General features: G+C 51.3%; 4 protein-coding genes, 1 long non-coding RNA gene, 5 other non-coding genes and 1 pseudogene across 27 annotated transcripts in view; 1 reads left to right on the top strand and 10 right to left on the bottom strand.

The window, feature by feature from the left end:
* Positions 1 to 13,474, bottom strand: part of MYO1G (myosin IG) — a 15,010-nt gene extending 1,536 nt beyond the window's left edge. Inside the window, exons 1-19 of one of the 3 annotated variants that reach the window (XM_057732222.1) lie at positions 13,301 to 13,474; positions 11,629 to 11,837; positions 11,360 to 11,453; positions 10,376 to 10,541; positions 10,053 to 10,106; positions 9,278 to 9,373; positions 8,949 to 9,068; positions 8,105 to 8,329; positions 7,856 to 8,001; positions 7,280 to 7,394; positions 6,941 to 7,111; positions 6,671 to 6,741; positions 5,542 to 5,616; positions 5,207 to 5,339; positions 4,316 to 4,482; positions 3,829 to 4,036; positions 1,662 to 1,885; positions 947 to 1,091; positions 136 to 240 (exon numbers count right to left, since the gene is read on the bottom strand). In XM_057732222.1, coding sequence (XP_057588205.1) covers positions 136 to 240; positions 947 to 1,091; positions 1,662 to 1,885; positions 3,829 to 4,036; positions 4,316 to 4,482; positions 5,207 to 5,339; positions 5,542 to 5,616; positions 6,671 to 6,741; positions 6,941 to 7,111; positions 7,280 to 7,394; positions 7,856 to 8,001; positions 8,105 to 8,329; positions 8,949 to 9,068; positions 9,278 to 9,373; positions 10,053 to 10,106; positions 10,376 to 10,541; positions 11,360 to 11,453; positions 11,629 to 11,837; positions 13,301 to 13,392 — 2,616 coding nt within the window. In that variant the 5' untranslated portion in view covers positions 13,393 to 13,474. Of the gene's footprint in view, positions 1 to 135; positions 241 to 946; positions 1,092 to 1,661; positions 1,886 to 3,828; positions 4,037 to 4,315; positions 4,483 to 5,206; positions 5,340 to 5,541; positions 5,802 to 6,670; positions 6,742 to 6,940; positions 7,112 to 7,279; positions 7,395 to 7,855; positions 8,002 to 8,104; positions 8,330 to 8,948; positions 9,069 to 9,277; positions 9,374 to 10,052; positions 10,107 to 10,375; positions 10,542 to 11,359; positions 11,454 to 11,628; positions 11,838 to 13,300 lie in introns of those variants that run through there. The other 2 variants (XM_057732223.1, XM_057732224.1) reach the window with 2 other exon arrangements.
* Positions 13,475 to 16,464: 2,990 nt separating this feature from the next.
* LOC130851577 (uncharacterized) lies at positions 16,465 to 19,693 on the bottom strand. Its single transcript, XR_009053227.1, has 4 exons — positions 19,540 to 19,693; positions 19,155 to 19,203; positions 17,303 to 17,523; positions 16,465 to 16,585 (listed from the first exon to the last, which is right to left on the bottom strand). It is a non-coding gene; the product is annotated as an uncharacterized LOC130851577 (long non-coding RNA).
* Positions 18,522 to 18,654, bottom strand: LOC130852867 (small nucleolar RNA SNORA9). Its single transcript, XR_009053570.1, has one exon. It is a non-coding gene; the product is annotated as a small nucleolar RNA SNORA9 (small nucleolar RNA).
* Positions 19,694 to 31,092: 11,399 nt separating the features above from the next.
* On the top strand, positions 31,093 to 87,770 carry CCM2 (CCM2 scaffold protein). Of its 12 annotated transcripts, none has more exons than XM_057732372.1 (12): positions 31,093 to 31,294; positions 33,789 to 33,847; positions 49,739 to 49,894; positions 55,982 to 56,155; positions 76,104 to 76,187; positions 76,775 to 76,958; positions 81,272 to 81,408; positions 82,288 to 82,423; positions 84,878 to 84,935; positions 85,314 to 85,452; positions 86,202 to 86,340; positions 87,252 to 87,770. In XM_057732372.1, exons 3-12 carry the CDS (start codon positions 49,796 to 49,798, stop codon positions 87,530 to 87,532), a joined length of 1,431 nt encoding a protein of 476 aa, XP_057588355.1. In that variant the 5' UTR covers positions 31,093 to 31,294; positions 33,789 to 33,847; positions 49,739 to 49,795; the 3' UTR covers positions 87,533 to 87,770. The 12 variants fall into 12 exon arrangements, with proteins under 12 accessions (XP_057588355.1, XP_057588352.1, XP_057588354.1 ...); XM_057732369.1 differs by having other exon boundaries at positions 33,784 to 33,847; XM_057732371.1 differs by having other exon boundaries at positions 33,711 to 33,847.
* On the bottom strand, positions 42,609 to 42,680 carry TRNAG-CCC (transfer RNA glycine (anticodon CCC)). The gene has a single exon. It is a non-coding gene; the product is annotated as a tRNA-Gly (tRNA).
* Positions 87,771 to 89,302: 1,532 nt separating the features above from the next.
* Positions 89,303 to 100,134, bottom strand: NACAD (NAC alpha domain containing). Its single transcript, XM_057733277.1, has 10 exons — positions 100,068 to 100,134; positions 96,359 to 97,920; positions 93,415 to 95,974; positions 90,913 to 92,454; positions 90,644 to 90,756; positions 90,488 to 90,562; positions 89,931 to 90,077; positions 89,704 to 89,853; positions 89,471 to 89,593; positions 89,303 to 89,381 (listed from the first exon to the last, which is right to left on the bottom strand). The coding sequence occupies exons 1-10, from the start codon at positions 100,132 to 100,134 to the stop codon at positions 89,367 to 89,369; spliced, it is 6,354 nt and encodes a 2,117-aa protein (XP_057589260.1). The 3' UTR covers positions 89,303 to 89,366.
* Positions 100,135 to 107,088: 6,954 nt separating this feature from the next.
* Positions 107,089 to 117,038, bottom strand: TBRG4 (transforming growth factor beta regulator 4). 5 transcript variants are annotated; one of them, XM_057733243.1, is made up of 11 exons: positions 116,942 to 117,038; positions 114,632 to 115,096; positions 112,024 to 112,347; positions 111,233 to 111,404; positions 110,797 to 110,954; positions 110,054 to 110,164; positions 109,140 to 109,284; positions 108,517 to 108,762; positions 108,241 to 108,352; positions 108,014 to 108,128; positions 107,089 to 107,377 (listed from the first exon to the last, which is right to left on the bottom strand). In XM_057733243.1, exons 2-11 carry the CDS (start codon positions 115,043 to 115,045, stop codon positions 107,276 to 107,278), a joined length of 1,899 nt encoding a protein of 632 aa, XP_057589226.1. In that variant the 5' UTR covers positions 115,046 to 115,096; positions 116,942 to 117,038; the 3' UTR covers positions 107,089 to 107,275. The 5 variants fall into 5 exon arrangements, with proteins under 5 accessions (XP_057589226.1, XP_057589227.1, XP_057589228.1 ...); XM_057733244.1 differs by having other exon boundaries at positions 116,978 to 117,020; XM_057733245.1 differs by having other exon boundaries at positions 116,916 to 116,991.
* On the bottom strand, positions 111,049 to 111,183 carry LOC130852859 (small nucleolar RNA SNORA5). The gene has a single exon (XR_009053563.1). It is a non-coding gene; the product is annotated as a small nucleolar RNA SNORA5 (small nucleolar RNA).
* Positions 111,572 to 111,708, bottom strand: LOC130852860 (small nucleolar RNA SNORA5). The gene has a single exon (XR_009053564.1). It is a non-coding gene; the product is annotated as a small nucleolar RNA SNORA5 (small nucleolar RNA).
* Positions 117,028 to 129,876, bottom strand: LOC130851893 (whey acidic protein-like; annotated as a pseudogene).
* TRNAG-CCC (transfer RNA glycine (anticodon CCC)) lies at positions 122,829 to 122,901 on the bottom strand. Its single transcript has one exon. It is a non-coding gene; the product is annotated as a tRNA-Gly (tRNA).
* Positions 129,877 to 138,245: the final 8,369 nt, after the last annotated feature.

The following is a 138,245-nucleotide window of genomic DNA, read 5'->3' as shown; positions in this document are numbered from 1 at the left end:
CCCTCCCTCGGGCCATTCTCTCACTGATTGGGTTGGAGCTGACCATTTTCGAAGATTCGGGAGCAGCTGTGAAACCTCTAAGCTGGGCCTGGGCCAGGGCTGCCACAGGCCTGCAGCCCTGCACCCACTGCTCACCTTTCGGACATGGCTGGAGAAGAGCACGGCCCCGAAGCCGTCTTTTTCCCGAAGCGTCTTCAGTCGCTGAGCAAACAGGCCTGAGGCTATGGGGTTGTCTGTGGCCTGAGGACAGATGGGGGCTGCTTGGGATGGGGCCTTGAGACCATGCTTGATTGACAGCAGCTCTTGGGGACGCAGCACAGCTTTCCTTGACCTCAGAAAACCTCGTCAGATAATGTACCAGCCTCCTGGTGGGTTCACCTGCCACGCTGGGTTCCCTGAGGGCCCACCACACAGACCCTTGCAGCTCTAAGGTTCTAGGCACACATGTCTATGCCCTCCACACCCACCCACCAGCTGTGCTCCTCATGCCAGGCCTGGACAGATGCCGAGATGAAAGGGGCCAGGCGGGACCTGGCTCCTCCATGCCAAGCCACCCACCTGGGCAAACCTCCCGCCCCTGAGGCTTCATCCCCTGCAGAACTGGCCCATCACAGCACCCGTGTGGCCAAGGGGGGCCATGGCATGGAGTGCCAGCCAGGGGGCTGTGCCTAAGAAGGGAGGTCTGTGCCTGAGAATGGGGGGGGGGGGTTGATCTGAAAACACAGGAAGGTGAGTGGGTGTAGGGCAGAGTGGGAGGTGCTCAGTAAAACCCAGGCCAGCTGGTTCTGGGTGAAAACCCTTAAACTTCATAGGCAAGGGGTAGGAACAGAGGGGTACAGGCCACAGAACAGCCAGGCCCAGGGAGAGGACAGCTGAGGTGGACGCGAGGAAGGTCTCAGCCTTGAGCCCTTCCCTGGCACCCAGTCCCTGCAGCCCTGACACTTACAGAGGACAAGTAGTCCCGGGCCCAGGCCCGCCGGCAGCCCCAGTCCTGCCGTAGCTCCTGCAGGACCGCCATGGCCGCCACCTTGGCCTTGATCTGAGCCATGTCTGAAGGGGGGATGTTCTTCACCAGCTGCCAGGCCCGCCACCTGGAGAGGGCCAGGTAGTCAGATGGACCCCTATGCAGGCTCACCCTTCCCCACGCCTGGTTCTTCCCCTTTTCCCCTGAGAACACACCTTACTGCCTTTTCATGTCCCTTCCCCCACAGGAGAAGGCCAAGCCCCCCAGCCTGGCACTGGCCACCCTCTGTGTTCCAGCCTCCCTGGTCTCAGTGGAAGGTGGCCTCGCCTGCTCTGAGCATGCTGGCTGCCCTTCACACCTTCTCCTAAAGAACTCCTACTCAGCCTTCAATGCCCTGCTCAGTTGCACTGTTTTCCCCACTTCTAGCTCCAACCCACCACCCTTCCTGCAAGCCTCTAGCAAGGAGACAGAGGCCTGCATCCCCTCCAGATGTCCAGAATGGTGCTGGGGACGTTAGGAATCTGCCACCAGCTGTGGGCAGCCAGCTGATGTGCACCGCCCCCTGTTTTCCTGCTTATCCAGTGGTACCATGTGTCTCCTGGCTGGCACTGTGGGGATCAGATGACCCAGTCCAGGTGTTCAACATGCTCTAGCTGAGTGGAACAGAGCCAGGGGGGCAGTGGCAGAGGGCAAGTACCTGCAGAAGAGTGCCTGGCAGATGTCTTGGAAAGGCTGCAGCACCGCGGGAGGTGGCGGCCAGACGAGGTCACGGCCATAGAGCGGCGGCTGCCGTGCAGCCTGGAATCGCCGCTGCAGCTCTGCCAGGTGAGCGCGCACCTTGTGCCTCCGGAACCAGCGCATGATGGTGTAGACGGCCCTCAGTCGCCGGCAGTACCGCCTGGCCAGCGTGCCCCGCCATGCCTAGGGGGCCAGGGGGAGGCAGTGCTCAGTCAGGCTCTGCCAGGCCCCACTTTCCTCACCTTAAGAGACCCCAAAATGGAGGGGCACCTCGAGAATGTAACCATCAAAACCCAGACTGGTGACCCTACATGGCAAGTGGCCCAGCAAACCCACAGATCAAAACAGACTTGGGATTTCCCTAGGGGTCCCCTGGGTGAGACTCCCTGCTCCCAGTGCAGGGGGCCCAGTTTCCATCCGTGGTCGGGGAACTAGATCCCACATGCCCCAAGTAAGAGTTTGCATGCCACAACTCAGACCCAGTGCAGCCTAAATAAATAAATTAAAATGTTTAAAAATCTTCAAAACCAAACAGAACAAAAACAACAGACTTAAGCAATGTCGCACTCGGCTGCAATGTATGGATGGTGACAGACAGAGGACACAGTTGGGGATATGTGGTTAGTGACCGACTGGACAGGACAGCAGTATGTCAGTGTGAACTTTCTAGATCCTGTTTCTGTGATAGTATTGTGTCATGTTCTTAAAAACAATCCCTGTGTGTTAGAGCAGATAACGGAGGTAACAAGGAAATGCAGTGTGTCATCATTAATTGGACTCTGGGTTTTTAAAAGATGTAATGAGTCATAGTGTGACCCTTTCGAAAATTTAAATATGGCCTATATATTAGATATTCAGATATGTAGATTATATTTTATCAGTGTTAGGTTTCTTTCTTTTTTCTTTTTTGGCCACACCTCATGGCATGTGGGATCCTAGTTCTCTGATCAGGAATGGAACCTGTGCCCCCGGCAGTGGAAGCGTGTTGTCTAATCCATTGGACCGCCAGGGAATTCCCAGTGTTAGCTTTCTTGAATATATGGTTATAAAGGAGGATGAGCTTGTTCTTAGGATATGCCTGCTGAAGGATTCAGGGGTGTTATTACTGTATATAGTTCAGGGAAAAATACAAATATATGCATATGTGAGTATCTGTATGTGGGTGTGGAGAGAGAGAGATAGAGAAACAGAGACGGTGAGGAGGGAGCGGAGCACATAACTGTAGCAATGCAGGTGAATAGTAATCCTATGAATCTTTCCACTTTTCGGTGTTTCAAATGTTAAATATAAAAAGTTATGGGGAGAGGTAGGAGACTCCTTACCCTTTGGAAAGACATACTGAAATGATTATAAATGAAATAATTTGTTTCAAAGTAACTGGGATAGAGGCACAGTGTCTACACAAAACCACACTGGTCACATGCCTGTGACGTGGTTGACGCAGGGTAGTAGGCATGTGGGAATTTAGTACATCATTCTGCATGCTTTTCTCTGAGTCTGAAATCTTTCAGGATAAATGGAAGAAAAGAAGGAAAAAAGAAAGGAAGGAGGGGTTTCCCTGGTGGCATAGTAAAGAATCTGCCTGCCAATGCAGGGGATGTGGCTTCGATCCCTGGTGTGGGAAGATTCCCACATGCCCTGGAGCAACTAAGCTTGTGCACCACAACTACTGAGCCCTCGTGCCTAGAGCCCGTGCTCTGCCACAAGAGAAGCCACTGCACTGAGAAGCCCCCCACTCGCCACAATGAGAGAAAGCCTGCACCCAGCAACCAAGACCCAATGCAGCCAAAATAAATAAATTAATTAATTAAAAGAAAGAAAGGAAGGAAGCCAGATTCCTGAATATCTTGTTTTGAGCACTTGGGCCTGAGGCTGGTGGCCACAGGATGGAGGTGACCTGAACAATATCCAAACATTTTGCTTGTCAGTTTCAATCTCGGTTTGCCACCTGTGAGCAGGGACTCCCCTGGTACATGGAATTGTGTCTGTGGTCCCCTCAGTACACGCCCATCCCCCCAACTCCGGGTGGCCCACATCCATCTCTCCCCTCCCCCGCAAGTAATGCACCCAGCTCTCTCTTCCCACCCCCCCACACTCTGCCTGGTAGGCGTCCGGCCCCGCCGCACCTTCTGCAGCAGCAGCACGATGATGGGGATGAGACACGCGCGGCTCTGCTCCAGCGTGACCAGCGTCCGGGGTGAACGGATGAAGAGCTTGCTGTGGCCAAAGGCCACGTCCCCCTGCAGCCCGTGCTGTTCCAGAAGGGCGCTCACGGCCGCCCTATCGGAGCCCAGCAGGTGGTTTGGCCACGTGTACTCACAGGTCATCTTGTACCTGTCACAGCAGGACCGGGCAGTGGGCGCCAGGCCCTGGGGAAGGGTGCAGACCCGCCCCGCCTTGATTCGCCCCGCCCCCACGCCACGCCCATCCCAGCGCTTGCCCCTGCCACGCCCACACCCTCCCTGCCCGCCCCGCCCCACCCCGTGTGTCACACGAGGGGCCTCGGTGACGGTCGGTGTCCCGAGGTCAGCAGCGCGCAGGCTCCCGCCCTGAGGCACCCCTGCCTGCTGCTGGAGCTCCTCAGGGACACGCCCCCGGGGGAGGGGGCCGTACCTGAGGAGGAATCGAGAATAGGGCTGGCGGGAAGCGAAGCCGGCCCTGCGGACCCTCACGTTCTCCAGCAGCCCCAGGTATGCGACCTGGTGGCGACAGTGGCCCTCGTCCAGCTTCGCAGCCACCTTTTCCTCATTGGGCTTGATGCAGCGGACATAGAAGGGCTCCTGTAGGGACAAAGGGCACTCGGAGAGGCCAGTGTCACAGCCCTATGGTCACTGGGCAGGGGTAGCAAGTGAGCTATCTCCATCCTCCCACACTGCCATCCACGTGGAGAAGAGGGTCTCTCAGGGCGAAGGGGAGGCCAGGAGGAGACTGGGATGAGGGGTGGTGGGCAGAATGGGACCTGGAGCCCAGTGCTGGGTGCACGCAGGATGCTGGCACAGAGCCAGCTTCTGATGGGGCAGCAGAGCCCCTGAGCCCTTCCTCTTGCTTCCTAGAGGCCCTGCTGAGTCTCTGGATATTCTGCTGTCTTTCCACCGCCACCTCTGACTTTGGGCCCCAAGCTCTGCAAGATGCTAGTGCCACTTTCCTGTCCCTGTGACACTGGCTTCCAGGAGCTAATCCTGGCTCCAGGCAGGAACAGGGCTGGCCCAACCCAAGCTCTGAGCAAGGTCTCCCCCAGCCCATCGCCAGGAGGCAATGGAGCCAGGGGAAGGCTGCAAGGATCCCGTGTTTACTTAAGCCTCGGCCTGGCCCAGGGCATCTTAACCTGTGCAGTGGCAGGTCCCTCCCTGCTGGAGGGGGTGTGGCTCACAGCAGAGAGGAAACGAACCTCCCCATGATGTGCGGGGGGGGGGGGGGGGGGGGGCGGGGGGGGCAACTTGACACCCAGGCACAGACAGAAGGATCTGGAAGGATTCAGACTCAGGGCTGGGGTGAGGGCCGTACCTTGGAGGCCAAGTTTTCTACCAGGGCCACCATGGAGTTCTTGAAGAGCGTGCCAGCCGTCAGAGGGCGCTTGGTCACCTCTGTGATGTCCTGCTGCCCATCTGGCCACATGGCCCGCAGGGTGGGGTCCGTACTAAGGACACAGGCTTCATAGTCAGCCCTCCTCCAGGAGGACAGCCCCCACCCCAGCTCAGCCATTTGTAAGCTTCATGGCCTCAGTGTTGACCCTCAGGTTGTCTGTGCGGGTCAGACTGGAGTGTCTGAAGGCCCTTCCACCAGAGCCCCTGGGCCCTCGCCCTCTGGCGCCCACACACATGCCCAGAGAGCTCACTCACCTGTTGTACAGCAGCCTCTTGAAGTCCTGGAAGAGGGAGTCTCTGTTCTTGTCAATGAAGCCCTCCACTGAGTACCTGGGGAGGGGGGGTGCAGGGCCACTGAGGAGACAAGGGGCCTCTGACACCCCCTAGCACGCCCCTCCCCCTCCTTCCACCTGGTCAGCCTCTCTTCTTTCCTCCTCACGTGCTCCTCTTCCTTCCCCTCTTCTTCCTGCTTTCCCTCTCATCACATAAGACCTCCTCCCTGAGAATTTTCTCTCCTGAAAGGTGAGTCAAGTGGTTATGCCCCCAGCTCTGGAGCCAAATGTTGCATCATTGAATCCTGGCTCTTGCACATACATGCTGTGTGACCTGGGACAAGTTACTTAAACTCTCTGTGCCTCAATAGAGACCACATGCTCAGAACAGTGCCTAATGAGTTTCCATAAATATCAGTGATTGCAATCACAGCGAGGAACTTCTGAGTCATTGGTCTATTTTGCTCCCATCGCACTGAGAACCTTGGATTCATCATCTCATTGTTTGACTGCTAGAAATCTCAGTGCCAAAATCTTGGCTTCACTTGCAGCTCCTAGAAAGGCTCGGGGCCATGGGATCTGACTTCTGGCAGCTTTGTCTTTTCAACTCTATTTCTTCTCCTTGTGAAGGACACGTTGGACACTTGTGCCTCTCTCTGTGAGTCACCTCAGATCCACTTTGGGGTGAGGTGAGTGACAGGGAAATTAATACTAAAGTGGCCTTTCCTGGAAGACACCTGGGGCCTTGGTCCTCAGCACGTGAGTACTGAGCACTGGCAGCGTCCACCTGGCCTGGGAGCTTGTTAGAGACACAGCCTCCGGCCCCTCTGCTCCTCCTCGCTTTTCTCAAAGTGTGCCAAGAACTGGCCCTGGGCCAGGACCAGAGGTGCCACTCTGGCTGTACCTCAGAATCTCCAGCCCTTCTCCCAGAAATGGGCTCTTTTTTTTAAAGCTTCTGAGCAGATTTTATGATGCAGCCAGGGCTGAGAATCGCTATCTTAAAAGCCCCATTTCATGCTTTTTACTTGTAAATCTGGTGAAGGGTATATTTTCAGTGTCTTTAAATGGGGAGGGGGTGGGGGGGGACCAGACACTCAGTGGGGGGCCCTTACGTGACATCCCCTGCATAGTGCTTGATCCGGAAGTCTCGGCCAAACTCCATGGTCTTGTCTGTGGGGCAGAGCTATGGATGGGGACAGGCCAAGTCAAGGCACAGAAGGTGTGGGGGGGTCTGGGGGAGAGTGGGGAGACAGTCCTGTAGAGGAGGCCGAATCACCACCAAACACCCCCCAAGCCAGAGACAGACAGCGTGGGGCACCTGCCAGTGCTGGGACCAGTTGGGGGTGCACAGGGTGGGGGCGACTGCAGGGAAAGAGGGGCACCTGGCGGCTGGTGTAGTGTGGGTGGTGGCGGTGGTGTGTGTCCAGCGTCTGCAGGAAGATCCGGTCGGTGATGGGGCCCGCGGTGCTGCAGGCCTCATCCAGCACGGCCAGAATGCCCCGGTGGGGCCGCTCCACCAGGTCCACGATGGTGGCGTTGTTGAAGTACTCCACCTGTGGCAGGGCAAGCAGGGCAGCTCCTGAGCCCCGTCGGCCGGCCTCTTGCCCACGTTCCCGCCCGGCGCCCACTCCTCCCAGCCCTCCTCTGCACACACCCGCCTGCCCAGCGCCACGCGTCTCCCTCCAGAGCCCGTGGTGTGCAGGAAGGGCCCGGGCACTCACGTTCTGCCAGGCGATGCCCTCCCGCTCGTATTCCTCCTGCTCCTGCTTCAGGATGAGCTGGATGAAGAGCTGCTGCAGCTTCTCGTTGCAGTAATTGATGCAGAACTGCTCGAAGCTGGGGGCAGAGGGGCCTTCAGAGTCACTCTTCAACCACTCACCTCGGGGCTTTTGCTCCGCGGGGAGTGAGGGCAATAAATGGCAGGCTTCCCTCCACATAGAGCCCCTGAAGTTCGCCTGAAGGATCTGGTGCCAGGCACCCCAAGTGGCCTCACTGTGGGGGTGCCTCTCCTGCTCTATGCCGCTCTTTCACCCAGCTGCCCCCAAGTCCAGCATGCACGCCCTGGCGTGGATTTGGGAGCCACGGTGAGGGGAAGTAAGACGAGATTGTGCCTTCCCGGGCACCAGTGGACGGTGGCACAGCTGAGGCTGTCTTGAAGGCAAGAGTCTGGGACCAGGAACCAACCTGCACAGACGCCGGACATGCTGCTCCCCAGCCCAGCGAGCTCCCGAGGACAAAGGCGGCCCTAGAGATTGGGGGGAGGTCAGGGTGTGGGATGTGGTGGCAGGGCTACCCACCTGTTGACAGGGAACACCTCGAAGCCATAGATGTCCAGCACACCGATGACTGTGTCCTTGCCATCGCGCCGGGGGTCCCGGTCCCGGGGTTCCATGACATGGTTGATCCGGTCCACCACCCACTCAAACAGCCGCTGGTACACTGCCTGTGGAGAGGCCAGCAGCCATCTGCTTCTGACTGCCTCTGGCCTTGTCTCCTCCCGGAAGGCCTCCAGGGTTCTCCACCATCACCACCCACCCCCAGAGTACCTTGGCACAGGCGTCCCGGGCGTAGCTGGCCTCGGCCGCAGTGTGGCCCTTCTCGATGAGTTCCCTGCCTCCCGAGGCCACAGTGCGAGCCAGCAGGCAGCGCAGCACCAGATCCCGGGGTGTGGCCGTCAGCTCAGCCACGTGGTCCACCAGCACCTCTTCAGTCACCGCCAGGTGCCCCTGCTCCAGACCGCCCTCCTCCAGCTCCACAAACTCGATGTTTCCCTGGTGATGGGGGAACCATGAAGTCAGGCTGTGTGTCTCAGAGGAGCCTGCATGCCTTTGCCCGGGGCGGGGGTGTGTGGCGGGGAGGAGGCCGGGACACAAGTACAGTAGAGCCTGGCTTCTACCACATTCACAGCCAGAGATGCAGGAGTGGTTCCTGGAGCACCCCAGAGCCTCCCCCAAGCCTTCCCACCCGGAACGGCATGTGAATGGTCTCACTGCATCCTCCTGTAGCCTGTGCTACCCACTCCTCATGCTTCCTCAGAGAGAACGGAGGCTCAGAGGCGCTGAGTGACCTGCCCAAAGCCACACAGCATTAAGTGACAGAAGCAAGAGGCAGGTCTACATGTGCTCAGCTTTACTGAGCCCAGACTGCCCTTGCCTGCTAAGTACGGGTTAAGCTACCAGACACGGACCAGGCATATCCTGGGCACGCAGGGCCCACGGCTCAGGGCCTGGCCTTGTGGGAACCCACAGCCGATGCAACTCGGTTTCAGCAGAGGGAGGAGGGGTCCAGTAACACAGCTGGGTTGTCAGAGGCCAGTCTCCTCCTTCAGAGGATGTGCCCAGCCAGGGCGCCACATGGGGAGGTGGCCGCAGAGCCCACAGCCAGGCTCACCAGGTGCAGAATGGCAGCCAGGATGCGGTGCACAGAGGCCACCTCCTCAGGACTGAAGCCGATCACCCTCATGGCCTCCGTCACCTCCTGGTGGTGGCCCTTCTCGTCGCTGTCCAAGACCTGGGGGAGAAAGGGCTCAACACCCCAGTGCCACACTGCACCTCAATTCTGTCCCAGTGCGCATGCGCACCCGTCGTACCGTCCCCGCGCTGAGCCCTGATTCCTTCAACTGAAAGCCTGTTGAGTCAGGGCCCCACCGAGCCATTCACACCACCCTGGGCCCTGCTGACTAGGTGTGATGAGAGCCTGGGCTCCCTGCCCCAACTCACACTGAGCCCCGCCCCCTGGCGGGTGAAATTATACAGCGCAGGGTTTCTCTGCAGGTGTAGTTCTTGCAGCTCCTTGTCTTCACAGCCCCGCAGTACCTGGAGGACCCAGACACCCCTCCATTAGGTCCCTGGGCTCTAAAGCCCTCACCCACATATGCGGGACACATCCTTCAACCACTGCTGACTCAATAAATTCATGGTGGGGGTCAGCTCAGTGATGGTGTGGACACTGCCTGAGCCTAGGGAGAACCCACTTCTAGGTCATACACTGTGTAGACACCACACCTGTCCAGGGAAAAACCACTTCAGTGGTGAGACATGGTGTAGATACAACCCGAGTCCACAGAGACCCACTTCAGAGGTCAGACACGATGTAGACACTGCTAATGTCCAGGCAGACCCACTTCGCTGAGTCAGAAAGAATGTAGATACCACCCAAGTCCAAGGAGATCCCACCTCCGTCGGTCAGACACAGTGTAAACACCACCTGAGTCCAGGGAGACACCACCTCAGCGGGTCTTACCCAGTGTAGACACTATCAGTGTCCAGAATCCAGCTCAGTGTCAGAGACGGTGTAGATACTGCCCTGCCCAGGTCCAGGAGGACTCCATGTCAGGGCCAGAGGAGACATACACACAGCCATGTCCAGGGAGTTCGCACCCCAGTGGGGGTGGAGGCAGGACAATGGCATCGGGGTGAGGGCAGGGGGAGCGGGATGGGAAATGGACTGTGGGTAGGGCAGTCAGAAGGGCTTCCCCTGCCTGCTTTGGCTCACCTGGTAGAAGGAGTGGAAGTTCCTTTCGCCCACATGCTGCTTGAGGACCCGAGACTGAGGAGAGAGGAGCAGCTGGACCCATGCCTGAGTGCTGACCCCGCCCCCAGGGGACCTGTCCCAGAGCCCCCAGGGCAATGCAGGTAGGGGTGGTGGCAGGCCTGGCTACAGAGAGAGCTCCGCCTGGGACATCAGAGAAGGTATGTTCCTTACCCCAGGGTGCCAGGCCCGGGAGGGTCAGCATGGTGGGGTAGCACTGCCTGGTCCTCCCCTGAGGGAGGTCTGTGTGCAGCCCACCTGCCCAGGGTCTCAGGAACAGGGCCCACCTTCTCCAGCAGGTAGCTGTGGATGTGTCCCCCGACAGGGTCTCCTTTGAAATCAAAGTTGATGTCCATGTACTTGCCGAAGCGGCTGGAGTTGTGGTTGCGGTTGGTGCGAGCATTGCCAAAGGCCTCCAGCACACAGGTGGACTTGAGCAGCACATCCTTGACCCTGCGTGGGGCAGAGAGGCCGAGGGGCCGAGGGGCTAGGGCTATAACGCAAAGACCTCGCGCCGGGGACCGTGCCCTGGTCCAGCACCCTCGCCTGAGGCTTCCCCATCTTAGGAGGAGAGGGAGCCTGAGGGCTCCGCCTCACCTCACACTGCCCCTTGCAGGCCCTTGACTCTGAGATGCTGGGAGAGGCACCTGCCAGGGGCTTATGCCAGGTGTCCTGTAAAGCCTTGAGCCTTGAAAGACCTTGGCTTAGTTTTCCCAGACCAAAGCTGCAGCCCCGTGAGGAGCTGGGTCTGGATGCTTGACCAGGACCTCCAGCTGCAGGGGTAGGTGCTGCCAGCCATTTCTGTTCCCACCCCACCCCTGCCCCAAACCCCACCATACTCAGGGCTCCCACAAAGGAAGCTGCTCCTATAAATCCTCACTGGTGAGCAGCTGGCAGGCAGGTGGACCCTGGTTTCCGGGTTCCCGGCTCAAACCCTGAGACCGGCCTGGCATCCTGGGCCTTCCTGATGGGCTGGCCAACTTCTCCACTTCCATTGGGTCCCAGTGAGGGCCCAGCACCCATCTGTCAGCCCTCTGTACATCACCCCCTTTCTGTCCCTAGAGGAAGGGCACCCCTATGCTGGGCCTTGCCTATCGTGGGTCTAGAGGTCCTGGCCGCGGGTCACGTGGAGCCTTGCTGACAGCCGCTGAACTTGGCCTGAGCTGGGCTCCATTGTGTCTCTTGCCCCACCATCAGGCACGAGGCCCAGGCCACCCCTTCCCCGCCCTCCACCCTCCACGCCCGCACCCACCCTCCACTCCCGCCCTCACCTCTCCACCTCGGCCCTCTGGCTAGGGTTGGTGACGGCAGCGATGTATTGCATGATGTGCTTGCTGGCTTCTGTCTTCCCTGCCCCACTCTCTCCTGCCAGGCAGATGGACAGGAGCACAGAATTTGGGGCTGCTCCCCCTTAACCAGCTCCCTGTGCCCATCCCCGCTCCCAGGTGCTCCGGTCACCTCCCCCTCACTGACAAATGAAGACACCGGGGCCCAGGGAGGCTGTGAGCCAGCGCCTGGGCCCCGGCTGAGGGGCAAGTACCTGAGATAACAATGCAGGTGTCCCTGGCCCTGCGCTTCATTGCCCTGTAGGCGGCATTGGCCACGGCGTACAGGTGGGGTGGCCGCTCATAGAGCTCGCGGCCCTGGTACCTGGCGATGGCCTCAGGCCCGTACAGGGGCAGCTCCTGGTAGGGGTTCACGGACACCAGCACCTCACCGATGTATGTGTAGATGCGGCCCTTCTCGAACCTGGCACAGGCAGGACCAGTCCTCAGTGCTCAGGGCCACAGGGACACACACCTAGGTCCCAGGGCGCTGGGCCCAGACAGGAAGCCTCGGGGCCCTGGCCCACCCCCAGGGCTGGGAGCGGAGAAGGCGGTGGAGGGGAGAGGGGGTGCATGTTGACTTGGGTGTTCCTGGTGCCCTCTTGCTGGGAGCCCCACTCACACACTGGGTAGTGTTGGGATCCTAGCTGCTCTCCACAGGAATCCTGATGTCACAGCAATCGTGACCACCCATTTTATTAAGGGACTGACTTGCCCAAGCCCACACTGGGCAAGACAGAGCTGGCAGCGTGGGAAATTGGGTTGAGGACTGGGAGGAGATGGGGGTGGGAGGCAGAGGGAGGGGCCCCCAGTAGTTTCCGTCCCAAGACGGGGCGGGGACCCAGAAGCAGAAGCAGACCCGCCCAGCCCCACCCAGACAGCAGGGACTGGGATGGGTGCCACCACCCTCCCCGCCAGCACTTCCTCACACTTCCTGACCCTTCCCCATAGGAACCTAGTCACCCGCCTGTGTCCATCTCTCTCTTGACCCTTCTGCCCCGGGAGGAGCACTGGCCCGCCTGCTCCCCGCAGGGCCTGGGACCTGCCCTGCCCCTTCGGGCCTGTCCTGGGTTCCTCTTCCTCGGCTGCCTCGGACACAGGAGTTCCCCAGCTCCCTGCACACCCGGGACGTGCTGGAGACAGACTCTCCCATCTGTAAGCTGTGCAGCCCCAGGTTCAGGGTCCCATTGTTAATATGAAGATGGTAACACCTGTCTCAGAAGCTAGTTTATGAGAATGAAGTGAAATCATGCTTAGTTCTGCGCCCCATACAAAAGAGAAGCTCATTTCCTGTCTAACGCCCCATCCCACAGCCCTGGCCGTGGCTCAGGGCCGCGGTGTCTTACTTCAGCCACCTGGGCTCAGTGGGCCCTGTCCCCAGGCCCTGCATAGCAGGCCACCTTCTGCTCCCCTTGGCTGTCTGGGGAGGAAGCCAGCTCCTGGTGCCACCCCACGTCACCACCAGCTTCTCCCTGCCCTCTGCCCCCTGGCAAGTAGGGCCCCGTGTCATTTCTATAAACCACGCTCTGAAGCACCCCACATGCCCCCCTGAGGGCATCGTCTCAACTTGTCCACCTGCACCCCAGGAAGGGGCCTGACCACCTCCCTCGGAGCCCCCGGGGCTCAGCACAGCCCCACAGGGAGCTGGAGCGTCCACCCGGTCTGGTGCCTGGCACCTGCCTGTCCCTGCCGGGAGGAGGGGTAGGGAGGCACCTGGGCTGTGTGGGAGGCACGGGGCTGGGGAGCCTGCTCTAGCACTGGCTGGCTGCCCTGGCCCTGAGGAAACAGTCCTTCCTGCCCTGATGTCCCCCTGAGGTCACCCAGTGGGCTGATGGAGACCAGTGGGGGTGGCGACAGGGAGAAGGGGAGACTATGCCCCGGGTCTACCTGAGTTTCAGGTTCTCCATGAAGTCTTCCATGGTCACTTGGTCCAAAAGCACAAAGTCGGGCTTGCCGCACTCAGGGCCTTCGTCCTCCATCCTGCCAGTGGGGGAAGCACTCGGGCCAGGTTGCCTCGACCTTCCTGTGCAGAGCAGCAGAGGGGAGGGGTGCTGTCGCACAGGCCCAGCCCTCCCTCCCCGCCTGGCGCCCCAGTGGTGTGGTGAAGTAGGAAGTGGGTTCTTCGGGCCCCAGGAAGGGGTTGCCCTCCCCGCTTGCCGTCCCCTCCCCAGGGGCTCTGACCCCTGCTTCCTGGTTCCCCTCAGGGCGTGCCTAACAGTGGAGGTGGTTGCGGTCAAGGAAACTCCGACCCTCTGTGATCTCACCCTCGCCCTAAGTCGCGGAGTCTCTGCAGCTCCCACCCTGCTGCATCTGAGTCACTTGCGGGACTACGAGGAAAGATTTCTTGACGTGGTCGTGGCTACAAAACCCTATGTGCCGGTCAACTCTCAGACCTCAACACTAGGTGGATTTGAGGGTAGGTACCTTGTAACTTGATAAAAAGTGAAAAAATGCTGACACCCAGGCCTTTGGGGCAGGAGCCCAGGCAATAATTCTTCAAAGTGCACACAGCCACCCTGGGATGTGGACAACGTCAGCTTCCTGGCACAGCCCGCTACTGCCACGGGGCCGGTGGTCTGGGTTCATCATGCTGAGATCCAGTCTTGCTGCTGATCCAGGCTTCTGGATGCTTCCTGGAAGGGTCCTATGTGTCCTTGGGGGCCCAGCTGCCCGTCCCTCTAGCAGTAAGGACCAGGAACTGCTCCAGGAGCCCTCCTGTCCCACCTCAGTCCTGACCTCGCAGAGGTGTGGACTCACTTTGCTCTGCAGACCAGGCAGCACCTTTAGAAGTGACCAGACTGGCCAGCTCAGATTTTGACCACATGGTGTCCGGGCTGGGGGCTGGGGGACAGTTCTCTCTCATCCCTCCCCTTGCACAGGGAGGACAGAGTATTTCCCAAATTTGAATCATCAGTGTGCTACCTTTGGGATTCTGTACTCAAAAAGTTAGTTTATTAAACAATTATCTTTCAATCAACTTTTTAAAAAAATCTGAATGAATAATTTATTTTGTGACATTTAGGCTCTGGACTATAATAAAATGTCTGGTTCATTTTAGCTTGAGACTAGAATAAAATTCCTAAACAAGAATGATCAAAAGTCTTTTAATTTTATTGGAGTCTAGTTGCTTTACAATGTTGTGTTAGTTTCTACTGTACAGCAAAGTGAATCAGCTATACCTATACATACATCCCCTCTTTTTTGGATTTCCTTCCCATGTAGGTCACTACAGAGCATTAAGCGGAGTTCCTTCCCTGTGCTATACAGTAGGTCCTTATCAATCAACTTACTTTTTAAACTCTGAAATATTGATATGCAAGAGTTTTTTCCCTCAAATACTTTAAAATAAATACATATCTAATAAAACTGTAAGGTGCTTATTTGCAAATGCCTGATAAAATCAAGCCTCGCGCCACTGGGCACCATTGTTCTGAGGGGACCCTCCCATCATGACCAGGCTTTGGCTCCATCCAGCGCCAGGCCTGGGGCTTCTCTTGAGCAATTTCTGGTGAAGTTTCACCCTCCCAATCTCTGAAGACCCCCTCTCACTCCCTGCTTCTTGGGCTTTTGAAGGGTTTTCCAAACCAAAGCTCAGGAGTATCTGGGGAGTTCTCACGGAGCCTCAAGGTTTCATTTCCCCAGTCTCTGGGCCTCCCCTTCCTCTGGGCCTGGGGTTTCCATTAAATTAACAAGTGAATAAAATGATGTGGCTGTTCCAGTAAAACTTGAGACATCGAAACTCGATAAAATTTTCACGTCACAAAATATTTTCTTGGGCTTTTTTCCATGTGAAGATGTCAAGACTGTTCTTAGATTGGGCGGGGTTTCAGTCCCAGCTTTAAATCCTGCAGCTGTGTGACCCTGAACTTAACTGCAATCAGGACTGTGATCTCTCCACTAACCGCTTGCCCAGAGGTTTTGCCACCCAGTGCCTCATTTATCTCATGAGGCCGATGACAGCACACCAAAAACTCTTTCCCCTCCTGGATCTGGCTGGACCTCTGGGTCTGCGGGTCTCAAGCAGGACAGATGGTGGCCCTACATGCAGCTTCCTCGGGGAAGTGTCTGACAAGTTGGGGGTAAGTGATGGGTGGAACACTCAGGTGGATGAGTGAGGGCGGAAGGACAGCAGGGAGGGGCCCTGGGGGCTGAGGGCAGTCGTTTCATTCTCATTATCTTATCTATCTAGGTCGATTTCAAGATGACTCCTCCTGTCCAGTCCCTTCGATGGCCCCCCACCCTGGCTCCCCTTGTTGAGGCCACTGACTTCTGTAGCAGGTCTCCAGTCCCGTTATTTCTCAGCTCCCCCACACAACTGTCCCCATTTTAGGACTTGCTTTCTCTTCCGCCTCATCTCAGAGAATACATACTGCTGGATTAGATGCAGGAAGCGCCACGCCTAGGCACCCTGGAGCAGCATGTACCCACAAAGGCCACACAGCTCACCCTCTGAGCATGCTTATGAGGAGCTACCTCTCTTCCTCATCTGCACAGGAGGCTTTCCCCTAGTATCTGGTTCTGAGGTGTGAGGCTTTCTGCCCCTGCCCCCTCAGGGTGTAGCTGCAGTGACTCACGTTGCAGGGACCTTTGAGTACTTTTCCATTCACGACATTACTAACAAACTGAGTGTAAGTGTGGCTCACCGAATCTTTTCTGGCTTAGTCAGCCTTGGCCTAGCCTTCTGACGTTCCTTGAAAAGGTCACCAAAACTGAGCTAAACGGACTTCGATTATGAACAGTTATGAAGTGAAACAGATCACGAGGGTGCACCACTCATCCTAAAAGTATCAGTCCACACCGTGGGGACTCAATGCTTTGGTGTGTAACAAAGTCTGACCCACACTGGTGAAGAGGCAAAGAACCCCACCAACCCAGTGGAACCAACTCCGGCATTGGTGCCCTATCACCCACTCTGCAGTCTCAAAAGCAGCAAGAATGGAAGACACCGCAGGGGCTCCCTCAAACTTGGCTGAAACTCCTTTAAGAAGGGCAGGGCCCTCTTCCTCTTTGTGCCTAACATACAGAAGAGAGAAACAGGCTGGACTGAATCACAAAGTTGAAACTGTTTTATTAAATATCCCTTGTTTCTCATTCAGGTGATGTCAGAGGGGCCCAAGTCCTGAGGTACAGCGAAGATCCTCGTTCTGGAAGCAGACAACACGGCACCCAAACCTGGGGTCAGAGAAGATCAGTCAGACACGCACACCTGGCCCTGAGCCACCCACACCTCAGCTGGGCCAAGAACCAGAAATTCCTGACTTCTGGAAGGGGAGCAAGTGAGGATCTGAACCTCCTTGGAGAATTGTGGCACAAAGGCCTGGGTGCAAATTCGGATGCACCTGCACCAGGTGGGCCAGCCATCAATGGGGGCCGGCCACCACCTCAGTTCCTACTTCATCTGTAAAAACAAGGAAGTTGGAAACGACTTGGAGGCCTGCTGTGAAAATAAAGTGACGTAAGGATATAGCCAGGGATTGTTATAAATGTCAACTGCTACCCAGTGGCTGAAAACAGAATTGAACCTGGGTTCCCACTCCTGACCACTGTGCACTAAGAGGCCTCTGTGACAGAGACCCCACTCTTTCTAGGCTGACACACCACTGACCTAGGAGACTCTTGGGCCTTTTCCCCCAAGAGTCTCCTAGGTCAGTGGTTGACGCTACCCAAAGCACTAGCCAAAGAGCCTGGGGCTCCATGAGTCTAGATACTATACAACCACGTGCCCACAAAACAGTCTCAGGAGCTTAAAGACAATTAATCTGAGACTCAATCACCTGACTTACAATAGGGAAGGTAAGAACAAGTGGATGGTTTTCTCAGCAGGGGGACTTCAGGAAAATTAACATACACAATGGAAGTGATTTGCTAGGCCAGACCCTGCATACTTACTGCTGCAGATTCCCCAGAAGAACCTATCATCCACGGGAGAGATCATCTCTCAGGTCTCTTCTAGCTCTCACATCCTGGGATTTCTGCTGCTGAAGCTGGGGCAGGTACACAGGGCAGAGTCTGCTGGGGGTTGGGGGCAGGGCCTGTCAGGAACTGGGAAGGGTCTGACATACCCCCCCAACAATGGCACATGACAAGGTAGCGCATCAGTTACACGGATGCTGGCAGGAGACACAAAACAAAGACAGTTTGATTATTCACCACAGCAGTAGCCAGAGCACCAGCCCATGCAGTGGGCTGCATCACAGAAAAGGCACCCTGAATACAGGAAAGCCAAATCTTTTATAGTTGACAGCGGGCATGTCTGCTCTCTGCTCTGGAGGTACTACCTCGTGCATACCAAGGCTGTCAACTATCTGAATATCTTTGAAAAGAAAGTGAAAAGGCAGCCAGCACTTCACTCCTAGGACTGCAGAACCATGAGACTCACTGACAAGTGTCTCCCAACGGCATCCCCAGAGAACAGTGTGTTCAGCATTTTGCATTCGGTCTGAAGAGACAGGTTCCAATCTTCTAGAAGCCTTGACCTTCAAGGGAGAAGGTGTGGTGTGACCCTGCTGTCCAGGAGCACAGGAGCTGTGCTGCCCTGCTATGACCATCCTAGCACATCCCTAACTGTACCCAACAGCCCTCGCACCAAGGCAAGGCCCAGCAGCATTTCCCTCCAACCTAAACTTCCTAATTGTTTCTGGATTCCATTCCTCCCTCCCAGTCTGGCATCCCAGAAAATAGCAGACTGTAGGGTTGGAGAAGCCTGGCATCCAATCCTGACCTGCCAGATTCTGGCCGGCCAACCCTGGACACACAGTTCTGACCCTGGCTCCCTCATCTGCATTGGACCTAAGACTACCTTATGGTAGTCCTCAAATATGAAAGGTGGGTTAAGAATTAAGCTTGGCACAAAACAAGAGTTCAACCAACATTAGTGCCCCTCTCTCCCATGAGGTCTTCCTTTAAGATTGATTCACGTTGACCCCACCCTCTGTCTGCACAGTCCAATATAGCAGCCACTTGCCAAATGTGGCTACTGAGCATCTAAAATGTAGGTAGTGTGAATGCAAAACTGAGTTTTAAATTTAAGCACATGTTAAGTGGTCACCACATCAGACAGCACAAATCTGTACACTGCCCAGCACACCAGATGGGAAAGGGAACAGGCAATTGTCTGAAATTTCTATAACCTTGCTCTGGATGGAGCAGGGCAAGGCCTCAAACCGTTTCAAAATTTTTCTTGCAAGCGCTGTAGGAATGCACAGGGTCACTGCAGACCCAAGCACGCTGGAGGCTTGCAGCCCACATTCCTTCAAGCCCCTAAAGCTCTGGGCAGACAGCCGTACTCCTAACTGAGCACCAGCCAGCACCAGAAAGTTGGGAGAAGAGATCACGGGGTTGAGTTAGGCCTACTCTGGTTTTCTCCAGAAACCCATGGACGCAGATAACTGACATGCGGTAGGAAGGAATGGAGTCCAGGCAGCAATCCTTTCTGGCTCAGAGAGTAAGGAAAGGAGCCTTGGGGGAGGTGGTCTTATCAAGTACTTGAAAGGACCAGAATTAACTTTAACTTCAATCCTTACGAGCCTGTAAATATCCTTATCATCACATCATTACACAAAATCGCCTTTCCTTCCATATTCTTCTTGGTATGTATTTTACAGTTCAGAAAACACTTCGGAACTGTAGACCAAGACACAGAAGTTGACTTGATGAGGATTTTCCCGTGAAATAATGGTGGACAAGAACTGCATGCCCAGTTCTGGGAGGAGGGAGCTGGGGCCCAGGCAGTGTCACTTACCAGTGCATCTAACAGGAGATCTGCTGCGGGGCAGTCGAGGGCCGTCCACCTGGAGAGGGCACGCGGTCAGCTCAAGCCAGTTCTCGTACCGCCTCCCTAATTCTCGCCCCTTGGGAGGCCATACCCACAACCCCATTCCTTCCGCCGCTGCATGCCAGGGAGTGCAACACGTGTACTCCGAACGGGACCCAGAAGCTCGGTTAGGGCCACCCTCCCGTTTCCCCTCCAACCGCAAGATGGAACGGCCCAGGCTGAGCACGCCCAACGAGCACCGGACCGACGGGGTCAAGCGCGGGACAACTTGCGGACGGCGCCCCCGCTCCCACCGGGCCCGGCGCCCCGCACCTTGCACCCCAGCAGGGCCCCTAGGCCCTACGACCCTCACCTGCCCTCCGCAGACGGCAGTCACCGCCTGGGACCCTCGATGGAGCTGGATGGCCACGACGCCCGGGAGCAGCCTCACCACCACCGAGACCCATAGCAGCAACCGCTCACGCTCCCGTCTGCGTCATCACGCAGCCCGCCGGCTGACGCATGTGACATCACGTGACCCGCGGCCCTGCACTGCCCGGGACATGACGTCACGAGGGGCGCCAGGGCGAACCTGGGTGTGCGTTAGCTGAGGCCCTTGGTTGTCCCCTGCGGAGGCGGGAGCGGAGGTTCAGTAAACAGGTGGAGGCGGGGCGCGCCACGTTCCTGCTACTCCCGGGCTGGACGCCGGCACCCGGGGAGGCGGGAAACGGGCTTCGTAAAGGAACTGAATGACGCGAGCCGGCGAGGAGCTGGGCGCGGGCAGGCCGGTGCCGGCGGAAGGCTGCACTAATGAGAAGCAGGACGCTGGGTCTCTGTTCAGAATAGGGGAAAACACCCCTTTTGCTTTTAGAATTGATTTCTCTGCCCTTTTCTAATGAATGTAAACCCCTAATGGCTAAATAAGCCCCTGGCTAGTCTCACAACTTAGGAATGTTTCCCAAGGCCTGGGAACCCTTTTTCTGAAATGTTATTGTCAAGGGAGAGAAACCCTGATCTCCCAGTGTCCTGGGAGATTAAGGTCCCACTTGTCACCTGACTCCAAATTGCACAACCTACCTAGAATAACGGTTATGTGCCCTTAGTTATATAGAAGAGTGAGATTTCGTTGTGTTTGCATCCTCTTTAACTGTGATGCGCATCACATTTAGCTTTAATACTTATCCGATAATACAGCTGTTTTCTTTCTCTTTTGTTTTTGTGGAGAGCTTTTCTGGGTTGGGAGGAAATTTTGATTTTAATTATATTTCTCCCACACAGGCTGAGGAAAGCACATTGGAAGGTACTGAGACTAGAAAGTGTGTGGCTTGTTGGAGATACAGCTAAGTATTAACAGGATTGTAGAGTCTTTTCCGTGAGGAAACATGGATAAGAACTACACATTCAAATGTCTTGAATATCAGGCTAGGAAAACAAGAGCTTGGTTCTGTAAAGAAAAGCAGAGCAATACTTGAAACTCATATTTTATGTATAGCACCTAGTAAATACATTCAAGCAGTCTATAGTACACAAATCCCACTATTTTGTTAAATGTCATGAGATAGGGCAGGAACAGATTGCTAACATGGAAACTAACATTCACCCAAAGAGCTTAAGTGGCTTGCTCAAGATCTCCTAGAGGACTAGGCCTTGAGACCAGTTGTTTTAACTCTCTCCATTCTGTCACTCTGCCATGAGGTAATCAAGAGAACCAGGAAGGTAAGTGGTTATGGTGGGTCAGAGTGTGAGGGTGTGGGTGTCTATGTGGGACCAGAAAATATGGGCTTGCCAAGGACTGAAAGAGGAGAGTTTTTTCTGAAAGGGTAGTCCCAAAAATTCACTAGAAAGGGGAAGATGTTCCATGGAAACTTTTATCCAAGTAATAAAAAAGGATGCCAAAACATTAAAAACCACATAATCAAAAGCTCAATTGCCTTATTCTAGGAGGCTGCATGAGACTGGCACAAAGAGAGACAGACCTGTCAGTAATTTCTTAAGTACTTATCAGAATATTGGAAAGAGGGATTTCCCTGGGGGTCCAGTGGTTAAGACAGTGCTTCCAATGTAGGCAGCGTGGGTTTGATCCCTGGTCTGGGAACTAAGGTCCCACATCCCGTGTGGCGGTGGGGTGGGGTGGAGGGAATTGAAAAGAACTTTTTCTAAAACCACTTCTCCAAAGAGTAACTCCATTATTCTTTCAAGCCAATTGGACTGTATGTCTGGAAAGAAAATTAGTAATTTGGCTCTGAAAGAAAACTTAGTAATAGGCAAGGAGGGTTCAAAGTAGGGCTTACAAGATTTCTTTCACTGGGGGCAGACAGGTGGCTCTGCTTCTGAGGGGTCATTATGATTTAGCATTGGTTTGGCCCTTTATCATTTACAGACCTGGAAGCTAGGAATTATAAATTCATTGAGAATTCACTTGAATCAACTCTAAAGAAATTCTTTTCTTCACTACATTAAGTCAGTATTGGATTTGTCACATGCACAACATGGTATAAAGTATTGCATGGCATATGTCCAAGAACAACGCAGAGCCGTCTAGGTAGTTACATGCTAGCGATTTAGTTCTTGATGGGTGAGAGGGACAAAAAGGAAAAAAACTGCAGTTAGCCTTGGGGACAGTGAAAAGATTCACTTAAAAAAATTAAAGAACTGGAATCTAGCAAAGATGTGAGTCCAGGAAAAATGAATAGGCCAGTTGAGGGTAAATTTTCAGTTGTTCAGGGGTTTCTTGAAAACTCTAGCTGGGAAGCATCTGTACGAAGTTGTGTCCACGTAATGTCAGTGCCTTTCCATCTTAGTCTGGCCAGGTGTTCATTGTTTCTCTCATTAGAATTCTCAGATACAAAGAGGAATCCCACACAGTCCCTATATTTACAGGAATTTACAATCTAGTAGAGGAATGTCTTAACACGGTGAACATCAGAGACATATGAATAAAGTGCTTTGGGAGCTGGGGAGGGAAAAATTGCATCCAAAGATTTAGTGAAAGAGGTGATACTTGAGCTAGGTGATAAAACCTAATAGCTAAGTCCACCAGGGACAAACCAGGAATCCAACAGTTTGTTTTATTAATCTGCTGCAACAAGGGGGAATCCCAGTGGATTCTGGGCTGCCTCTCATTACAAGAGTAGAAAAGGGGTTTTGTAAGGTTTGGCATTGCACTGAATAATTCTGAGGAGAGGAAAGGGGAAGTGAGGATCAGTCTAGATTGCTGCTTTCATGAAATGCAGACAGTTTAGTAATTGGGTCTCAGTCATTTTTGTTCATGTGGTGGGGCCACAGAACAGGCTAGGAAAGTTATTGGTCAGAAAGCAGTAACCACGAAAAAGAAGGAGGCTGTTAGGACACTTTACAGCTGAAGTGTGACGTTGGGAGAAATATTGTGCTCCGTTAACATTACAGGGACTTCCCTGGTGGCGCAGTGGTTAAGAATCTGTGTGCCGGTGCAGGGGACATGGGTTTGATCCCTGGTCAGGGAAGATCCCATGTGCCGTGGAGCAACTAAGCCTGCGTGCCACAACTGCTGAGCCTGCATGCTGTAACTACTGAAGCCCATGTGCACCTAGAGCTCATGCTCTGCAACAAGAAAAGCCACCACACTGAGAAGCACGAGCACCACAACAAAGAGTAGCCCACACTCACTGCAACTAGAGAAAAGCCCATGTTCAGCTAGCCTTTTGTCTGTTGTGAGAGACTGACTATACAAACAGGCAATGGTCAGACCATTTATAAAAATAGAATTCTGACCCATAAACCGCAGCAACCAGCGCAGGGAACCAACCCCTTCCCTACAGTAGCCAGCCCAGGAAGCTGGCTGTTGTAAGTCAGGCTAGAGGGGGTCAGACTGCTATTTCTAGTGACAATCCAGGAAGGCAAATGATAACCCCCTCTAATAATCCAAACAAGCCAAATGGCCAAAACTTGGTCAATAACTTATAGCTTCCCTAATTTTTGTACCCACTTTGAAATAGGACCAACCAGTGAAAGCCCTGTACACTAGCCCAACCAATCACACGGGATACCTCCCTTCTAGTTAGCCCACCTCCAGTCTCCCCAGGCCCACAGCCCCCACTTTGTTTTACTAGGAAGCTCCCACTCCTCTGCCTGTCTTTGGGTCTCTGCCAGCCTTTGGGTCTCTGCCAAATGCAAGCAATGATGGTTGACTCCCTCGTTATATCCAGCTCTGAACAAATAGCTTTTACCTGTTCCCATTTAGTTGGTCTTTCTTTATTTCCAAAATTATCACCGTCTGATTATTAGTAGGCCAAATTTTACTCGAAGGCTGGACGTGTGTGTGTGGAGATGAGGCAAAGGCATTCTAATAGGTAGGAGCAGCCTAAGGAGAGTCAGCCTAGAGTCAGGCTGTGAAGAAACAGAGAATACATATATTGATCTCTGCCTCCAGTTCCTGGTAGAGAGCTCCCACATCCCTTGAAATTTTCTGGGTGAAAGAAATGTCTTTATTCTAATGAGGGAACTCTGGGTGGGCTCCTGAATGGTTCCTGGATGTGAACTGGTTACCAGAAAGACCATGATTAGGAGCTCAGAATTTTCAACCCCTCACCTCCCGTTATGCAGAGACAAAATGGAGTTAATAGTTGATCATGCCTATATGGTGAAGTCTCCGTAAAATTCCAGTAGTATGGGGTTTGGAGATCTTCCAGGTTGGTGAACGCATGGAGGGGCTGGGAGAGTGGTGTGTTCAGAAGAGAGCAAGGAATCTCTGCATCCCCTTACATTGCGCTAAGCATCTCTTTTATCTGGATGTTTATCTGTATCATATCCTTTTATAATAAACTGATAAATAGTAAGGAAACTGTTTTCCTGAGTTCTGTGAGCCATTTTAGTATATTAATTACACCCAAGGAGAGGGTCCTGGGAACCTCCAATTTATAGCTGATTGGTCAGAAGTACAGGTAACGCCTGGAGTTTCAATTGTCATCTGAAGTGGGGGGCAGGACAGTCTTGTGGGACTGAGCCCTTAACTGGTGAGATCTGATGCTCTCTCCATTGATGCTCTCTCCAGGTACAGCATTATATATAATTTTATATACAACATATAATTATATATTAGAATTATATACCTCCAGGTAGATATATCAGATAAATCAGAACTTTTGATTTAAAGTGTAGGACATACAGCTGGTATCAAAGAATTGCTTGGTGTGGGAAAAATGCCCACACATCTGGTGTCAGAAGTATGAGTGTGGTAGCAGTGTGAGAGTAAAGGAGAAATACAGGAATAGAGTGAGTTTTTCCTAAAACTAGGTTAAGGGAAGTTTAAGTAGGGTTATTTACAGCATTACATAGTGATATGTATGCAAAGGTACATTAGTGGAAAATCTTAAATATCAGGCCTATGTTCTGTGAATGATGGGAGAATAACCACCAAATGCACTGCATTATTTGTGTCTGTGAATGTGGCAAGCTAAATTACTGCTTTAGGGATATTGAAAGACCATTTCCCATACTTCTGTTTTATGTGCCAAAGGACTGGACCTAGTGCCTTTATGGAGTGCTAGTGCTAGAGACCACTTCTTTCTTTGGTATCTTTATCAAGTAGGGTCCAATCAGGAGATAGAAACACAGTGCAGGAAAGGTTTTTTTTTTTTTTTAAGCTCTTTATTGGAATATAATTGCTTTACATTCTTGTACCAGCTTTTGAGGTACACCAAAGTGAATCAGCTGTATTTATACATATATCCCCATATCCCCGCCCCTCCCACAGCTCCCTCCTGCACTCTCTGTCCTGGCACTCTAAGGCATCACCCATCATCGAGTTGATCTCCCTGTGTTATACAGCAACTTCCCACTACTATCTATTTTACAGTTGGTAGTGTATATATGTCTATGCTACTCTCTCACTTCGTTCCAGGTTCCCCTTCACCCCCCAAACCCCATGTCCTCCAGTTCATTCTTAGCATCTGCATCCTTATTCTTGCTGTCACTGGGTTCATCAGTACCTTTTTTTTTTTTTTTTTATGTTCCGTATATATGCGTTAGCATACAGTATTTGTTTTTCTCTTTCTGGCTTACTTCACTCTGTATGACGGACTCTAGGTCGATCCACCTCATTACATATAGCTCCATTTCATTCCTTTTTCTGGCTGAGTAATATTCCATTGTATATATGTGCCACATCTTTATCCATTCATCTGTTGGTGGGCATTTGGGTTGCTTCCATGTCCTGGCTATTGTAAATAGTGCTGCAATGAACATTATGGTACATGTTTCTTTTTGGGTTATGGTTTTCTCTGGGTATATGCCCAATAGTGGGATTACTGGGTCATATGGTAGTTCTATTTTTTTTTAAATTTTTTTTTGAGGTACACCAAGTTCAATCATCTGTATTTATACACATATCCCTGTATTCCCTCCCTCCCTAAACTCCCCCCACCATCCCAGTCCTCTAAGGCATCATCCATCCTCGAGTTGAACTCCCTTTGTTATACAACAACTTCCCACTGGCTATCTATTTTACAGTTGGTGGTATGTATATGTCTATGCTACTCTCTCACTTTGTCTCAGCTTCCCCTTCACCCCCCACCCCTCCAAACCTTGAGTTCTCCAGTCCATTCTCTGCATCTGCGTCCTTGTTCTTGTCTTGTCGCTGAGTTCATCAGTACCATTTTTAGATTCTGTATATATGAGTTAGCATATGATATTTGTTCCTCTCTTTTCGGCTTACTTCACTCTGTATTGACAGACTCTATGTCTATCCACCTCATTACATATAGCTCCATCTCATTCCTTTTTATAGCTGAGTAATATTCCATTGTATATATATGCCACATCTTCTTTATCCATTCATTTGTTGATGGGCATTTAGGTTGCCTCCATGTCCTGGCTATTGTAAATAGTGCTGCAATAAACATTATGGTACATGTTTCTTTTTGGGATTATGGTTTTCTCTGGGTATATCCCCAGAAGTGGGATTACTAGATCATATGGTGGTTCTATTTTTAGTTTTTTAAGGAACCTCCAAACTGTTTTCCATACTGGCTGTACCAACTTACATTCCCACCAACAGTGCAGGAGAGTTCCCTTTTCTCTGCACCCTCTCCAGCATTTACTGTTTCTAGATGTTTTGATGATGGCCATTCTGACCGGTGTGAAGTGATACCTCATTGTGGCTTTGACTTGCATTTCTCTAATGATTACTGATGTTGAGCATCTTTTCATGTGTTTGTTGGCCTTCTGTATGTCTTCTTTGGAGAACTGTCTATTTAGGTCTTCTGCCCATTTGTGGATTGGGTTATTTGCTTTTTTGGTATTAAGCTGCATGAGCTGCTTGTATATTTTGGAGATTAATCCTTTGTCCGTTGCTTCATTGGCAAGTATTTTCTCCCATTCTGAGGGTTGTCTTCTTGTCTTGTTTAGGGTTTCTTTCGCTGTGCAAGACCTTTTAAGTTTCATTAGGTCCCATCTGTTTATTCTTGATTTTATTTCCATGATTCTAGGAGGTGGGTCAAAAAGGATCTTGTTTTGATGTATGTCATAGAGTGTTCTGCCTATGTTTTCCTCTGGGAGTTTTATAGTGTCTGGCCTTACATTTAGGTCTTTAATCCATTTTGAGTTTGTTTTTGTGTATGGTGTTAGCAAGTGTTCTAATTTCATTCTTTTACCTGTTGCTGTCCAATTTTCCCAGCACCACTTATTGAAGAGGCTGTCTTTTTCCCATTGTATATTCTTGCCTCCTTTGTCAAAGATAAGGTGCCCATATGTGCTTGGGTTTACCTCTGAGTTCTCTATTCTGTTCCATTGATCTTCCTTTCTGTTTTTGTGCCAGTACCATACTGTCTTGATCACTATGGCCTTGTAGTGTAGTTTGAAGTCAGGAAGCCTAATTCCACCAACTCCATATTTCCTTCTCAAGATTGCTTTGGCTATTAGGGGTCTTTTGCGTTTCCATACAAATCGTAAGATTTCTTGTTCTAGTTCTGTGAAAAATGCCATTGGTAATTTGATAGGGATTGCGTTAAATCTGTAAATTGCTTTGGGTAGTACAGTCATTTTCACGTTGATTCTTCCAATCCAAGAACATGATATATCTCTCCATCTGTTTGTATCATCTTTGATTTCTTTCATCAGTGTGATAGTTTTCTGCATACAGGTCTTTTGCCTCCTTAGGCAGGTTTATTCCTAGGTATTTTATTCTTTTTGTTGCAGTGGTAAATGGGAGAGTTTCCTTAATTTCTCTTTCTGCTCTTCCGTTGTTAGTGTATAGGAATGCAAGAGATTTCTGCGCATTAATTTTGTATCCCTGAGGCGGGGAGGGTGGGGGGGACTCGGGGGGGGGGGAGTCAAGGAAGGGAAGGAATACGGGGATATGTGTATAAAAACAGATGATTGAACTTGGTGTACCCCCAAAAAATAATTAAAAAAAAAAAGAAAAAGAAAAAAAAATTTTGTATCCTGCTAGTTTACTATATTGATCAATTAGTGCTAGCAGTTTTCTGGTAGTGTCTTTAGGGTTTTCTATGTATAATATCATGTCATCTGCAAAGAGTGACAATTTTACTTCTTTTCCAATTTGGATTCCTTTTATTTCATTTTCTTCTCAGATTGCTGTGGTTAAAACTTCCAAAACTATGTTGAATAATAATGGTGAGAGTGGGCACCCTTGTCTTGTTCCTGTTCTTAGAGGGCATGCTTTCAGTTTTTCCCCATTTAGAACGATGTTGGCTTTTGGTTTCTCATATATGGCTTTTATTATGTTTAGGTAATTTCCTTCTATGCCCGTTTTCTGGAGAGCTTTTATCATAAATGGATGTTGAATTTTGTCAAAAGCTTTTTCTGCATCTGTTGAGATGATCATATGGTTTTTATCCTTCAATTTGCTGATGTGATATATCACATTGATTGATTTGCATATATTGAAGAATCCTTGCATCTCAGGGATAAACCCCACTTGATCATGGTGTATGATCTTTTTAATGTGCTGTTGGATTCTGTTAGCTAGTATTTTGTTGAGGATTTTTGCATCTATATTCATCAGTGATATTGGCCTGTAATGTTCTTTTTTTGTGACATCTTTGCCTGGTTTTGGTATCAGGGTGATGGTGGCCTCGTAGAATGAGTTTGGGAGTGTTCCTCTTTCTGCTCTATTTTGGAAGAGTTTGAGAAGGATTTGTGTTAGCTCTTCTCTAAATATTTGATAGAATTCGCCTGTGAATCCATCTGGCCCTGGGCTTTTGTTTGTTGGGAGATTTTTAATCACAGTCTCAATTTCCATACTTTTGATTGGTCTGTTCATATTTTTTATTTCTTCCTGGTTCAGTCTTGGAAGATTGTACTTTTCTAAGAATTTATCCATTTCTTCCAGGTTATTCTATTGGCATATAGTTGCTTGTAGTAGTCTCTCATGATCTTTTGTATTTCTGCGGTGTCAGTTGTTACTTCTCCTTTTTCATTTCTAATTCTGTTGATTTGCATCTTCTCCCTTTTTTCCTGATGAGTCTGGCTAATGGTTTATCAATTTTGTTTATCTTCTCAAAGAATCAGCTTTTAGTCTCATTGATCTTTGCTATTGTTTCCTTCCTTTCTTTTTCATTTATTTTTGATCTGATCTTTATCATTTCTTTCCTTCTGCTCACTTTGGGGTTTTTTTGTTCTTCTTTCTCTAATTGTTTTAGGTGTAAGGTTAGGTTTATTTGATATTTTTCTTGTTTCTTGAGGTAGGACTGTATTGCTATAAACTTCCCTCTTAGAACTGCTTTTGCTATGTCCCATAGGTTTTGGGTTGTTGTGTTTTCATTGTCATTTGTTTCTAGATATTTTTTCATTTCCTCTTTGATTTCTTTAGTGATTTCTTGGTTATTTAATAGCGTATTGTTTATTTATTTATTTTTTCTGCGTGGCATGTGGGATCTTCCCAACCAGGGATCGAACCTGTGCCCCCAGCAGTGGAAGCGTGGAGTCTTAACCTCAGCCACCACGGAAGTCCAGGAAAGGTTTTATGTAAAGAATTATTTAAAGGGACATCATTGGTGGTCCAGTGGTTAAGATTCTGTGCTTCTGCTGCAGGGGACATGGGTTTGATCCCTGGTCAGGGAACTAAGATCCTGTGTCCCCCATGCCACACAGTGTGACCCTCCCCTCCCCAAAATTATTAAGTATAACAGAAAATGAGGGTAATAAGGGAATGGCTATTAAAAGTGAAGAGAACTCTGAAGAATAGTTCTTCAGAATAGTAGATAATAGGAGCAGCTAGTATTTTGAGGGCTGAGTGTCCAGGTAAGACCCTCCTCCCCCTCCTCCCAGGGCTGAGGCCCATACTTTGTTGGAGAGAAAATAGCTACAGCTCACCGAATGGCAGAGAAGCGCTGGCAGAACTTGCTGAAGTCCACCCTCTACAGCAGTGGTCCCCAAACTTTTTTGCACCAGGGACCAGTTTCATGGAAGACAATATTTCCACCCACGGGGGAGGAAGGTAGGGAGAAGATGGTTCAGGCAGTAATGTGAGCGATGGGGAGCAGCAGCGTTCGCCCACCACTCATCTCCTGCTGTGTGGCCCACTTCCTAACAGGCTGAGGACCAGTACTGGTCCATGGCTAGGGGATTGGGGACCCCTGCTTTAGAGTGCACAGAAAACTGTTTATGGATGAGTCTTGCTGACCACTCAGATATAAAACTTCCAAACAGGGGTGCTGGATGCTGCTGGCAGCCCCATACTGCAGAGCCAGGTGCTTTGGAGAACCCAGAGCTGGAGAAGCTACCTTGAGGAAGGGAGTTGGGCACTTCAGAGGCTTCTTTCTGCAGGTGCCTTCCAAGAAAGCTCACTGGAACCAGGCTGCAAAGCCCCTTCCTCCTGCACTGCCTCCCAGCAGTTTCTCCTGGCAAAGTTTCACACTGGGCCACCTGGCAGTGTGAAGGCTCAATCCTGTGATGAGAAATGAGAGTGAATGTGGAGCTGAGAGACAATATATTGACCATTGGCACAGGAGCCAATACTCTAAAAAAATCAGTTGAGGCAAATATTGGCTTGTTTGATGTTAGTTTACATTATAGCTGTGCTGCAAGGCTGGTGCCAAAATAGTGGGCCTGCTGCTGCTGACTCCAATCTGCAGTGTGCTTTTGGGCAGACCAACCCATTGAGACCTCATCTGTAAAAGGTGGCCGTTATTTCTAGGTGACTGTTAATTTCCACGTTTTATTCTGATAAGGTCCGGACTTGCTTGCTCTTGCATTTAAACTTTCCTGACGGGTTTGTCTGAGGACGTCTGACATTGAAACAGAGGAAGTCTTAGAAAAAAGCTTCACTGTGGCCGCAGGAATGGAGGGCAAAGGAATAAAGAAAAGGGAGTGGTCCCGCACCCCTTCCCCAAGGCCTCTGCTCCTCCAGCAGCCACCGCCGGAGCTTCGCGCCTTCGCCTACCCGCAGGCCACGCCCTTCTATTCCCGCCGGACGCTCCAGTCCACAGCCCCGCCCCCATTCCGCGCGGCCACGCCTCCTTTCTTCAGCCTCGCCTTCCCCTTCTACAAGCCCCCTCCCATAGCTCCACACCCAGCTGTCTTCCCGTCCTCACCTTCCCCACAGGTCCCACCCCTCCCGCCGGCCCCGCCCTCCGTTTCCAGTCGGTCTGAGCGCCTTCTCCCTGAGCGCGAGGTAGGCTGGGAAGTTGGCTGCCGTAAAGATGGCGGCAGAATTGAAAAGCTGGAGCCGCTCCGGTGGCCCTGATGGGCGGGGAGAGGGGCGGTTGAAGGCGGGCAGGCGCGCTCCGGCCCTCCCTGAAAGGCGTGGGGCGGGAGAGGGGTGCGACAGGCGCGCTCCCGTGGCCCCGAAGGGGCGGGGTGGGCAGGCGCATTCTCGGACACCCAGAAGGGTTGGGGGCGGGGCGTGTGGGACGAAGGGGCGTGCGCGAGCGGGGCGGGGCGTGCTCGTGGGGGTGGGGCCGCGCCCTCGGCCCGGAAGTGCGGGGTGCGGGGTGCGGGGTGCAGGGCGCGGACGGCCCCTGGCGGCCGCGGGCTGTGACTGCGGCCAGAGGAGCGGCGCAAGAGCGGCGGCGGCCGCGGGGCCCGGGCGAGCATGTAGCGGCAGAGGGCGGCGCGGGGCTCCCGGGGCGGTCCGGGCCGCGGGGGCCGCTCGCGGCGACATGGAGGAAGAGGGCAAGAAGGGCAAGAAGGTGAGCCTGCGGAGCGCGTCCTTCCGAAGGCTGGGCGGGGGGCAGGCTGGACCCCAGACTGAGACAGGCGGAAGGCGGAGGGTTGGGGGCGGGAGGGAGGGCTCAGGGGACGCGGGAGGGTCCTTTGGGGCCGCCCGTCGGTCTGCCGGTGCGGGGCGTGGGAAAGTCTGGCTTGGGGAGGTCGGTGGAGGGGAGTTCTGATTTGGGAGGTTCGGTGTGGGGAGGCGAGGCTTGGGGAGGTCCGGGACGGGAGTCTGATGTGTGGACTCCAGCGTGGAGAGGTCCGGGGCGGGAGTCCGTCGTGGGGAGGCCTGGCAAGGGGAGGTCCAAGGTGGGAGTCCGGCGTGGGGAGGCCCCAGGTTGGAAGTCCAGCTTTGGGAGGCCCGGAGGCTCACACTGTTGGAAGCGAGCGCGGTGGGCAGGCCGGGGCCCCCGGGTGGACGGCGCACGGTCAGGCCCGGGACAGGGTCGCGGGAGTCGTCCTCCGTGCGATGGAGTAGGAGGCAAGCCCCTGGACAATGGGGTTAGGTGGTCCTTTGCCGGCCGGGCGCGCGGGGGAGGAAGGAGCCACGCCTTTCCGCCCCTTCCGGTCAGTGACTCCCCCCGCCCTCAAACCCAGGCTCTCCACATGGCCTTCCCCGCGGGTCAGTGACCAGGGGCTCTAGAGGAGCTGGCCCCGGTTATGGGCCAGAAAGTTTTCCAGGGTTAGTATCTTTGAGAAAAAGGGGTGTAAGATTAATGTAGAAACATTTGCTGCTTGGTTGACTTCAATTTTGGGGTATCGAGTAAAAGCAAAAACTGCTTCATGGTACAGCTTGTTCGTTCATGGTCTGGCCGGCGCGGGCTGAGTTTTGCTCTACCTAATACCAACTGAGTGATTTCAGTGACGTTACATTTTGGCAGTTGGATTTAGGACATAGTTCAAGAAGCTCCTTAGTCTATGTAATTTTTAAAATGTGGCTTTAATTACAGGCTAGAGTATTTGATAAAGAAACTCAACATTTTAAGGAGACAAATAACCACGTGGGATAAGCTATCATTAAAATGAAAAATAGATTTCAATGAAATGTATCTTTTTCAAATACAGGCTGTATAATCTAAGTGTCTTACCTGTTATTTTCGTTTAATTAATGTGTGTGCGTTTATGCACAAGTTTAAAACAGACTTTGATAAATCCTCTGATCGTCTGCTCTTCAGAGCCAGCTGTGTCCTTCAGTTGACAATTACTCATCGCAAGGTGCCCCATTTTAAAAAGGTATTTGAAATGAAGTGTAGCCAGGTGGTCTTCAGGGGATTGTGTGGTGGTGCTTCTCTCACTTTCGTTGCTCATTGTTTTGTTAGGTTATTAATGCACATGTCTAATTTAAGTGCAGTATCAGTTGCAGTTACCTACACAGATGATTTAAGTCTGGAAAACAGCCCAAGAAAGTGATTCAGTCTGCAAACTTTAGGCCACAGAGGGGTGCTGCCCACCGAAAAGGGGGAAAGCTGAGTTTAGTGTTTCTACCAAAGCTGGTAGAAGGCTCCGCAAGAAATGCAGTCAGTCTCATCCTTCCCTGTCACAGATAGGCAGGTGAGCCAGGGCCCTTATAATAGGAGAAGGCCTGTCACCAGTGCTCTCGGCTGCCAGCATTCTGTAGGTTAGCTGGCTCAGTCCCAGCAGAGGATCAGTCCTAGCTATACAGTATCTTCCACAATCAGTCCAAACAGTGCTTGCTAAGGAGAGTTATTCCTTTCAGGTGGGTACTAGCCTGTCTGTGATGGGGAAGGATGAGAATGACTGAATTTTATCTAAAACTTTGTACCAGTTCTGGAAGAAATATTTGAACATTCAGCATATTGAGAGAAACGAAGTGGTGAGACATTTCCGAGCTTTTGGAGTAGAACCAGTAAAACTGAAGAATTTTATAGTGGGGAGGCAATGGAAAGATTCAGGCATAGAGATGAATACATTTCATTGTCTCTCTATTAGATGAGATAATCAGTGATTACATAGTTGCCTAAGCGGGGAGTTTTGTGTTTTGTCTGTATCCTGCCACTGCCCTAGCTCATTTTCCCACAGGCAGGTTAGACTGAGAGCTCTGGGGCACAGATTCCTATCCAGGCCACAACTTAGCACACTTTACCTCTTGCTCTTAGCCAGTCACAAGCCAGCAGAACCTTCCTGCTCTGCTCCCCCATTCAACGTGAGGTCACCTCCAACTCAATAAATCTGATGTTTAAGTTGTTCTCATTATGTAAATTAACTAGAGCTGTGGATTTTAAAACTTAAATACAAATTCAAGCTAAAGCAGCGAGTAATGACTTAATAGTTTTATGAAAGTACCATTTGGACATTTAAATTCTCTTTCCAAGTTAGCTTCCTTAACAATTGCAGATTTAAACCTTTAAAAATGTGGGTTGGTTGCCTTTTCAGGTCTTCAGATGCTTGTCTTGGTGTTCTGTCAAGCAGTTATTCAGGCTTGTTCTAACGTGGCCTGTTTCCTCAGGACAGGACTCGTCGGGCTGCCAGAGAACCAGTAGACCAGAGTGGATTTCATATAAAGTGCACAGGTACAGCCCTGTCCTTTCTCTGGCTACCCTGGCACATATGATGAGGGTGATTTGAGCCAGTAATGTCCTGTGGAAGGCACTGAGTGATGGGGGGTGGGAGGAGCTGGTGGAAATGTGGGGAGGTCTGGGGGATGAGTGTGTGGACAGAGAAGTCCACTGGCTGCCAGAGGCATGGGACCCAGGGAGTAGGAATGACCCCGGAGGTCACTCTCCTGCCTCAGTGTCCCCAGAGTGACTGGTACCTTTCAGGCCTCAAGTCTTGCTTGGGGTTTGGAGAATATGGCTGCCTCCTTGCAGAACACACCCAAGTTCCATGCATTTTGATATTCTTCTGTCAGGATGTAATTTCTTTTTGTAGGAAACTTAGATGTACAATTTAGTTGGATTGTGTGGGTATTTTTAAAAGCACTTGGCTCAGACGAAGATCACAGCCCTTGGGAAGACACAGTTGTGGGAAGTCACCATTGGCCCTCAACCCTATTCAGATGCTGGTTTCTGCTCCTTCTGCTGCTGTTGGGTCATAGGTCACACCACAAGTGGCCATGATTTCAACCTGAAGAAAGTTAAATGTTTTTATATTGGTCTATTTTATTTGTATTCTTTAAATGAGAAAAAAAGTTGTAAAGTATCCTAGAAATGTAGGACTAGGTATAAATGATGATGTTATTATTAATTTTATTGGGTGTAATATTTGTATTATGTTTTGTCATGTTTTGATCTGATAGTCATGTACTCTGAGATATTTATAGGTGAAATAATATGACTTCTGAGATTTGCTTTACTCAAACTAGAAAAAAAAAAGAGGGGAGATGACCGAATGCTTTGGCAATGGGTATTCAAAAATTATTTGTCATTCTGTCTACTTTTGTGACTTTTTTTTTGGCCACACCACTCGGCATTTGCGATCTTAGTTCCCCAACCAGGGATGGAACCTGTGCCCCCTGCTTTGAAAGTGTGGAATCTTACCCACTGGACCGCCAGGGAAGTCCCAACTTTTGTGAATTTTTGAAGTTTCCATATAAAAAATGGGGAGAAAAAATTCCTCTAGGTTATGGGTCCCTAGTAATCAGCTCATGTACTTGCCAAATCGTCCCTCAGCTAGGGTCTCTGAGAAACTGGGAGCTTGAGCTAGAGCAGCCCTCAGGCAGCCATACCTTCTCCAGGGGTATGTGTGTGTATGTGTAAGTATTTGTATAGCTGAAATGAAAATTTAAAGAAACGATTCTTACTACAAGCAGTGGATTCTGATTTTTTTTTTATTCTGTTTTTTTTTTATTTTTTTATTTTAAACTGCTGGTCATGACCTACTAAACTGCTTTTATAACTAAATTGATTCTGTAGGTGTCACAGCCATAATATGGTTAACACAGTGAATTTGGGCCTCTGTATCCTGTTTTCTTTCCTCTTGGGTAGTTGTCACAGTGATTCGTGGGTGGCAGTCTGGCACCTTGGGGTGAGGAGGCCAGAAGACCACCGCAGGAGGTATCTGGTAGAGACCGGATGTCAGGTCATCAGTAGATGAGTCCAGAATAACTGGCAAACATGAGGCTCATTTCTCTTCTGGTTTGGAGAATTACCATTTATGTAGTATCGTGTATTTATTAATTTTCTGCATTAGGAACTGTAGATTCCCTGGGCTTCTTCATTCAGATTGGTAATCCACTGACCATGATAATTTAGATTCAGAAAGCACATCAGAACCTTATCGTACTTTTCTATTTCTGCTCTGAGTGTTGTTTGAGAGGAAGATAGTATAGGGGAAAACGTTTCTGTGACCCGTAGTACTGCAGTGGGGGTCTGCTCTGAAATGAGAAGGGCATCAGCATTCTGCCCTGTGAGACATGGGACAAGTGCCTTCTGTACCCAGTAGGTTTGGTCACTGCAGTTACTGTTGGTCTTTTGTTTCTTCATTTCTGTCAGCAATAATAAGCCAACTGCCCCATCCTCATCACCACTCTGTGGTGTGATTCAGTTAAGTACTGTAGATTTAGCTAATCGGTGTGAAATCAACCTATTCACTTCTTAAATTTAATCAATTAATTAATTATTTAATTTATTTGGCTGCGTCGGGTCTTAGTTGTAGCACCCAGGATCTTTGTTGTGGCATGCAGAATCTTTCCTTGTGGCATGAGGGCTCTAGAGTGCTCGGGCTCAGTAGTTGCGATGCACAGACTTAGTTGCCCCGAGGCACATGGGATCATAGTTCCCCAACCAGGGATCAAACCTGCCTCCCCTGCATTGGAAGGTGGATTCTTAACCACTGGACCACAAGGAAGTCCCTTTTGTATTTATTTATTTGAGTGCCTATTTCATGCTTAGTACATTGAGAAGGGCTGAGGACATTGCATTTTATTTGGAGAGTAAGCTGCTCACACCATGTTAGAGAATGAGAAAGGAGAGACACAGGTGGGTATTGGCTAATTCCACGCAGGGGGCCATGTGATATGCAGAAGCAGGAGAGATGCTGGGAGGGCTTGGGGCCCTGGGTGTGGGGGGGGTAGAGTTTGGTTTTGGTCCCATGTGCAGCTGAAACCTTTGGAGGTTTTCATTCATTCCTTTAAGAACCGTTCATTGGCACTGACTGTACACCAGGTGCAGATGCTGGGGAGACAAATGAGCTCTGTGGCTGCAGAGCTCAGAGGACAGATGAGGGGGGATCATAGGAAGTGTAATTTGATAAGAGTGAATAAGGAGACCTTTTTATTGTGAAGACAGCAAGTACTAGCGTAGAGGCCAGAAGACCACCGCAGGAGGTATCTGGTAGAGACCAGACGTCAGGCCATCAGTAGACGAGTCCAGAATAACTGACAAACATGAGGCTCATTCCTCTTCTAGTTTGGAGAATTACCATTTATGTATGAGGGTGAAACAAAAATTATCCACACTCCGGTTATATTAAAACTTATATTGGCTGCATTGTCTTATCAGCGCTTCCCATTCAAGGCTACTGTCTCTCCAGTCGCTGCTGTGCATGTGTGAACTTGTTACATCGGTTCATTTGTAACTGCGGTGCTGTGCGAGCAAAAATGGGTGCCTCACTTGGGATTTGCACAAAAGAAGAGCAGTGTGCAGTGATTCATTTTTTGTGGTCTGAGGGTGTACCTGGTGCCATTATTTATCAAAGACTTTGTGCGCAGTATGGAGACAGTGTTTTGTCGTGAAGAAGTGTGTATGAATGGATAGAGAAGTTCAAGGAAGGTTGAACAAGTGTTAGCCATCAAGAAGGAGCCAGACTCTCTTCTTTTTTTAAAAATAAATTATTTATTTATTTATTTATTGGCTGTGCTGAGTCTTCGTTGCTGCGAGTGGGCTTCCTCTAGAGCGGGGGCTACTCTTCGTTGTGGTGTGTGGGCTTCTCATTGCGGTGGCTTCTCTTGTAGCAGAGCATAGGCTCTAGGTGCTTGGGCTTTACTAGTTGCGACACACGGGCTCAATAGTTGTGGCTCACGGGCTCTAGAGTGCTGGCTCAGTAGTTGTGGTGCACGGGCTTAGTTGCTCCAAGGCATGTGGAATCTTCCTGGTCCAGGGATCGAACCTGAGTCTCCCGCAGTGGCCGGCGGATTCTTTTTTTTCTTTTTTCTTTTTTTAAGCTCTTTATTGGAATATAATTGCTTTACACTGTTGTGCCAGTTTTTGCTGTATAACAAAGTGAATCACCTGTATTTATACATATATCCCCTCCCTCCTGTGATTCCTTCCCACCTTCCCTATCCCAGCCCTCTAAGTCATTCACCCATCATGGAGTTGATTGCCCTGTGTTATGCAGCAGCTTCCCAGTAGCTGTCTGTTTTACATTTCGTAGTGTATGTATGTCAGTGCTGTTCTCTCACTTTGTCCCGGCTTCGCCTTCACCCCACCCCCACGTCCTCAAGTCTGTTCTCTACATCTGCATATTTGTTCTTGCCCTGTCACTGGGTTCATCAGTACCATTTTTTTTAGATTCCGTATATATGAGTTAGCATACGGTATTTGTTCTTCTCTTTTTGGCTTACTTCGCTCCGTATGACAGACTGTAGGTCCATCTACCTCCCTACAGATAACTCAATTTCATTCCTTTTTATTACTGAGTAATATTCCATTGCATATATGTGCCACATCTTCTTTATCCATTCATCTGTTGGTGGGCATTTGGGTTGCTTCCATGTCCTGGCTGTTGTAAATAGTGCTGCAGTGAGCATTGTGGTCCGTGTTTCTTTTTGGGTTATGGTTTTCTCTGGGTATATGCCCAGTAGTGGGATTGCTGGGTCATACAGTAGTTCCATTTTTAGTTTTTTAAGAAACCTCCATACTGTTTTTCATAGTGGCTGTACCAATTTACATTCCCACCAACAGTGCAGGAGAGTTCCCTTTTCTCTGCACCCTCTCCAGCATTTATTGTTTCTAGATGTTTTGATGATGGCCATTCTGACCGGTGTGAGGTGATACCTCATGTGGCTTTGACTTGCATTTCTCTAATGATTAGTGATGTTGAGCATCTTTTCATGTATTTGTTAGGCATCTGCATGTCTTCTTTGGAGAATTGTCTATTTAGGTCTTCCAGCAGGTGGATTCTTAACCACTGCGCCACCAGGGAAGTCCCAGATTCACTTTTTTTTTTAAAGCTTTTTAAAATAATTAATTAATTAATTTTATTGGCTGTATTGGGTCTTTTTTGCTGTGCGCAGGCTTTCTTTTAGTTACGGTGGGTGGGGGCTACTCTTCGTTGTGGTGTGCGGACTCCTCATTGCCGTGGCTTCTCTTGTTGCGGAGCACGGGCTCTAGGCTTGTGGGCCTCAGTAGTTGCAGCACATGGGCTCAATAGTTGTGGCTCACGGGCTTAGTTGCTCCACAGCATGTGGGATCTTCCTGGAGCAGGGATTGAACCTGTGTCCCCTGCATTGGCAGGCGGATTCTTACCCACTGTGCCACCTAGGAAGCCCCCAGATTCACTTTTGATGAAGTGAAGACAGTGGCACATTTGTGGCTCGCAGCTTAGCCTAAAACATTTTTCAACAAGGGAATACAAAAGCTTGCTGACAGATGGACAATGTGTATTGAAAAACAAGGAGATTATGTCGAAAAATGATGTATTTGCCTTTTCTGAAAGTTATTTAAAATAAATTCTACAGCCAGAGTGTGGATAATTTTTGACTTACCCTCATAGTATCATGTATTTATTAATGAAGCCCCCGTGCCCCAGCATCAGATATCATCGATGCATGGGCAGCCTGTTTCAGGTATGCTTTTTCCTCATCGACTCCCTGCTCCCCAGGTGTTATGGGCTGAACTGTGCCCCACCCCCCAATTCATATCGTGAAGCCCTGACCTCCAGTACTTCAGAATTGGTCTGCATTTGGAGATTGGGCCTTTGAAGGGGTGATTAAGTATAAAGGAGGTCACTGGGGTGGGCCCTAATCTCATATGACTAATGTCTTTATAAGAAGAGGAAATTTGGACAAAGAGACACCAGGAATGTGCATTCAGTAGAAACGGTGTAAGGATCAGGGAGAAAGTAGCTGTTTCCAAGCTGAGGAAGAGGCTTCGGGAGAAACCAGCCCTGCTGACACCTTGGTCTTGGATACCCAGCCTCCGGGAGGAGAGAATAAATATCCGTTGTTGAAGCCACCAGGTCTGTGGAGCATTGTTCAGGCAGACTAAGACCGTGGGTTATTTTAGAGCAGACCCTGGACATCAAGCTGATGTGACAAGAGTCTACAGCAGTCAGTCATCTGCTGGGACCGTTTCGGTGGGAAACGGCACTAATATAGATTAGTGCTGGTCTCAGTCTAGCCTGGAGGGTCTGAGGACATGGACTCCACTGTCGCCTTCGACATGGACAAGCTACTCAAAGTGGCAGGACCACCTGCACGTGCCCTGTGTGGGCCGCAAACTCACTGCGATCATGTGGCCTTGGGTCTGTAGCAGGGGATTGGGCTGAGCCATGTTTGCCCAGCCTCCGTGCCATTGTCCTGACCCACAATCTTTATGGGCACTTTTACTGCTCTGTTCTCTTTTTCCTATCCCTCAGTCCAAGGCCAGCGGCTGTTCTTCAAATGTGGCGCTCAGGTTTAATGGTTATGCAGTTGCGAGGGAGTTTAGATTTGGATTTGTCCATTTAGTAGGAGTAACAAGGACATTTTTTCTTAGCTCTGTGCCAGTGCCAAAAATGTTACAGTTTTTCCTCCTAAGTGTGCCTGAACAGTAGCACTTTTCTGCTGGATTGTGTTAAGAATTAGGGCATTTGATCACAGGCCTTAGATGCGTGCAGTGCCATGAAAGTAAATCCTCTTTAATGACTTCAGTAGTAAGTTGGAATTTGGGCTTTTGTTTGAGGCTTAGGATGGCGAACTGCAGTGTGTATCTTGTAACCCAGGAGGTGGAAAGAATAGTTGAATTCTGAAAGTGAGAAAAATAGTCAGTCTGACCCTGTTGTGTTACCTGGTGTGGGAGTCACCCACTTGGGGTGGGAGATGCTATTTCACCTGTGTTGTTACTTGTGACTCTGAGAAGAGAGAAATTTTTACACAGTGGGGATACAGTTTTCTCAATTTAATGCCTTGGACAGACCTACCATGTCAGATATGTTATCTTACTTGTCAATGTCAGGAAATGTTCCATGTCTGACTGTGTCTTAAGTGTTTTATCACCGCTGATAGACATGTCACTAACTAGCTCTTACATTTTATGTTCTGAAATATGCACAGTAGCTGAAGCAGACCTGCCCGCAGTACATCTGATGTCAGACTTATTTCAGGCTCTGTTCTAAGGCTCCTTTTCCCTAATAATTGTGCATCTTCAGCCCTACTTCTTGGGAGAAGAGTATACAGCCACAGTCTGCTTCCCTCTGTCCCCCAAGCATTTTGTTATGAAAAGTTTTGAATACACCAAAGTTGGAAGAATTTTATGGCAGATACCCATATACCTACTGCCTAGATTCTGCCGTTAATGTTTGCTATATTTGTTTTATCCCATATCTACCCATGTCTTCATGCTTCCACCCATCCATCAACCCATTTTATTTTTCTGATGCATTTCAGAGTAAATTGCAGACATCAGTTCACTTTGATCTAAACACTTCAGCCTGCATATCATTAACTAGAGTTCAATATTTGTTTACAATTTTGCTGTAAAATTTATGTATGGTGAAATGTACAAATCTTAAATGTACATTAGCTAAATTGTGACAAAAGCATACACCTTTGTAACCCAAACCCCTGTCAAGAAATAGACCATGGGATTTCCCTGATGGCACAGTGGTTAAGAATCTGCCTGCCAATGCAGGGGACACGGTTCGAGCCCTGCTCAAGCAAGATCCCACATACCTCAGAGCAGCTAAGCCCATGCACCACAACTACTGAGCCCATGTGCCGCAACTGCTGAAGCCCGAGTGCCTAGAAACCATGCTCTGCAACAAGAGAAGCCTGCTTATGGCAACGAAGAATAGCGCCCGCTTGCCACAACTAGAGAAAGCCTGCGTGCAGCAACCAAGACCCAACACAGCCAGTAAATAAATAAAGAAATAAAGAAATAGGTAAATAAATTTATTTAAAAAAAAAAGAAATAGACCATAACCATCGATCAGAAAGTTCCCTTATGCCTCTTAGGAAGTCGCTTTCCCAGGCAACCATTGTTCTGTATTTCCACTGTAGGTTATTGCTGTTTGGATTAGTTTCTAATATAGATTAGTGCTGTCTGAATTAGTTTTATCTGCTCTAGAACTCGATGCAAATGGATTCATACAATATACATATATTCTTGTGTGCAAGGATCTCTTTACTCAGCATAATGTTTTTGAGTTTCATCCATAATGTTGTGTGTATCAGTTGTTGCTGAGTAGTATTCTGTTGTATGCATACACCACAATTTCTTGATCCGTCACCTGTTGTCAGACATTTGGGTTCTTTTTAGTTTTGGATTATAATGAAAAGCTGCTATGAACATCTGTGAATAACTCATTGTGTGGACATATCTTGTCATTTCTCTTGGACAAATACCTAATAATGGAATTGTCTAGTTGTATAGGAACTATATATTTAACTTTATAAAACACTGCCAAACTGTTTCCTCCTGAATTTTTGTCTGCTAATTCTGTCAGCTATTGAGAGAGGGGAGTGTTAAATCTCTGGTTATTGTAGATTTGCCAGTTTCTCCCCGTGGTTTTGTTTGTTTTGGCTTTGTGTATTTTTGAAGCTCTGTACTTAAGTTTATATACATTTAGGATTACAATTTCTTGAAATGGCTCTTTTTCATTATGAAATGACCATCTTTATTTCTGGTAATCCTTTTTTTGAAATCTACTTTGTCTGATATTAACATAGCTACACCAGCTGCATGTTTGCATGGTGTCTTTCAACATGTCTGTAAATCTGTATTTAAACTGCATCTTTTATAAACAGCATAGTTGTTATATCTTTTTATCTGGCCTGACAATTTCTGCCTTTTTCTGCTATTTATATGTGTATATGTATATATATGTGTGTATATATATATATTTTTTTTTTCTCTTAACTGAGGGTGCCTAACTTTTCTTTTTATTTATTTATTTGGCTGTGCCAGGTCTTGGTTGCAGCACATGGCATCTTCGTTGTGACATGCAAGCTTCTTTGGTTGCGGCATGTGGACTTTAGTTGCGGCATGTGGGCTTCTTAGTTGCGGCACTCGGACTTCTTAGTTGAGGAATGTGGGAACTTTGGTTGTGGCATGTGGGCTCCTTAGCTGCAGCATGTGGACGCCTTAGTTGCGGCATGTGAACTCTTCGTTGCGGCATGGTTACAGGATCTAGTTCCCTGACCAGGGATTGAACCCGGGCCCCTGCATTGGGAGTGCAGAGTCTTACCCACTGGACTACCAGGGAAGTCCCTCTGTCTTTTGGATTGAGTATTTTTAGTATTCCATTCTATTGCTAACTGCTCTTTAGTTGTATCTCCTCTAAGGATTACAATCCACGTCCACAACTCGTCACAGACTTCCATAAGTTAATGTCATACCATTTCTTGTCAAATGTAAGAAACTTTCAGCAGTATCATTCCGTTTATACTTCTTCATGTCATTTGTATAACTTTGATATAAATTTTATTTCTATACACATTAGAAATTCAACATTATATTATTTTTGCAATTGATTTGTCACCTTTTTATATTGAAATAGTTTTAAATTTACATGAGAGTTGCAGAAATAGTACACAGAGCACTCGTAAACATTCCACCCAGATCCTTCAATTGTTAACATTTCTGAACCAGTTAAGAATAAATTGCAGACATGATGCCCCATGACCCTTTATCCTTCAGTGTGTATTTCCCAGGTACAAGGATGCTCCAGCCTCATCTCACTAAAAGCATGCCAGTCAGGAAATTAACATCAATCCAGTATTACCGTCTAATTCACGGACCCCATCCAAACTTGCTGATTGATGTCAATTTGCCCCAACTGTGATCACTTGCCAGGTTTCTTTATTTTAAACTTGCTATTCTACTCACAAAATAATTCTTCACTATCATTATTTACTTTGAAGCACAAATTGTCCCAAATTCGATGAGTAGGAGCTACTTTAAACTGGTTCTGGTGTCTTTTTTTTTTTTCATTGTGATGAAAACCCATAACATTCAATATACTATCTTAACAATTTTTAATGGATAGTGCAGTCATGTTAAGTATATTCACATTATTGTGTGTCTGGTGTCTCGTGACAAGTCCCCATTATTCTTTGAGTTCTTGGTTACATTTGCTGCAAGATGTTCCATGTTATTCTCATACTTTCCCATTCAGCCCTGAGCTTGACATTTGTCCAAGGAGCATTCGTTGCTTTCATTGGAAATATTTAGAAACCAAGATTTAGTCAGTAGATATGCTTATTGCTGCTGGGGTGTTATTACTTCTAGATCCTAGTGTTCATAACCCTGATCTGTGAGAGGGTTTTTCTGATAAAATCTACTGTTCTGTTTTGGGAATAAGAACCTCTTTGGGGTCATTTTTTCTTGACAGTATTTTTTGGAGATCTTTCATTATGGGTACGTGATTTCTTTATTCTTCTTTAGAGCTGAATGTCCTTTTCTTCTATGGATTAATATAATTCATTTATTTATTTTTATAAATTTATTTTTTTATTGGTTGCATTGGGTCTTTGTTGCTGCGTGCGGGCTTTCTCTAATTGCAGAGAGCAAGGCTACTCTTTGTTGCAGTGCGCAGGCTTCTCATTGCAGTGGCTTCTCTTGTTGTGGAGCGCGGGCTTCAGTAGTTGTGGCACATGGGCTCAATAGTTGTGGCTCTCGGGCTCTAGAGCACAGGCTCAGTTGTTGCAGCGCACGGGCTTAGTAGCTCCGCGGCATGTGGGATCTTCTCGGACCAGGGCTTGAACCTGTGTCCCCTGCATTGGCAGGTGGATTCTTAGCTATTGTGCCACCAGGGAAGGCCCAAATATAATTCATTTAAACAGTAGCCTGTTTATGGACTTTTAGATTGTCATTTTGCTCTAACAAAATTATATTAGCTTTTTACTAACCTTTCACCTGTGTGTAAATGCACTTGTCAGGAGAGCGTATGTACACTTGTGATTTTATGGATATGGACAAATTGTTCCCCATAGTGATTGTACCAGTTTTTATTCTTAACGGCAGGTTATGATGAGAGTGCTTATTTTTGAATACCCTTGCCCACATAGCACATTTCCAAGCTTTTGAATATTGGCCAAGCTGATAGATGAAAATGGCATTTGCTAATAATTTTGGATTTTATTTTCCAAAGTGCACTTAAAAGTTTTTCTTACTAAAAATACATTCATATCTTAGAAAAATAACAAAATATAGTCCAAGAAGAATAATGGAAAAAAATCCTATCCACTAGAAACAACTGTTACTAGAAATGCTTTTCAGATTGCTTTCCTGTGTGTGTATACTTTTCTGTGTTTGCATACATAGTCTTATTTCTTTGCTGTCGTTGATTTCAAACACTTGCTTAGTGCCCACTAGGTACAGTGATTTCTGGGGAGCTACTTGCTGCTTTCCTGAATCTCCCTTACCATCTGGTGGGGGGTGGGGCGTGTTGTCTCAGTGCTGTGAGATTGAGAGACCTGAGTGCTGTTAGAAGGGGCAGAGGGGACTTCCCTGGTGGCGCAGTGGTTAAGAATCCACCTGCCAATGCAGGGGACATGGCTTCAAGCCCTGGTCTGGGAAGATCTCACATGCCGAGGAGCAACTAAGCCTGTGTGCCACAACTATTGAAGCCCACGCGCCTAGAGCCCGTGCTCCACAACAAGAGAAGCCACTGCAATGAGAAGCCTGCACAATGCAACAAAGAGTAGCCCTTGCTTGCCACAACTAGAGAAAGCCCGCACACAGAAACGAAGACCCAGTGCAGCCTAAATAAATAAATAAAATAAAAACTGCAGGACAAAGTAATTTAAAAATGCTTAAAAAAAGAAAAAGAATGGAGTTATTTAGCCTGAAAGTGTAACTGATTATAGATATCCCTTCCAAAGAGTGGATTGTCTCTCTCTCTCTCTTTTTTAAAAATTTATTTATTTTTATTGGCTGCTTTTGGTCTTTGTTGCTGCACACAGGCTTTCTCTCACTGCAACGAGCAGGGCTACTCTTCATTGTGGTGCGTAGGCTCCTCATTGTGGTGGCTTCTCGTTGCAGAGCACGGACTCTAGGTGCGTAGGCTTCAGTAGTTGTGGCACATAGGCTCAATAGTTGTGGTGCACGGCCTTACTTGCTCCGCCGCATGTGGTATCTTCCTGGAGCAGAGATCGTGTCCCCTGCATTGGCAGGAGGATTCTTAACCACTGCGCCACCTAGGAAGTCCCAAAGAGTCTATTGTCTCTTAAGAGATATCTGTGGACCCTGTTTCTGGGGTGACCCTCCTGTGTGTATATGAACTTTGGTTCCCTCCCAGAGCTGTATTTTTGTCATAACTACCAGAGGCAGAAAAACCTATTGTGGCACTTTCTGTTGGTAGTATTTTATCACCTGGAATACTGTGGGAAGAAGACATTCCACAACCATGAATTTCCTGGAGTACCAAATATCCGCTAGGGAAAATCTTATTTCCAGAGGCTCCCCAGTGCCACATCCCTTTGGGGGAAGGGGTACGATTTGACTTTTTTGAAAAATGTTCTGGAAAACTCTTCCTGCCTTATCTCCTTTCAGCAGTGGAGTGTGGTGTTCTGCCCTCCCTGTCTTCTTTCTTCTTCCATTTTTGGATCCCAGATGCAGGCTAAGTTAATCGCACGTGATTGGTTCCTGCCAGCCCTCTCTGGTGCTTTCTGTTGGTTTTATTTATTCATTCAGACTACTCATTGCTGCACGCAGGCTTTCTCTAGTTGAGGTGAGAGGGGACTACCCTTCATTGTGGTGCATGGGCTTCTCTTGCTGCAGAGCACAGGCTCTAGGTGTGCAGGCTTCAATAGTTGCAGTGTGTGGGCTCAGTAGTTGTGGTGTGGGGATTCTAGGGCACGTGGACTTCAGTAGTTGGGGCACATGGGCTTAGTTGCTCCGTGGCATGTGGGATCTTCCTGGAACAGGGATCAAATCCATGTCCCCTGCATTGGCAGGTGGATTCTTAACCACTGAGCCACCAGGGAAGCCCCAGAGATTTAAATAAAAGCAAAAATAATTAAGCCGTAAAGATACTAGGCAAAAATATGGGTGAATTTTTCAGTGATCTGGAAGATGAGGAAACTTTTTTTTTTTTGGTCACATTGCATGGCTTGTGGAATCTTAGTTTCCCTACCAGGGATCAAACCCGGCGGGACCTCAGTAGGGAAAGCACAGAGTTTTAACCCTGGACCTCCAGGGAAGTCCCGAGGAAACTTTCTTTCTTAACTATTCAAAATTCAGAGCAATGAGGGAAAAGACCAGAAGATCTGAGGACAAAAACAAAGTAAAAAGACAACAAATTGAGAAAAAAATATTTGCAACTTATAAAACAAAAAATAAATATCCTATATATAAGGTGCTTCTAAAAATGGGGAAAACAAGCTAAGGACCTCAGAGGAAGAAACAAGTTAAAAGATGGGAACAGACAACTCACTGAAAAAGAAATTCAAATGGCTTTAAAATGTTTGAAAAGGCAACTCACACGCTTGTATAATAAGGGAAATACAAATTAAGAGCACACTGAGCTATGGTTTCTCACCTTTCAGGCCAGCAGAAATCCCTACTTGGTCAGGCACGAGGAGCCAGCCAGCACAGCCCCTGACAGGGCATAAGGGGTGAACTCTGGTGCCCTGACTGACCCAGCATCCCCCTCCCAGAAACCTTCCCCAAGGAAACATTGGCAAAAACACGAAGCTGTTTGTGCACCAGGCTGTTCATTTTGGCCGCATTCCATCCTAGGGCGCAGGCTCACTAAACCGTGCTGCGGCCACACAGCGGGATGGGAGACAGCGTGGGGCCCTGCGCCCGGGCTCCAGGACGCACTTGTGTGTGGACCTGTACTCGCTGTGATCACTCGTAGGTGATCATCTGGTGGGGAGCAGGTGACCTCTCAGCACGGGCCTTGTAAGTTTGGACCGTGTAACGATTTACAATATTACAAATTGAATCCAAACGTTAAAAAAAAAATCACTTAAAAAAACCAAAAGCAAAGTTTTAATAAAAATGGCAAAATCCAACAAAAAACAAAGCCCCACAGAGAAAAGTTATTTCAGGTAATTGTAGCAATTCAACGGCAGGCCGGCAGTGGGACATGAATTAAGGACAAGAAAAACAAGAAAGAAACTTTAAACAAGTTGTTTTCAGTCATCATTTTATTAGTAATAATACTGGTATTATTGCAACCATTACATATGTTTTAGGATAAAGTGGAACTATAGTTATATTAACATTACACACCGGCTTTCGCCATAGGAGGAATGTGTGGGTGCAGATAATACCAAAGAAGGTAATCAGTAATCCTATAATCCTAAATTTGAATTGGAAGTATCACTCTGAACTCATGAGGTTTTTCTCTTAAACACAGAAGGCTTATTTCCTCACTCTCTGGTGTGAAGTCCTAGGAGGCAGTGAGTGCCCTCGGTGAGTGGTGATGGGCCTGAAAGAGCACTTTCCTCTGGAAGCAGCAGTGGCCAGTTCCAGGTCTGAGGAGCCCTCGGTGGCTGCCAGGGTCCACTTTGAAGAGGCTGCCGCTGGCCAGGGGTGGGACAGTTGGAGCGTCCATAAGATGATGACTAATGGATTGTTTACCTTGGGCGATTCCAAGGAACCGGCATTGCTTTGAAAGCTAGGCTGAAGAGAAAGGCTGATGCATTTAACCTGACTTTTCTGAATGATCTGTACCTCAGGGTGACCAGATAGTTGAGGAGGTAAAAGGTCTCTTTATGTAAATATTTTATTTAACGACTCAAGATAAGTCCTGGGGGCTGCTCTGCATCCTGAGGTCTCTGAATCTCACTCCTGGTTCCCTTTCCCTCAGGGTCACCTGGTTCTGCTCTGCAGGCGCAGCTTTTAGAGAGGATAAATCGGAGTCCAGACGGTACCCGCGGTGCCCTGTGTCTCTAAAGAGATAAAGGGATAGTCCAGTCAATACCAGATGTTTATTCAAACAAATCTAGTGCGGTACTGATTTCCTGGTTTACTGTACTTTCTACATCTGTGGCATATATAGTAGTAATTGAGGCATGAAATTATTGTTCTGAACCAGTCTTTTCAGAACCAAGAAATACTAAACTTTGTTACAGTTTAAATTGAACTATATGAACTAGCCATTATTATGGGCAGAAAACTGTTGAAAATTAGCACTTTGATTTGATCCAATCAAATCTAATATTAGTAGAATTTTGTTATGTTTTGAGCTGTGAGTATGGTCACTAACGGTCACTCTAATTCACTAGAACAGTTAACTAAGTAGCCTCTCCTATTTGCACCCTTTCTGGAACATCTAGAGAATGTAAGGGTCTTCATCATCAACAAACCCAACTTCTCTTTTTCAGGATCAGATTTGACCCTGAAGAAGTTAAAGTGAGCTTACTCAGGGACACACTCTTCAGTTTCACAGTTGTGTCCTGGAGGCAGGTAGAGGCTTTCGTAGGCTGATAGTCATGGAGAAGGTGTGCTCTGCCCAGGCCCCCTGGACTGCTCTGCCCTGAAGCAGGCAACAGCCAGGTCTGCGGGTCCCGCCACGTAGGTGACGCTGCGTGGTCAGGAGGGGGAGCCCCAGCAGTGCTCTCAGCTTGCTTGCCGACTCTTTCTAACTTGGTCATTTGGGTTTGCAGAATGTTTGGGTTTCCAAAATAATGTCTTTCAGCTGACTACACGGTACTGGCTAGAAATGTGGGGAGGCCACCCCTGGGCTCTGCGTGCTAGAGGTAATAAGGAAGATGTGCTGGTTTAGTAAGAAGATGCACTGGTTTAATGAGTCTGTGCACTGGTTTAGTAAGAAGATGGGCTGGTTTAGTAAGAAGATGTGCTGATTTAGTAAGAAGATGGGCTGGTTTAGTAAGAAGATCTGCTGGTTTAGTAAGAAGATGGGCTTGTTTAATTAGAAGATGGGCTGGTTCATTAAGAAGATGTGCTGGTTTAGTAAGGAAGATGTGCTTGTTTAGTAAGAAGATAGGCTGGTTTAGTTAGAAAATGTGCTGGTTCAGTAAGGAGATATGCAAGTTTAGGTAGAAGATGGGCTGGATTTAGTAACAAGATGTGCAGGTTCAGTGAAAAGATATGCTGGTTTAATTAGAAGATGAGCTGGTTCAGTAAGGAGTTGTGGAGGTTTAGGTAGAAGATGCGCTTGTTTAGTATGAAGATGTGTGGGCTTACTTTACGTCTTTTCGTGCACGCAGCCTGTTTGGATTTTGCCAGCAGTTTTAGGGTGTTGCCTGCCTCTTTAACTTTTTTAAAAAACTGTAAACAGCTTCAGTGGGGTTTGCAGAAGGAAGCTGTGGTTTCTGGTCTTCCTGTTCATTTACATGTTTTTTTCAGAGGGAGGGCTAACATCTGACCATATTTTTCAACAAGATCAGAAGTGAGCAGAGGAGAATGCACAGTAACTGTCGGCAGAGGGGGAGGAACCAGAATTCCTCCACAGAAATTCCTCCTCAGACAGACTTTCCAGCGGGGTGTACCATGGAAAACGAGGTAGGTGCAAACCCAGCCTGGAAAGAGCCATCTAGAACGATCGTTTGGGTCCTGTGACCTTTGCTTTGGGAAGGCGGGGTGGAGGATTCCTGCTGGCTTCCGGGTCTGAGAACCAGCGGCTTTGGTGGCCAGTGAGCAAGATGAGGAGCTCTTTGTAGGTTGTTGGGTTTGTCCATCTTCACTTAAGGAGTAAGAGGCTGTAGGTGTCAGGTCTGCTGTGGAAGAGCAATGTTCATGTGGGTTTGTAGTCAGTTAGGACCCAAGATCCGAGTTGGAAGATGATTTAGGGAAGAGGTCAAGAAAGAGGGCACTCACAGTCGCAGACTCACGCCTGGAATTTCCTCCGTGATGCCCAAGGGAGGACGAGGGGTGCTATGTGCCTGGCAGGAGGGGCCTTGGCCGCCGCGTGGGGGGTCAGGCGCTGTATGTGTCACTGGAGCAAACTGCCGTAGTGGAGGAGGTCAGGTTCACGCCTAGTCCTGAGATGGGGAACTTGAGGTCTGTAGGAGATCCTTGGGCGTGGGCTGTGTCCGTGCTCCTTTTTTGGGCCTCCTCAGTACCTAAGAAAGATTCTTTTTCTGTTGGTAGGTGCTTAAGTACTTTTTAAAAAAATAGCGAATCTGTAGACTTGCTGATGTCTATACCACAGGGAGTGCTGGAAGTTAGTTGGAGTTAAGATAGGTGATGTGGCATGCATGCAGGTTTAAACAGTGGCGCTTGCAGGAGAGGATTTGTCGGGGTGCCGCGCGCACTTGGGTAGATGTCATCTGTGGGGAGTAGCTGCTGGCTTGCCCAGCTGGACAGAACTGTGACTCTGCCTGGCCCACACTCCGGCCTTGGTGTCTCTCCCCGGTGTTGTCCCGTAGCCCTGCAGAGCCTGATCCCTGCCGAGCAGTCCCCCTCTCTCTCCCTCAGCAGGAGGGGCCCTGGAGCAGGGATGGGGGTCCCTCAAGGTACAGCCCCAGTGCCAGGCACATGCTAAGTGCCCATTAGACATTTGCTGAATGCTGAACTGAGGGACCCCAGGGCCTTGCACTTGAAGCGTTTGTTCAGGGGCAGGTTTGTATTATTAGCTAAAGGAGTAAATAAGGGTACGTGAACACTGTATTGAGGCATTCGAGGTGCCCAGCTTGGGTTTCCTTCTTTCATTGCGACACACTGTCTCCAGAACGTGCTGAGCTGGGCACTGTGGACGTGGAGTGGGTTGTTATGTGTCACCTTATTATTCACTTTGGTCCCCAAGTAGAGGCCACTGTCCCACAAGTGGCTGTGCTGGTTCCTTCAGCACATGCATTTCTTATTGTAAATTAATAAACAGACGCTCTGATAGAGAAGTTAGCCTCTGAGAATTTGTTTAGGAGATGCAGTTACTTGGAGCCTGGTCACCCCAAGTGAGATTCTAAGTCAGTCTTTAATCTAACAATACCCAAGGCCAGCCTGGCCCCTGGGCTTTCCTCTAGGAAAGCGCTAAGCGGGCCAGAGTTTGTGTGTGTGTGTCTGTCTGTGTGTGTAACAAAGAGCTACATTTGAGGTTTCCAACTTCGAAAGTTGTTTCAAGCGTAAGATAGAAAATACTGCAAGAATATCGTAAGGGTCTAGGGATCGCTTCTGAGCCAGTTCAGAAGTTCCGCACAGTCTAAAGAGCAGCGTGTCTTCCACATGAGCAGTCTGCAGTTGCCAGACAGGGCCTCTGAAGCTCCGCATCACCTCCCTGGCTCTGCACCCTGGACCCTCTGTTGGTTCCTTCAACACTCAGGGCCCCGTTTCTTCACGAGAGACTGGGGCACAGATGCACCCCGGGTGGCACTGAGTGCCAGGGCTCCATTCACGAGGAGAACCCGCATTTGGTGCTGTGCTCCTTCCAGGGGCTCAGAGATTACAAAATCACTTCAGTGATAATGAACGTGAGCGCTCAATAAAAATACCTGTTGAGTGAAGGATGAGCAATCACACGGGCTAAAACCACTTTTTGAAACTATTGATTTGGAGGCTATTCCAGTGAATTAAGAATCCACGATCGTTTAATGGAACCCTGATTCTGTGTGACAGAGTGCGCTGATACAGCAACGACTAATGCTCTTAATTGTTCTCCAGTTTTTTTTTTTAACTAGAACTTTCTTTTCTTTTTTCTTTTCTTTCTTTCTTTCTTTTTTTTTTAATATTTATTTTATTTGGCTGCGTTGGGTCTTAGTTGTGGCATGTGGGATCTTTCTTTGCGGCCCGTGGGCTCTTTACTGCAGTGCACGGGCTTCTCCCTAGTTGTGGGCTCAGTAGTTGCGGCGTGCAGGCTTACTTGCCCTGTGGCATGTGGGATCTTAGTTCACCGACCAGGGATCGAACCCACATCCCCTGCATTGGAAGGCAGATTCTTAACCACTGGACCACCAGGGAAGTCCCAACCAGAACTTTCTTTTACATTTTCACGTTTAAAAGCAACATCAGTTTCAAAACAAAAACCTCTTGTTCATTGTGTTTCTGGAAAAGCTGAGGGGCCCCCACCGTGCCTGCTGTCCCCAGCTCCCAGCTGTGTGTGTGCTTTCCAGCTCCTGCAGCGGGAGCAGGGCGTGCATCTCCTGTGTCACATGCCTGCCGTCCTCAGGTGGAGCAGCCGCCTCCGTTCTGCACTGAACAGGGCAGGGCGGCAGAGGAAAGCTGCAGGTTTGCTAGGGAGCATTTCTTTACATAATGGTTTTAACATTCCGCTTTCTAGGAAGGCTCATCCACCGGGTAAGCTTATTTGGGACATTAAAAAAAGCACATAGTGCCTGGTGTATGCAGGGCTAAAGACTGAGTTTGGGAAGCTGTGTCTGATTCCAAATCAGTCATGCCAAGTTCATGGTCGGCTATGTGGTCTTGTGTGCAGCCTGGGTTATGGGGTGGCTAGCTAGCCTCCACCGGCCTGTGAGCAGTGGAGGGCGGGCACCATTTTTCGTCACGGGGCCTCACAGGGCCGTGCCTTGTTGCCAGGGTAGCTCCTTTAAAAGCAGGGCATTTTGGCACTAAAGCACACCTTTGAGGCACCTGGCTGGCAGTCCTCATCATGGATTTAGTCCCTGTTCATCTGCTTTGGGCTCATTTCTTCCCCCTGCTTAACTGTGACCTCCTTGAGGGCGGGAATTCTGTCTCATCCACCCACAGGGCCTTCCCGATGCCTGGATTGCGCAGGCACCAAACACATTCATTAACCAGCTTTTTTGCTCCCCCGTGGGGTGCTGGGTCCCAAGAGGTAAAGGCAGAGGAAGACCAGTGGGGCTCAACAGAGGGAAAGCCGATTGTTGAGCAGTAGGAGGTGTCCGCAGTAGGCCGTCCTGGTTTCCTTGGCCTGCAGGGGCCAGACAGATGCAGCTTATCGGCCGACAGAGGGTCTCACCTTAAGGTGGGGTTGCAGGACTTGGGCTCTGGGTCCTTGTCACACAGACTAATTCTGTGTGCAGACTGTGACTTTATGACCCATCCCTCAACATTAAAATAACAGCGTGGGTTGCATGTGGTTTGTGGACCTGGCAGTTTAGCACGGGATTCTTGGTAAGAGGCTGACCTAGGCAAACCTCTCGTCCCAGAATTGGTTTCCTGTTGCTCTCAGATGTAGAGGAGTAACGAGGTGGAACAGAAAACAGATCGAGCTGAGCTGTTTTCATGCGCCCGTGGGATTCAGAATCAACCACGGGCTGTGCCCCCCGCTGGTTACGATTTGGGAGAGTGAACTTTGTGAGGTTGCTAGGTAGAAGTGGTGTAGGGACAGATGTGTACTCTGGCCAATTTCAGACGTAGATCATCTGCGTAACACTGTGTTGCAGGTCTTGGTATTTCCACAGCCCTAGGGCAGTGCCTTGCCCATCATAGGAACTGGGAGGCTCTCAGTGCAGATAAACAGTCAAGCAGAACAGGATCGAAGAGTCATCTGTGTGCCATCTGATCGCCTGGGATGCCAGCCAGAGAGGCAGTCACAGTTCAGTTTGGTCTGGTCTGGCCTAGCCTGCCAGGCTGGTGAAATATGTTACATGACTCAATTCCCAGCGTTGCTTCCGATGTAAAGGTTACCACTGGGGCTTGTCTGGTAAATTGTGGGTGACCATTTCCCACCATTTCCACAGGAGCCCTATGTGGCTACCACCTGGTCAAGACCCCGCCCCTCAGAATTTCACCTGAAGTGGTCCACCCTCTCTTTCACTCACCTAATTCGTGTTGGGGCTGACAACTCCTGTGGGATTGAGGAGAAAGAAGCCTGAGAGGACCCTGGGGGCAGTCTGTGGGGAACTGGGATCAGCCATCGCGGACTCCTCCGAGGGGTGCCCTCTGTCTACTCTGCAGTGCGTCTGAGACTGTGGAGATGACATGGTCCTTATGATGATGGCATTGATTGATGATCTTGTCTCCCTTAACCTTTCGTGCTTTTATCTTGTCTTGGCTTAAGTGTAAGTAGTTGTAGGCAAGAACTATACTCATCCTTTAAAAAAAGATTGTTACGGAAAATTTCAAATATAAAGAGCAGAGAGAAGGAAATGAAGTCACGCATGCATGTCGTCCAGCTTTGATCATCAGCAGCCCAGAGGGCCTCACATTAGCATTTTTTTACCTGCTCTCCCCTCAGCCCAGCACGGAGCAGCAAGGGGCTGTGTTGGGGTGGGGAGTGGGAACTAGGGCTGCCCAGAGCAAGCAGGGGTATTCCGGTATTAGTCGTAGTAGATCAGTAGAGTAAAAGGCAGCTATCCAAGGGCCAAGTGCTCAGGGGTAAGGAGTGCAAGACAAGGAGCAGAGGAGGAAAGCCAGACTCGGAGGAGGAGGCTAGAAGGAGCACAAAGAATGCTGGGGTTCGCTTTACGGAGGGTGCGTTTTAGGTGGGGTGGCCTTTGTTTGCAGCTGAGCATCTTGTGGGTGTGGGGCAGGCCCTGCAGGATCTCCTGGGAGACCTCAAGGAAGGTCTCACCTGCCTTTGTGGGGGAGTCAGTGCCCCCTCCATCCTCCATCTGTGAGATTGACAGCCTGACGAGGCGTCTCACAGAATCATAGGTTCTGTGGCATTGTTTCGGGTGGGATATGGCACGTGGCTGAATTTCCCACATGCAGAGGAGAAACGGGAATGAGAACTTTTAATACATGTTTGGTGACCTATACATTTGTTTCTGTAAGTGTTGGTCAGAGCTAGGCCAGTCATGGGCCCTGCCCAGGCAGGCGAGCTGCAGAATCACAGACAAGACAATGGAAGGTGACTTCTCGATCTGGTGTGGGTCACCAGCTTTGGGTTTTGCTCCTGTGTTTGGGGATGTTTCCCTGCTGAGGCTGCATGCTGGCATCTTGTATTCTCTGGCTGTACATTCCCTGGGTGACTGGAAGTGGTCACCTTCGGCCTTTGCATGCGGGTGCCCAGTGCACGTGCCTGACTGAACATCTGTGTCCGCAGAGGGCGTGGAGGGCTCTTAACAGAGCTGCAGGGAGGGGATCCTAGGCCTTTTCCTGGGGCCTGCAGGCTAGGTTGATATTATTCTCCCTGCCATCCCTGGCTCTTGCTCTGCAGGTGTACTTTGATTGTAGGATTTGGCCTCCAGGCCTCTCTAGACACTAACTAGGGTGTGAGGTCACCCAGGTGCTGGTCAGCGCCCTGAGCCCCCAAGGCCCCGGCAGAGGGAGTGGAAAGCAGAGCACATGCTGTGTTCCTATGGGAGAGGAAAGAGCTGGGCCTCATGGCTTTTGAGCTGTGTTTCCTGTTGATGCCACAGCCCTGGTCACACCTCCCCGCCTTCTCCGAGGACCCTGCAGTGAAGTGACCCAGCAGAGCTGGGAGGGTCAGAGCAGTGCTGCATTTTTGTCTTCTGGGAGAATCTCCCCCTTCCTGCTTTCTTCTCACCTCCTGAGTTTACTTACCTTGAGGATTGGTCCCTGACCTTTTAAGTGTCCTTGCAGAGTGAGGGACCAGCCCCCCGGTGCCCGAGGCAGCCCCGGGCCTGGCCCACCCTGGCCGGCAGTGGCCAGCCCCTGTGTGCACGGGGACTGTGGTGGTGGTTCTGGCCACTTCCGCTTGTTAGCCATGGGTACAACGCGAAGCCTTTGTGAATAATGAACTCCAATCATTGCCGTTTCTGCCTGCAGCCTGGAATTGTGTCGCCGTTTAAACGAGTATTCCTAAAAGGTGAAAAGAGTAGAGATAAGAAAGCCCATGAGAAGGTGACAGAGAGGCGCCCTCTGCACACTGTGGTGCTGTCCCTGCCCGAGCGCGTCGAGCCCGACAGACTGCTGAGCGACTATATCGAGAAGGAGGTGAAGGTAAGTCCACGGCCGCAGGACCCGCCTGCCTGTCGCCAGCAAAGGCTCCCTGATGCAACAAACGCTGCAGTTATGGGACTCGTCCCCAGGCACACCTCAGCTGACTCTCACCCAGTGGTGCCCCTGTGGTGTTGTGTCTGATGACTGGGCATCCAGACTCCAGATTTCTGTCTTCTGGCTCCATTTCTGGTTTTCTCCAGTCGCAAGCCGCCTCCTTTCTCGTAAAGGCTGGCTATGTGTTTTGGTTCCTTGGTCAAGGCTTAGAGCTGTCGCATGTGTCATTGTCACAGCCTAGGACATGGGCTGCTAAATCCTGTCAAAGCCTGTGCCCATTTGTGGATAAACATGACGTGCACTAGTGTATTTTTAGTGCTTCCCCTAAACACTATGTGAGAAGAAGTGAATAAAAAGGTATAAAACCGCATGGTCAGAGAGAATGGGAAAGGGGCAGTGGTGATGAGAGAAGCCTGTAGACGTGCATAGGGAGCCGACAGAAGTTGGGTAATGAGTTTACAGAGCCCATGGAGCTGGACCTGCGTCCCTCAGAGGACGCAGAGCCATCTAGCTGGACCCAGGGGCTGGGGAGAGGTGTGGAGCACCTTGTGGGCGTGGGGAGGGGCCCGCTCTCACCTGGCATAGGGGGAGGAGGGAGGTCTCCCTGGTAGAGACTCGGCACTAAGGAGGCTTTAGATGTGAGGACACCTGGCCTGGAGGAGGGTAGGGAGAGACTCACTGTGAAGACAAGCAGATTAAGTCAATGCCTGTGTCTGGAAGAGTGAGAATCGCCAACCCCCTTTCCCTCAAGCGTCCAGAAGTCCTGCAACCAGGCCTCTCCCACAAGGGGATCCTTGAAGGGGTGCTTTCATGTGGAAGCCATACAACCCACAGAAGTGTTGCCTTGAATGACCCTGGGGTGACCACCCAGCCAGCCTGAGAGAAGCCCATGGTTTGCAACTCTGCCTGTGCACATGGCTTCTGTCGTGGGCAGCCAAGGAGAAATACACATTTAAAGAAAACATTTAACCTAAAGATAGAGCCCAGGACAAACATAAGACATAAACATGAATGCAACAGCCACAGTGTGGAAACTAGGGGAAAAATAAAAACATATAATATTGCCAGAAAGATAAGAGGAAATCTTGTTAACTGTTAGATAACAGGATAACAAGTGGAGATAAGAGCTTAAGAGATAAAGTCAAGAAAATCACTCATAAAGAAGAACCAAAAGACAAGGAGATCGAAACAGAAGGTGAGAGAGAAAAAAATTTTAGGATCCATCCAGGAGGTTCAACATCTGACTCATGAGAAGAAGGAATGGAGGAGAGTGGGAAGAAGTTGTTAAGACAGCGATGCGGAATTCACCAATAGACATGACTCTCAGGTTGAAAGGGTCCCTTTCTAGTTATGATGACCAGACAGTCAGGTCTCTAAAACGTGAGCCCTCAAAGCCTGTTCTGATGAGATTCCTGAGAGATGTGCTGCCTCAGAGCACAAGGACACACCAGGAAGGTGGAAGACACCGATCCGGAACTGGGGCTCTAGCACAGAGAAGAGTAGAGGGAATTCCCAACTGGGGAATCTGAGGAACAGGCCAGAGCAGCTCAGATGGTTTTATGTGTTGGGGTAGAGGTTGCTGAAGAATTGGGAAGATAGTGTTGTACATTGAAAACAAAGCAAGTGGAGGGAAGAGTGGGCCCACATTACACCACAAAAATTTAAAGTTTTGGGACATCTGCTTCTAGGAAGAGAGAGTTGACAAAGTTTTCCCTATTTCTCTCACTAAGTACACCTAAAAATCCTAGACATTATAGATGCAACAACCATAAGAAGGCTGTGAAAGGTAGGGAGACGGCAGACCAATGAGGGACCTTGGGACCCAAGGGGCGAACCAGTGGTGAGTTCCCTGGTTCTCTTTTTCCTCATGTATCCCAGGCTTGGAGCTGAAGAAACTGCCACCCAGAAAAGCCAACAGGTGCACACAGAACTCCAACAAAATTCACCCCCTCTGGCCAAAGCACCAGGAAAGGGATGGCTTAGCAGGACAGAAAATGTTTTACAATACCTGCTCATTTCCAACTAAATGTGGCTGAAAAACCTGTGACCCCACCACTGCCTCTACCAGCAAAGGCCAAGTGGGGGCCAGCACCCACCCCAGAGAAGGCTGAGTAGGGAGCTAGGACGTTATCTGTGATGCATCCCTAGTGGAACTGGGGTGTCAGTGGAGACCATGTGGAGAGCCTGGAATTCTGCCCTCAGCAGCGATGTGACACACACCACCCTTCATGTCAGGGGGGCCACTTGTGGAGCCAGGATGCCAACCGTGTCCAACAGGGAAGAGGAGCCGCCTACTCAGGTGGCAGTGGAGACCAGTGGGAAGTCAGCCTCTCCACCTGGTAACAAGGTGTGCTCCCCTCCCCCTGTGGGACTAGAGCAGATTTTCTGACATTTGTGTCATCAAAGTCCTGGAGGGAGAAGAGACAGCTAAGAGGGGGTGGGGTGGGGGGTGGGAGTGGGGCTGAAAAACTGATCAGAGAGATCATGGATGAAACTTCTCTGATTTGGCAAAAGACGAACTTAGAGATTCAAGAAGCTGAGTGCACCACAAATACAATAAACCGAAAGCAGTCCACACCAAGACACGTCATAGTGAAACTTCCAAAAAGTAAAGACAAAGACAGAGTCTTGAAAGCAGTGAGAAAGAACACTTTACCCTTAGGGAAAACAGAATGACAGATTTCTCGTCAGGAACCACGGGACCAGAAGAAAGTGACTGACATCCTTCAAGTGCTAAGAGACCCTGAAAAATCAAAGGTTGATGAAAGAGCACTACAGGCGACTCTGCACCCTCAGACAGCAGCCAACAAAAGGACCGGTTCCTTGAAGAGCACAGACTGCCACAGGTCACCAGTAAATACATCGTTTGAATAGCTCTGTAACTATTAAAAAAAAATTAATATCTAATTTGAAAACTCCCATAAATAAAATCTCCAGGCCCAGATGGTTTCTGGAAAATTCTATCAAATGTTTATAGAGTTAACACTAAATCTACACAGTCTCTTCCAGAGAAACAGAAAGGGAGGGAACACTTTTTAACTCATTTTGTGAGGTTAGTATTTCCCTGATACCAAAATCAGGCAGTATGAAACAAAAATAAGTTACAGACAGACATGGATACAGATACTTAGGTATAAATCTAACAAAATGTATAGGATTTGTATGCTGAAAACTACACAACATGGATGAAAGAATCAATGATGTAAGTAAGTGGAGTCATACCATGTTCATGCACTGGAAGATTCAACCTAGTTAACATGTCACTTCTCCCCAAATTGATATACAGGTTTGATGCAATTCCTATCAAAATCCCAGCAAGGTGTTTTGTAGATACAGACAAGAGTATTCTAAAATTTATATGGAAAGGCAAAAGGAGTAGAATAGCTGGAATGGTTTGAAAAAGAAGAGTAAAAAGAGAGGACTCAGTCCTCAGATTTCACGATGTATTGGATTGGCTAAAAAGTTCATTCAGATTTTTCCGTGAGATGTTACGGAAAAACCCAAATGAACTTTTCGGCCTACCCAACACTTCAGAGCTACAGCAGTGAAGACCGTGAGGTAGCAGCAGGATTGACAGTAATCAGTGGAGCAACGTCATGAACCCAGAAACAGACCCACACAGATACACCCAACTGATTATTGACAGAGGTGCAAAAGCAAATCAGTGGAAGGACCGTCTTCTTAGCAAATGCTGGAGCCGTTGGACACACACACAGAGAAAAATAAACCTCACACTAAATCTCACAGCTTATACAAAAAATTAATTCAAAATGGATCCTAGAATTAAAGGTAAAATGTAAAACTATGACACTTTTAGGAAAAAAAAAGTAAGAGAAAATTTTCAGGACCCAGGGTAGACAGAGTCCTTAGACTTGACACCAAAACGGGAATAATTGGTAAACTGAACATAAAATTTAAAAACTTTTGTTCTGCAGAAGACTCCATTAGGAGGGTCAAAAGACAAGCTACAGATTGGGACAAGATTTTTGCAAACCACCTATCTGCCAAAGGTCTTTTATCTAGAATATATAAAGAGCTGTGAAAGCCCAATAGTAGAAAAGCAAAGAATCTGATTAGAACATGGGCAAAAGTCATGAAGAGACATTTCACCAAAGAAGGTATTCAAATGGGAAAAAGCCCATGAAGATGCTCAGCATCACTTAGCCATTAGGGAAGTGCAAATTACAACCACAGTGAGACATCACTACATACCAACCAGAATGACTAAAGTTAAATAATTAGTGAGAACACCAAATGCTGGCGAGGACACAGAGGATCCCTCATGCGTGGCTGGTGGGCATGTAAAATGGTGCAGCCACCCTGGAAAACAAGTGGGCAGTTCCTTAAAAACTGAACATGCAACTACTGTATGACCTGGCAGTTGCACTTTGAGTATTTATCCCAGGGAAATGAAAATTCGTGTTGACACAAACACCTGTACAGGAATATTAAAAGCAGCTTTATTCATAGTAGCCCCACACTGGAAATACCCCAGATGTCCTTCAGTGAGTAGATGGTTAAACAAATGATGTACATCCATACTGTGGAACCCTACTCAGCTATAAAAAGGAATGAATTACTGATTCCTTCAACAGCCTCCAGGAATCTGCAGAGGATTATGCTGAGTGAAAAAAGCTAATCCCAAAGTTACATACTGTATGATTCCCTTTGTATGACATTCTTGATATGACAAAATTACTGAAATGGAGAACAGATAGGGCTTGCTAGGAGTTAAGGAGAAGACCAGGTGGGCAGGAAGTGGGTGCGCCTGTAAAAGAAATGGGAGGGACCTTGTAATGGATGGAATGTTCTGTAACCTGACCATGTAGTCACTATCCTGATTGTGATGCTGGGTGGTCACAGGATGTTACCTTAGGTGTAACAGGGTGGGGCCCAGTGGATCTTTGTGTAGTATTTCTTACAACTGCACGTGACTTAGAATTATCTTAAAGTTAGAGATTTTAAAAAACTAAAGATTATGCATAAACAAAATTGTGATTTCAGTACCTCTTGGCACAGCAGAATATACATAACAGAATGACATAAGCACCAAGTAATGACTAAGTAAATTATCTAAATCGTAAGAAAAAAGGAAGTGGGAGTGGTGATAGAAGAGAGTTAAATCTTTCTCTGCCGTAACTGGAAGTCAACAGCTAATGTCTTAAATTGATAAATCAGGGCTTCCTAAGTGGCGCAGTGGTTGAGAATCCGCCAGCCAATGCAGGGGACACAGGTTTGATCCCTGCTCCAGGAAGATCCCACATGCCGCAGAGCAACTAAGCCCATGCGCCACAACTATTGAGCCTGTGCTTTAGAGCCCGTGAACCACAACTACTGAGCCCATGTGCTGCAATTACTGAAGCCCACGCACCTAGAGCCCGTGCTCCGCAACAAGAGAAGCCACGGCAATGAGGAGCCCGCGCACCACAACAAAGAGTAGCCCCCACTCACTGCAGCTAAAAAGAAAGCCTGTGCACAGCAAAAAAAAAAAAAAAAGACCCAGGGGCTTCCCTGGTAGCGCAGTGGTTAAGAATCCGCCTGCCAGTGCAGGGGGCACGGGTTCGATCCCTGCTCCAGGAAGATCCCACATGCCGCAGAGCAACTAAGCCCTGCGCCACAGCTATTGAGCCTGCGCTTTAGAGCCCGTGAGCCAGAACTATTGAGCCCATGTGCTGCAATTACTGAAGCCCACACGCCTAGAGCCCGTGCTCTGCAACAAGAGAAGCCATGGCAATGAGGAGCCCGCGCACCACAACGAAGAGTAGCCGCCACTCACCGCAACTAGAAGAAAGCCTGCGCGCAGCACAAAAGACCTAACACAGCCAAATAAATAAATAAATAAATAAATTTATTAAAAAAAAAGACCCAGCACAGCCAATAAAAATAAATAAATAAATAAATAAAATTTTTTAAAAAAGTTTAAATTGTTGAATCAGGCAGTAGCAACGTAAAACCATTATTTAGAAAGTTGGCTCTAGATCCGGAAGACCCCTGAGTCGGTGCCTCTTGGAAGCAGTTTATAGGGTTGCCTGGATTGGGACCAGATTGTTGTTTTTTGTTAAACGCTTTTGGGGACTACTTACCTTTTTTTTTTTAATTTTTTTTTTTTTTGGAGGGGTACATCAGGTTCAATCATCTGTTTTTATACACATATCCCCTACTTACCTTTTTAAACTTTGTACATGTATTACTTTGATAAAATAAAAACAGCGACTGCAATACAATCCACTAGTGGTGAGGAAACTTTTACTCCCATATACTCCAGTGTGGTTCTTTATGGAAAGTATTTTGTATTTAGAATGAACATTGGGTTGGCCAAAAAGTGCCTTCAGTTTTTAAGTAAAAATAAGAGACACATTTTTCATTTTCACCAAGAACTTTATTGAACAATGTATTCACCCTTTTGTTCCACTATCTTCTGCCATTTTTCAGGCAACTTCACAATTCCATCTTCCCAAAACTTTTTATCTTTTTGAGCAAACAACTTTTCCAGGTGCCTTTTACAGTCTTCCATTAAGAGAATTGTGTAAAGACTGAAATAAATGAAAATCTGAAGGTGCAGTGTCTGGTGAATACGGCAGATGAATCAGAACTTCCCAGCCAAGCTGTAACAGTTTTTGCCTGGTCATCAAAGAAACATGCAGTCCTGCATTATCCTGTCGGAAGATTATGCATTTTCTGTTGACTAATTCCTGATGCTTTTCATCAAGTGCTGCTTTCAGTTGGTCTAATTGGGAGCAGTACTTGCTGGCGTGAATTTTTTGGTTTTCTGAAAGGAGCTCATAATAGAGGACTCCCTTCCAATCCTGCCACATACATAACATCACCTTCTTTGGGTGAAGACCAGCCTTCGGTGTGGTTGGCGGTGGTTCCTTTTGCTTGCCCCACGATCTTTTCTGTTCCACATTATTGTACAGTATGCAGTTTTCATTGCCCGTCACAATTTGCTTTAAAAACGGAATGTTTTCATAACGTTTAAGTAGAGAATCGCACACGGAAATATGGTCAAGAAGGTTTTTTTTCCCCAAACATCAAAGCGATTCACATAACCAAGCCGGTGCAAATGATTTTCAGCACTTGATTTGGATATTTTGAGTATGTCGGCAATCTCCCACGTGGCATAACGTTGATCTCAATTAATGTCTCGATTTGATCACTATCAACTTCAGCTGGTCTACCCGACCATGGAGCATCGTCCAGCAAGAAATCTCCAGCCTGAAACTTTGCAAATGACTTTTGACGTGTTCTATCAGTCACAGCACCTTCTCCATACACTGCACAAATCTTTTTTTTGCATTTCAGTTGTTTTTACCTTTCTTGAAATAATAAAGCCTAATATGCTGAAAATGTTGCTTTTTTCTTCTATCTTCAATATAAAAATGGCTACACAAAAATTCACCCATTTTGATAAGTCTTTTTTTAAATGCACGCTGATATGACAGCTGTCACATGCAATCTAACAAAATCGTTTTGAACGAAGTTAAAGACAACTAAGCTGCTAGAGCCATCTTATGGAAAAAACTGAACGAACCTTTTGGCCCACCCAATAACATGAAGGTGAGAGGCACTTAACAGTACCTTCTCTTTTCTGAATGCTTACCATATACGGCAACACTGTTTAAAATTTTATTTATTTATTTGTTTATTTATTGGCTGCATCAGGTCTTAGTTGTGGCACGTGAAATCTTCGTTGAGGCATGCGGGATCTCTTGTTGCAGTATGCAGGCTCTTCATTGTGGCACACAGGCTTCTTTCTGGTAGTGGTGTGCAGGTTTTTTCTTCTCTAGTTGTGGCACACAGGCTCCAGGGCATGTGGGCTCTGTAGTTTGTGGCATGCACGCTCTCTAGTTGAGCCACATGGGCTCAGTAGTTGTGGCACTCGGGCTCAGTTGCCCCGAGTCATGTGGGATCATCCTGGACCAGGAATCGAACCCACATCCCTTGCATTGGAAGGCAGATTCTTTACCACTGGACCACCAGGGAAGTCCCTTGTTCAACATTTTAAATACATTTTCTCATTGAATCCTTACCCAGCCTTTTTAAAGCTGAAGCATCCTTCCCGTAGTTTCCATCTTAAGCCAACATTTGACTCCATGGGGCGCAGTGCAGGCTCTGGACCTGTGAACTCACACTCTGGCTTTTAATTCTCGGGACAGCAGTGAGTAATTAGTCACATTTGTGATACCAAAGCCAAGATGCTTCTTGATGAGATTTATCATTTCTTATTTATTGTATTTTTAAAAGTTGAACATGTGAGTTATGGACATGGTACAAAATTCAGACGGTAAGGAGATTCTTGGTGAGAAGAGGTCCCCAGTCATGCCCCCCACCCCCACCCCGTCCCTCCGAAAGAATCATTGACATCAGTTTCTTATGTGTCCCTGCGTGGGCGGTCTGTCCATACACAAGCACACACGTGTGTTTGTTCCCAAATGATTACCTAGCTGGTACTTTGTACCTTGTTGTTTACACACAGCAGTGTATTTTGACATATCTTGGAGGGCTGGGGCACATAAAGCTGCCTCACCCATTTCACTGGCTGTGTAGTATTCCACTATATGGTTGTACCATATTTTATGTAACCAGTGATCTATTCATACATACTTAATTTATCTCTGTTACACATTTTACTAACCCTATAGGATAAATTCCAGAAGTAGAGTTTCTGGGTGTAAGGTAGGTTACTTTTCATCTTGACAGACATTTCCAGGTTGCCCTTCATGCAGGATTTAAGCCAGTGTACCTCACTGGCAGTCTGGGAGAATACCTGTTTATCCACACTACGCAGCCACACAGTGTACATGCAGGCTTTCTGATCTTTGGCAATCTGATGGACATAGTCTGTTTCATCACAGTTTGTAATTCTGAGTGAGGTTGTGTATCTTTAGAAATGGTCATATCTCTTTCTATAGCCATTTTTCTGTTGGGTGGTTGGTGGTTTTCCCATACGTTTTCCCTAGTGCTCAATGTAGTAGGTGAGTTCGCCCTTCTCCATGAAGTTAGTTGTGAGGTTTTCCTTGTTTGTCGTTAGCCTTTGTTCAGAGGTGTCTCGGTTCTCTAGAAGCAGAGCCTGAAAGTGGAGGTCGTGTTTGATGAATCAGAGCATGTTCTCAGGAGAAGGAGAGGGAAGGAAGCAGGATGAGGCTGAGGAAGAAGATATGTATCTGCTCACTTATGGGCATGCAAGAGACCCCTGAAGACTACACAGGCGGCGCTCTGTCCCCAGGATATAGCAGCTTCCTCACCCCCTTATCATGATCCAGGCCAGTTGCCCCTGCAGAAGAGTACTGCCTTTTTCGGCTTGCTTGTCTGCTGGCATCAGGAGGTGACTTCAGTTTTGACTTTAGATCCTTTTTGTGTCCCCCAATGGAAGCAATTTACCCCTAGAGCCAGGCTCTCAAAACCCACAGAGCCAAAAGTTTCGGGGCTGGGAGCACACACTCCCCACGTGTGTCTCTTGGATTGATAGTAATCGGAGCCACTCCTGCTGCCACGCCCTGGATCCCTGACCCACGCATTGTGTCCACTGGAGACCAAGTGTGGTGTAACGACTGTTGGTTCCGGATGTGCCCTGCATCTCTGAGGAGATTTGGCATCCTTTCAGGTGTCCCCTCCTGGGTGTGCCCCGCCCTGTAGAGGACCTTTCTGGCAGTCTGGGCCCCTGAGTTTCAGCACTGTGTCAGACCCTCTCTTCCAAACCTTGAACAGATTTTCCTTCTCCCGAGTACTGTTACTCAAGTAAGTGACGGTGGTGAGTCCCTTTGGAGGGAACTGGGGGCGTCGCCGCAGTGTATACTTGTGTTCGTGTTACAAATTTGTTCTCCTGGGGCTTGGCCCCTCCTTCAGGTGCTTTCTGGGACTGGAAACCGGGTCAGAGATTGCCACTTTGCACTGGAGCAGCACACTCAGTGGTGGTGTCCTTGTTTGTATACGTGAGGTGGGACCCTGGTTGGCTCCCAGCAGCTCTCCTGCCCCGGGAACCCCACTGCTCTAATTGCATCTCTGTAGGGCCTGCGTGTCAGCCCCCCTGCCACCCTATCCCCCACCACTGACCATTTGCAGTAAGTCACTGCCCACTGCGGTGAGCACACCTGCCCGTGCTGCTGGTAGCTAAGTACTGCCACCTGGCTTCTGCTCTCCTGGGGTCCTGTTGTCCCCTTGATGTGCTATGACCAGTTAATAGCTCCAGGAAGCCTAGTTCTAAAGCATCTCCCCCATTAGCTCTCCCTCGGAGAGCAACCACCACAGAGCTGCTCGGTGGTGCCAGCGCCTCTGCCAGCCCATTTGTTCCGGCTCATCCTTGAGAGTGGGGTGTCTTCACAGCCCTCCCAGGGAGCAGGGGCAGTCATGCCTGGGGTTCCGTGTCTCACACGATAGACCGTGTCCAGGGGGCCCACCTCTCTGCATCTTTTGGAAACTTTATCCACAGTTTGCTCTGCAGTTCTGCAGTCTCCACTGAGTTTAATACAGGCCTTGCATTTGATGAGCTTCTAAGCTGTACTAGCAGCGCATGAGAGCCATGTCCGGGCCCCTGACCAGGGTTAAGCGCAGAGTCCCATAGACACGCTCATCCAGCTGGGGTTCCATCCCCTCCACCCAGCACCTGCTGCTCCATCCGTATTCAGTCTCCTCCCTTTAGTAGGACCAGCAGGTCCCAATCATGCTACATTGAGATTTGACACCAGGAACAAGTCTTATGGCTGGGAGGGGCAGAGGGGCAGACCCTGAGGAGAAGAGCATTGTCACAAAAGGTGCCCATCCCAGCCAGGCCTCTGTTGTTTTCAAGTAAGGGGTGTGTGTGTGTGTGTGTGTGTCCGTCCGTGTGTCCGTGTGTCCTGTGGCTTCTAACAAGTGGGGTTGGGCCACTTCTGCAGGCCCAGAGTGTTGAAAAGAATATGAGATTGAGGTTCTTTTTTTTTTTTTTTTTTTTACTTTATTTATTTATTTATTTGGCACACGGGCTTAGTTGCTCCGTGGCATGTGGGATCTTCCTGGAGCAGGGATTGAATCCATGTCCTCTGCATTGGCAGGCAAATTCTTAACCACTGCGCCACCTAGGAAGCCTGAGATGGAGGTTCTCAAGTGCATCTACCTAGGTGTCCCTATCCCAAGTCTCAGAGTCCCACCCTTCCACCAGGACCCATGCTCTGCCTTGGGAAACTTGTTGATCAAGGCCAAATAGGGGGATGCGCTATGGGGAGGCTGACTTAGGTTCTGTATAAAAATGGACTTCTCTTGTATCATCAGCAATTATTTTTGGAAATACTTTCTGCTGTTTAGAGCTGAAGTGGTGAGCTCACCAGCATGCTCCTGTGCTGGCTGCAGTGTCTGTAAGGACAGCAGGAACAGCAGTGGGGTTAGCAGGTGCCCAAGATGGTCTGGCTGTTGATACCAGGGCTGATTGAGCTGATGTGACTGCTAGTCAGATGTCCCCTTGGTCTCTGTTGTTCCATCACATTCATCCCTCTGTAGCTCTGTCCTTGATATTCTGTGATCAGTTAATCGGCACAGCATCCCGCACATGTCACCTCACAGCAGGTGACATTGCTGTAGGAGGCACTGTGCCTTGGTCAGGACTGGGCAGGGGACCACTCAGGACGGTGGGGAAGGCCTTTGTAGTAAGAACTGTCCAGGAGGCACACTTTGTCCCATCTGGAGTTGTAGCGGGGATGAGAGCTGCAATTTTCCTTTTTGATAAAATTTGTTTTACTAATACACATTTTACAGTGAAACAAATCTCAAATGAGTGAGGACTTATCTCTGTGAAGAAGATAGAATCCTTTTTGGCGATCTGTGAGCCTGAATTTGAAGTGTGGTGACACTTTGAAAAAGGAGAGACAGTGGTGGTGACATTGTGTCCTCCAGGCCACGTGGAGGCAGGGCAATCCTTGTACAGCCCCGCAGACATAATACCAGGGCACTTTTATGTGACCCCAACTTAGTTTTTTTTTATTACTATTTGAATTTGAACAAAATTAATAATTTTCAGATACAAATCTAGAAGTGATAGCTAATATACAGTATAATACTGATAATGATTCAGAAAATTTCTAGCAAATGCAATTATTGAGTAAAGCTACAATAAAATTTTTTTTATTGTGACAAAATATGCATAACATAAAATTAACCGTGTTTAAGTGTACATTTCAGTGGTATTAAGTACGTTTACATAGTTGTACAGCCATCACCACCATCCATTTCCAGAACTTTTTCATTTTCCCAAACTGAAACCCTTCCCATTAAATAATAACTCCCTATTCCCTCCTCCCTCAGCCCCTGGCAACCACCATTCTACTTTCTGTCTCTATAAATTTGACTATTTTAGGGACCTCATATACGTGGAATCATACAGTATTTGTCTTTTGTGATTGGTTTTCATTTCACTTAGCATAATGTACTCAAGTTTCATCCATGTTGTAGCATGTGTCAGAATTCTCTTTTTTTTAATGCTAAATACTATTGCATATATATATGTGTGTATGTATGTATATACACCACATATTATTTATCATTCATCTATCAGTGGGCATTGGGTTGTTTCCAACTTTTGACTATTGAGAATAATGCTGCTATGAACATGGGCATACAAAACTCTTTGAGACCTTGCTTTCAGTTCTTTTGGGTATAAATATACACTCAGAAGTAGAATTGCTGGGTCATATGTAGTTCTATGTTTAATTTTTTGAGGAAGCTCCATACTGTTTTCCATAGCAGCTGCACCATTTTATACTCCCACCAACAGTGCACAGGCATTCCAGTATCTCCACATCCTTGCTAGCACGCATGTTTTTTATTTGTTTTTTTTTTTTTTTACTAGCCATCCGAATGAGTGTGAGGTGATATCTCGTAGTTTTGATTGTATTTCTCTAATGATTAGTGATCTCAAGCATCTTTTCATGTGCTTATTGGACATTTGTGTATCTTCTTTAGAGAAAGTCTATTCAAGTCTTTTGCCCATTGTGGTATCAGGTATTTTTTGTTGTTGAGTTTTAGGAATTCTCTCTTTATTCTAGATATTAATCTATTATCAGATATATGATTTGCAAATATTTTCTCCCATTCTGTGGTTTGCTATTTTACTCTGTGGATAGTGTCTCGTAAGGAACGAAATTTAAAAATCTTGTTGAACTCCAGTTTGTCTATTTTTCACTTTGTTGCCTGTGCCTTTGGTTTCATATCCAAGAAATCATTGCCAAATCCAATATCATGAAGCTTTTGTCCTATGTTTTCTTCTAAGAGTTTTATTGTCTGCTTGCAGTTTTTTTGCATATATATCCAGAAATGAAATTGCTGGATCATATGGTAATTCTATATTTTATTTCTTAGGGAATGACCATAATCTTTTCCATAGTGGCTGTACCATTTTACATTCCCACCAACAGTGCACAAGGGTTCCAGTTTCTCCATGTCCTCACCAACACATTATTTTCTGTTTTGATAGTAGCTGTCCACATGGGTGTGAAGTAGTATCTCATTTTGGTTTTGACTTGCATTTCCCTAACTGCTAATGATATTGAGAATCTTTTCATCTGCTTATTGACCATCTTTATATCTTCTTTGAAGAACTATTTAAGTCCTTTGTGTGTTTTTAAATCAGGTTGTTTGGCTTTTTGTTGTGGAGTTATAGGAATTTTTTATTCTGGGTATTAACTTCTTGTCAGATATATGATTGCAAATACTTTCTCCCATTGGGTAGATTGTCTTTGCACTCTATTGATTATGTCTGATGTAAAAAAATTTTTGTTTGAAGTCCAGTTTGTCGTTTTTTTTCTCTTATTGCTTGTGCCTTTTTTCCCACATTAAAAGTTTTAAAAATTATGTTAAAATACACATAACAAAATTTACCATCTTAACCATTTTTAAGTGTACAGTTTGATGGTTTTAACATTCATATCACTGTGCAACCATTACCGCCATTCATCTCCAGAATTGTTTTCACCTTGCTGTACTGTACGTATTAAATAACCCCATTTCTGTTTCCCCCCAGCCTCTGGCAGCCACCATTCTACTTTCTGTCTCTATGAATTTGACTGGGTACCTCATATAAGTGGAATCATATAGTATTTGCCCTTTTGTGCCCGGGTTTATCCATGTTGTAGAATGTGTCAGAACTTCCTTCCTTTTTAACGATGAATAATATCCCATTGTTTATAACACATTTTGTTTATCCAATTCTTCCGTCAAGCATTGAGTTGCTTCCACCTTTTGTTATTGCCTGTGCTTTTGGTATCTTATCCAATAAATAATTGCCACATCCAGTGTCATGAAACTTTTTCTCTATGTTTTCTTCTAAGAGTCTTACAGTTTTAGGTCTTAAATTTAGGTGTTTGATTCATTTGAGTTAATTTTAGTATATGGTGTTAGGTAAGGGTCCAACTTTATTCTTTTGTGTGTGGAATCTTGTTTTCCCAGTCCATTTGTTGAAAAGATTGTCCTTTCTCGATTGAATGGTCTTGGCACCCTTGTCAAAAATCAACTGACACTGTCTGTGAAGGTTTATTTCTGAGCTCTGTATTCTGTTTCATTGCTCTGAATGTCTGTCTTTATGCAGTACTACACTTTTGGTTATTGTAGCTTTGTAGTAAGTTTTGAAATCAGGAAGTGTAAGAGTAGATGACAGGTGATATTGATAAATTTAAGCAAGGGTCTACATTTGGTTTACATGAGCACATAAGAAGAGGATGTAAAGGCCTCTGCTGGCTACACATCTGTGAAAACATTCTGGAATGTTCATTTATAACAAGCTAAGTATGAGCCAGTAATTAGATGTGCTGTTTGTTTATTTCTAAACTGTTCTGTCAGAGGGGTGGATTCTCAGCTCTGTAGAGAGTGGCAGAACTATTACACAGTTTAGTTACCCCCACCTTAGAAAGGGTAAAATCTAAAACTTTTCAGAATGAGTATGCATTTCCCTTTGGAGCTACCCAGCACACATTGAACAGCTTTTGAAAGCAGCTTTTCTAAAGTTTAGGATGCTCATCTGACTATGCCTAGACTCAGCCTGTATCTGCCACTGTGCCCTGTATGAGCTTCTGCCAGTTCCTCTCCTCTCTGTGCCAGTTTTCTTCTCTGTGTGGGCAGGTGGTTGCCTGGCACAGCAGCAGGTGAACTGACTCAGGCCTCTGTGTTTACCTTGCTTGCAAATGATAATCCCCAGAGTGATCTGCCGGCTTTGTTCCCCAGTCAGAGGAGGCATCTGCAAACAAAGACAGTTTGATTTCTTCCCTCCCAATCTGTGCCTTTATTTCCTTTTCTTGTCTTATTGCATTATCTAGGACTTCCAATACAGTATTGAAAAGCAGTGGTGAGAGGGGACATCCTTTCCTTGTTCCTGGTCTTAGGCAGTCTTAAAACTTCTTACCATTAAGTGTTGATGTTAGCTGTAGGTTTTTTGTACTTTCTTTATCAAGTTGAGGAAGTTCCCCTTTATTTCTAGTTTGCTGAAAGTTTTTGTTATAAATATTAGATGTTGTCAGATGCTGCTTCTACATCCATTGATATCATATGATTTTTCTTCTTTAGTCTATTAATGTGGTGGATCACATTAAATGATTTTTGAATGTAGAATCAACTTTGCATACCTGGGATAAATCCCACTTGCTTTTGGTGTATAATTCTTCTCATACGTTGTTGGATTTGATTTGCTAATATTTTGTTGAGGATTTTTGTATCTTTGTTTATGAGAAATATTGGTCTTCCCTTTCTTATAGTATCTTTGGTTTTGATACTAAGGTAATGCTGCCCCATAAAATGGGTTAGGAAGTGTTTTCTGTTTTCATTTTCTGGAAGAGATTATAGAGAATTGGTATAATTTCTTCATTAAATGTTGAGTAGAATTAACCAGTGAATCTGTCTGGGCCTGATACTTTCTGTTTTAGAAAGTTATTATTGATTCAATTTCTTTAATAGCTCATATGCCTATTCACATTATCCATTTCTCCTTATGTGAATTTTGGTAAATTGTCTTTCAAGGAATTCCACTGGTGGTCCAGTGGTTAGGACTCTGCGCTTTCACTGCAGGAGGCATGGGTTCAATCCCTGGTCAGGGAACTAAGATTCTACAAGCTGCATGGTGCACCCCCCCCCCCCCCAAAAAAAAAAGGAATTCCATTGGGACCTGAGAACATACATTGTATGGTTTCTATTCTTTTAAATTTGTTAAGGTGTGTTTTATGGCCCAGAATGTGCTGTATCTTGGTGAATGTTCATGTGAGCTTGAGAAAAATGTATGTTCTGTTGAATGCTGTTGTTGGGTGAAGTAGTCTGTTGATGTCAGTTGTATCCAGTTGATGGAGGGTGTTGAGTTTGTCCTTAATCATTTTCTGCCTGCTCGGGCTGTCCATTTCTGAGAGGGGGTGTTGAAGCCTTCAGTTGTAATAGCGGATTCATCTGTTTCTGCCAGTAATTCTATCAGTTTGCCTCATGTGTTTTTGAAGCTCTGTTATTAGGTACATACACATTAACAATGGTTATGTCATAAAGAAATGACCCCATTTTTATTATGTAATACCCCTCTTTAAAGTGGGTTTCTTGTAGACAACAGATAGTTGTGTCTTGAATTTTTTATCCTTTTTTGTCTTTTAATTGGTATATTCAGACTGTTCACATTTAAAGTGATTATTGATATAGTTGGATTAATAGTTACCATATTTGTAATTGTTTTCTTTTTTAAATTAATTAATTAATTTATTGGCTGTGTTGGGTCTTTGTTGCTGCACACGGGCTTTCTCTAGTTGCACCGAGCGGAGGCTACTCTGTGGTGCACAGGCTCCTCATGGCCATGGCTTCTCTTGTTGCAGAGCACGGGCTATAGGTATGTGGGCTCAATAGTTGTGGCTCACGGGCTTTAAAGCACAGGCTCAGTAGTTGTGGCGCACGGGCTTAGTTGTTCTGCAGCATGTGAGATCTTCCTGGAGCAGGGATCAAACCCATATCCCCTGCAATGGCAGGCGGATTCTTAACCACTAGGCCACCTAGGAAGCCCTGTAATTGTTTTCTGTTTGTTGCTCTTGTTCTTTGCTTTGTTTTCTACTCTTTTTCTGCTTTATCTGGTTTTATTTGAGCATTTTTCTAGTTCCATTGTTTCTCCTTTCTTAGCATATCAATTATACTTCTTTATAAATATTTTTAGTTTGCATTTTACATTTAAAACTAATCTAAACCCATTTTCAAATAACACTACATTGCTTCACAGGTAGTGCAGATACCTTATAACCAAATTAATCACCCAGTACATCTTGCTATTTTTGTTTTGAACAAACTGTTATCTGTTAGATCAATTACAATAAGAAAAGTAGAAGATATTATTTTCCTTCATTTATTTCTTTTCTTACATTTTTTCCTTGATATAGACCAATTTCTGACCAAATTATTTTCCTTCTCTCTGAATAGGTTCTCTTAACATTTCCTGCCAGGTAATCATGAAATCCCCCAATTTTTATTTGAGAAAATCTTTATTTCTCCTTCGCTTTTAAAGGACAGTTGGTGGGTTTTTCATTCAACATTTTGAGTGTTTCATTCTCATCTTGCTCACATGGTTTCTGAAGAGCAGTTTGATATCGTCACTGTCCCGGCTTCTCTATAGCTGAGGTGCTATTTGCTGTTTTCCTGTGGCTTACTTCAAGATTTTCTCTTTGTCTTTGATTTTTTTGCAGTGTGAATATGATATGCCTAGGTGTAGTTTTTTGGTTTTGCTTTTTGTTTTGCTGTTTATCCTGCTTGATGTCCTCTGAGCTTCCTGGGTCTGTGGTTTGGTGTCTTACACAGAGGAAATTCTCAGCCATTATTGCTTCACGTATTTCTTGTGGTTCTTTCTCTGCTTCTTTTTCTGGTAGTCCCGCTACACATTTGTTATATACCTTTTGTAATTTTCTGTTTTGGGATATTCTGTTCCTTTTGTTTTTTTCCTTTTTCTATTATATTTCCTTTTCTGTTTTGGGAGTTTTTACTGATATATCTCCAAGCTCATTGATTTTTCCCTTGGCTCTGTCCATCTACTGATGAACGTATCGAGAGCATTCTTCATTTCTGCTGTAATGTTTTTGGTTTTTAACATTTCCCATTGATTTTTCTTTTCTTAGAATTTCCATTTCTTTGCGTACATTGCCGATCAGTTCTTGCGTGAGGGTCACTTTGTTAGAGCCCTTAGCATATTAATCATGGTTGTTTTGAGTTCTTGGTCTGATAATTCCAAAATCTCTGCCATATCTGAGTCTGGTTCTGTTGCGCACCCTGTCTGTTCAGTGTTTTTTGCCTTTTAGCATGCCTTGTATTTTTTCGTTGAAAGCAGGGTGTGGTGATTCAGGTAAAAGGAGCTGAGGTACGGAGGCCTTCCGTGTGAGGCTGTGTATCTGTCTGGCCAGGGATTAGTCTGTGTTTACTGTTTGCTGCAGCTGAGGTGCCGTTAAATAGGGTCTGATATGTGTCATCTGCTGTTGCCCGTGGATATGGTGGGGGTGCTGGGGAGGGAGCGCTCTAGTTCTCTGATTAGTAGGTCTCTGTCATCCAGTGAGCCTGTGCCCCTGGGCTGTGACGTCATATGCACTTCTCACTGCTTGTTTAGGAAGGACAGAACTGCTCGGGGGCTGGAGTTGGGTGTTTACCTTCCCCCAGGTGGGTCAGGCCCTGATATAATAGTTTTCTTTAAGGAAAGGTCCTTGTTGAGGATAACAGAGTTCTGGTCATAATTTGAAGTGGTTTCTCCCCCTCCACTCTCCCACCTCCCACTGCTTGCCAGAAGTTGGAGGGGATTTTCCTCTAGTCTTCACCCTGAGAGCCTGGGGGGCTTCCTGGAGGCAGAAGTCACATAAGCATGGGGCCCATATGACTGGCCCCCAGAGTTTTGTCTCGAGCTTGTCTGTGCCCACGTCCAGCCCTTGCTCAGTCCCCTTCCAGTGCGCCTGCCAGGCCAGCTCCTGTGGCTTCTCCCCCGGGGGCTGTGGTTCTCTGTTCCCTGTTGCTTTCTCCAGTTTGGGGGGTGGCAGTTGGCCCTGTGACCTTGTTCTCTGATGGATCTGAGAAGACGTGTTGATTTTTCAGTTTGTTCAGCTCTTTTCTTCTGAGCATAGGAGCGACCACGTCAAACCAGAGATGGAAAGTTCATTGTCACTCTGTTAACAACGACCTTGAACATTAGAGTTTGTGAGATGATGAGAAATGTCGACTGTAAGAGAAATCAGTAACCCATTAAAACACTTTCAAAAACTATGTTCATTAGTGGAGATGTGACGTGAGCACAGCTGACACAGCGCTGCGTCCGCACCGCACTCGAGGCCCTTGTTGTTGAGGTCTGTGAGCCAAGTGCTTCGTGGCCCCATGGCCCCTCATTTCTCTGTGCCCATCATGCTGCGGCCTGGTGCTTTGTGACTTAACACGTTTACTTTTAGCGGGTCATGCAGAACCATTGTTTTCAGTTTCCAACCATGACCCGGAAACACAAGCCATCCTTGTCTGTCCTTTTATTTATTTTTTATTTTTATTTTTTGGCCACACCATGTGCCCTGTGCGATCTTAGCTCCCCGACCAGGGATGGAACTGGGGTTCCCTGCAGTGGAAGCCCGGCGTCCTAACCACTACTCCACCAAGGAGTTCTCTTGTCTGTCCTTTTAGGATCCAGATTCCAGCAAAACCTCTAGTTTTGAGGTGTCTTTTGCAGGACTTTGATGACAGCATTGATGCACTGTGGTGGGGAGTGTGGGAGTGTTCTCCTCAGCCGGTAGAGGTTTTGCTAGAAATTTGGAGCTCGCTGCCTCAAGGAGGCCCCCGCTGCGGGTCGGGGCTGCAGCCGGGGGCCCGGTGGGGGCGACACGTGAGGCTCTCGTGGGGTCTGCGGCCCGTGATGGCGCTGGCTCACCCTCCTTGTCTCATGGCACTTTCTCTCTCCACTTTCTTTCAGTACGTAGGCCAGTTAACATCCATACCAGGATACCTGAATCCCTCCAGTAGGACCGAAATCCTGCATTTTATAGACAATGCAAAGGTAACCCCATCTGCCTGACTCCGTCCTCCTACCCTCAGCCTGCTCCACCTCCCAGCCCTGACGTCTGACCCTCAGCCTGTTCTACCTCCTCAACCCAACCTCTGACCCTCAGCCTCCTCCACCTCTTAACCCTGACCTCTGCTCCTCAGCCTGCTCCACTTCCTGTCCTGACCTCTGACCCTTGATCTCTGACGCCGGCTCTTGGCCCTCTGACCCTGGGCCTTCACTGGTCGTGAGGGATGACCCAGTCCCATCACGTTAAGGACGCACCTGGCCTTTGGCCATAAAGACTGTTCCTCAGGCTGAACATTAACTCTGTTCTCCAGACTCGCTCTTCGCGGTTTGGGGCTGTTTTCAAAATTCGCGTTTTCATGGTATGCAAACCACACGCCACAGGTCTGAACCTAAAGGTGGTTCCAGAAGAACCCCGTATGTGGCTTGAGCACAGCCGTGCCCCGGGAGCAAGCGTGGCTGCTCTGGAGGGGGCAGGGCTGTGTCCATCCGTCAGCGTCGGCAGTGTGGGCTGCGCGTGCCCGGGCAGCCTGTGGCTGGGGCCCCATGTTTCTCATGCCTGTGCTTGCTTCCAGAGAGCCCGCCAGCTGCCCGCACAGCTGACCCAGCAGCATGACGCAGTGATCAGCCTGTCTGCCTACAACGTCAGGCTGGCGTGGAGGGACGGGGAGGACACCATCCTCAGGGTCCCTGTCCACGACATCGCCGCCGTGTCCTACGTGCGGGATGACGCCTCACATCTGGTGGTCCTGAAGACAGGTATGGATGGGGGCAGGGTCAGGAGCGTCCTTGGCAGAAGTGACCCACGCCTCTGTCCTAGGAGTGAGCCTGTGGGTGTCATGGAGCTCGGAGACAGCTTCTGCAGTGGTAGGTCAGCCACTGCCGCCCTCTGTGCCTGAGAGCCAGTCCTCCGTCCAGAGAAAGGCAGTGACCCAGGAGGCTGTGAGGAGCGGCCACCCAGCTCAGCCACTGTCGCTCGGCGCAGCCCCGTCCGGGATGCTGGAGTGGCCTCTGGTACCCAGGCGTGGCAGAACCCCGGGCGAAGGCGGCTCCGCAGGTGGAGGGTAGGGCCTCAGCTCAGCCCAGCCAGCATTTGGGCCCCGCCTCTGGCCACGCAGTCCTCCCACTGCTGGGGGTGCAGAGATGACACCAGACCAGCAAGGAGCTCTCAGTCTGCGAGATGTTCTGAGCATGTCCTTGTAGGGGGATCGGAGAGGACCTTAAACCAGCTGTCAGCTCCCCTCGCCCAGCCCGCTCCCCTCGCCTGGTGATGAGGGCGCAGCACTGCCTTACTCGGGGCTCCCGGACAGGCTGCCTGGCAGGGTCCAGAGCCTCTGCCCTGGCATAATGAGAAACGAGGGGAGGAATCACGGTTTCACGCATGCCGTGCCCTTCCCGGGGGGCAGGTTCTCAGGTTGTCGTGGCAGCACTGTCCCGGGCTCCTTTAGGCACCAGCGGCAGCTGGGTTGAGCCCCGGAGCCGTTCATTGCTAAAGGGCCGGAGGCGGGGTGTGAGGGCGGCCAGCCGGCTTGGCCTGGGCCACACACTGGGCTTCAGGCAGTGTGGAGGGAGAGTTGTATTTCTGCTTGAGGTCGGTAGTTCATGGGGATCTGAGGGTTTTTTAAGAGCCAGGGCCCTGATAAACATTCTCATTGCTGACTCCTTCACCTGCAAGGAAGTTCAGATTCAAGGGCCAGTGAATCTGGGATGCTGTTGGCCCACCCGGACGGGTAACTGCAGTGTCTGTGAAGGTGGCTGCCGGGGTTATTATAGCTCCTCTGCTTTGTATGGCTGTGGCTTAGTGTGCCCCCAACACACACACACAGTTACACACACCACGCACACTCACCACACGCACTCGTAACACCCGTGCACATACACATGCCCTCACACACTCAGGTCCTACACACTCACTCTCATTCGCACACGCGCTCACGTACACACGGTCACACACACCCCTGCTCTGTCATACTGCACTTTTGAGCGAGGTCTCCTCTGTGCTCTGCTTGTTCCTCATTTCCCTTCCTTGTGTTCAGTGAGCAGCTGCTCCTTAATGACAGGCATCATTTTAGGGTGAACAACATGAAGCTGCCAACATTTAACCATTGGAATCTACAAAAATGACAGTTTAATGTGGCTCAAACTAGTAGAGAGCATGTGACATGAGTGATCTCGTTTAATCTCCACAGTAAACCTGTAAGGAGGATTCTGTTTGCTTCCACCTTTACTGGTGGACTAACTGAGAGCAGATAGGGTGGGTGACTCGATGGAGGTCACCAGCTTGGTGGGTGGTGGCTGGCTAGTTGAGGAACCGGCTTTGTAACTGCTTCCACCAGGGTTGCCCGGGGCCGTGGTGAGTGCCGTCCCCTGCCCGGGGACCGTCCCCGCTGGAGGCCCAAGGTCTGGGGCCTCCCTTGGGACCAAGCAATGAGGAGACCACTTCTGGCCAGGGGCCTGCAGGCATTTGGGCTGGTGGGAGGGGAGCTGGCCCCTGGGTTTCTTATGTCCAGGACATTTCTCAGTGTTAATCATAGAACAAATTACTAGGAAAATGGGTAACCGATTTTCTTTCTTTTTTTTTTTTTTAATATTTATTTATTTTTGGCTCTGTTGTGGGTCTTAGTTGAGGCATGCAAGATCTTTTGTTGCGGCACATGGGCTTCTCTCTAGTTGTGGCGCCCGGGCTCAGTAGTTGCCCCATGGCACGTGGGATCTTAGTTCCCTGACCAGAGATCAAACTCGTGTCCCCTGCATTGGAAGGCGGATTCTTTTCTTTTTTTTTTTTTTTATTAATTTTATTTACTTATTTTTTTGGGGGTACACCAAGTTCAATCATCTGTTTTTATACACATATCCCCGTATTCCCTCCCTCCCTCGACTTCCCCCGCACCCTCCCTCGAGTCCCCCCCACCCTCCCCGTCCCAGTCCTCTAAGGCATCTTCCATCCTCGAGTTGAACTCCCTTTGTTATACAACAACTTCCCACTGGCTATCTGTTTTACAGTTGGTAGTATATATATGTCTGTGCTACTCTCTCGCTTCGTCTCAGCTTCCCCTTCACCCCCCGCCCCCCCAAACCTCGAGTTCTCCAGTCCATTCTCTGCATCTGCGTCCTTGTTCTTGTCACTGAGTTCATCAGTACCATTTTTAGATTCCATATATGTGAGTTAGCATAGAATATTTTGTCTTTCTCTTTCTGACTTACTTCACTCTGTATTGACAGACTCTAGGTCTATCCACCTCATCACATAGCGCTCCATCTCATCCCTTTTTATAGCTGAGTAATATTCCATTGTATATATATATGCCACATCTTTATCCATTCATTTGTTGATGGGCATTTCGGTTGCTTCCATGTCCTGGCTATTGTAAATAGTGCTGCAATAAACTTTATGGTACATGTTTCTTTTGGGATTATGGTTTTCTTTGGGTATATGCCCAGGAGTGGGATTACTGGATCATATGGTAGTTCTGTTTGTAGTTTTTTATAAGGAAGGCAGATTCTTAACCACTGGACCACCAGGGAAGTCCTGGTAAGAGAGAAAATGAGCTCCATAGGAGAAACTTTCCGAAAAGAGATGAAAACCTGGACCCAGGGCTTTGAGAGCTTTCAAGTTAAAGGAAGAGAATGAACTCCATGTCTCGGAGCGGCCTCCTCGTTCTGGCAGATGTCCCTGAAGGGAAGCCTCCAGACCAGGGCCTCCTCATCTCTCACAGTTCCTGTGCACCTCAGGCACTCTGTGTGTGAGATGGTGCACGTTGCCGTCCTCAGCACAGGCGCCGGCAGTGGTAGCTAACGCTTATTAAGTGCCTACTACACACGGGCCTGTCTGTATGCCTCCTTCGGCCCAGGCTGTGCTGGCATTTGGGACAATGCGGGGTCAGGGGTCGGGGTCAGGTCTGGCTACAGGAGGTTCCATGTGGCAGGCAGAGCTCGGGGGGGCCGTGGATGGATGCTGCTGGGGGATTGAAAGTGGGCTTGCTGTGCGTGGCTTTGGAGCCACACGCCTGCTTCCTTGAGAGCAGCCACGGGTGTGAGCCACAAAGCAACTAAAAATGTTCTATAAAAATAAAATGGAACTTGTGAAATCAGCATTACTGATGTATTTTGTTTAGCTCTTTATATCCAAAACATCATGTCAGCGTGGTCAGGGTAACAGTCGCTAGTGAGCGATCACACAGTCTTCTTTGTCCTGAGACCTTGTGGGTAGTTTCCACTTCGGGCGCGGCTCAGTACCTCTGGCCCATGGCCGTGTGGGACGGTGCAGTCAGGGCGTAACTGTAGGATTCGTGGGGCTCAGCCTCCACACAGGGTGCCACCAGCCCTGCCCTATAGAGCCCTGGTCTTTGCAGGCCCACCTACCCTAAGGCAGGCTGTTCCTGGCCAGGTTCCCGTCTCTCAGCCATGTCTGAGCTTTGGGGGGGTCTCCCTCCTGGGGTGGGCTTGTCCTTGAGATACCTCGGCACCAAGGGAGCTTGAGCCTTCACCTTCACTTCCTGCTCCCAGGTGTGTCAGCGTGGATGTGCCTGGAGCCCTGTTCCTGCAGAAGCTTCCCCGGGCCGCGGGCCCCCCCTTGCCACCTCAGGAATTCCCCCTCACATCCCACAAGACCTCGTGTGAGGAGGTGGTGTGTAGTGTTAGGAGCACAGGCGGGGGCTCTCACATCTAGATCCTGACCTGGCCTCTGCCCCTAACGCACCCTCGGGCCTGGCGCTTTGCCACCTGTGCCTCAGTTTCCCCGTCTCCTGTCAGGACTGTGTGGTAACCCTGTCACTAGAACGCTGTGAATGCCTTCTTTTGTGTAGATTAAAAGCAGCTGGATATTGCCAGTTTCATATCTCCGCCTAAGATATTCGCAGTCTTTGGCAAAGATGCTAGAAGGTCATGTGAGGTAATGGTTCTCAGTGGGCAGTGGCGGGGGAGTATGAGGATGGGAGGGCGCTCTTGTGAAGGGAAGGTTGGGGGGGCAGTGTGCCTCGGCCTGTTCCCACCTGAGTCAGGTAGGAACTGCCTAGAGCCTGCTGTTGGGCTCCCCACACCTGCCCTAACCTGCCATGCTGTTGACTTCCCAGCCCAGGACCCTGGCATCTCCCCCAGCCAGAGTTTGTGTGCAGAAAGTTCCAGAGGCCTCACCGCAGGCTCCTTGTCGGAGAGTGGAGTGGGGCCTGTGGAGGCGTGCTGCCTGGTCATCCTGGCTGCGGAGAGCAAGGTGAGCGGGGTGGGCAGCTGGGACCCAGGCCCTGTCCGCAGCCTGCCCGTGCCACCCGTATCCTGGCTGAGCCCCACCTCCAGGCTTGCCCAGGCTCCACCCATACCAGCCCCAGCCCCACCCACCGCCTGACCCAGGTCCCACCCAGAGTCCCACTGAGTCCCATTCTGGTGCCTCCCTGCTGGTTCATTCTCCTCTTGGTGGGCCTCATCCCTCCTTCCTCCACACTGTTGGGGGCTGTGGTCTGCACCCCAAGCTGTGCCCTTGGGGAGGATTCTTGGGAGGGGCGAGTTAGGGCTTGGGGTCCCTGCTTAAGCCACCCAAGAGCTGCCAGTCTCGGGGAGCCCTCTGATTCCCTTGTGTTTAGTTCTCACATCTGTAAAACCAGAGCAGGGATGCCCTGCCTTAGGCAGCCTCTGATCAGCATCCCTCCTCCCCAGCTCTGCCCATCTTCCAGCTGGGTAGCTCTTCCTCGTGAGGCCACCTCCCTGGCCTGTCCGCACGGGAAGCTCCTCCAGACGTTGCCCCATGTCCCGGGGCAGAGCCGTCCCCAATGGGACTGTGGTGACAGCACTCACGTGAAGCAGTTGTGCAGTGTCGGGAATGCTGTCCGTGTGACCTGGCACGGGTGCCGTTCCCTCCCTGCCCCTCTTCTGAGGCTGGGACAGGAGGGGTGACACGGTGCTGGCTGGAAGGGCAGTGGAGGAGGAAGGCTGGCAGCTGACGCTCCTGCGGGTCCTGGGCGCGTGCTGGTGTCCTTGCGGCCCCATCGGGCAGTGGGAGGCAGCGGGTCCTCAGTCCAGGTGTTTGTTCTGCATCTGAGGTGTCAGATGCCTGGGAAGCTGCCCAGGAAGCCTCAGCCTTGTCCTCCGTTGGCAGGTCGCCGCGGAAGAGCTGTGCTCCCTGCTTGGCCAAGTCTTCCAGATCGTGTACACGGAGTCCACCATCGACTTCCTGGACAGAGCCATATTTGATGGGGCCTCGACACCCACCCACCACCTGTCCCTTCACAGTGGTACGTGAGCAAGAGGGCGGGCGGCCCCACCTCCCCTTCCCACCAGGGCGCTGCCATGAACTCCTCCAGGACAACACCTGGGCGGCCTCTTTGTGCGGTGACACTGTGGCCACCGTCCTCGGCGGTTTGAGCCGATGCCTTTTGTTCCCAGATGTCACTGTTCACATTAATCTGCAGGTTTAGTCAAGGCAGACGTGTTCCCCCCACTCCCTCTTTTAGGCCACCTGGTGGCTTCCTGCATAACTTGGGGGCTGTGAACACTTTTTCTGGAACCGCTTGTGGCTAAAGTCACTTTACCAAACGTAGAGGGCTGGGGGGGCCCCCAGTGCCGTTGCTGAGAGTGGGTGTGGGGGTTGGGGGGAGGGGGCAGGGTGGGGGACCGTGGCAGGAGGAGCAAGGAGCTCGGAGGCAGTGCAGTGGGACCAGCGCTCAGAGCCGCTGCCTCCACCTGGGCATCTGGGGAGCGTTTTCGGGAATCCGTGAGTGTGCACAAGATGCTTCCTTTATGTGTAGCTCACTTAAGCTCAATCTTCTAAACACCAAGAGTGTGTACTTTTCAAATATACAGTTTAGGGAGGATCCATAGCTTCTGTCTGTCAGGCAAGCAGAAAGAAAGATATTGGAGAGAGCGCAGAACCCTTGGTGTGTTTACGGAGCTGAGGGGGCTCTTTGAGGAAGGCTGGTTCTCTCGCTTCTTCCTTGTCTCACTGTTTGTGCTGCAGCCGCTCGCAGACCTGCAGAGCCAGCCCGGCAAGGTGGAGAGGTTGAGGCCCAGAGGCCAGGTGGCGTCCCCAGTGGGTGGCGGGTGGTTTATTGAGCTGTGTTTAAACATTCTGCGTTAGTGTGCTTGCTTTGGCTCCTGTGCATTAAAATTCCCAATAGGGTCTTTTTTTTAATAACCTTTTTTACTAAAAAGTACACAACTCGTAAGTGTCTGGTTGAAAGCGTTTTCACGCAGTAAACACAGGATGTTCCCCATCAGGGCCTTCCCGCGTGGCTCCTCTCTGCCGGCCTCCTGTCTGCATGGGCGTCCTTTGTGCCTCCTCCCTTCAGGTCTCTCCTGGGGTCCAGGCGCGCACACGCACTCATACCATGTGGGCACATGCACCCATCACATACATCACACGCATCGCACACGCATGTCATGCACACATGCCACGCAGCACACACAATCCCTTCATGCACGCACACTCCCCACGTGCACACGTTCTCAGACATGCTGTCCTCTGCTGCTTTCCGCCTCAGGGTCTTCTTTGCTGGGTCTCTCCTGCTGTTGTGACAGGTCCCCATGACTGAGCAGCTCAAGCCACACAGACTCAACCTCTCACAGTTCTGTAGATCCAAGTCTACTGTGGGGCTCACTGGCTCAAATCAGGGTGCAGGCTGGCGGCCTTCCTTCTGAGGCTCCGGGGAGAAGCTGTTTCCTGCCTTTTCCAGCTTCCGGCGGCCTTCCTCTCTCCATGGTCCCAGCTATGGTGGCATCACTGACCTCCTGTTGTCGCAGCTCCGTCTGCCCCCTCCTCCTCCACACTGCAGGTCTGGGGCATATGTCAGGCCCACTGAGATAGTCCAGGGCGTCTTCCTGTTGTAGGGTCAGCTGCCCAGCGACCTCCACCTCTGTGGCAACGTCACCTGGCATGTGCACAGGTTCTGGGGTTTGGATGGGGGCACCTTGGGGCCATTATTCTGCCTAAGCACACTTCCTTCCTACCGCCAGGAATGTCCATTTCCTCTCCCTGACCCCTCCCCACTATGCTTTCTGACCCCTTTTCTCTTAAAGCTTCATTTGGTACATGTAATGGCACCACGGCATCCCTCCTGGTCTGTGTCGTACAGACCTTAGGTCATCTCTTCGGTGTTGCCCAGGTAGCTGCTGTGGACCAGGCCCTCTGCTGGTCTGAGGGTCTCAGGCCTCCTGAGACCCCGTCTCTGTCCTCGGGGAGCAGCTGTCCCCATATGGAGCCCAGCTAGGTCCAGGCTGGGGGTCAGACCTGCTGGCTCTGATGGTGGCTTCTGCCCTCACCAGCTGTGTAACATGGGGCAAGTTGTATAACTTCTCTGATTCAGTTCCTCATCTCAAAGTTGGAGCCGTGGTGATATCTGCTGGGCTCAGAGAAGACAAAGTAACACAGCCCCCAGGACGCTGCTGGCGTGCTGCCCATGTCCACCAGTGGTGCTTCCCTTGTCCCAGCCACTGGGGAGCCCTCTCCAGCCCCTCCACTTGGCACATCCTCCGAGGACCAGAGTGTTGTCTTGGCTCCTGCCCAGCCCTGCAGCAGATGGCGGGTGCAGGCAGAGGGGCGCACCCCAAGGGCCTGGCCAGCTCTGCCCACAAAAGCGTGCAGGCTCCCCACCACCGGGGCTCTGCGTCTTCTGCTTAGAGCTTGGATGCTGGGCCCAGTGCCCCTTCCCTCCCATAACCAGAAGCTTCTGTGTTCTGCACTCTCTGCACAGACGACTCTTCCACCAAGGTGGACATGAAGGAGCCCTATGAGACGGAAGCCAGCACTTTGTGAGTACCCTGCCCTGGGTGTCAGCGGTGCCAGCAGGTCTGCCCGGCCCCAGCGTCCTCCTCGGGTTTCCCTCCTCCTGCCCCCTCCCCCTCCCCCCACCGTCACTCCCCCCCCTTCAGGAGTTTTCCAGTGAGTGGGCTCCCCCAGGTCACACCAGTGACGTCATTGCCCCCTGGAGCCCCTGCTAGGCTGCTGGCCCCTTCTGTGTCCTTCCCTGCGTGTGTCCTTCTCTGTCCTGCCCCGGGCCCCTCCCTCCATGACAGGCCCCCTTCTCCTCTCAGACCCTGGCCCTAATGGGGCCCCTGTGGGGTCGAGGGCGCCGGCCTGGGGCAGGGCTGGAGGGCCGCCCACCCATGGCTCGACGCGCGTCCTTACAGCTCCTTCCCCGAGTGTGCACACGCAGGCGGCGTGTCGCCCTTGTCCTTCTGCCTTCAGACAGCGCCCCACACCAAGACGGTCAGTGAGAGCGAGCTGAGCGCCACGGCTGCCGAGCTGCTGCAGGACTACATGCTCACGGTATGCTGCCCGCCACTGGCAGGAGACCCTGGCCGGAGAGAGCCCACGTGCTCCAGCAGATCTGTGCTGGGGCTGGTGCCTTAGGGCGAGAAGCTTCTGGGGCAGGGGCAGAGGGAGGGGTGCGGAGGAAGGCTTGCTTCTCTGTGGGTGGGGCTGGGGGTGAGCAGGGATGTCTTGCTTATGACTGGGCCTCGCTGCCTTTCCCACCAGGTCAGTCTTTGGGAAGAGCGTGAGTTGGCCGAGGCCTGAGCTGGGGGCTGCTCTGGCCTCTGGGGCTGGACCGCGGGCCTGTCCCTGGGTCTCTGGTGGTGAATGGTAGCAGGAGGACCAGGTCACTCCCTGGAAGGGCCAGATGGGCCCTGTCACCGCTCAGCAGACTTTTTCCTCCATCCCCCGACTTCACTTGATTTTGTCATTAGCAGCTTGGTCGCCTGGCCGAGCGTCCCTCTGGGCTCTGGGCTGCCGGTCAGCGGCCCCTGGCAGTGGGGTGCAGACGCGCGCCCCCCACCCGCTTGTGCTCAGCCCGGTCCGCCGCAGCCGCAGGTTAAGGCAGACGGTGCTGGCTCCTTGCTGGCCTCTGAGGCGCTCTGTGCGGGTGTGGGGGCCTCGGGGCTGGTCTGGGGCTCCCTCTCTCCTGCCAGCCAGGGCAGTGGAGCTGCGGGTCCTCTGGGGTGCGGTGGGGTGGGGTGCAGGCAGGGTGGCGGCAGCGCACCGGTCACCACCCCGCTCGAGCCTGGCTCTCTCGGCAGCTGCGCACCAAGCTGTCGTCACAGGAGATCCAGCAGTTCGCGGCGCTGCTGCACGAGTACCGCGACGGGGCCTCGGTGCACGAGTTCTGCATCAACCTGCGGCAGCTCTACGGGGACAGCCGCAAGTTCCTGCTGCTTGGTGAGCGCGCGACAGACGGGGGCTCCCTTAGGAAGAGGGTTCAGCTGGCAAGGCCCAAGTGATTCTGCCAGGAGGGCTCTTCCCAGTGACTGGTGGGACCCACCCCCGGGGAAGCAGGGGGAGCCAGACTGAGAGTGAGGCGGGTGCCGCGCTGCGGGCCGGGCTGGCTCTTCAAAGGCGCTGCTTGAGCAGGTTTGGAAGGGTGGGCAGGAGCTTGCTGGGTGGAGGAGCGAAGACAGCCTTCCCAGCGAAGAACAGCCATAGCGGAGGCGCTGAGAGTTTAGCACGCAGAGGCAGCGCGGCAGACGGGTGCTCAGGGCCTGCCACAGACAGCTGGATGTGGCCCTGGACGACTACCCACATGCGCGAGGACGGGGGCATGGCTGTGCTTTCCCTGCACTGACCCCAGAGAACACGGCTGAGTGATGGTGGGTGGGGGGTGGGGGAGGGAAGGGAGGCAGACCTGCTATTCCAGTAAGTCTTGCTGACCCCACATCTCCCTGGAGTCAGTCACCAGCCAAGGCTGGGGTCCACGGCCTCTTTTCATATTGTTCTCACACAGGAGTGAGTCTCTTTCCGGGAAGTGGGTGGTTGCCGGGAGCTAGGAGTGCAGCTGGGCAGTGGGGCTGTCCTGCATCGGCCTCCCTTTCATCCTCTCCTCCCCTCCATTTGGAAACCTGTGAAATGGGGCTTCTGTGAAGACTGTGGGGAGTGACATAGGGGTATGGCTTCTGGCCTGTGCTAGCCCTGTTACAGCAGCAGCGCCAGTCCAGGGTCCACAGCACCCGCCAGGGTTGGGCCAGACACGGGCGGGTGGTGGGGTGGGCGCCCCTCGGCTGCGGACCCCCAGGGGCAGGCACGCACGTGCTTCCTGCGGGAGATGCGGGCTCAGGCGTGCTGTGTGTCTGCAGGTCTGCGGCCTTTCATCCCTGAGAAGGACAGCCAGCACTTTGAGAACTTCCTGGAGACCATTGGGGTGAAGGACGGCCGCGGGATCATCACCGACAGCTTCGGCAGGTACCGACGGGCCATGAGCTCCACCTCCACCTCCACCTCCAATGGGAACAGGGCCGCGGGCAGCTCTGACGACCAGTCTGCGCCCTCGGAGGGGGACGAGTGGGACCGCATGATCTCGGACATCAGTAACGACATCGAGGCGCTGGGCTGCAGCATGGACCAGGACTCGGCCTGACGGCGCTGGGGCCCTTGCCAGCCGCCCTCCCCACACGGGCCGCGGGTGCAGGTGGCTCAGCTGTGAAGGAGGCAGCCCGGTGCCGGGGCAGAAGGCTGCGCAGCACCCGCCGGCACGCCACCCTGCCTGGAGAGGGGTCCTGTCAGCCAGACCCCGGACAGCTGTCATTTTGCACATGACGTTTCTATTGAAACTCTCAGAGACCTTAAAAGAAGTTTACTGCAATGTGAATAATTTATCTCTGGTTGCCAGTGTGTTTCTGCTCCTGTGGGCTGTCCACCCTGGCCTCTGTCTCGGGTCCACACGCCGAGGCTCTCACACCTGCTGCCTACGGGGCGGGCCTGATTTGGGTTTGTGGACACAGACCTGGGAGCAGGTGTCCCGAGCACACGCAGACGTGAGCGTCAGGCCCCTGCTGGCAGGACCTGGGCACTGGGCTCTCTGAGGGGCACTGGCTGTCCTCCGGCCCCTCACCCAAGCCCCAGTCCCCAGGTCTCATCCACTGTCCTGGAGGTCTCCACAGCAAACCTGTACACTACCCTTCAGAAGTGCCGTTCCCACCCTGAGAGCACGTCATCTTGGAGCCCAGGGTCCCCGGTTGTCAGGGAAGCCAGTGGGGGCACTGTGCCTGCCCCTTCAAGCCCCTTGGCCTCAGTGCCCCCTGGGCTTGGCCCCTCCTGTGCCCTTGGGACGTGGGGAGGCAGTGGCAGTGACCTCGGGGCAGGGCCATCGTGTTGGAGGCCGGTGCCTGGGCACTGCAGCACGGGCATGGGAAGGCCCAGCTCTGGGACTCCCTCCTCACCCACGAGACGCTGCCGCACCGCGAGGCCTCTGACTGCGTGTGCAGTAAGCCCCGAGCTCAGCAGGGTGGGTACGTGAGTGCCCCGGAGGGAGGGCAGGGCTGTGGGCTCGAAGTACAGCTATGGGAACCAGGCAGGGGTTTGCAGTCCCCTAGGCTCCCCCAGGACCAGGGGCTGGTCAGGTTGGGGCAGAAGGGGGTGGTCTCAGACTTTGCTCTGGCCCCAGCTGTCCAGGAGCTGGTTGTGGACCCAAGCTGGGCAAAGCTAAGGGAGACAGTTGGTAGATGCCATCTCTAGGTGTGTGTGCAAATCGACCTGCCCTGGAAGCATCTAGAACAACTAAAGATGGCCACGAAGTCCAGGGGCCAGCCCTTCCACAGCCCACCCTGTGCTTGAGCACCGGGGGGACCTGGTGTCCTGTGAGTTCTCTGTGGCCGGTCAGGAACTGCTCCTCTCCAGGGGCTCCACCCGCACATGGCCCCGCCCTTCATGGTCTCCCTATTCTGTCCTGGGACGTGGCCCCCACCCTGCATGTCCCTGGACTTTGTAGAAGAGAGGAGAGGACACGGAGAGGATGGTGACTCCTAGAGCAGGGCTGCAGGGAGCGGACCAAGAACTTCGGGGGATGAACTGCTGACCTCCTGAGCAAATGCTGCCTTCCTGCAGCTCCTGCAGCTCAGGGGCTGCTGCAAAAATTTCTTAAGCCCCTGCATTTGGGAAGTTCCAGAAACTGCAGCCCCCAGGCCCAGGCCTTGGGCCACAGCCAGGTGACGGGACTGCCCGCAATCTCTGGGCAAGTTGGGCGCCTTGGTTCACGGGGGATGGACCAGTACCCTCTGGGACTTGGGGGAAGGCCTGCCACCCTCCTTGGGGCCTGTGTAGCATCAGGAAGCATCTTCACGCTTCCTCCAGTCCGTTTAGCCAGAGCCTGCGCTTGGCGGGGTGTTGGAGGAGCAGAGAGGTGATGAAGGGACACCAGTTTATTGAGCAGCAGAGCTGGGGGGCAGGGGTAGAGCCAGGTCTCTGGTCAGCAGCTACATTGTCAGCTCCTGCAGGAAGTGCATAAAGAGAGGATCACACTGGGGAGGGCCGCAGCAGAGACAGCAGCAGAGCGTCTGCAAAGGGGCCGACCACTCACCATGATGGCGTTGACGATATCACTCTGGTTGTCCCTCAGGGCCCGCACAGCCTTGGCCCTTGACACGTTGGCCTGCGCCATCACCAGCTCAATGTCCCGAAGCTCCAGCCCTGTCTCGTCCACCTGGAGCGGGGCAAGTGAGGAGGTGCTGGAGCGGCCCCCTCCCCCAGGAAGAGGCCCCCAGGCGGAGCTGCCCCCCTTCCCAAGGCTGGGTCGAGCGCCCTGGGCCTCACCTCCTCCTCCTCCTCTTCCTCCTCCTCCTCCTCACACTCCGGCCTCACCCTCGGCCCAGGTGCTGACTCGGGGACCAGGGCCGAAGGCTCTGAGGGCACCTTGAACTTCTCAGCCGCAGCTCTGTGCACCTGCTGGGACAGGTCCTCGATCTGCAGCACAGAGCATGGCTGTCAGCCGAGCCCGCGCCCCAGGCCCCCGCCCCGCGCCCACGGCCAGCTTCTCAGACCTTGGCCTCGCCAAAGACCACGTAGGTGTCCGAGGCTGGGCTCTTAAAGACATCAGGCTTGGCGATGACAAAGAGGATGTTCTTGGACTTCTGGATGGTGATCCTGGTGACACCCTGGATCTGTCGTAAGCCCAGCTTGGACATCGCCTGTGGGCACAGAGGTCTCAGGCCCCGGCATTGGCTCCAGGGGTTCCAGTTGGGGGAGGGGGAGCGGGAGGAGCAGGCCCAGGCGAGGTGGCACACTGCTGGGAGATGAGGGCTCTGCCACCAACTCCTGGGGACCCTCTGTGGACCTGCCCAGGTGGCCCCCGTGTCTACAATAGGGCATCAGACTCAGCTGGAGAGGCCACTTCAACTGACACCCCAGCCCCAGTTACTTCCCCAGGTGTCCCGTTACTGTCTTTACCCCAGGGTCCCCCCGTCTGTGGGATTCATCAGCCATGGGGTGGGAAGGGGTCCCTTTACGCAGCCAGCCCCGCTCCCGGGGTGGCTGGGGTGGTCTGGCCAGCCTGGTCCCTCCCAGAGGGAGCAGGTCCCCAGCCAGGCCCCCAGCCCACCTTTCGGGCCTTCTTCTCACTGCGACTCTGCTTGGCTTTGGTGACGGTCTCCTCGCTCCCGCTGCCTGCCGGGGCCTGAGGAAGAGAGGGGTCTGAGCACCCAAGGGTGGGGTGTCGCACCCTCCCAGGGGCACACGTCCCCCCACGCTCAGGCACCTGGGCTGGGCGCTGTGCAGTCTGCGGTCCCGAGAGGTCCTGCTCCTCCAGCTCGGCTGATGACTCCCCGTGGCTGTCTGAGTGCTGGCCGGAGCCTGGGGCTCGGGGCGAGTCTGAGAATACAGGAGGTGTGAGGATGGCCTTCGCCTCTGGACAGGGGCCTGGGGGCGAGCAGCTCTGGCTCTGCCCTGGGGAGTGGGGTCCCTGCCCGCCCACCCTTCCCCCTGCGGTCACTGGCTCAGGACTGTGCGAGCCTGGATGCCCCTCACCTTCTTCCAAACTGTCCTGGTCATCCTGCTGCTCGGCGGCTGGGAGCCCTCGAGGTCCGGCTGGGCTCCGGGGCCCAGAGCCAGGAGGCACTTGGCAGGGGGGCGAGATCCTCGAGGCCAGGTCTTTGGCATGGGTAGCCCCCTTAGGGGCCGCCTTGGGGCTGAGGAGGGGGGATTGGGGCGGGAGGCTGACCTGTCCGGCCCCAGGGGGTTTTGTTGTCCCTGAGAAGGCAGCCACCACCCGCTGGGCTCTTGCCCGTGGCGGTGGGAGGCCTGGAGAGCCCAGGGGCTCCTCGCCTTCCCCCAAGTCTTCCCGGGGACCCTGGCAAGGGCAGGGGGCAGGCGGTGCTGCGGGGGGTGGGACCGTCTCCATGAGGACATCAGGAGCGGGGGGCTCAGGGCCCTGGCTCCTGTCTTGGGGTGCACTGGGCAGGCCCCCTACGGGGCTTTCTGGGGGCTGCGGTGGGGAGGAGCCAAGGGCTGCGAGTACTGCCTGGGCCTGTTCTCCACTGCCCGGGCCCAGTGTAGGCTCTGGTCGCCTCAAGGGCAGTGGAGATGTTGGGGCAGGATCTTTGGAAAAGGCCCTGCCCAGTCTGGGCACAGCCCTTGATGGAGACTCTGAGCAGGAGCCTGGCCTGGCCTCTGAGGCCACAGCCAGGGGAAGCCTGGGCCCCAGGGTGGCCCTTCCCTCCTCCACTGGGCCTGGCGGTCCCACCTGGCCAACCTCCCGGCTGGCGGCAGGTCGTGCCTCTGGGCCGCCGACGACTGCCTTTAGGATTCCACTCCCCTGTTTCTCAGCCCCCAGGGCCTCCTTTGGGGGCAGGCTGGGCTCAGCTCCATCACCCTCATGCACGCGGGCATCAGGACAGGCTCCCCACTCGGGTGACAAAAGGCCCTTGGCTACTTCCTCCCCACTGGAGTCAGGTTCTGGGGGACCTGGGGCCTCCGTGGCAGGCTTGGGTGTCTCTGGGGGTTCTGTGGCAGGTTTGGAGGGGCCTGCATCTTCTTCCAAAGGTATCTGAACATCTGCAGCTGGCTCTGGGCCACCCAGATGGATCTGATCCAAGGCCAGAGAATCTGAGCCTCCAGTGTGGTCTGGGTCCCTTTTCTCAGGTGCTGGCCTCAGTCCCAAGGTCTTGCTTCCTTTCTGCTGGGCTGCGGTGGCCATGGGCTCTGTCCCTGGGGTGTAGCCTGTGTCAGTCTGCAGGGCCTGAGGGCTGGCCTTGGTGGCAAATCCTTGGCCGGAGGGGAGGCCTGCATCCTGCAGGGGCAAGGATGCTGTCAAGTCTGCTTCTTCCGACTGGGAGTCAGGGCTGGTCTCAGAGGCAGATCCCTGGGCTGAGGGGAGGCCTGCATCCTGCAGGGGCAAAGATGCCATCACGTCCACTTCTTCTGACTGGGGTTCCGAGCTGGTCTCAGAGGCAGATCCCTGGACTGAGGGGAGGCCTGCATCCTGCAGGGGCAAGGATGCCACCATGTCCACTTCTTCTGACTGGGGTTCAGAGCTGGTCTCAGAGGCAAATCCCTGGACCAAAGGGAAGCCTGCATCTTGCAGTGGCAAGGATGCCATCAGGTCCCCTTCTTCCGATTGGGATTCAGAGCTGGTCTCAGAGGCAGATCCCTGGACTGAGGGGAGGTCTGCATCCTGCAGGGGAAAGGATGCCATCACGTCCACTTCTTCTGACTGGGGTTCCGAGCTGGTCTCAGAGGCAGATCCCTGGACCGAGGGGAGGCCTGCATCCCGCAGGGGCAAGGATGCCATCACGTCCACTTCTTCTGACTGGGGTTCAAAGTTGGTCTCAGAGACAAATCCCTGGACTGAGAGGAGGCCTGCATCCCGCAGAGGCAAGGATGCCATCAGGTCCACTTCTTCTGACTGGGGTTCAGAGCTGCTCTCAGAGGCAGATCCCTGGACCAAAGGGAAGCCTGCATCTTGCAGGGGCAAGGATGCAATCAGGTCCAATTCTTCTGATTGTGGTTCCGAGCTGGTCTCAGAGGCAGATCCCTGGGCTGAGGGGAGGTCTGCATCCTGCAGGGGCAAGGATGCCACCATGTCCACTTCTTCTGACTGGGGTTCAGAGCTGGTCTCAGAGGCAGATCCCTGGACCAAAGGGAAGCCTGCATCTTGCAGTGGCAAGGATGCCATCAGGTCCCCTTCTTCCGATTGGGATTCAGAGCTGGTCTCAGAGGCAGATCCCTGGACTGAGGGGAGGTCTGCATCCTGCAGGGGAAAGGATGCCATCAGGTCCACTTCTTCTGACTGGGGTTCAGAGCTGGTCTCAGAGGCAGATCCCTGGACCAAAGGGAAGCCTGCATCTTGCAGTGGCAAGGATGCCATCAGGTCCCCTTCTTCCGATTGGGATTCAGAGCTGGTCTCAGAGGCATATCCCTGGACTGAGGGGAGGTCTGCATCCTGCAGGGGCAAGGATGCCATCACGTCCACTTCTTCTGAATGGGGTTCCGAGCTGGTCTCAGAGGCAGATCCCTGGACCAAAGGGAAGCCTGCATCCTGCAGCGGCAAGGATGCCATCAGGTCCACTTCTTCTGACTGGGGTTCAGAGCTGGTCTCAGAGGCAGATCCCTGGACTGAGGGGAGGCCTGCATCCTGCAGCGGCAAGGATGCCATCAGGTCCACTTCTTCTGACTGGGGTTCAGAGCTGGTCTCAGAGGCAGATCCCTGGACTGAGGGGAGGCCTGCATCCTGCAGGGGCAAGGATGCCATCAGGTCCACTTCTTCTGACCGGGGTTCAAAGCTGGTCTCAGAGGCAGATCCCTGGACTGAGGGGAGGCCTGCATCCTGCAGCGGCAAGGATGCCATCACGTCCACTTCTTCTGACTGGGGTTCTGAGCTGGTCTCAGAGGGAGATCCCTGGACTGAGGGGAGGCCTGCATCCTGCAGCGGCAAGGATGCCATCACGTCCACTTTTTCCGATTGGGGTTCAGAGCTGGTCTTAGAGGCAGATCCCTGGACTGAGGGGAAGCCTGCATCCTGCAGGGGCAAGGATGCCATCACGTCCACTTCTTCCGATTGGGGTTCAGAGCTGGTCTCAGAGGCAGATCCCTGGACTGAGGGGAGGCCTGCATCCTGCAGGGGCAAGGATGCCATCATGTCCACTTCTTCTGACTGGGGTTCTGAGCTGGTCTCAGAGGCAGATCCCTGGACTGAGGGGAGGCCTGCACCCTGCAGGGGCAAGGATGCCATCATGTCCACTTCTTCCGATTGGGGTTCCGAGCTGGTCTCAGAGGCAGATCCCTGGACTGAGGGGAGGCCTGCATCCTGCAGGGGCAAGGATTCCATCATGTCCACTTCTTCCGATTGGGGTTCCGAGCTGGTCTCAGAGGCAGATCCCTGGACTGAGGGGAGGACTGCATCCTGCAGGGGCAAGGATGCCATCACGTCCACTTCTTCTGACTGAGGTTCCGAGCTGGTCTCAGAGGCAGATCCCTGGACTGAGGGGAGGCCTGCATCCTGCAGGGGCAAGGATGCCATCACGTCCACTTCTTCTGACTGGGGTTCCGAGCTGGTCTCAGAGGCAGATCCCTGGACTGAGGGGAGGCCTGCATCCTGCAGGGGCAAGGATGCCATCACGTCCACTTTTTCTGATTGGGGTTCCGAGCTGGTCTCAGAGGCAGATCCCTGGACTGAGGGGAGGCCTGCATCCTGCAGGGGCAAGGATGCCATCATGTCCACTTCTTCCGACTGGGGTTCCGAGCTGGTCTCAGAGGCAGATCCCTGGACTGAGGGGAGGCCTGCATCCTGCAGGGGCAAGGATTGCATCATGTCCACTTCTTCCGATTGGGGTTCCGAGCTGGTCTCAGAGGCAGATCCTTGGACTGAGGGGAGGCCTGCATCCCACAGGGGCAAGGATGCCATCAGGTCCACTTCTTCTGACTGGGGTTCCGAGCTGGTCTCAGAGGCAGATCCCTGGACTGAGGGGAGGCCTGCATCCTGCAGGGGCAAGGATGCCATCATGTCCACTTCTTCTGACTGGGGTTCCGAGCTGGTCTCAGAGGCAGATCCCTGGACTGAGGGGAGGCCTGCATCTTGCAGCGGCAAGGATGCCATCAGGTCCACTTCTTCTGACTGAGGTTCCAAGCTGGTCTCAAAGGCAGATTCCTGGACTGAGGGGAGGCCTGCATCCTGCAGGGGCAAAGATGCCATCAGGTCCACTTCTTCCGATTGGAATTCAGAGCTGGTCTCAGAGGCAGATCCCTGGACTGAGGGGAGGCCTGCATCCCGCTGGGGCAAGGATTCCATCATGTCCACTTCTTCCGACTGGGGTTCCGAGCTGGTCTCAGAGGCATACCCCTGGACTGAGGGGAGGCCTGCATCCTGCAGGGGCAAGGATGCCATCAGGTCCACTTCTTCCGACTGGGGTTCCGAGCTGGTCTCAGAGGCAGATCCCTGGACTGAGGGGAGGCCTGCATCCTGCAGGGGCAAGGATGCCATCAGGTCCACTTCTTCCGACTGGGGTTCAGAGCTGGTCTCAGAGGCAGATCCCTGGCCCGAGGGAAGGCCTGAATCCTGCAGGGGCAAGGATGCCATCAGGTCCACTTCTTCCGACTGGGGTTCAGAGCTGGTCTCAGGGGCAGATCTCTGGACTGAGGGGAGGCCTGCATCCTGCAGGGGCAAGGATGCCATCAGGTCCACTTCTTCCGACTGGGGTTCCGAGCTGGTCTCAGAGGCAGATCCCTGGACTGAGGGGAGGCCTGCATCCTGCAGGGGCAGGAATGCTGCCAGGTCTACTTTTTCTGACTGGGGTTCAGAGCTGGCCTCGAAGGCAGATCCCTGGACCAAAGGGATGCCTGCATGCTGCAGGGGCGGAGATTCCATCAGGTCCACTTCTTCCAGTTGTGGCTCAGGGCTGGTCTCAGAGGCAGATCCCTGAACCAAAGAGCGGCCTGCATCCTGCAGGGGTGGGGATGCTGTCAGGTTCATTTCTTCTGACTGGGGCTCAGGGCTTGCCTCGGAGGCAGAATCCTGGACTGAGGGAAGGCCTGCATCCTGCAGGGACAAGGATACTGTCAGGTCCACTTCTTCCGACTGGGGCTCAGAGCTGGCCTCAGAGACAGGTCCCTGGACCAAAGAGAGGCCTGCATCCTGCAGGGGTGGAGATGCTATCAGGTCTACTTCTTCAGGCTGGGACTCAGGGCTGGTCCTGGAGCCAGATCCCTGGCCCAAGGGGAGGCCTGCATCCTGCAGGGCCAAGGATGCCATCAGGTCTACTTCTTCCAGTTGTGGCTCAGGGCTGGTCTCAGAGGCAGATCTCTGGACCAAGCAGAGGACTGCATCCTGCAGGGGCAAGGATGCCAACAGGTCTACTTCTTCCAGTTGTGGCTCAGGGTTGGTCTCAGAGGCAGATCTCTGGACCAAGCAGAGGACTGCATCCTGCAGGGGCGGGGATGCTGTCAGGTCCGCTTCTCTTGATTGGGGTTCCGTGCTGGCTGCAGAGGCAAACCTCTGGCCTGTTTCTTCCTTCAGGTTTTGTAGAGAGTCGAGGCCCACCTCTGCCTTTGAAGTCAGGAGCTCTAAGCCTAAGGCAGCGCTGTCTCCCTCCTGCAGGGGCTGAGGTGTCATCATGGCAACAGGTGCTGGTCCCATGGTGGAGCCTGCCTCTTCTGCACAGGCCTGAGGGGTCACCCCAGTGAGGCCTGGTGCTTCCTGTGGGATGTAAGGGGCCATAGCAGCAGCGGACACCTGGCCTGGAGCGGGGCCCGCCCCGTTTACTTCGGAGATGGGGTCCTTGCTCTCGGCAGCCTGGCCAGCCTCTCCCTCGGATACCCCAAAAGTAGGCTCTGGGCCCCAGGAGGCAGCCTCACCAGGGCTGTCCTGGAGCAGGGTGGTGGGCTGTGCGTGGGGTTCCCCGCTGTACAGCCTCTCATCATCAGCCCCCGCATAGGAGGCCGAGTCAGGATCCGAGGAGGCGGCAGAGGTGTCATCCCGGAAGGCGAAGTCCTCATCCATGCCCTCCGTGATGGACAGGTCGGACAGTGACTGCAGGGAGGACGCGAACGTGCTGTCATCCTCGCCCTCCCCGGCCAGGTCCCCTCTGGGGACGGGGGCCTCCTGCTCTTCCTCCTCCTGCTCCTGCTCCTGTTCCTGCCCCTCCTCCTCGGGGGGCAGCGGTGTCACCTCTACAGCCTCCACCTGGAAGATTAGGCTGCCCTGGAAGGGCAGGAGGGAAGCAGGGATCATCGGGTCATTGGCCAGGAAGTCCAGCTCGAAGAAGTGGCCCTCCTGGCCCCAGGAAGAGCTGCTGTCTGCTGAGAGGCTGGACTCGGAGGATGAGGTGTCCGGGGTCCCGGGAGGGGACAGCTCCCTCTCATCGGCCACAGACCCAGGAGGGGAGAAGCTCCAGCCCGAGGGCGCATCCAGCCCTTCAGCCACGGCCTGCAGGCTCAGGGAGCAGGATGGGGACGAGGCCCAGCTGTCCCCATCCGCTGTGATGTAGGAGCCCGAGGGCGAGGCTGGTGGTGAGTCCCCCAGCTCAACCTGGGCATCCTGGGCATCGCTGTGGGGCCCGGTGCCAGGGAGCAGGGTGGAGGCTGTCTCGGTGGGGGTGGAGGGAGGCGTGAAGTAGGAATCGGAGTCTGCGGCAGGGAAAGGCACAGGAGGGTCACCCTGAGAACACAACTCGGGGGGTGGGTTCAGGCTGGTGTGCCCACCCTCCCAATCCCTGAGCTCTGGCAGGGTTGCCCTGGGCAGTGGGGACGCCCAGCATGTCTCCTCGCCCATCACAATCCGGGCCTCCAGGGAGGCGGGGAGAGGACCTTCAGCGGGCTGAGCCTCAGGGGACCCTGGGCTGGGGCCGCCCTCCGCCTGGACTGCCCAGGATGACGGGGCGCGGCCCGGCCCCGCATCCCAGCTGGCTCCCTCAGGTGGGGGCCGGGTACCCGGCTTGCTGGGCAGGAACGTGAGGGCCAGGGCGCTGGGCCCAGGGGTCAGGGCACAGTGCTCCGGCCGGTCCCCACTTGGGGTGCTAGCTGCAGCCGCATCGCAGGACAGATCTGTGGAGAGAGAAGGGCGTGAGGAGGGCAGGCACCTCCCCCGAGAAGCAGCGCCCAGGCTGCAGCCGCCCCTCCCTCAGATGGGAGTTGAGCACAGGGCTGGGGGCCCATGGGGCTGGGTGTCTGCAGAAAAGAGGGCTCAGGAGAGGGCAAGGGAATTGCTGCACCTGGGGGAGGACTTCTGAGAGTTCTGACCATGGTGAGCAGCCTGGGGTCTGGCTTTTCTCCAAGATGCTCGGTAAAGATGAGCCCGGCTCCTGTCTCCTCAGACACTAGCTTGCTGACTCCTTGCACATAAGCTGTGCCGCCTCCGCCGGGCTTGCCAGGAGAGGCCTGCTCATGACCTCCCAGGTCGGTGGGCCCCCAGGGAGCATCAGGCCAGCGCTCCACTCTGCTCTGGAACATTCCAGATCTCACGCCTGCTGTGAAGTGGGGGTCTGGCTTCCCTGCCTCATCTCTCCCCTTCCCTAGCTGCCTACACCTGAGGCCCATCTGTCAAGGTCTCCCAGGGCTCTGCCCCACCTCCGTTCCCAGAGCTGGCACATGCAGGAGGGCAAGCAGGGGCCCAGTGTGCCGTCCTCAGGCGGGACGTCCCAGCTCAGCCTGAAGCCCGGGGGTGGGGGTGGGGGGGGTGGGGGAGGGTGCGTGCTGGCAGCGGTGCTGGCCATCTGGGAGCACAGAGACGGCCCCGCCCGGCCCCGTATGCAGCTCTGGGAGGCTGTGGGCTCTGGGGGCCCTGACAGTGTCCAGCGGAGTTTCCACAGTAGCAGCCACCCCGCAGGGCTGGCAGGGTGGCTCCCTCTGCCAGGGACATTTGTGTGGGTCCCATGGCAGTGGACAGGGGATGCCCAGGCCCCGGCCACATTCTCTGGAGGGTTCCTGTTTTACCACGCTCACCCATGACCACCCACAAGTACAACATCTCCTGTGCCTCAGCTTTCCGTCTGCAAAGCAGAGTGTCCGCCAGGATTAGAGGTGAAGCTTACGAAGGGGCAGCCCCCTCTCCAGGCTGCCCATCTGCTGCAGCAGTGGCAGGACCCTGGGCCCTTGGGTCACACTGCTGGGGTGCTGGTGTGGCCAGAGGGTCCCGAGAAGGGGGTCCTTTGGGTCCACTGGAGTGTGATGAACACCTAACCCCTGGAGGTGGGTGTGGCAGGCGGGGCTGGGTGCTGGAGACTGGGCTCTTGGCACTGAGCCTGGTGTGGTGCCCGTGCGCACCCGTACTGGACTCCAGGTCCCCGAGGCAGGCAGAGGGTGGAGCTGGGCCAAGGGGGCAGAGGAAAGGAAGCCAAAGGTCAAAGGTTTCTACGCCTCATTCAAGGTCGTCAAACAGTCCAAGCAGAGCTAGCCCCAACCCACTTTATTGGACCCCCCTGGACCCAGCACTGGTTTCATCTCCAGGGGCTTCTCACTCACAGCAAGGTGCCCTTGGCCTTCCCGGAGCCATACACGGCTGACCTCTTCCCAGGACCAGGCAGATCCCCTCCGACACTTGCTGACTTAGTCTCTCCCAGGATTTGGGCCTGCACTCCAGGGCTACTGCTCCCCAGGCCATGCTCCCCCAGGGCCTTCCAACTAACAGACCTCTGGCTTCCCCAGAGTCCAGCTCCAGCCCTGTTCCCCCCACCTGGGCCAAGACCAGTCGCCAGCCCTGAGGCGGCTCTCAAGCATCTGGGGGTCAGGTGCCCCGCGCATTTCCAGTGGCTGGGGTGCAGTTGACAACCCGCAGCCTCCGGTCCAGAGCTGCAGGGGCTGCGAGGCCCATTGCTCCCCTCAGACAATGGGGACCCCGGCCGGGAGTGCAAGGAGCCAGGGACGCTCACAGGCCTTCAAGTCGCTTCTGGCTCTTGGAGGACATCCCTGCTCCGCCCCGCCCTTCCCTGCAGTCCTGAGTGGGGGCCAGGGCTGGACTAGGATTCCGGGTACGGTACCCGGTACTCGGAGAGGCAGGGAACCAATGAAGGGGACGTAGCGGGGATGAAAAGGGGAGAGGGATGGAGAGAGGGCGGGGAGGGGGGCTCAGAGAGGAAACCGGGACGGAGATGGTGCGGGGACAGGGACGGAGAAGGAGAGGGGTGGAGAGGGGACAGGGACGAAGAGAGGGGTTGGCGGATACACACGCAGGCGGGAGAGCGCCACGGCCTCACCTGTGCGGGGCCCCGGCCCGCCCGCCTCCGGCAGCAGCAGCTCGGCGCGGGCAGCCTCCCCGGGCATGACCTGGCCGTACGCCCGTCCCTCCGTCCCCTGTCTGTCCGTGAGTCCGTCCCGTGGAGCCTGCGCGGCCACCGCCCCTCGGCCGGGGGGTGAAGGGGGTCAGTAGATGACGTCAGCGCCGCCCCGCCCGCCCAGCGTCCCGAGTGAGCGTGCGCGGGCGCGCCAGGCACTGCGGTGCGCCGGGAGCGGAGGGGGTGGGACAGCCTCCTTCCCTCCCCATACCCCACCTCCGCTGCACTCTCCTCCCGCGGTCCGCGGCCCCGCCTTTCCCGCAGCATCACCACCACCCCCCGCCCCCACTAACGGGAGAGAAGTTCAGAGTCAGTCGGAGGCATCACCCCTTAGCCCAGTTGGGAAGAGGGAGAGGGTCGCCAGAATTCGGGATGCGGGGCCGGGGGTCGGGAAGTTGGAGGTTTTGGGGTCCGGGCGCTTTGGGGGGAGGCGGCGGCATAGTCCCCCTGCTCGAATTCCCGGCCCCCAGCTGCCTGGGCAGGGGTCGCCAGCCTAACCCGGTGCCTCTACCCAAGAGGTGAGCTGGAGCCGCAGCTCTTCACTGATTGGCTGGTCCTCGCAAGTCGGTCTCCGTGGCAACCGCCTCCCGGCTCCACGGCAACCAGAGCAGGCAGGCAGGAGCGCAGCAGGGAAGGCAGCCGCGGAGCTCCGGGCTGACTGGTCCCCAGGGCTCCCGCAGTTCAGCGCTGTCCCACCCTTCAGCTCTCGGGCAATGGAAGTCAGATGGAGAAACATACCTTCTTCCATTCTCAGCAGCCGCCCCTGTCACACCCCCAAGGACTCAAACCCTCCCTGAGCTTTCCGGAGATGCGCCCTTGCTTCCACACAGGCCTGCCTGCACTCAGATTCGCCGAGCATCCGCCCTGTGCCAGGCGCCGGGAGACAGATGAACATTGTCACCACCCCAGAGCTAGACGGGGGCAGGGGCAGGCAATCAGAGCGGCCATTGTTGGGGGGGGTTTCTCCTCCACCCTCAATCTTCTGTTGGCTCTACCCTGGAGCCCACAGAGCCAGGGGCTGCCTGCTGGGCATCTCCCCAGTGCCCCAGGGACCAGACTCATCGTGTCCGAATCTTAGCCCTACATCTTGCATCCCTTTCTGCCTATCTATCCCACTAGTGGCGGACTCCTCTTCTTCCTCCCTTTCCTCTACACCCATCTTCACTCTCACCTCCCAAGAGTTTCTAAGTTGCCTCTTCCAGGGAATTTCCTGGCTGTCCAGTGGTTAGGACTTGGTGCTTTCACTTCTGGGTCCCGGGTTCAATTCCTGGTAGGGGAACTAAGATCCTACAATCCACAGCGCAGCCAAAAAAAATTTAAAAAATTAAAAAATAAAGTTGCCTCCTCCTGTGGCCCCTTTCCCATCGCCTTAGCTGAGTCCTTCATAAGTCTTACTTCTCTGCCAACCCCCACCACCTGGCCAACACCACTGACTCATCAGTGTCCGAGTGGCTTCCAGTCTGGACAAGATGGCATAAGCTTGTCTCTCTGCTTCTCCTGACTAACCCAATGAAGTGCAGGAAATTAGAGACCACAAAAACTGAACTCTCAAAGATGAAAAGAGGAAGGCAAGCTGGTGAGGGACCCCAGGACTGGAGGAACAGCAGAACAGCCCACCCAACAGAAGGGGACACAAGCCTGGCATTTCCTGACCCCTGCCCTCCCCCCCCCTCCACACACACACCAGCTAGTACCAGGAGGAGGACCAGGTATTCAGCCTCATGTGGACTGGAGTCTGTGACAACTCTATGGAGTCTGGCAGAGCTGGTATGAAGATCAAGGGAAGCCTCCTAATAAGGGGCCAAGGGAAGGACATTCCTCTCCACCCCCCCCCCCCGGTGTCCCCCCTCCACTCACTCAGAGGCTCTGGCAGGTGGGGGCAGTGGCAAGGGAAATCCCACCACAGCAAGCTTTCAGCTCAGCAAGCTGGGCTTCCTCTCCCAGGGAAATACCCTCTCCCCCACTCAAAGGCACAGGATAGTCCAGCCCAGAAAGTGCTGCCCATCCATTCAGGAGCACCAGCCAGGCCCAGCAGCTTGAGACCAACACAGTGTGAGAAAATCCCTGAAAGTTACATTGTCATTAGACCCACAGACCATGAAAGTAGCCCAGGACCTGCATTTTGAACCCAAACAGGATGACTGCCTGCTAAAATTAAAATTTTGAACCTAATAACCTATCTGGGATACAATTAAAAAAATCACCCATCATACCAGGAAAATCAGGGAAGAACCCAACAACTAGAAAAATCACAACTAGAATAGGAAAATTTTTAAGAAACACAGAACTGAACTGAATGAAAATAAAAATACAAAATATCAAATTATGTGGTCTGCAGGTAAGACAGTGCTGAGAGGGATATTTATAGCATATCAGAAAAGAGAAAAGGTCTCAAGTCAATCATCTAAGTTCCTACCTCAGGAAATTAGGAAAAGAAGGGCAAAATAAACTAAAATAAACAGAAAGAAGGAAATAAAGAGTAGAAATCAATGAAACTGAAAATAGGAAAACAACAGAGGAAATCAATGAAACAAAAAAGAACAGTTCTTTGGAAAATCAATAAAATTGCAAGATAGTCAAAAATAAAGAGAGAAGACACAAATGGCCAGCATGCAATGGGGGCTATGATGGTTAATTTTATGTGTTAACTCAACCTGGCTTAGGGATGTCCAGATAGCTGGTTAAATGCTATTTCTGGGTGTGTATGTGAGGGCATCTCTGGAGATTAGCATCTAATTTAGTAGACCGAGTAAAGAGGTCTGCCCTCACCAATGTGGGTGGGCATCCGCTGGGGGTTCAGAGAGAACAAAAAGGTGAAGGAATGGTGAATTCACTCTCTCTTCTTGAGCTGGGATGTCATCTCCTACCCTCGGACATTGGATCTCCTGGTTCTCCGGCCTTTGGACTCCAGGGCTACACCAGTGACACCCAACCTCCCACCCCTCCCCATTCTCAGGCCTTTGCACTTAGACTGAATTTATACCAATGACTATGGTTTTCCTGGTCCTCCAGCTTGAGAAATGCAAATTATGGGACTTCTTGGCCTCTGTAACTGCAGAGCCAATTCCTATAATAAATCTCCTCTTACATTTTTCTCTCTCATATATTCTGTTGGTTCTGTTTCTCTAGAGAATGCTGACTAATAACAGGGCTACAGAACCTGAGGACATTACAAGGATACTAAGGCAATGCTACAAACAACTTAATGCTCATAAATTCAACAACTTTGAAGAAATGGACAATTACTCGAAAATTAAAATCTACCAAAAATTCAAGCAAGATGAAATGGATAATATGAAGAGTCTTAAAGCCATGAAAAAAATTGTATTTGTAACTTAAAAAAGCTTCCCCAAAGAAGTCTCTAGGTCCAGATAGTTTCACTGCAGTTCTACCAAGTATTTAAAGTAGAATTAACATCAGTTTTAGACAATCTCGTCCACAAAATAGGAGGAAACACTTCCTAACTCATTTTAGGATACAAGAAATACTTTCATATCCAAACCAGGCAAAGATAGTACCCAAAACAAACAAAAACTACAGACCAATATCTCCCATGAACATAGGCACAAAAAATCTAAAATATAAGCAAATCAAATCCAACAATGTATAAAAAGTATACATCCTGACCAAGTAGAATTTACTCCAGCTGTGCAAGGGTGGTTCAGCACTTGAAGATCAATGTAACCCACTAAACCAACAGACTAAAGAAGAAAAATTATGTATCAATTGATACAGAAAAACATCTGACATAGCACAACAGCTATTCAGATTAAAAAAAAAAAACTTTTCAGCAAGTTAAAATAAACTTGATAAAGATCATATACAAAAGCCTTACAGCTAACATCACACTTGATGGTGAAAGACTGAATGCTTTCTAACATTGGGAACAAGGCAGGATGCCTGCTCTCAACAGAAGCTCCGACCCCCCCCGCCCCCGCTTTTAAACAGTACTGGAAGTTCTAACCCCTGAAATAAGGCAAAAAAAATAAGGAAAAAGCAGAAAGCAGATGGGCTTCAGAATGAAAGCATAAGGCGCTCCACTGACCAGCTCCCCAGTGAAACCGGTGAAAATTATAAAACAAGCAAACATTTAAAGCTCCTGGAAAGGGTCTGAAGGGCAAATAGGTGAAGAAATAACTATTCAAGAAATTCTGTGCTGGGAATTTCCTGGCAGTCCAGTGGTTAAGACTTCGCGCTTCCACTGCAAGAGGCTTCGATCCCTAGTCAGGAAACTAAGATCCTGTGTGGTACGCAGCGCAGCCAAAAATTAAAAAAAAAACGAAACGATGCAAATTTACTAAGAAAGCAGAGTCTATGGTATTTGAGAATCCACCGTGTGCAGACTGGTGCAGCCAAGAACAAAGGCCCCTCACCCCCTTCCCCTGCCCCCAGTCACAGGGCTTTCTTCCCAGGAGTTGAAGGACTTCGGCATTTCTTATCCTGACCCCAGATACCCGCTGCTGAAGCTGAGCTCCAGGCAAGTGTGGCCAAGAGGTTGGGCTCTCCCTTCTGCTTAGGCCCCACTCATGGGAGAGAGACTCTATATCACCAAAATTTAGAACTTCAGTGTTTCAAAGGACACCATCAAGAAAGTGAGTGAAAATATAGCCCACACAAAGGGGGAAAATATTTGCAAGTCATTTATCTAAGGGACTTGTTTCTAGAACATATAAAGAACACCTACAACCCAATAAGACAACCTAATTAAAAACTGGACAAAGGATTTGAATAGGTGATTCTCCAAAATAATGTAAATGGGCCATAAGCACATGAAAAGATATCATTAGTCATCATGGAAATGAAAATCAAAACCACAATGGGATATCACTTCCTACCCACCATATGACTAGAATAAGAAAGTCAGATAAGTGTTCAGCATCCCTAGCCATTAGGCAAATGCAAGTGAAAGGATATTACTCCACACCCATCAGAATTGCTACTGAGACCACAAGCCGGCAGGGATGTGGAGGACTTCACTGCTTCTCACACTGCTGGTGGGAATGTAACACACCTCCGGAAAACACTGGCAGTTTCTTATTTATTTTTGGCTGTGTTGGGTCTTTGTTGTTGTGCATGGGCTTTCTCTAGTTGCAGCGAGTGGGGGCTACTCTTCATTGCGGTGCACGGGCTTCTTAGTGTGCTGGCTTCTCTTGTTGCAGAGCACGGGCTCTAGGTGCATGGGCTTCAGTAGTTGTGGCACATAGCCTCATAGTTGCAGCATGTGGGCCAGTAGTTGTGACACATGGGTTTATTTGCTCTGTGGCATGTGCGATATTCCTGGACCAGGGATGGAACCCGTGTCCACTGCATTGGCAGGCAGATTCTTAATCACTGAGTGCGGCAGTTTCTTAAACAACATATAAACCCTACATGACCCAGCAGCTGTACTTCTGGGCACTTACCTCAGAGAAATGAAAACCTAGGTTTACACAAACACCCACACACAGGGCTGAATCAGTCTAACAGCTAACAACTGCAGGGAACCTGTTCAAGTATTTCAGAAGCCAGAGATCCTGAATGGTGAACAGGACAAGCTCTTTGCTTAGCGGAAGCTCCCAGAGGCCCCCAAAGTGGCTCAGCACCCCCATGCTTGTCTGTGCTGGCCCTTCACTTTTTTTTTACTAATCAATTTTTTAAAATTTAAATTTTATCATCATTTTGGCTGCATTGGGTCTCAGTTGCAGCACGTGGGATCTTTCGTTGTGGTGCGTGGGATTCTCTCTAGTTGTGGCATGTGGGTTTTCTCTTTTCTAGGTGTGGCACTCGGGCTTCAGGGCATGTGGACTGCAGTTTGTGGAACACGAGTTTTCTAGTTGAGGCATGCAAGATCAGTAGCTGTGGCACGTGGGCTTAGTTGCCCCATGGCATGTGGGATCTTAGTTCCCCAACCAGGGATCAAACCCGTGTCCCCTGCATTGGAAAGCAGATTCTTTACCACTGGACCACCAGGGAAGTCCCTGGCCCTTCACTTTGGAATGCTCTGCCTATTCCCCCATCTTGCCTGGGCTCGGAGGCACCAGCTTCAGGCCATTTTGGCTGCCCTTCTCTCTGGATGAAGAACCCGTCAGCCTGTGTGAATGACAAGGACCCATGTCCTCTGAGCCAGTGCCCAATGGCTCCCCCTCTTCCCTGATGCCTGTGTGACTTGCTTTCTGAGGGACCACTTTGGAGGGAGAACAGCTGGACTGGGAGCCTAGGGAGGCGAGATGGCCCTTCTCTGCTCAGCTCCACTCCCAGCAGCCTCCCTCCACTCTGTACCGCTGGGGTCACATGACAGTGCTGTGTCCCCAGCAAAGTCTCTTGTGAGGGACCAGAAGAGAGAAAGACTATTTCTTTTTTTTTTTGGCTGTGCTACATGGCTTGCAGGATCTTAATTCCCTAACCAGGGATTGAACCTGGGCCCCCAGCAGTGGAAACGTGGAGTCCTAACCCCTAGACTGCCAGGGAATTTCAGAGAATGCCTATTTCTTCCCAGCATCTGGTGGCACTGGTGCTGCTGTGGTGAAAGGGGCCCTGGGCTACTCAGTTCCCACGATGGCAGCGTGACACCATGGCACTCTGGTCCGGGTGTAAGGACACCAAGGGGTCTCTTCTGGCCCCACAGTGTCAGTTGCGTGCACTCCTATCTTCTCAGAGCCAGTGCGTCCTCATGCCATGTGGCAGTGTAGGCCATCAGGGTCCCCCACTCATCCGAGACCATCGGATGGGAGGGAAGCTCCCAGCATGACTGTGATCAGTAACCACGCCATGACTGGTACCCCAAGCCATGCACTGAAAACCCAACTGGCCTCCCCTGCGAAGGTCCTCGCACCCTGAGGTTCAGCACTCCAGGACTCAGCCTGTGCTGGGGCTAACTGCAGGCCCTCGGCAATGGCCAGCGTGTGTGAATGTACACAAGGAGGGTCCTCCGTGGGTGGCAGAGAAGCTGGGACAGACAAGCAGCTGATTAAAGATTTATTACCCATGAGAGAACAACCTGCCACTCAGAGATACCGGCTACCAGCCCACTTCCGGCCAAGGTCCTGCACTGCGGTTTGTCCTCAAGGAGGCCACCTCTTGCCCACCCAGTGCCTGTGGCTAGGCCTCAAGGGCAGTCTGGCCCCTGGGCACAGTCCTTGCTGTGGGACAGGTCACTTGGCCAGCTCCTTCGCCACTGCTTTGCGCATCTTGTCCCTGAGGTAGGCGCTTTTCTGCCACTCAGACTTGAGTTCCAGCCACTCGTAGTACGGGACCTGGGGGAGGCAGGAGATGAGTCAGGGCAGGCGGAGACCCTGCCTGCTGCCTTGCACGCCACCACCCCTGGCCTCCAAGCCCCGAAGGAAGAAGCCCATGGAGCTGCAGCAGTATGGGTGCGGAGGAGACCCTGGCTTGGTCAGTGCTCAGGGCTGCAGGGACCCATGAGTACAAGGGACCGAGGGCGGCTTCTGAATTTTAAAAGTCATATCAAAAGCAAAACAAAACTCAAGAAAAGAGTCCCTCACATATTTTATGGTCCCTTACAGGACAGCCTGCTCCCCAGGGGCAGAGGTCTCCGTGCTGAAAACCTAGAGCCAGGCCCCAGGGCCGGACCAGAGCAGAGCCCCGTGTGAGGCACACGCACCTGGGCACCTGGTTGGTCTTACCTCCTCTACGAGGCCCCAGCTGTGGAGATGGGAGCAGTGCCCACAGCGTCAGACACTTAAAAGCTGTGTGACCTTGCAAAAAACACAACACCCTTTCAAGCGTCCCTTTTCTCGTGTGTGAAGGGGGAACCCCAACACAGCTGACCTCGAGAGCTGAGGTCTGCTTGAGCACTGGCTCCCCTTATCACCGAGCTGGGGCAGGGGGCTTCTCCCTGTGCAGTCACCGCCCACCCAACAGATACTCACATCGACCAGCAGGAAGCCAGCAGCCAGCAGGTGGCGCCGGGCCAGCACGAAGCGCCCCAGTAAGTCTTTGCTTCTGCTGTTGAAGTTGGGGAACTCCCAGCGCAGGAAGGCCAGCCTGCAGGGGGAAAGGGGGCGCTGGGGTGCTGACAGCTCTCCCAGGCCCTTGAGGGGAGGGAATGCCGAAGAGCCAAGTGCACTCGGCCCCCAAGGCTTGCGTGGCCGCCTACCTCTTGGCCCCCGGGGGGAGTGGCTGGCTGCCAGAGGGCGGGGCCAGATGAGGGGCCACAAAGGCCCTCAGGGGCAGGAGCTGGCTGTCAGTGTCCAGCAGCACCTCAGCATCTGGGGAGGGCGCAGAATGAAAGCGTGTTGGGGACTGTCCCTTGGAAACCAACTGGGCTGCAGCCCCTGCCCCCACGATGGATGAACAGTCCCCGCAGAGCAGAGGAAGAAGGTCTAGAACAGCCCAGGTGGATTGCTGGGAGGGGGAGGGGAAGGGCCCTCACCCAGAACCCAGCCATACTGCGTGGCCACCATGAAGCTGCCCTTGTCAGCACTCCCCAGCAGCCCCTTCACCGTCTCCTGCAGCTCCTTCTGCAAGGGGGTCCCCTTCCTGTCAAGGGCTGAGGGCCTGGGGACCAAGGCTGAGGCTGGTAAAAGGGGGCCTGTGTACTCAGGGTGCTCCAGCTGGGCAGTGGCATTGATATGGAGCAGCTTCTGGAAGGTGCTTTGATCCTTTGGGGACTCGCCACCTAAGGGGAAAGGGTGGAGAGAGAAGGGAGGGACGGGCTGAGGGCCAGGAAAGAAGGACATGGGGCCAGGTGAGAGAGCCAGTGGCACCCCCTACACCCAAGTCTCACCCTGGACTCTGAGTCAGGAGCAGCAGAAAGGGGTCTGCCGGTCACCCACTAGGAGTGGACAGAGGAGCAGATGCTGGGTGAGCCCTGGTCTGCCCCGTCTCCCCAGTGGTTAGCAGAGCCCAGAGGTTCCCTGTCTCATTCCTGGCTCAAGGGTGACAGAACCAGACAGCTGTCCCAGCTGCCACGCCCCTGGGGTGGGGGCAGGGAGGGGGCATGAGCAGCAGGCCTGCCATCACTCAGAGAGGAAGGGACGCCCCCCCACCACTCACCTAGAAACTGGGTGTGAAACTCAGGGCGGAGCACGGCCTGCAGCTCAGCCTCCCGCACCTGCTGCAGCACACACAGGGCCCATACCACGTCCACCTGCAGGGCTGGCTCCAGGCCCACCAGCTCCGAGCCCAGCTTCTCATGCACCTGGGCAAGGACAGGGTGGGGTGCGGAAAGGTTTTGCTCAGCGGCCGCAGGCACGCCTGGGCGGGCAACAGCTGGAGCTGCCTCATGAGCTGGCCACACTGAGGCTCAAGGGGGGCAATGGGGAGCAACCCTGGCCGAGGCGCTCTTGGTCAGGCTTGGAGCACCCCTGGTGGAAGGTACCAGAAGCCCTCCTCATCCCTTGGGCCCAATCTGGACAGCAGCTGGGCTATCCCTGCTGCCCCTCCCACCGGCAGGGACCTGCGGCACAAAACCACGTATCCAGAACAGGGGAGGTGTTTCTGGCCCTGAGAGGAGTTAGAATTATGACTAGAGAGAGAAGCAGCTGGCCAGCTGGGCCAGTGCCCACTGCAGGGGGCTAGGGTCATACCTGGTCCACTCATAGGATGCTCTCACCCCTGCAACTGGACTGAGGTCTCTGAGCCCCAACGGGGCATTCAGGGAGCACTAGGAAGCAAAAGTAGGGATCCCCCAGCCCTGCCGCACAGTGAGCCGCTGAAGGCCTTCCCAACCCTCGGCTGCCACACTGGATTCTGCATGTGTTGTCCCCAGACAACCGCTGTGATGTCTGGCTCTAGCCGGCTTCCTTCACGCCCCCATGCCAGGCCTTCTTCCTTACTGCCTCTGCACTGGGGCTCCTTGGCAGAAATCTGGTCTCTTCCCTCCCTCCCCCTCAGTCCTGAGCTGCTCTGCATAGGGCTGAATATCCGTGGCAGGGAGCGCGTAGAAGCAGGGGGTGTGAAGACTGTACCAGGCTGAAGAATGGATCCTCCCGTTCCGGGCGGAAATTGACACGGGCGAAAGCCAGGAGCATGTTGCACAGGTGTGGCAGAGCGATGCTCTCGGCTCTGTCCAGGACGTGCTGGGCCGGTCAGGTAGGACAGAAGGGCAGGATGAGAGGGGCCCGGTGGCCAGTGCCTCCTGCAGACCTAGCCCTCCCCCAGACCTGACGAGCTCCTAGCCACAAGGGGTAATTTACACAGGGCAGTGGGCAGAGGGCCAGGCCCTATCCTCTCCAGGCAATCACACACACAAAACGCCCCCGATGACAGCTTCAGAAATACTCCGCAGCCTCTAAACAGTTTCAACCTGCTGCACATAAACCTAAATGCAAACACCCTCTTTCTTCACAACTCCATTCTGGGGCAGTTGGAAGTTTAGGGGGAGCTTTGAGTAGATTCTCAGCCTGTCTGCACTGCTCCTCACACAGTGACCCAAAGACAGATGAAAACCCCCTACAAAGTTTGGTGAAAGAATAGAAAAAACTGTTTTCAACTACATTTTCTTTCACTACCGAGTCGTATCATTTCTCTCCAAATAAGCCAGAGTAAGGACTCCATATCTGCCAGCAGGAAGCGTTTCCAGGCTGGACGGGCTCCTTGATGAAACGGCCAGGGAGCCAGCTTAAGCGGGGATGGGGGTAGGGTGGGGTGGGGTATGTGTCAGACATGGAGGGTCCGCAAACCCAGGCCTCAGGTCTGTACCCCAGCTAACCTGGGCAAAGGCCTCAAACAGGGGCAGGTTGAGCCACTTAAGGAAGGCGAACGACTTGGTGCAGCGGGCCACCTCGCTGGACGTCAGGCTAGGCGTGTGGGGCAGCAGGTCAGCAGCCAGGCGCTGGAACACCTGGGTCTGGTGGAAGCCGAGTTTGCCTTGGAGACAGAGCCTGAGATTTAACTGGTGAGAATCAGCAGGCCACCCTCAGGTCCACCCCACCCCCCACCCCAGTCTCAAGGACTAAGAGCTTGGTGTCTGTAACCAAATGTATCCCTGAGGCCTAGCAGAGAGGATCAGGGCCCATGAGTCACAGTGTTTCTGTGGCAGCCTTTTGGGCCAGTGCCTGCCACGGGTGAGGCAGGCACCGAATTTGACACAGCTGCGGCCAGAACTCGGTCCCCGCCCCACTCTGCTTCCCGTGCACAGGGCTTACCGTAGGCGTAGGCCAGGTCCAGGAGGATGCCTTTCGTCAAGGGGAAGGGCTTCTGGACCAGGTGGTAAGAGATAGCCCGCAGCAAGGGCACTGACCGCCGGTTCTGAGCTGCCAATGTCACCAGCACCTTCCGCAGCTCCTCAGGGCCAAACTGCTCCACCAGCTCCAGGCACTGTCAACCACAGCCGGCAGGGGTCAGCTCGATGGCCTGAGGGCCAGGGGTCCCATGCAGTGCAGGCCCTGCGAGACAGTAACTGGGCCTGAGCTTACTAAACACAGGCCCCATCTGTGCAGGGCCTGCCTCCACTCCCATCCCAGGGAGGCCCCAGACCTGGGGTGCCATGTCCGCAGCCAAACTTATCCCCAGGTCCCAGGGCAGGGGACCCGGGGCCCATGAGCTGCGCAGCTTGCTGTGGCAGTCATCTGGGCCAACCCCCGCTACCACGGGAACAGGGGCTGAATTTGACTTGACTGCAGGGCTGGGGTGAGGGACGAACAGGGGGTGCGCAGGCATGATGTCTCTAGGAAGCACTAGCCGGAAGCTAAGCCACGGGGCTGGCCCAGGCCAGACTCCAGGAGCTGCCGGCCATGCTGTCTCCAGGTTATGTGCAAGATGCAATTTTGGAGGAAGAACACAAAGGAGGGGGATCCAGGTTCTGCATCCCCCACCCCGCCCCGATCCCGGGAGGAGCCAATGGGCACAGAGCGCGCCCTGCAGCGCCAGTCCCTCCAGTGCCACGCCCCGGGCTCCGGACAGAGGCCGCTCTGGACAGGGCTTTCGCTCCCAGTACCTTGTCCTCCAGGCGGTTCATCAGGGACTCGGAGAGGTGCCCTATCTTCACCATCATGGCCACCACCATGCGGCCGTCATCGATTTCTGCCCAGCGGCGCTCCAGGTGCACAAGCAGCTCAGCCAGCAGCTCCTGGGAGTCCTGCTGCTGCATGTAGGTGGCGCTGGACTCGGCCAGGAAGGCCAGGTGCTTGTACCTGAGCCTGCGCAGGCGCCAGCGGACCTCCTGCTCCACGGACCGCAGCTCCTTGGAGGTGGTGGGGAGCCCCAGCGCATAGAGGCTCCGGAGCAGCTTCACGAGGGTCCCGTGCCAGACTGCAGTTATCTGGGTGGGGGGACACAGGCAAGGTCACACCTGTGCTGCTACAGAGCAGGCCAAGGCTCTAAGCTGGAGGCTGCCTCCCTAGAACCAGCTCCCCACCTGTCATTTTAAGGCAGGTGCTTCTAACCGGTGCGCCAGGCTGCTCCTCACAACCCGTCTGGGCCTGTTTTTTGAACCACAGCGCCCCTCCTCCTCCAACTCTGCTTCTGAACAAGGTGACCCAGCCGTTGCCTGCAGGGCATGTTTCCAGGCCTCAGAGAAATATGGGGGCCACTCAAGGAGCCTTCCGGTCCCCACCCTCAGGGAAGGCAGTATGTGATAAATGAGCACGCCTCTGTCGGCTGCTGTGCGAAGGCTCTTAACTCTGCCGCTCTGCAAGTCTCCTGATCTCTAGCCTGTGAAACGGGGCTGCATTGCCCAGAGGGAAATTGAAATCACACACACGAGGGGAGGGGCAAACAGAAAAGCTGCTGTGTGAAAAGCTGGGCAGGAGGAGAAAAGTATGAGGGAATTCCCTTGAGTTCTAGTGGTCAGGACTCTGTGCTTCCACTGCCAGGAGCCCGGGTTCAATCCTGGTCAGGGAACTAAGATCCTGCAAGCTGCTTGGCGTGGCCCCAAAACAAAAACAAAACACAACAACAAAAACAAAAGGGAGAAAAGTATGAATTTGATCTCAGCATCACGAGCCCCCAGGGGCTCCTGCTTTTTCTGCAGATATCCCAGACAGTACAAGGGCTCTTTAAAAGAAATCTGGGCACCCGTTTACATTTCTAAATACTTTGTTCCTGGTTCATTACTGGCTTGTAATTTTGTTACAATGTTCAGTCTTGTCTCTGAAATGCTTACTTCAATTTGTGTGTAAAATGTTCAATAAATAACTAGAATTATAGTCTTAGAACAAGAAAGAATCTAAGGTAATTTTTATGAGCTATATTCTCAATAAGAAATAAATCTTTGCTGTGACCCCAACACATACACTTAACTAAGGCAAAAAGTTTCACGAAATAATGCTTCCCTTACTACATGTGAATTGTTTTTTTTTTTTTTTTTGAATTGTTTTTTATATTTCTCTATTTCATTAAAAACAGCTGCCACATCCACTATACTTCCATAACCTGAAGTGTGAAAAACTTGTTTAATGCAACCCCTTCCTTGAGCTGTGAGTCTCGTCATCCTTGACAAGCGGACACAGGGTCTCACCCTTCCAGAGCAGCCAGGGTGAGGGTCTGTACCTCTTTTCTGTGCCACAGGCCCTCTGGCTCCAGGAGACCCCATGGCGTCTTGGGGAGGAGCCTGCATGATGGGAGTCATTCCTCAGTGAACAGAAACTGGGTAGAGTTCTGCCCCCAAACCCTGCCACACACACATCTCTTCTCTTCACGCTCCTCCTGTAAGGATCTGACTGGATAACGCCCATGGTCAGCTCAAGCTTCTGAGATCTTCCACCAGTCACCCCTCATCTCCTCCAGCTTCAAGAGTGTGTCCCCTATCAGCCAGACACTAAATGGGGGCTATGCAAGTCAAGACTGCATGGCAGACTTCCCTGGTGGCGCAGTGGTTGAGAATCTGCCTGCCAATGCAGAGGACATGGGTTTGAGCCCTGGTCCAGGAAGATCCCAGATGCTGAGGAGCAACTAAGCCTGTGCACCACAACTACTGAGCCTGAGTGCCACAACTACTGAAGTCCCTGTGCCTAGAGCGCATGCTCCACAACAAGAGAAACCACTGCAGCGAGAAGCCTGAGTGCTGCAACAAAAAGTGGCCCCCACTAGCCACAACGAGAAGAAGGCCACGTGCAGCAACGAAGACCCAACACAGCCAATAAAAAAGACTGCGTGGCAAGGGGAGAAGCCCCCGATGCACTGAGAAGAACCAGGCTCAATCTTTGCGCTTCTATCTACTGCATCTGGGCTGCTTGTCTGTAAGATGAGGACAGCAATATTCACCTAACAGAACTGTTGTGAGGATTAACAAAAGAGAAAGCAGACCTAAATGGGAAGGAAACCCAAAAAAGAGGAGATATATGTATAGGTATAACTGATTCACTTTGCTGTACAGCAGAAACTACAATGTAAAGCAACTATACTCCAATAAAAGTTAATTAAAAAAGAGATGGCACATTAAAACATTCTGAAATCTATAAAATGGAAAAATACTACTGGATGTTGAGGGACTAAACACACAGCAAAGTCCCTGTCTAGACCCAGAAAGTGACTTGATGCTTTGGACTCCTGGGCCTCTACTGTTTTCCACTTGTTGAACCTGCAGAAAAGGCTCTAGAACTCACCTGGCTGTTGGCAAGATGGAGAAGTTGCTGAAAGCGGGCATCCTGTATGAGCAAGGCTTTGTCTTTCGGCTTCTCAGAGAGCAGGCGAGAGAGCTGGATGAGCACGAGGGCGGCGTGGTTCTGGTGCAGACAGTGACCGCCACCCAAGAGCTCCAGGAGCTCCTCTGGCCTGGTGGCCTTCTCGATGAGCTGGTCCACCTCCTGGCGCTCAGGGTAGGGAGTAAACACCTGTTCCTTCTCCACAAGCTCTGACAAAGGACCTGGGAGGCGGGAGCTGGGTGAGGTAGCTGAGGAAGTCAGAGGCTTCTGGGCTCCCCGGGCAAGTCTCAGCTGGCTGACTGGGGACATGCCAGGGGCCAGACGGGTGGCCTCCCTTAGGAGGCACGTGCATCGCTTCACCAGCCGAGCGGCCATGGCGGCCCAGGGGGCGGGGAAAGGAGCCTCCTAGCAAGTGACTCCAAAGCCCTGAAGAGAAAAAGGAGAGAAGCGGGTGTTGCAGGGGCAGTTCCCAACTCACAAACACAACAGAAGAGCCCGACAAATGAAAGGGCGTCACAGCCACTCTCCATACAGCAGCCCGGACCTCTCCTTTCTGACTGACCAAAAATTTCCAAGGGCTGTTTCAGTACAGCATGTAACCAAATATCAAAACTCAGGAGGATTACAGCTTGGGCTGGAGGGTTTCTAGTCCTGGTTGTAGAATCACCCAGGGAATGGTCCAACACCTCAGAATCCTAGGCCTCATCCAAGACCTCTTGAGTGGGAGCCTCTACAAGCAGAGCTTGAACAGCATTTCTTTTTTTTTTCTTTAGTTTTTAAAAGTACCCAGGACAAAAAGTACCCAGGATTATTGACTTACAGAGACAATGAGACAGAATATTTTAAATAAGACTACTTCTGAAAAACCCTGAACATACAAGCATGAGTCAAAAATTATCCGCACTCTGGTTACATTAAAACTTCTGTTGCCTGCATTGTCTTATCTGCGCTTTCCATTCGAGGCTACTGTCTCCCCAGTCACTGTTGTGGAGGTGTGAACATGTTATATCAGTTCCTTTGTAACTGCAGTGAGAGCAAAAATGGATTCCCCACTTGTGATCTGCATGAAAAAGTAGCGTGCAGTGATTTGCTTTTTTTGTGGTCTGAGGGTGTACTTGGTGCTGTTATGTGCCGTATGGAGAAAGTGTTTGAGAAGTGTGTATGAATGGATAGAGAAATTCAAGGAAGGCTACACACTGTTAGCCATCAAGAAGGAGCCGGATTCACTTCTGATGAAGTGAAGACAGTGGTGCATTCGTGGCTCGCAGCTCAGCCTAAAACATTTTTTAATGAGGGAATACAAAAGCTTGTTGACAGATGGCCAAAGTGTATTGAAAAGCAAAGATATTATATCAAAAAATGATATATTTGTCTTTTCTAAAAGTTAATTAAAATGAATTCTACAGCCAGAATACGGATAATTTTTGACTCACCCACGTATAGTCCATATATACATCCCACAGTTTCTGTGGATGTATTTTAATACTTACAGATATGTGAGCGAGCCTCCCCAAACTAACCTACACTATTACATCACTGAGCTACTAAACACACACACACCCCTTCTGAGAGCAAAAATCCTGAACCAATCATAAAAAGCACTTAACATGGCCCAGAACTATCTTCCCAATTTTACCTCTTCTTCCTCCCTGGAACACACCCTCACTTTAAACAGGCCTTACACCGCCGGGCACGATAAAAGGTTAACCTGGGCCTCCCTCCTGCCAAAGCAGAGAGCCAGTTTGACCTTCGATTTCCCAGAACTTGGTCTGGGACATTTTATTTCTACACGAGCTGACTGTTGCAGCTGTAAGAAGCTTTGACTAACTGTACATAAGACAACAGATTGAGAGAGGGGCAATAATGGCCCAAGGGCAACATCCACCACCCACAGAGCCCCAGCAGCGGGGAAGCACTGAAAACGTCCCCAAGAGCCAGCGAGGAAAGAATTTCAGAAGCCCAACTAAATTTATGGGAACACCAACCCGGAAGTTCGGCCCTCAGACGCAGAAAGAGAATGACTTACACGAAGGCCAGCCAGCGAAGTCGCGGAGGATCACCGCGGGGTTCGCAAGGCGCCACGCGGAAGCTCGGGAAAGGGGCGCGTGCGCAAGAGCAGGCGCTGCTCTGAACCGGGCCCGCCCCTCCCCCCCAGTCCCCCATCCCTACCCTCTGCGTCCCAGTGCACCGTCCCGGTCTCCTCTCCCGGCCACACACCCCCGCCTTCAGAACCCAGATTTACGACCCTCTTCCTGCTGGCCCGAGACCTACGGCGCCACCGCCGCCGCCGCAAGAGGAACCGCTGACCTCCATCCGCCCCAGCACAGCCCTCACTCCAGGCTCCGCGGCGCGCTCGTTTACGTCATTCGGAGCGCCGCCGGAAGCGAGGCTCGCCGCCCGCTGCCCGGCCGGAAATCACGCCCGTTTCTTTTTTTCGGCCGGGTGCCATCTTTGCTGAGGGCAGGAACTAGGTGATGGGAAGTGAAGTGAGAGGCACGTGTTGAGCAGCTTTCGAAAAATGGGAAGGGAAAAGAATAGTGTTCAGAAACGGAGGCTGGGAAGCTTAGGCGCCCTGCGGCCGGTACCCAGCTCTCATTGGGAGTATAGGAGGCGACCCTTTGTCGTCAGTTGGCCCACCCCGCCCCCCACACCCGCGCCTTCCCTGCGGGCTTCTCACAGTTTCTGGAGAAGCCCCTGCTGTAGGCTGCCCAGGGTTGGGCTGGGCTGGGCTGGGTTGGGCTGGGTTGGGCTGTGACCCGCTAGGGAGGCCAGCACAGCACAGGTGCGCGGAAATGTAGGCACAGTTTGCTTAGATCTTGCAATTTTTCCAAAAAAGAATCCAGGATTCTGGAATTTTATGTACAGTCTCTTGACTTTTAAATATTGTTGCTTAATTATAAAAGAAACTGCGGGGTAAGCCAAGCAAGATGTATCTGAGGTCTGCATGTGGACTTAATTTTTTTCCGGCGCAACTTTTTACTTACGTGAAGTTAAGAATTGCTTTGTTTTTTGATTTAAGGTTCCAGGGAGTTCCCTGGCGGTTTAGTGGTTAAGACTACAAGGCTTGGGGTGTGGGTTAGATCCCTGGTGGGGGAACTAAGATCGCACATTCATGGCTTGGCCAAAAAATAAAAAGAAGGGGGGTAAAAAGAAAAGATTCCATGTATTTATCACAAATTCCGCTCCAGTCCTTCACCGGTTGTCTAAATCTTTCAGGTTGTTCCCACACTTCAGCTAGGTTACCAGTTTAATCTTAGTGAAGAAGTCTTTTCCTGAGCCTTCTGACCTCCAATGTGCATTATCACCGCTATGCTCTCAGTGCAAGTGTCATCCTGGGATCTCCCTTTACCATGTCCTCAGTGTTGCTTTTGCTTCTAGTGATGCTAGCACTCTTATTTTCTGTCCTTTATCTTATTTCTTGGTTTATGTGCTTGTTTGGAGCACATCCTTCATCTCTGTGAGAAATGATGCAAAGGAGGTAAGTAAAGGCCTTGTAGGTCTAAAATGTCTTTATTATATTCTCCTGCTTGACTGATAGTGTGTCTGGGTGTTTTAGAAATCATTTCCTGATTTTAAAGGCTTGCTTACTTCGTGATCCTCTGTCTTTCAAGCTTAATGAGTTAATGAGGAGTCCAAAAATTGTATGTGAGATGTTTGTTCACCCACCCTCTTTCCCTTCCTTCTTCCTTTTTCTTCCTTCCTGTTCTTTCCTTCTCCTCTCCTCCTTCCTTCTTTTCCTTTTTTTATTTTAAATTTCTAAAAACTTTTATCTTCTTATTATGCCTAGGGTTATGATATTTCACAATGATGTTATTTGGTGTGTCTACGTTTATTGCCCCAGCGCACATGAAGAGCCTTCAACCTAAAGACTCATGTCCTCAGTAGTGGAATTTGTTGTTATGTATTTTGTTGAATATTTCCTTTTGTTTACTTTCTCTATTCTCTCTTTCTGAAACACATAGATTTGAATATTGGCTTTTCTGGGCTAGTCTCTTCTACTCTTCATCTATCTATGTATTTGTTTATGTTCTACTGTCTTGGAGATTTCCTAAACTTTGGCTTCCAACTCTTCTCAAAATTTGATTTCTGCTATTATACTTTTATGTACAAAGATCTCCTTTTTGGCTTTTGAATGTTCCTTTTTTTTTTTATAGTATCTTTTATCTTTTTTTTATGATTGCAGTATTTTCTCTTATCTGAGGATTTTGATGATAGGGATTTTTCCCCCTAAGCTTTTCTTTTCCCTATAGAGTTGCTGTTATTTATTTTCTTTTGTTGTTATTGTTCATATTGTTTTGGTTTTTATCCTCAGATATCTACACACATTTAAAAATGGCAGGAATTTTTGTCCATTGCTGGTGGGAGTGCAAAAAGGTATAGTCACTTTTGAAGACAGTTTGGTAGTTTCTTATAAAATCAAACATAGTCTTACTATATTCAGTGAACTGAATTTTTATGTCCCCCCCAAATTCATATGTTGAAACCTAATGCCCAAGGTGATAGTATTAGGAGGTGGGGCTTTTGGGAGGTGATTAAGTAATGAGAGTGGTGTCTTCATGATGGAATTAACTTCCTTTATAAAAGAGACCCCAGAGAGATCTCTTGCTCCTTCCACCGTGGCGAACACAGTAAGTCTGCAGTACGGAAGAGAGCACTCACCCAACTGTGCTGATGCCTGATCTTGAACTTACAGCCGCAGAAGTGTGAAAAATAAACTATTGTTTATAAGCCACAGAATGTATGGTATTTTTGTTATAGCAGCCCTAATACAATCCAGCGACTGTGCTTCTTGGTATTTACCTAAAGGAGTCGAAAACTTACATCCACACAGAAACCTGTACATAGATGTTTATAGCAACTTTATTCACAATTGCCCAAAGTTGGAAGCAATCAAGATGTCCATCAGTAGGTGAATGGCTAAATAAACTGTGATAAATTCAAAAAAATGGAATATTATTCAGTGTTAAAAAGAAATGAGCTATCAAGCCATGAAAAGAAGTGGAGGAAGCTTGAATGCGTATTGCTAAGTGAAAGAAGCCAATCTGAAAAGGCTGTGTACTGCATGATTCTGTTACTGAGTCCAAGCTTGCTCTGCTTGCTGCATGACAGACCAATAAATCAGGAGACAATGTATTGAGGCAAAGAATATGACTTTATTTGGAAAGCTGGCAGACCGAAAAGATGGCAGACTAGTGTTTCAAAAAGACCATCTTATTGGGGTTTGGATTCCAGTTTTTTTTATAGAACAGGGAGGGGGAGGAGGTGGGAAGGTAAAGTAAAAAGGCCGTAAGTCTTGCAAATATCTCCTGGAATGACCATCCTTGGTGAGGGGGTGTGTTAATTTCTTCTTTCTTATAGCCCTCCACAGGTAGACAAGGGTCAGGATGCTTCCCTGAATAAAGGAACTTTAGTTTAACATTCAGGCTGAGGGGCAGGGTTCCCTGAAGCAGGCTTTTTATATAGACAGTATGCTTTCAGTGAACAAAAGCAATGGGAAGCAAAGGTTAAAGTAAAAGAAACAGATCCAACATAGAGTCAGGATTGGCTCTTCCCTGTTACAATTCCAACTATATGACATTCTGGTAAAGGCAAAACTATGGAGACAGTAAAAAGTTCAGGTTTGAGGGGAGGTACAAATAGGTGGAACACAGGGGATTTTTAGGGCCCCTAGAGTGTACAACACTAAAAGTGAACCCTAAGGTAAACTATGGTTGATGTAGGTTCATTGGTCATAACACATGTACCACTCAGGCGGAGGATGTTGATGGGGTGGGGGGAGGTTGTGTGTGTGAGTGTGGGAGAGGGATCTATGGGAACTCCTGTGCTTTTCACTCAATTTTGCTGTGAACCTAAAACTTCTCTAAAAAAATAAAGAGTATTAATTAAAAAAAAAAGAAATGAAAAACTGATACACAGAAGGACATGGATGAATCTTAAAACCGAGGTTGAGTTAAAAACTATTACAACTTAACAGTAAAATGCAATAACCCAGTTTAAATATGGTCAAATAGTTTGAGTTGACATTTCTCCAAAGAAAATAGACAAATGTCCAATAAACAAATGAAAAGATTAGCAAATGTAAATGAAAACCACAATGAGGTGCCACTTCATACCAACTTAGGATGGTTGAAATCAAATCAAAAGTCCAGAAAATAACAAGCGTTGGTGAGGATATGGAGAAATTGGAACATTTATACCTTGTTGGTAGGTGTATAAATGGTGCAGCTTTGGAAAACAATTTAGCAGTTTCTCAAAACATAGAATTACTATGTGACTCCTGGGTATATACCCAAGAAAATGGAAAACATATGTCAACACAAAAACTTGTATGCAAATGTTCATAGAAGCATTACTCATCAAAAACAAAAAGTAGAAACAATGCAAATGATAGTCAATGGATGAGTGAACAGACAAAATGTGGTATACTCATAAAATGGAATATTAGCCAAAAATAATATAGATAAATGAAAGAAGTGAGAATGAAAAACGTTGCCTGTCATATCAGTGAACAAAGGATGTTGCAGCCATCAAGCCATGACAGCTAACCCCCCCCCCCCGCCCCCTATTGTGAGCCCTGAGGGGATGGGGTGGAAAAGAACATGATACTGGCCCTAAACAGCTAAGGTATGTATGAAAGGAATGATTTCAATGAGCCCAGACTCCTGCATCTTCCCATACATGAAAAGCACTAAATTAATTAACTTGAGATGCCTAGTTTTCTTTAATTATCAGTAATCTTTTGATGTTCTTTTTGTTACACAACTCCTGTATATCCTGTATATCCTGACTCCTCTTCAGTTCTGAACAGTCCCTCAGAGCAATCTGAGAGGCTGCCTCATGGGCTTGAAGTCCTCAGAAAGTCCACCAAATAAAACATAATTCTCAACTTTTAGGTTGTGCATTTTTTTCAGTTGACAGAAGCCAGTCTGATGGGACCACACGATTTCATTTGTATGCAATGTCCTAAAGAGGCAAGTCCGTAGACTCAAAAGTAAATTAATGGTTTCCAGGGGCTGGGGAGATTGGGGCGGGGGCGGTAATGGGGAGTGACTAATGGGTATGGGGTTTCTTTTTGGGGTGGTGAAAATTTTCTGGAATTAGATAGTTGCACAATTAACTGACTATGACAAGCCACTGAGTACACATTAAAGAGTGAATTTTGTTAGGTGCATTATACCTCAATAAAGCTATTATATTGGGAAAAAAACAAAACAAAACAGTGGACTAAAAAGAAGGAACTCTAGCACAGGAGTAGAACATATTGGTGGTGAACCTTGCCATCAGGCCACTTTTTTTGGTAACTACTGCTGTCATCTTTTTAGGTCTTCCCTCTTGGGCTTGTGAGACTTGGCAGAGGCATTTCCAGAGCTGCCAACATTTTGGGAGCCTGGTTGAGGAGGACAACTGGATGGGGGATGTGGGGGGTCTCGGGTTTGAGCACGCATACGTCTCCTCTCTACTGTTACTGTTGCTACAGAACAAATGACACCGATTGCTTTGTTATGCTCATGGATGTTTTGAGGATGGCTCATCTCTGCTGTACAATGACTGGGGCCTCAACTGAAACGACTGAAAACCAGAGACAGCCTACCGAGAGCCCTCGTGTGCCAGCCTCTTTTGCTTAGCTCAGGGGTTTGACAGTGGGTCCTCCAGCAAACAAGGGAGATCTCGTCACCTTTCATGATCAGCCTCAAGAAGCACAGAGGACCTGCATTCTCCATCAGTGGAAATTAAACTCAAGGGGGGTGGTCTCTGACCTCACTCTCAAGGGGAGGAGTGCCCAAGGATTTGGGGCTGCATTTAGAACTGCCACAGTCACTCAGATTTTAGCAAGGTAAGCCCACTCTCCCAGAGGGTTGAGGCAATTCATTCCAGATGCCCTCTACTACCCTCTCTGGAGAGAAACTTCTGGCCTTTTTTTTTGGGGCGGGGGGCGGGTTGGAAAAAGATATTGATAGCTGCTCAGTTCTGTGGGTTGGGAGAGAGGATCTGACCTTTCTTTTAATATTCACTTATTTATTTGGCTGTGTGGGGTCTTAGTTGTGGCATGTGGGATCTTCGTTGTGGAGTGCAGGATCTTTTTATTTCAGTTGAGGCATGCGGGATCTTTAGTTGCAGCATGCAAACTCTTAATTGTGGCATGCATGCTGGATCTTAGTTCCCTGACCAGGGATTGAACCTGGGTCCCCTGCATTGGGAGTGCAGAGTCTTAGCCACTGGACCACCAGGGAAGTCCCAAGAATCTGACTTTTAAAGTGATTTTCAAAGTATGTTCCTTTGCGTTGAGGGTGGAACTGTGCTGCCTGTTAGAGGCGGTGGAATGGGATTTGGTGTGGGGGAGGGTAGGGCAGAAGCAGCTATTTTGCTCATTTTTATTTCCTCTGTGATTCTACTCGCTAGCACCCTCTACCTTCCTCCTTACCCCAGAATTGCCTTATTGGTGACTTTGGGGGATGGAGTGGCCTGGGGCAGGGATCTGAGCTCAATGCCCTCCTTGGACAGCAAGGTCCCCAGTGAGGAACAAGCTGTGGGTCCAGTGGCAGGACATCAGGGCTGTAGGAGATGAGTTTGTCTCCCTCCCAGAGGGAGGGTGGAAAGGAGAGCTGGTCAGCGCCCTTCTCATCCAACACGCTTGCTGACATTTGGAGAAACTGAGGCCCAGAGCAGAGTGGGGACTTGCCAGTGACTGTTCCTGTTCCAGTTGGAATAAGGGCCAGACAAGCTGGCAGATGACAGTGAGGAGGTTAGGGTACCAATCAGATCCTGCTATCTGCCAACCCTGTAAGCTGGGCCAGGTACTGAACCTGCCTGGCTCGGTCTCCAGGTCTGTCAAAGTGCTACTTCAGGATGTGTAGTCAGGATGCAGGGATACAGGCCTCTGGCGCCTTCCAAATAAGGCCCCCACCTGGACACTCTCCCTCCCTTTGCTCTGCCTCCTTCCAGGCTGAGCCTCCCACTCTTGCTACCACCCTCTGCTAACAGCATCTTCTCTCCTGAAATTGTTCCTCAACCAGATGACCAGCCATCCTGGTGTGCCCAACATGGTCTTGGTTTTAGTACAGAAGCACTGTGTCATGGGAAATCCCCCAGTTCCAGGCCAAGCAGGATGGTTGATTACCCTGTCCTTAACCTGCCCATTTACTTCCCCTAGGTGGAATCAAACCACAACTTGCCAGAAGCCCTGGTGTGCAGAAGAGCCCCAACACAGCACTTCCGAGGCTGCTGGTCCTTACAGGGGCCTGCCAGATAGCTTGGCTCTCTGCTGGCATCTGGAAACAGTTCCCTACACTGACAGCAACTTTCCTGCCAGGATAAGAGTGGCCCCCTGTGCCCAAACTGGACAAGTAGTATGCTGTGCTGACACCTGCTTTCCCTCTGAGAGTCTGGAATTTTGGTACACGCTGGGCAGAGGGTGCCTACGAGACCAGCCCTGATAAAACCCCTGGATGCTGAGTCTCTAATGAGCTTTCTTGGCAGACAACACTTCTTGCCAGTTGTCGCAACTCGTAACCAGGGAATTCAGTGCCTCCTGGGTCACTCTATGGGGAGAGGTCTAGAAGTTCATGACTGGTCTCCTCCAGAGTTTACCCCGTGTGCCTTTTTCTCTTTGCAAGTTTTGCTCTGTCTTCTTTGTTAGAATAAATCGTAGCTATGGGTAGGACGCTATGCTGAGTCTTTCTGGAGAATTACAGAACCTGAGGGCTGGCCTTGGGGACCCTGGACAAACCTGGTCAAGGGCTTTTCTCTCTCAGGAAAAGACTCTCTCTTAGGGCCTGGTAGCATTAATGTGTCTCCAGACGCCCGCATAAGAGGCAGAATCAGACCTGGAGGCTGTTCCAAAGTCAGCCTGGCCCCAGCTCTTGCTGGGCACATGAATGTGTCCCATTTGCGCATCTCTGTGTACAGGAAACTGAGGCCCAGGGAGGGCAAGACAGACCAAGGACACACGGAGAGTGAATACCCAGGTGTCCTACAGCCACCCAAGCCTCCCCATGCCTCTCCATCCTGGCCAGGGGCTCCCTCCCAGCTGGGGTAGGGTGGTGGGCCTTCTGCCCTCCTGAACCCTGAACATTGCCGGCTGCCAGGGCCCCACAACCCATGGAATGACTCATCCAGCCTTCCCCCTTGCCCTTCCTTCTATCACATCCATGCTTCTACCTTTCCATCTATCCCTCTTGCCCATCCTTCCACCTCACCCAGCCTTCTACGTTGTCTACCAGCAAGTCCTGCAGGGCCCTCCTGGTGCAGGGTGGAAAGGTGCACAGTATAGTGTATGGAGCAGGGCCTGGTGGTGACAGCCTGTGAGCCAGGCACTGAACTGTACTGATGGGGCCCTTCTTACAGCCTCTCCTGGCTTCCACCTGGGCTCCTGCTGTGGGGGCTGTTGGCACTGAGTGCCTGTGCTGCAGGGGGTGGCCTCTCTGGGCATTGCAGGGGTGATGGAGGTATGACAGGGCCAGGGGATCAGCCTCATAGGGTGCTGAGAGTTCTGGGGTGGGCTTCTGTGAGCAAGCATTGAGAGGTGGTGGGGTGGAGAGAGAATCCCCTCACAGCCCCTGGGTCTCTCTGGGATGGATGTCCAGCCCTTGAAAGTGACTGTATTAAAACATAGTGTGTTAATAGGAAATTTGAGATGACTGCCAGTGAAGATAGTTTATCACTCACAGTTCCCAAGAGAAGGAGGAACATCACTCCATGAAGGGCCACATGGGGAAGCACAGGGTCAGCCGGGAGATGGGGGTGGGGGGCAGGAGGGGGAGAAATTGTGGGCAGGAGCCTTTACTGTGGTTTCTTTGAAAGGAGTGGGAGAGGCAGGATGAGCAGGCTTAGAACTGTCTAGTGTGAATAATGTCAGTGGGCTCTGAGTTGGAGGGGTTGTCCCTAGTTGTCTGGTCCCTGGCCTTGCATTGGGATAGTGACCTGGAGTATAAGACCCTTACAGAGGAGGTGGTGGGGGTGTGGTCTCTGGATTGGTTAATTTGCACACCCAAGGAGGGGAGTGGGGGTGGCAGGAGGCTGAGCAAGTTGAGTTGGGCATATCATTGAGGTGTCTGGTGTATGCACGTAGGGCAGATGTTAGAGCATCAAGTTTACAGATGCTGGACATGTGGTTAATGCAGCGAGTGGGGCATGATGCGCGTTCTCTGCAGGGGTGGAGTCCTCAGCATGGGGGTGGGGGGCTGCTGAGTTTCCCACCCTGTTCATTCTAAGCCCAAGTCAGGGTGGGCTGCATGGTTCCAGCTGCCCAGGTTGGGCTCTAGGGCCTGCCAGGGATCTTTCCTGGGTCTTGGCCCTGGTAGGAGCGACAGCCCTGTCTAAGTGTTCAGCTCTATCTCAGACTCACCTCTCTCTCCAGAAGCTCTTCCAGCATCTGTCCAGCACAGGTGGGGGTTTGAGGAGGGTGTGCCTGCTGTCCTCCAGCCTTGGGGCTTCCTGGAGGTGCAGGTGCACCGCATTGTAAGTCCCTTTGCGTGGTGGGTGTGGCTCCCTCAGGACCTGCAGACCCATCTTTCTCACACCCTGGAGTGGCCCTTTACCTGCCCAGCATCCAGACCTCCCTCCCATGTGTCCTCCTGTGGCCCTTCCTCTCCTGTGCTGTGCTCCAAGCTGTGCATTTCTCAACTCAGGACCTTCCAATGTGGCCACCCGCACACCCCTCTCACCATGTCCCCAACATGCCCCAGTCCTGGAAGGCCAGGCTTCTTTCCCTTTTTACTTTTTTACCTCCCCTGGGAGCAGCTAGATATGTAGAATTCTAGACCTCTGAAACTGGAGTCTGCATTCTGGCAAGATTCCTGGAAATCAGGAAACCAAGCAGCCTCACCCAGTGGTTCTTGACTTCCTGGAGCCAGTGAAGACAGCGTGTGGGCCCCACCTGCCTTTCTGACCCAGCAGGACTGGGTGGAGCTGTCTGACGCCTCCAGGTGACACTGCTGCCAATGTGGGGGCCGCACTTTGAGAACCGCCCTAAAGTGGCTACACCTTGAGCCACTTAAGGTGGCAAGTTGGCCTGGATGCAGGTGTTTAAAAGGATTGGACAGAAAGAAGGGTGCACACAGGGACTGTAGGTGATGAAAACCATGCTACACACATAAAACCTAAATCTGGTCTTTGTCTCTGGCACACAACTTCAAAAATTCTTGCAGTTTCCTGAGTGAAAGTGATAGAAGTCTTTCTTTATTTGTAATGAGCCCCCTCACCCCTAATGAGGTGACTCTTGGTGGGGGGGGGGTCCTAGTAGCTCAGGAATGGGGCTGGTGGTCAGAGGAACCAACTTTGTGTGATGAGAGGGCTGGGGATTGAGTTAATCACTGATTGCTGGTGATTTCCTCATAATGCTTATTAAAGATGCCTCGAGGAGGCCTCTGGACATGGAAACTCAGTGGTCTTCTGGGTTGGTGACGGTTAATGTGCTGGCAAGGTGGCACACCCAGAACCCAAGGGGACAGAGGCTTCTGCATCCCCCTCCCCCTCCCTCACCCTATGCGTCTCTTCATTTGGCTGTTTCTGGTCCGTATCCTCTATAATAGAACTATAACATAAGTATCATGCTTTCAGAGTTCTGTGGGTCGTTCTAGCAAATTATTGAATCTGTGGGGGTTGTAGGAACCCCCAAATTTATAGCCTTAGGGGATTGAGCCCTTGATTGTGGGGACTGACTTGAACTCTGGGTGGTGGTTTGTTTTTTTTTGGCCGCACCATATGGCTTGTGGGACCCTAGTTCCCCAACCAGGGATTGAAGCTGGGACATCAGCAGTGAGAGCATCGAGTCCTAACCACTGGACCGCCAGGGAATTCCCCTCCAAGTGGTTTTGTCAGAACTGAAATGAATTACAAGACACTCATTGGGTATGGGGTGGGCTGTGGACCCTTCACTGGAGGTTCTAAACCAGGCTGCCAGAGGAACAGCCTGTAACTCTTTGCCTTCCACTTGCTCCTAAGCTGGTCAAGACCAGTGAGGTCTGGCAACCTCTGAGCCCAAAGCGCTCCCTGCAGTCTCTGTTCCCGCTCCCGAACCCACGCCCAGCAATGCCTCTGCAAGGAGTCAGACCCCAGGGGCTGGCAGCGAGAGCCTGGTGGACAAGTCTCTCCCAGCCCAGAGATGCCACCACGGCCCCCAGCTCCCAGCACCTGGCTCCACCTCCACGCACACTCATCACCAGGCAGAACTGCCTGTTTCCAGGAGCTTCTAGGCCTGCTGGGGAGCTTCCGGAGGCAAGGCCTGTGTGCTTTGTCCCTCCTGGCAGGTGCCAAGGACAGACAGACAGACAGAGGATGGAGAGACATGAAGCCGAGTGGCTTTTTATTGGCAGCAAGTAGGAGGCATCTTGTGCTTTCTGGATCCGAGAGAGAAGGTTCTGGCTGAGCGGACTTGGACCAATCACTCATAGCAGCCAGGGGATGTCCCTCACTGAAGAGAGTCCTCCGCAGGGGACACAGAGTCCTCAGAGGAGTTGGAGCCTAGCCACGGTGGGGGCAGGGGAGGGAGGGATGCTGTGGGTGGGTCAGTGAGCTCTCCACACCCACCATCCTGGGCCCTTACCCTCGCCTGTGGGCAGGCAGGCGAGGTCACAGCTGGCAGGGACTGTTAACAGTCCCAGGAACCACGTTTCTGGGCTCCTAACCCAGAGCTCCTCCCAGATTAAGTGGCAAAAGCACAAACATTGCAGGTGGGCCATCTGGACCAAGGTCCACCAGGCAAGTGTCTGGGTTGCTCTGAGCCCTCTTTACTAGTCTGAGACCCACTCTAACCCAATGGCATCAAGTGCCCGCAGAGACCTGCAGCTGGGGAAGCCCTGGGTCACTGCTGCCTGAGCCCCAGCCCTCTCCTGTATCTTACTGCCCTCAGGGCCCCTTGGAGGCCCCAAGGTCAAGGGAGGCAAAGGGAAAAGCCAAGTCCACCATCCCCAGGGCTATGTCTTGGGAAGATGTCTTGAGGGCGGGGTCTCCGGGATGCTTACCTGTGGCAGGGACCATACACCTCACAGCACACGAGCTGAAGCAGCACTTCTCGTTGTCCATACACTGGCTGTCCCGGGAGCACTCGCTTCTCTCTCAGCAGAGCTTTGGGGCCAGCGGGGCCTGCACCCGGGGGCAGCGGCCAGCCTTTGGGACAAGCACCGGGGGAGAGGCGGGCCAGACCTTCATTGCCTGCTGGTTGCTGGGGCCTTCCTCCCTGCTGGTCTCCTGGAGGCCCCGCCCCCACCCCTAGGGTGGTCTGGAGCCTGCAGGGCCCAGGCTAGGAGAGACAGCAGCCCTAGTGAATCACTGAGCTGGGCCCTGGTGATGTTGGGAGGTGGGTGAGCCTCAGCTGGGCCTCAAGTGGGTCCAGCAGGCGAAGCCGTGTTGTGGCCAGGCTCAGGTTATGGGCTGCTGCCGGGTTCACTGAGAGAGGGGTGTGACGTGCAGGCTCAAGGCGACCCTTGACAAAGCTGGTCCCTCCCTCCCTCCCTCCAGACGGGGCTCCGCTGGGGCTCAGGGGCGGTGGCCTTACCCATGAGGGGGACCACGCAGGACTGGCTGCGGGGGCTCCTGGTGCAGCACTTGGTGCCTGGCGGACAGTTCTCTTCATTGTCACAGGAGATTGAGCAGGAGCAAGAGCTGAGCTGCGGGCACACAGGGTGGGCAGGTGGGTGGGGGGTGGCTGGATCCCGCCTCCCCGGGGCTCCTCAGGGAAAAGCAAGGTGGGGCAAGGACAGAACCACAGAAAGTCGGGTCCCCAGCACCCCAACACTCTGCTTCCAGGAGGGAAAAAACTCTGCCAGAAACATGACATGGCTGACAAAAGTGGGAGTCAGCTGTGAAAATTAGGAAACAGGGCTGCAGGCCCACTGCAGGAAGTGGAGTTAAGACCCTAAGGGGCCAGGACATCACCCCCCACCTCCCATGCCCAGTTAGCTGCTCGGTCACTTCTCATCCCGGGACAGTGACCTAGGCCTGCAGCTCCAGTCCCTGGCACATGGGCATCTCTGGGCAGTACCCCACACTTCTGCTGTCATTGCCCCCCTGGGGTGCGCCTCCCCCCATTCTCTCCTCTTGTCCCAGTCACCAAATTGCCAGGTCCAGCAGTGTTTCAGGGGTGCATCTGGAGCAGAGGGAGTTTGGGTTGACCCTCCTGGGCCTAGCTGGCAAGGCGAGGGCAGAGGCCAGGGTGAGGACAGCCTCTAGGCGAGCAGGGTCAGGGCCAGGCTGGCGAGACAGTGCATGGTGGCGGGTGGCAGGCCGGTGGCAGATGGTGGCTCGTGGCCCTGGGGCACCTTTAAAGGAGAAGGCGGGAGGTGGAACATGGTGGGGAGGGCAGGCGGCTGGGGCTGCCCCAGGCGGGCTGAGGGGCTTCCAGCTTGGACAGACCCCAGACTGGGCAGTCGCTGCCTTGGGCCACATTTGTAAATAAAAAAGAATTCCTAAGAAGGTGGACCATTTTTTTTCCCCCACTTTGAAAGTAATACCTGTTTACTATGAGAATTAAGAAAATGCAGGGCAGAAGAAGGAAGAAATAGAATCCACCAGGACACAACACGGCGCTGTTTTCCCTGGTCGTGCCGGGGTGGGGAGGGAGGGGCCATTCAGGGGCAGGGAGTGACGGGTCCAGTTCAGCACCTGGTCCACAGGTAACAGAAAAGGAGGAGCGGCCCAGATGGGAAGGCACTTTGTTTCTCCTGTGGTGTCTTTTTGTTTTTCCCTGAATGTTCTACAGCAAGAATGGGCCATCTTGTGTTTATGGGCTGCATGTTCTATGCAGAGAGTGTCAGGCATCTGAGAAAGGGAGGGGTAGGGTCAGTGTCAGGGCTATTTCCTTGCAGGGTGGACACCGGGAAGGCCTCTTCCCAGAAGGGCCCCGTGAGCGGGATCAACACCCAGGTGCTGTGCCCCTCCTTCTCAGGGGAAACTTCCTTGATCCATCTGCCCTGAGGGCCTGGACAAGGCAGGTGGCCTCAGGGTGACCACGTGTGTTGATGGTCAAGGTCCACACCCGGTCCAGGCCATTACTCCTCTGCCTGATCTGTGGCCTCTTGACCTTTGACACAGAGCCCCTCAGTGTTTCCCTGGTACTGGCATTTCCAGACGTTCTAGCCCAGGACACGCTGCCACTTTGACAGGCAGCTCAGGTCTCCCAGCTCTCCCTGCCCTTGGGCTTTGTGTAGCACCATCTTGACCTCTAAGACCCCTCAGTAGAGTTCTGGGACTTCAGCCCAGGCCCCTCCTGGGGTGGCCAGTGCCGGCCTTCGGGGATGGGGAGTCCTGGCCTATGGTGACTTGCTCCCTCCTGGTGCCTCTTCTCACTGGCAGCTCATAAGATGTTCCTCCTTTGGCTGTTTCCCCTCCTGCAGCCTGAGAAGAATGCAGTGCACAGGCCAGAGGGGGACGCTGAGGTTCAGAGAAGTGAGGGGTGGCCAGGTCATGGTCACGCACTGGCTGGCCTTGTTGGCCTTTCTCTCCCTGTTCTTTGCCCCTCCCCCTACACCATGGCTGGGAGGACTCAGGCTCCTCCTTTCCCAGATGTTAGGTCTGAGGCCAGGCTGTCCACACCAGGAACTCAGGCCACTGGGCTGTGGCCTCACATTGAGTCGCTTAGCCTTTGACTCCCTGGGCCACAGCCCTGGGCCTATGGGACCTGTGGTTATAGGGTCACAAGGCCTGGTTCCTTCCTCTCTGACCAGAGGGCTGGCTACATATTTTGTGGGGTGCCTTGTTCAACAAGTGGGGAAAAAAGTGTTGGTAAAGATACTAAATACAAAGGTTTTCCTCTTTTCCATGTCTTTCTTTTGTTTTTAAAAATGCTGTTTAAAAAAATGTCACTCTAGGGACTTCCCTGTTGGCACAGTGGTTATGAATCTGCCTGCCAATGCAGGGGACATGGGTTTGATCCCTGGTCCGGGAAGATCCCACAGGCCTCGGAGCAACTAAGCCTGTGTGCCACAACTGCTGAGCCCACTCACCACAACTGCTGAGCCCACTCACCACAACTACTGAGCCTGTGTGCTGCCACAACTGAAGCCTGCGCGCCTAGAGCCCGTGCTCTGCAACAAGAGAAGCCACTGCAATGAGAAGCCCACACACCACAATGAAGAGTAGCCCCCACTTGCTGCAACTAGAGAAAGCCTGTGTATAGCAATGAAGACCCAACACACGCAATAAATAAATAAATAGAGAGATAGATAGATAGATAAATTTATTTAAAAAAAGTCACTCTAGCTAAATGAAAATTAAATGTTTACACTGTTAGCGTGACTAGTACCATTCATCTTTATCCTGTGCAATGCCAGTTTAAATGTGAACAGGAGAGCATTTGACTCTTACATGGAATCACCAAGATTGCACACTTCACATCCCTGGCTGGGACGGGCACGTATATTTCATTCTGCACAAAACTCACTCAGCTGCTTTCTCGTCACTTTTTTCCATTTTATTTTCAGATTCACTCTCCATTTCCTTGGAAGCACTTTTATTTTTCCTGACATGAACTGGTTGACTAATCTTGTCAGACTGGAGTCTCCCACCAGCAAAACCACTTTAACCCATGATGGTCCTGACCTCGCCCGAAGGCATGAGGCCAGATGCTACCTGAAGGTCTCGTTTGCTTCTACGGCCACTCATTTCTAGGTGTGTTTTTATATTGTGAGGATAAAAGTTACATTCTTTATTTTTATCTTGTTCTTATTTTTTACTGAGATGTAATTCCCATGCCATAAAATCCATCCTTTTAAGTGGCAACCACCTCTTTAATTCTGAAACTTTTTATTACTCCGCAAAGAAACCCTGTACCCATTACTTCCTATCCCCTCTGCCCCTAGAACCTGGCAACCAAGAGCCTACTTTCTGCCTCTGTGGCTTTGCCTATTTTGGGCATTTAGTATAGACAGAATCATATACTATGCGTCCTTTTGTGTCTGACCTCTTTCGGTGAGCATAAGGTCCTCCAGGTGCATCCATGTTGCAGCGTGGGTCAGTACTTCCTTCCTTTTCACATCTGAATAATATTCCACTGTGTGGACGGGCCCCGTTTTGTTCACCCTTCATCCGTCGATGGATGCTTGGGCTGTTTCTGCTTTTTGGCCATCATGAGTAACGCTGCTGTGAGTATTCATTATTTCAATTCACACGTGTTCAGTCTGCCCACACTCCACCCTGGCCGACCTGGAGTCTGCGAGGCTGAAGGAGAAAGAGCTGAGGGCTCTTCCCATCTGTCCCTTTCCCCTGTTCTCATTTTCTGTGTAACTGGAGGGTCCTATGGGGAGGAAGTCTAGTTAGAAAGGGCAGGCGGGGTTCCCTGGTCCCTCGGGTTTCTCAGAAGCCCCAGCCTTCTCTGTGCGTCAGAGCTCTCCTGGGGACCCAGTTGGGGTCCCGTGGGACATCATGAATGCTGTGTGCTCTTGGGATGCCTGGGCACGGTGGACACACGTGTCATGTGCATCTCCCTGCCCTCACGCAGGCTCCACATCTTATCAAGTGTTCCTTTGAGTATGACGTTAGAAAGCCTGGGACATTTTTTTAAAACTTTTTAAAAATTGAAGTATAGTTAATTTCCAATGCTGTGTTAGTTTCAAGTGTACAGTAAACTGATTCAGTTATGCATATATATATTCTTTTTCAGATTCTTTTCCATTATACGTTATTACAAGATTTTGAGTATCGTTCCCTGTGCTATACAGTAGGTCCTTGTTGTTTACCTATTTTATATATAGTAGTGTCTATACGTTAATCCCAAACTCCTACTTTATCCCCCTACTCCCACTATCCCCTTTGGTAACTATAAATTTGTTTTGTCTGTCTGTGAGTCTATTTCTGTTTTGTAAATAAATTTATTTGTATCATTTTTTTTAAGATTCCACTTATAAGTGATATCGTGCGATAATTGCCTTTCTCTGTCTGACTTACTTTAGCACGGTCATCTCTGGGTCCATCCATGTTGCTGCAAATGGCATCATTTCATCCTCTGGGGACACTTTCGTACACATGAAATTCTCCCATGGGTTTGGGAATCTGTCGCCTCTTTTGGGTGAGATGAGTGAGCTTTGTGGGTTGAAAGGCCTCTTTCTGAGTTCCCCTCCCTTTGCTTCTGGCCGCCTTGGTCTCTGTCTCCACTGAGTCTCGCCTCCTGTGGAAACGTGACCCTAGGCTCCGCTCCGTCTTCCTTCCCTTCCCTCCTCAGCCCTAACTTCTCCAGCCTCCCCCAGCCCCTCCCTGTGGGCCACTCTGCCTGCTCCTACTGTTCCACCCTCTGTGAGGGGTCACATCTACACTTGACCCTCCGCCCTGCTGCCCTGCCCTCTCTGCCTCCCAAGTGCGGCAGCCTCTCCTGGGACCAGAACAGACCAGCTGCCAGCTTCTCAGCGATCCTCTCTCAGGGAAAAAAAGCCCAAAACAGAAGCCTGGAGCCAGCACTGCCTCCTCCCTTTTGTGTACTCCCCTACCCGCCCTGCTCCTCTGAAACCCCTCCCACCTGCTCCTGTCCCTCTCCTGGGCTGCTGCCCTGGCAAGGCTCTCATGGTGCCTGGGCCTCTGATGGCTGCCTTAACACACCTGTCTGGCTGTAGATGATCTTGTATCTGCTGGTTCTCCTGTTCACTGTCTGCTCCTCCTCAATGTAAGCCCCCTGGGGTCAGGGGTCTGTCTCACTCATGTGTCCCAGCATCTGGGACATCACTCTCTATGATACAGGGACTTTGAGGACAGGTGGCAGCGAGAGAGGATGGCATCAGGGCCCCCACCATCTGAAATTCTTCCCATACAACCTGGGGGGTGACATACAAACACAGGGTGTGGCATGAATACCCTTCCTTTGAAGTGGCAGAGAGGGAGGGTTTTTGAATCCATGCCTGGGTGGGTCCAGCCCTGGCTCTGGTAGCTCTGTGACCTTGAACTATTTACAGCTTTCTCACCTGTGCAACAGGGTGAGGAGGATACCTAGGGGACTGGGTTGTTGCGAAAGCATTTGGCCGCTGGGGCATAGCGCCTTAGCAGACACTCCTGTGGTTTTTCTTTTTCTTTTTGGTAGAATGCAGAAACTTTTATTTTTAAGCTTTTTATTGGAATATAATTGCTTTACACTTTTGTACCAGCTTTTGAGGTACACGAGAGTGAATCAGCTGTATTTATACATATATCTCCATATCCTCTCCCTCCTGTGACTCCCTCCCACCCTCCCTGTCCTGGCCCTCTAAGGCATCCCCCATCATCGAGTTGATCTCCCTTTGTTATGCAGCAACTTCCCACGAGCTATCTATTTTACAGTTGGTAGTGTATCTAGGTCTATGCTACTCTCTCACTCCTGTCGTTTACATTCTCTGATCTCTGTGGTTTAGGTTGAGAATTTGGGGGCTGTTAGCAGATCACATCTCAGAATGTATTTCTCGATCAACACGAGGGCAACTGGCTAACGCTGAAGTCTTGCCTAAGATTTGAAGGCTCAGGATTTAAGGCCCTTGGGGACACCCATCATGGAAGGCGTCTGCCCTTGGGAATCAGGCTCTGATCTCATTTGCTGTGTGACCTCAGACAGGTTGTGTCCCTTCACGTGCCCCTCAGTTCTCCCATCTATGAAACTGGGGCAATTGCAGCATCTCTCAAAATGGGCAAAAGGGAGGGTGGGTTACATAAGGTGGTAAATTAGTGAAGGTGCCTCTTATCTAGAAAACTTTCTACAGGTTTCAACTGAGAATTTTTTCTTAGAAGATAATTTCAAAAATTTTTTTTTGGCCGGACCATGTAGCATGTGGGATATTAGTTCTCTGACCAGGGATAGAACCTGTGCCCCTTGCAGTGGAAGCGAGGAGTCTTAACCCCTGGATTGCTGGGGAGGTCCCTTCAAGTTTGTAAAATTAATTTTAATTTAATTTAATTATTTAATTTTTAATTTTTTTTGGGACAAATTGTAGAAAACTTGGACAATTCAGAAAAACATAAAGAAGAAAACAAAAATCACACGTGATCTGTATCCTGGAGCTACCTTGTTAGCATCTTGGTTCACCTTCATCTGGCTTTTTCCTATGTAAGCACCTATGTATATACCACATCCCCTCACATATACATAGGCTGTCCCCACTCCCCTCACCCCCCACCCCCAACAATCTCGTATCACTGGGGCTGTGCTGCAGGTGTGGTACAGTCACATTTTACTCAGAGCTCTCCCATGCCCTCAAGAGCTCTGGAAAGCACCGTGGGCGGTGGTGGGGAACCCAGTCACTTCACTGGCAGGCCACCACCATTAACCCATCTTCTCAGCTTCTAAGAGAACTCTTCACACAGCAGCCAAGGGACTGGCACTGCGCTTCTCATCTGGATGGGGAGTGGAGGCCTGCTCTAACTGCCGGGAGCTGGGGGAGGCTGGGCCAGGAGAGGATGCTGGCCCTGTAGAGTTGGGGGGGAGGGGGAGGAGTGACAGGTGTTGGCGGGCCAGGCCTTCAGGAAGGTGCACAGCCCAGAGGGCTAGATGGGAACCAGGAGTGTCCAGGAATGCTGTTCCCTGGGCTCACCAGCTCCGGGGCAGGGACATGGCGTTCTTGGGCCCTGGGAGTGTTCACTGGCCCCACTGGCCTGGCTGCAGCCCATCTTTTTCCAAGACCTGCAGGTCTTTCCTCTCTGCACAGCTCCTGTGTGCCTGGATGGATAGGGAAACTGAGGCCCAGCTGTGATTTCCTGGAGCATCAGTTACATGGTGGGCTAAGTGCATAGGGTCCCTACTGGTCCTACGGGGTCCGCTGGATTGGGGTTTCCTTCAAACTCTGATGCCCAAGACCAGGTGCGGGAGCCCACGCCATTCCACATGCTCACCCCTCTCTGTGGGGACCATCACAGCCCCTGAGTCGGGGCCCCGTCCTCAGCCCTCCTCACAGCCCATGAACCTCTCCACACCCTGATCTCACTGAGTCAGTGCATGTAGTAGTCGCCCCTCCTGCCTCCTGCTTCTCTCCAGAAAGTTCTTTCCTCCCCCAAGTCTCTCAAGACTCTGTCAGCTCCTCCTGCTCAGGGCTCCTGGGTGTGGGGCTGTTGGGGAGCCCTGCCCCTCCCCTCTTGCCCAGCAGCACCGTGGTCCCCTCGGGCTCCCGCAGGGTCTGCTGGGTTGGTTGGTCATCCAGGGTGGAGGGTGGGCTGCAGGGGCTGCTGGGCAGTCCAGGTAGGAAGGCTTGGGTGGCTGGGCCCACGGCGTCACTTCTGTTCAGTGTCATCCATTCATCCAGGCTGGTGGTCTGGCCACAGGCACCAGTGAACACGGCCCTCTCAACCCAGGTGGGCACTGGTGCAGGCATCTCACCAGCTGGGGGTTGAGAGAGGACGGAAGGTGTGGGTGGTCCAGGGGCCACGAGGGTGGTGCGGCCGGGCACAGAGAAATGGGGTCTTCTGGTGGTGGGGGAGTCTGATATGCACATCGTTCAAGTGGGAGGAGGCTGGGGAGGCCACAGACCCAGGACCACAGAGGGTGTGGAGCCAGGCAAGGGGTCAGCGTGGGAGGTCACGGCCAGTATACTTCAGAAAAGCCCTCTGTTGGCTGACCAGGAGACGGGGCCGTGAGAGGCAGGGAGACCACAGGAGAGCCCACTGCCTGTCCTGTCGATAAGACAGAGGCCTGGGCAGAAGGGATACGGAACCAGGGGGCTGGGTCTCCTGGAGCTGAGGAAGGGGGGTCCAGCCCCATGATGAGAGGGAGAGCAGGGTGGAAGCCCCTCCACTCTAGTGTTTCCACAAAATTTGAATCCAATCCTGAGTCATTTCTAGCCTCGGATAGAGAATTAGCACCTAATGGGCCTTTCAACAAGTCCAGGGAGCCAGAGGGACTACCCTCCCTTCATGATAGGGGGCCTGACAGCCAAGAGAGGAGAGGAAGGCTCTCCGGGAGGACAGGGACCAAGGATTAGATCTGTACAAGCCTGCAGGCCCCATCCCCAGGGCCAGGCCAGGGCCCACTGCACCACCCTTCTTGCTTAGAAGAGGCCAAAACTGACTCCCACGACTCCTGCCACTAGGGGTCAGCTGTCAGAAGCTCCCACGTTCCTCAATAGACATGGTAACCTTGCAGCCCAGTCACCTCCCATGACATCTAAAATTTTATGTTTGTTGTCAATATTAAAATAATTAGAGATTTTTCATTAAAATCTAGCTTTCTCATGTGGAAATATAACCAACCAGATGAGGAAGGCAGAGGTGTGCTTTCCGAGCTGTCTGTAGTGAGGGAGTTGCCCCATCCTTTGGTTTGGCAGAGACCCAAGGGCAGGCAGGGGAGTGGGAGGGCTTCCTGGAGGAAAAGGGGGCTCAGCTGTGCCCTGAAGGGGGTGGTGGGCCTGGGGAAGCTGGAGGTGCCCTCACTAGAAGCGGGTGTCCCATGTGAACTGTTGGGGGGCGTGTTTGAGTTTCTCTGGTTGGTCCTGAGCTGGAAGTGGGGACAGAAATTGGGGAGGCTGTCAGTTCTTGGCCAGGTCCTGGCCTTTTGGGGCCGACTGTTTCAGGGGTTACTGATTGGCCACCACATCTGGGGACTGGTTGGGGAGAAGGATGCGGAAGAGGGGTGGGCGGAATGGAAACCCCAAGAGCAGCACCGTCCAGGGGAGGGGACTCTCCCCAAGGGTCTCGGCTGAGC

This window comes from Hippopotamus amphibius, chromosome 4 (genome assembly GCF_030028045.1).
Source record: "Hippopotamus amphibius kiboko isolate mHipAmp2 chromosome 4, mHipAmp2.hap2, whole genome shotgun sequence".
In the NCBI taxonomy this organism is placed as follows: domain Eukaryota; kingdom Metazoa; phylum Chordata; class Mammalia; order Artiodactyla; family Hippopotamidae; genus Hippopotamus; species Hippopotamus amphibius.
Note: the sequence above shows the minus strand (reverse complement) of the source record. Positions and strands in the feature narration are given on the sequence as shown.

Coding starts and splice junctions, on each gene's coding strand:
- NACAD (XM_057733277.1), bottom strand. CDS start 100,134: ATGCCCGGGGAGGCTGCCCGCGCCGAGCTGCTGCTGCCGGAGGCGGGC. Junction 90,757..90,912: donor CCAGGACAGTTTGGAAGAAG/GTGAGGGGCATC, acceptor CTGTATTCTCAG/ACTCGCCCCGAGCCCCAGGC. Junction 89,594..89,703: donor AGGAAGAGGAGGAGGAGGAG/GTGAGGCCCAGG, acceptor GCCCCGCTCCAG/GTGGACGAGACAGGGCTGGA.
- CCM2 (XM_057732368.1), top strand. CDS start 31,265: ATGGAGGAAGAGGGCAAGAAGGGCAAGAAG. Junction 49,895..55,981: donor GGTGTACCATGGAAAACGAG/GTAGGTGCAAAC, acceptor TTCTGCCTGCAG/CCTGGAATTGTGTCGCCGTT. Junction 56,156..76,103: donor ATATCGAGAAGGAGGTGAAG/GTAAGTCCACGG, acceptor ACTTTCTTTCAG/TACGTAGGCCAGTTAACATC.
- TBRG4 (XM_057733243.1), bottom strand. CDS start 115,045: ATGGCCGCTCGGCTGGTGAAGCGATGCACGTGCCTCCTAAGGGAGGCC. Junction 108,353..108,516: donor GCAGTATGGCTGGGTTCTGG/GTGAGGGCCCTT, acceptor CGCCCTCCCCAG/ATGCTGAGGTGCTGCTGGAC. Junction 107,378..108,013: donor CTGGCTTCCTGCTGGTCGAT/GTGAGTATCTGT, acceptor TGCCTCCCCCAG/GTCCCGTACTACGAGTGGCT.